Below are 144,179 nucleotides of genomic sequence, written 5' to 3'. Positions count from 1 at the left end.
AATCATGAGAAAAGAGGGAAATTTAGACATTTGAATTTGAATCAGAAGAATTGCATTGAATTAATTAAATAATAATCTTATTTAATTGATTAAAGAAAAAAATTAGTAAAATTGGCATCACGGACAAGGTAAAATTGTAGGTGTCTACATTTTCCCCTTTTTGAGACAATGCAATTTTGAATGTTGTTTCAAAGTAATGATACAGTTTTTTCCTCAGTAAGCCCCAATAGCAACAAGGTCATGTGGTATCCCCTTGAGAAATTGGGTGATTTTTTTTGGATTGGGAACCAATTTATTAACACGATAATCTCAAAATGATAAGCATGATCGACATGAAAAATAGGGTTTGTAGGGTCAATTTATGATGTTTGGAAGAATATAGTGGCCGCAACCGGTGTTAAAGGCATCCCCTCTAGATCAAATTGAGGCTATAAATATGGAAATCAAGGTTTCATTTTCTCATTTGTAACCTAGGAGCTTAGATGATTCATGGTGATTTCAAAGAAGTTTGTGAGCATTTGTGAAGCGATGGCAAAGGTTCATAGAGTGTAGCATCTATCAAAGCGAGTCAGGATGTGCAATGGGCTAGAGGGCACAAGTGACGGGGTAAGTACCTAAACCCATATAGACAAACAACATAAACCAGGGATTCCATATTTATATATTTATGCATGTACAATAGTTCAGAGGCATATGGGTTATATGATGTACTAGCAACACTAGATTGACATCTTATGACACTTTATCTAGAGACCCTACAAGGATTGCCTTGAGTGGGAGGATGATGTTACACATATGACATAAATTGTCAATAGTGATACTTGATTGGTCAGACAATTAGGTTGTAATGGCTTATAAATGTTTAGTTTCCAGAATGGGTTTTGAGATAGTTCAATAAGGTGTAGGGTGTATCATAAGGGACAACCTTTTTTGTTCAGTCGACTAGAGAGATCACTGATTGGGAGTCATGCATCAGCGTGTAGGTATCTATCATAGAGTTTGAAAATCTCTGACTTGTCCAATGGGCTTGGTAGTTAGATATTATAGATATTGGGACTATGACTAAATATGATATTTGGTGGTCTTCTCATAGGCATGTTCCACTGATAGATCCAACAATGTTGATTATTGGGGCCATTGATTGCAGGATGAGACAGGGTCGGGGTGGTTATCATAGACAAGGTAGAGGGAGAGAGAGGAGGGAGGTAGAGGTAGAGATTGGGGGAAAGGTGATGGATATGATGATGGTATAGATCATGAGGGTGGAGATGGTAGAGGTGTTAGGACAGGATGCCTCAATGATAGGTCCATAGTCGGAAGCAAGTGGAGATGAGGAGGTCTAGAAGACTAAGGAGGAGATGGTAGATAGTAGTTCCTTAGGTGATTCAAGTTCAAGTTACTCTATCTCTAATGGTTCTAGCTCTAGTGATGGAGATGATGATGATGGAGAGAATAAGGGTGAGGAGAATGGTGGGAAAGATGATGTGCCAATGCCTGATATATAGGTACATGATGTTCAAGATCCATATATTGGTTTATAGGATGTGCTAGTGGGTGATAATGTGACTTAGATTCTAGACCCATATGTAGTTAGGGCTTAGATACAAACTTTATAGGCTCAAGTTGCAGAGCTACATGCGTAGCTAGCCACAACCAAGAGAGGCGGGATTGAGGATATGGTTTTATGGATTCAGACATAGGGTGAGTGGTGCACAGAGAGGGACAACTTGATTGTAAAGTGAGATCTACCTTGATTAGAGTATATAAGGCTAAGGGGGACTCTTGATCATTCATTGATAGTTTAATTGATGCTAATATTAGGGAGCTAGCCAACTAAATTTATTGAGTAGGTTAGGAGATCCATTATTGGAGAGGAATTTTTGTTGGATGGTTGAATAGACCAGAATACTAAGAGGGGGGTGAATCACTATTCCCACAACAATAAAAAAATTCCATTGAATTAACCTTAGCAATTAATCTCATCAACATGAAATAGCAAATGCATAGTAAACAGAAAACATAATCACAAGATAAACACCAAATTTTATGTGGAAAACCCAAATGGGAAAAACCACATAGAGGGTTAGCTCTTAAGATAATATAGCTAGTTTTATAGTGTTTACCAAAAGGGTGGATCATTGTCAAATGGCTCATTTCTTGAATACAATATGGCTCACTGTCGGAATACAATAAGGCTCACTACCAGAATGCTCACTGCAATAGAATTAAGAGAACTGAAGAAAATTGCATCTCCAAATGCATGAGGTCAGTTCCAAGATAAGTTCAGATATTAAAAAACAACAACTTACAACAGATCCGGTGAGGGATCACTACAATAAATTCTCAACCTATCACCATAATTGCTTACAAAAGATCAGGTAAGGGATTATTGTAGCACTGTCTTCACTCTGTCAACTTCTTACAACAAATTTGGTAAGGGATTGTTGCAACATTGTCACTACACTCGCACAAACTTACACACACCTTTTGTTTCCACTACTAACATTGCACACTACTTGTATACACTTTGTTTCTCTATCTCTCTCACTTCACCTGTATGTTGCACATCACACTTCAACTACTCACACACCTTTCACTCTCTTCTCTTGAACACATGCCACACGAATACTCACATTCACACTCACACATTCACTTGCACTTTCACATACATGTATATTTGATCCACATATATATATTCACCGGTAAGCACATACACCAAGATAATATGTCGGCCAAGCACAAAGAATTCTTATACAATAATGCATTGTTTGGATCAACACGCTACACAAATATGCCCTGACCAAAGAACATGGTAACCAATTTAGCCTTCACTGATCTTCTACACACTTCCTTCTTAATTACCATAACACATACTTCAATTACCGGAACACAACAAGGGTCTGTCCGACCCATAGACACAAATTCTAAGAACAACGACTTCCATCTTCAAGATATGAATACCACATATTCTAGAGCATTGAATTCATAGATCATATTGCAATACCAAATTCTGGATAGCAATTGAACTTTCACAACTAATACCAACGCTTAATACAAAATATGACTAGCAAAACAATAGATTCCGGAGCAAACGATCTTCTGGAAAATACTCTCTATAGACCATACATTCCTTGCTACTCAATATCACATACATACCTATCTTACACTACTATTCAATATGCTACATCTGGTCCTAGTCAGATCACAGGTTTGACATCAATGACAACATTCAAACAAATCTAACACTTTTTAAGGGCATCATCTTTGAGGACCAAAGAGTACCCAATTACAAATCACTTAACATGACTCATTCTTGGGCTACAAGTAGTGATGGAGGCATTATGGGACCATCACCTACCAGACATCTTGGGATAGGTTCATCTAGGCCTGTCGAGTTAGAGGGTGGAGGGAGCACTGGTTGACCCTTATGTGCTATAGACATTGATTATTATTTTGATCAAGCTTGCGATCTCAAATTTTGACATTCTAACATTGTACTTTGATACATATTTTGATGATATATATTTATGAGATGTCCTTTTAGCGACGATGTTCATGTATCACGTTATTATATATCTATATGTTCTTTCTATATGCTTATGTTATGATGGATGAATTATGATCCTTTGTGATGTACATGATGTATATGATTCTATGATTTTTTTAAGGTTATTTGAATTATGCATATTAATATATGTACTTATGATATTGTGATGCTTCTACCTTCTTGATATGCAAAGCCTATGATGATATGATTACATGGATATATGTGATCGATGCTCATGATTATGGTTCTAAAGAATACTTTTCCCCATGTATGAATGTATAATACCTATATGATGCTATTATATGATGCAATGTACATGAGTTGCTATAGTTATTATAAATGTGATGTATGGGTGAATACTATAGATGCTTATGTATATGTTTCTATTATGCTTTTATATGTGTATGGATGCATGAAAGGACCTGTAATGTGTAATTATGAGATGCGATGCAAACTATATGATGTATGCAATATAATATTATCATGGATGTAAGATGCATTTTTTTTGCTTGTCGAAGTATGAGATGAAAGGACCCTCGGACTAATCAAGGAACAATTAACTATAGAAATGAATTAATAATAAGTAAGGAATGGTTAGGGAATAGAATCAATTGGAAGATAGAACAATTGAGAGAGGATGAATAAAAAATCTTGAATTCTTGTGCATCTTTGGTGGTATGACAATTTCATCATTGAGCCTTATTATGTAACAAAGGTGAGAACGTCGTGGTACTAGGAACCAAGGAATTGATGTTTTCCCATTGCTTTGAACAAATAGATAGTAGACAAGGAATGTGTCTATCCATTCTAGGGTTTGTGTGTTAAAGGTTGAGGTATGTGCAATAGTCACAAGCATAGTGATCCATGACCATAGGTTCGCATAGGATCCTTGTTGAAGAAGCATACCAACATAAAAACCTAAAAAACCTTACTCCAAAACTTCATAGAACATGCCATGAATAGAAAAGAAAGAACAATAAGGTCATGAATCATCACGACCACTTTAATTACTTATGGGTATCCTTAAGTAGCATAGGAACATGAATTTGAAAGATAAATCAACCAAAAGAGTCCAAAAACCATATTGATCACTGTCATATTTGATTGTCTAATGATGATGGTGTTTGATTTCAGGAATGGACTCCGTTTAAGACCGATTTGTCTAGTTTCAAGTGTATCCTTCTTTGTATAAGACATATGAATGATAGCTACGAATTGATATCAAATAATGAGACCGTTGGCCATTTGGTGGAATTGATTATGTGTTGCATTGATGTTTTGTCATTGATGCCAACACTAGTTGTTTGGGTGCTTTACCGATACCCTTCTGCTTCAGGTAGGTTGAGTGGTTTCTGGTTAACTTGGATCTGGCATGATCTGGTAGGCTCTGGTATAGTCTGATGATGGAATCGGCTTGTTCATGATACTTATACTCATATTTGATCAGTTTGTTTTGGTCTAGTGATCAGATGTTATCATGCCTGCTTAGAAGATTGATTTCTGGTTCCGACAAGGGTTTCACCAGCAGAGCATTTTATGGAGATCTTTGATAAATTGCATTAGTCGTGTTGGTGTAGCTTCTGGTGGAGCTTCAGGATGTTGTTGGTGATCATGTTCAAGACTTGGTGGTTGGAGATCATTGTTGTAGCGTATGGACCTATAATTGGTCCTAGTTGATCTAGGTTATGGACCAGCTTCACTATAACATGTGGATAGGATCTATTGATGTATTTATGGATATCTTATGTGTTGATATTATTTCTTTGGTCTAAGGCCAACACTATTTGTAATTATGTAATCAATTTATTGTTTGTGGCCGACCTGATTGTTTATGATCGAGGGTTTTTGTATAAATAGATGTAAGATCTCATTGTAGATCATCATGGTTAAAGTAAGAGGCCATGGTCAAGGAATGTAATGTGCGAATAATGTAATATCATTCAAACAGAGGAGTTGATCAATCATTGGAGATCGAATTGGGTTTATGTAAGAGAATTTATTCCTCCGGTATAAAGATTAACCAGAACTGTACTCAGGCATAGGAGATGTTATCTTTTGCAGTTCAACACTTCTCCGGATTGTAGTCTGGATTTCTATGTAGTCAGTGAGGCTCCTTTTGTGATGAGAAGTGCGCTCTAGGTTGTTGGCCTTCCTGCAAGTGCAGGCCCCTCAATTGTAATTCCCATACTTATTGCAAAAGTATTATCTGACTGTGGGTAGGCTTCCCACCGTGGTTTTTCCCTTTTCCATGTACAAATCTTGGCGTTATGTGGATGGCTTTTATTCTGTGATTATTGTTTATGCTTAGTTGGATTAACTATTATTCTGGTATTAATGTTTTGGGTTTCAGTATTAAATTTTAAATTACTAATCATTCCTATAATATGTGACAATTGATTCACCCCCCCCCCCCCCCCTCTCAGTTGTCTTCTGGTTATTTGAACTGTCTAACAATTGGTATCAGAGCTTTGGTCCTGTCTACAGAAAGCTTCACCGCTTGAGGAAGATCTTATGGCGACTAACAGTTCAAGTTCATCCAGTTCTTATGGAGCTATATTTCCAAGGGATATTCTGAGGCTTGATGGAAAAAATTACATAGTATGGAAGATTCAGATGGAGACTCGTCTGAGATGTCTTGGAAAGGAGATTTGGGAGATCACACAAAATGGTGTCACACCCTATAATCTGGGATTTGGAAATCCTCCTCTGACAAACCTAGACAAGGAGCTTGATAATGATTGTAGAGCAAGAGAAACCCTCTTGTGTGCACTTTCTGATCAGCAAATAATAGGATTCACAGACAAGTCACCTGGAAAGGCTATATGGGATAAGTTGGACTCTTAATGAAGGTGACTGGTGCAGGGCACCTAGCACTCCAAGTTGAAAGTTTTTTTTGTTTTCTTTCAAGTGTGTGTGTTATCTCAATAGAGCCATGGTTGAGTTGTCCAAGTTTTGGTTTGAGTCAATTGTGTTTAGGATGCTGACAGCCTGAGAAGTGAGATGCTTAGGTAGTTCACAGGTAAAGTACTCCAGATGAATGTATTCATGTATTAGGGGTCAATTGTGTTGTGTTTAGGTCTTCTAGGGTATTTGAGGACCTTCAGGAGTCTTAAAATACATTAGAATGCAAAATTGCATCCTGGAGCCAAAAGTTGTAAAAAGTTGTTGAGCAACATTTTGCAATTTCTTGCAACAGTTGCATTTTTTGGTTATAGGCATTAAAAGTTGGTTGAACCGACTGAAACAAGGGCATAAAAGCCAAAATTCACTTCATTGTACGGGTTAGAGGATTGGAAATGCAAGAGCAAGTTTTTGGTTTGTGAAGCAACCTTGTTTCCACCTATTTTTTACAGTTTTTGACTTATTTTCATTGCTTGTAGGGTCCAGTACGGACTAGATGGTATAAAATAATTGCCATCCTTGAGTGTTCATTTTATTTTCTTTCATTAAGGTTTATTTTCAGGTTTGATTGTCCAAAGTTGCAGAGATTTCTTCCATTCTTTGCAACTAGGTACAAAACCCTTGCAAGTAGGGTTTAAGAGCAAGAAATGGCTCTAACCTAGGCATTCTTTGATGGCACCTGTTGAAATAACTAATAATGCTAGGTTAGGGTCTGTACATATCCTTAGGATAGGATTTGTGGTTTTTCAGGTCCTTGAGGAGGAGAAACAATGAAGCCCTAGGCTCACCATTGGGAGTAGGTGAGATAGGACATCAAGAAAAGTGTGTTTTATGAGCACATGGGGATTGATGCAGGACCAAGTGACACATGAATGGAAAAAACTCTAAGTTCCCTTGAAGATTCCCAAATTATTTGGAGTAGGAGATTTGACTGGTGAAGAGTTTTAGTCCCATCTTTCCAAGCCACCTGGTGAGGCCTAAACCCTTCAAAATAGTGTAGCATTGGACACCCCACTTGTATAGATAACCCAGATGCAATTTTCCAGCATTGTGTGTAAATTCCAAAAGGGTACTCAAATCCATAACTTATTTATATCCTTTTTGGGACTTTTTCAAACTAAGACCCTAAAACCGCCTAGGGAGGGTTAATGCAATTAGACCTATTTTGAGCTGGTATGGACCTAGAAGGGTCAGAAAGCTAAAGCGATGGGTTTGGTGAGCCTTAGACCTCAAAATACTTTAAATACACCTGGTAGATGCATTGGGAATCCACAGGAAGTGGTTGTGTGTAAGATCCTTGCAGGAGTGGTTGGAGCCCAGGAGAGGAGTGTGTGTGTGATTGAGGTGGCAACCTCAAGTGGTGGAGTTGATTGTCCAAAACCATTGGCTATACCTAGGTTGAAAGATAAAGAGGTTCAAACCTTGGAGGTCTCATTATCATAACTCCTACTAAGTTCCATTAGAAGGAATTGAGTAGTTGAAGGGTTGAGTAGGACAAGTCACTCAAGAAGGTGTATTGAACCAAGCTCCAAGACTCTCTACATCAGTGACCCTACAGTGAAGATTGCTAAACTTGATGGTTATCGGGTGAGATATGAAAACCTAAAGATGGAAGAAGATGAAAGGATTACTGCATTCATGGAAAGGGTAAATGAGATTGTTATGGGAATTCAATGTTGTGGTGAAACTCTACGTGAAGATGAAATTGTTTCTAAAGTCCTGCGAGCTCTACCACTAGCTTACAAAATGAAGGCTACTGCTACTAATGAGTTGAGAACAATGGATAATACATTTTTAAACCAAGGTACTTTGTTTGGGAAACTATCTGCTTTTGAGCTTCAGGAATTTGGACCTTCCGGAGTTGTGAAGATTGAACCTACTTTTCATGCATCTACATCTACAACCGGTAAGCAAGACTAGAAAGCTTTATATGAAAAGGAATTAGAAGATATGAAGAGAGAAGATGATGATTTTGAGAAACTTGAAGCACTATTTGCTAGAAGAATACCTAAAGGACTGGTAGGAAGTAAGTATGAAGGAAAAGCACCTTTTAAATGTTTTGCATGTAATAAGATTGGTCATTTTGCATCTAGATATCCTGAAAGGAATTCAAGATTTGAAGAAAGAGTTAGAAGATCATTTAAGCCTAACCCTGGATATCAAAACAAGTATAAATACAAGAAAAATAGAGACAAATCATGCTACATAGCGGATGAGGAAGGCATTACTGATTCAGATGATGAACCGACAAGCTAGTGGACCCGGCAATGGGAAGGAATGGGTGTTCCTGGCTATCAAGGAAGATGATCCGACACTGGAAGAGAATGTACCTGAAGAGAAGGCACTTGCTGCTAAAATTAAAGACAAAGATGAATGGGTAATTGATAGTGCTTGTTCACATCATATGATTGGAGATAAAGGGAAGTTTTTGTCTTTGCAAGAATTTGATGGTGGTCTAGTTAGATTTGGAGATGACAAGGCATGTATGATCAAAGGAAAAGGAAATATATCATTGGATGGTAAGAATAATATTGAAAATGTTTATTATGTTAAAGGTTTGAGGCATAATCTTTTGAGTGTAGGACAATTGGTAGACAAGGCATTTCACTTACAGTTCAAGGATGGAAAATTCAAAATCATTAATAGATCTGGCTTGGAGATTGCAACCGGTACACAGACAAAGGTAATATATTTCATTTGAACTCCGGTGAGAAGACATGTTTGATTACACAGATTGATGAGAGTTGGCTATAGCATAAAAGGCTATGTCATATGAATTTTGATTGCATTGTGAAGATCAGTTCAACTAAGGCAGTTAGGGATATACCTAAGATTTTGAAGCCCTATAATCCGGTATGTAAAGAATGTCAAATGGGTAAATAGGTCAGAACCTCTTTTAGGAGCATACAAGATAAATAAAATGATGTTCTTAATCTTATTCATATTGATTTGTGTCACCCTGCTAGAGTTAAAAAAAATTCAAGGTGATAGATATTGTATGCTAATCATTGATGATTATTCTAGAATGATGTGGGTTACTTTTTTGAGAGAGAAATCTGAAGCATTTGAAAAATTTAAAATCTGTAAGGCTAAAGTGGAAACTAAGACATGATTGAAGATTAAATGTTTGAGATCAGATCATGGTGGAGAATTCACATGTGGTGAGTTTAATAACTTTTGTGACAAGCATGGTATAAGAAGACAATTTTTTGCTCCCCGGACACCTCAGAAGAATGGAGTTGTGGAAAGGAAGAACATAACTATCTTGGATGTTGCTAGAACAATGATGATGGAAGCTAGTCTACCTCATATCTACTGCAGAGAAGTAGTGAGTACAGTGGTTTATATATTCAACAAAGTACATATCAAAGGAGAAACCAGTAAGACACCTTATGAATTATGCTTTGGCAATACACCTATAGTTAAGTATTTCAGAGTTTTTAGTAGTAAATGTTATATCAGGAGAGATGATATTATAGGGAAATTTGATCTTAGATGTGATGAAGGCATATTTCTTGGTTATTCTAATGAAAGCAAAGCATATAGATGTTATAACAAGATTGCAGAGAATTGTGGAGAGTGCTAATGTCAAAGTAGATGAGCTGAACAAAAGTCAAATCAAAGTTTATGAGAAGGAACTGACAATGGAAATGATTATATCTGAACCGGTAGCACCTTTATCGGAACAGAGAGTTGAACAAGTTACTCCAGCAACATCAGAGAATTCTACAGTAACTGAAGAATAGGGAAGAGGAACAGAAAGTCAGAAAACTCCTAGGTATGTGAGATTGAATCATTCAGAAGATCAAATCATTGGGGATAAGAACAATGGAGTGATGACAAGAAGAAGACTGGCAACCCATGAGGTATGTTTAATTTCATAATTTGAACCGGTATCAGTAATTGAGGCATGTAAAGATGAACATTTGTTGAAAGCTATGGAAGAAGAATTAGATCAGATTGAGAAAAATAACACATGGACCTTGGTTCCTCGACCTAAAAATAAGAATGTTATTGGATCTAAATGGATTTTTAGAAATAAATTGAATGAGGATGGTCAAGTTATAAGGAATAAGAATAGATTGGTTTGTAAAGGATATTCTCAAAAGGAAGGAATTGATTATGGAGAGACTTTTGCACCTGTAGCTAGGATTGAAGCTGTAAGATTATTTCTTGCCTATGCTAATTATAAAAACTACAAGGTTTATCAGATGGATGTTAAATGTGCATTTTTGAATGGGGATCTTGATGAGCAAGTTTATATTGAGAAACTTGATGGTTTTTCACTATCAGATGATACAGATATGGTTTGCAGGTTAAGTAAAGCTTTATATGGATTGAAACAAGCACCTAGAGCTTCGTATGCAAGGTTGGATAAATATCTTTTGAAGCTTGATTTTACTAAGGGCAGTGCTGACAGTAATTTATATTATAAAATCGTTGATGATGATATACTGATTGTTGAAGTATTTGTTGATGACATTATTTTTGGAGGTGAAGATAAGTTATGCATAGAATTTTCTAAGAATATGGAGAAAGAATTTGAGATGTCTATGATTGGTGAAATGAATTTTTTCTTAGGTTTGCAAATTAATCAGACTGACAAAGGTATTTTCATCTATCAAACTAAATATGCTAAGGAATTGTTGAAAAAATTTGGTATGGAAGATTCTAAACCGGTAAGTACTCCTATGGTTACAAGTGAGAAATTGACAAGAAAAGATGTTTCTGCACCGATAAATCCTACAAGATACAAATCTATGATTGGAGGCCTGCTTTATTTGACTCAGACTAGGCCTGACATTATGAATGTTGTTTGTATTGTTTCAATATTTCAGAGTGATCCTAGAGAAGATCGTGAGATGGTGGTGAAAAGGATTTTTAGATAATTGCAAGGTACATCAGAATATGGCTTGTGGTACCCTAAGGATGACAACTTTACTTTATGTGCATATATAGATGTTGATTGGGATGGAGATGTTGATGACCATAAAAGTACTTCCGGTGGAGATTTCTTTCTTGGAAAGAAGTTGGTTTCATGGATCAGGAAGAAACAGTCATGTACTTCTTTATCTATTGTTGAAGCTAAGTATGTTGTTGCTGCTACTAACTGTACACAAGTTTTATGGATGAAGCAAATATTAAAGGATATAAAGGTGGGTTGTGATGCACCAGTAGTTATTCATTGTGATAACTCTCCTGCTATTGATATATCAAAGAATCTGGTATTTCATTCTAAAACAAAGCACATATCTATCAAGTATAACTTTTTGAAGGAGAAGGTGGAAGCAAATGAATTTAGACTGGTTTATGTGAACAATAAAGAGAAGATTGCAGATATTTTCACTAAACCTTTATCCAAGGAATCATTTGAGTACCTGAGAAATAGATTGGGAGTTTCTGCCCCTCCGGTAGAGACTTGATTGATGCAATTTGGCATCAGTTCAGCATGCACTATTAGAGATATTATTCATTCTGGCATTGATCTGGGATGCTACTGCTCAGGGGGAGTAGTCAACTTTGTGATTCAGAGGCTTATGTTTTTGTTTTGATATTTCTTTCAGATTTCTGGCATTGATGTCAAAGGGGGAGTGATATTGATGTGAAAAAGAAAGTGGAAGGGGGAGTGATATTGATAAAGAAAATTTCAGAGCTATATGTGATAATTTCTTGGTTGTCTTCTACGGGGGGAGACTTGTTTGGCATTTCTTGGTACTTAGATATTTTTCACATCTAGTGTTGCCATCAATGCCAAAGGGGAGATTGTTAGCCATCAATGCCAATTGATTATGTGTTGCATTGATGCCAACACTAGTTGTTTGGATGCTTTATCGACACCCTTCTAGTTCCGGTAGGTTGAGTGGTTTCTGGTTAACTTGGATTTGACATGATCCAGTAGGCTCTGGTATAGTCTGATGGCGGAATCAGCTTGTTCATGATACTTATACTCATATTTGATCAGTTGGTTTTGGTCTGGTGATCAGATGCTATCCTGCTTGCTTAGAAGATTGATTTCTGGTTCCGGCGAGGGTTTCACCAGCAGAGCTTTTTATGGAGATCTTTGATGAATTGCATAATTGGTGTTGGTGCAGCTTCTCGTGGAGTTTCAGGATGTTGTTGGTGATCATGTTAGAGACTTGGTGGTTAGAGATCATTGTTGTAGTGTGTGGACCTATACTTGGTCCTGGTTGATCTAGGTTATGGATCGGCTTCACTATAACATGTGGATAGGACCTATTGATGTATTTTTGGGATATCTTATGTGTTGATATTATTTGTTTGGTCTAAGGCCAACATGGTTTGTAATTATGTAATTAGTTTATTGTCTGTGGCTGACTTGATTGTTTATGGTCGAGGGTTTTTGTATAAATAGATGTAAGATCTCATTATAGATCATCATGGTTAATGTAAGAGTTCATGGTCAAGGAATGTAATGTGTAAATAATGTAATATCATTCAGGCAGAGGATTTGATAGATCATTGGAGATCGAATTGGGTTTATGTAAGAGGATATAGTCCTCCGGTATAGAGCTTAACCGGAACTATACTCGAGCATAGGAGATGTTATCTTTTGCAATTCAACACTTCTCCGGATTGTAGTCTGGATTTCTATGTAGTTAGTGAGGCTCCTTTTTTGATGAGCAGTGCGCTCTAGGTTGTTGGCCTTCCTGCAAGTGCAGCCCCTCAATTGTAATTCACATACTTACTGCAAAAGTATTATCTAACTGTGGGTAGGCTTCCCACCGTGGTTTTTCCCTTTACCGGGTTTTCCACGTACAAATCTTGGTGTTATGTGGATGGCTTTTATTATGTGATTATTGTTTATGCTTAGTTGGATTAACTGCTATTCTGGTATTAATGTTTTGGGTTCCAGTATTAAAGTTTAAATTGCTAATGGTTCATGTAATCAGTGACAACTAATTCACCCCCCCCCCCCCCTCTCAGTTGTCTTCCGGTTATTTGAACTATATAACATAGACAAATTTGATTATTTTGATTGATGACAAAGTTGGTAGGTTTGTCCATTATTATACGATGGATTGATTTCAATGTTTTGATTTTGTTGCCCCATTGTGTCTACTAAAATTGTCTATCACTGTAAGGAAACAATTTTATCATTTTAGATTGTGAGTGATAAAATTTAATATAATTTTTTATTGGGTTTTTTAATTTTTGGTTTTTGGACCTATTAAAGTTTATTTCATCTTTACCATTGTATTTTTTTTATATTTTGATTTTTTCTGCATTTTTTTAATTTTTTAATATGTTTGTTTTTTTATAAGATTCCCCGAGAATCACGTGTAGAATTTTTTAAGATGCATGTTGTTGATTGGATCTGGCAGAAATTCTCCCTCTAGAGTGGATAATTGATAGGCACCATTTCCATAGGTTGTTGTAACAATGTATGGGTCCAACCAAATTGGCCCAAACTTGCCTAGTCTCTCTCACTTTGTCAAATTTCACTAATTTTCCTTTAGAACAAGATCTATTATTGCAAAGAAGTAAACACAAACTTTCTTGTTGTAGTTGCATCTAAGGTAATTTTGATGTGCTTGAAGATGATTCAATGTGCTTAGGTATTTCTCATCTAACAATTCTACCTCATGTAATCTGGAAACTCTATAGTCTTCATCAATGATCAAGTTTTGTAGGGACACTCTCAGAGAAGGCAATTCAACCTCAATTGGTAATATGGCTTTCAATCCATAGATGAGGGAATATGGCATGACACCAATGGGTGTGTGAATGCTAGTGTGGTAAGTCTAGAGGATTGGATTAAGTTGGAGGTGCAAATCATATGCAATGTCATTGACAATATTGTTGAGAATATTAAGGATGGTATTATTAGATACCTTGGCTTGACCATTACTTTGTGGGTAATACGGTGTGGTGAAGTGATGTTGGATATGGAATTCATCACAAGTCTCATGAACATCCTGGTTTTTGAATGGATGGTCATTGTTTGTAACAATGCAAAGGGGAACTTCATACCAACATATGATGTAGTTTAGGATAAACTAATAAATTTGATTGCTAGTGATGTAGGTGAGAGGGATGAACTCAATCCATTTTAAAAAGTACTAAGTGGCAATAAGGATAAATTTGTATCCATTGGAGAAGGTGGAATTAATTTTCCTGGTGAGATCAAGCCCCCAATGTGAGAATGGTCAGTGAGATGTTATCAGTTGTAGCTCCTACGCTAGTGCTTGTTGGCATTATACACTCTAATGAGAATTGAAGGTGTTGGCATTATACACTCTAATGAGAATTGAAGGTGTTGTCATTGATGGCAACCTTGCAACCTTGTGGATACCTTCAGGCAACCTTGTGGCATTCATTAGGCACAACCACCGGCAGGCATCAGCACCGGCAGACACTTCACCGACAACGGCAATAATGTATATCGGCACCCCAGCCGACAAGAACAAACTTTTGTTTATTGTATTTAATTGTAAATATCTTTTGTAAAGCCGACATGGCATATTATAATAGACTCATATATGTATGAGTTCTTGTAAATCATTTTGTAATGATGGACATATGGTGGATATGGTAGAAGTGATGAGCGAATATTAAGGCAGATTTTCTATAAGGTTTATGGTTATAGTATGAGCTTAAACCGGTATTGAACCTGGCATAGAAGATGTTGAATTGTAGCAGTACATTATATTGGATTCTCATAATCCATTTTGTAAGTCAGTGAGACTTCCATTTTGTAGATTGAGCAGTGAGCTCTAGGTAGTTGGCCTTCCTGCATGTGCAGGCACCACATTGTAAGTAATATCCATTTGATGGCCAGTGAGTGAATATTGTGGGTCACAAATCCCACCGACGTTTTTCCCACACCGGGTTTCCTCGTTAAAAATCTTGTGTTATGGTGTGTTTTCTATGTTGTCTTTATTGTTCCTATTTACTGCATTAATTCTTATGTACCGGTACACTATTTTGGAATGCAAAATACTTAATAAGGTCAAATATTCAATTAACCGGTTAGATATTGATTCACCCCCCCCTCTCAGTATCTTTGGGACTATCATTAATCCTAACAGTGCATGTATTAAGTCTCTATGAACTTGATGTTGGTGAGATATTTATACAAACTTTAAGGAATCCTCTTCCATAGTTGGCCAATAATACATTATACATATGAGCTTCTTCACTAGGGTTGGACCATTGGAAATAGCTTCGCAAATACCAGTGTGTACCTCACATAAGGATTTCTGCACTTCCATTGAGTCAAGACATCTAAGGAAAGCTTTGTCAAGAAATTTTGGTAAAGGTTATTTGCAATGATGAAATAATGAGAGGCTTGTCAAATAAATGTCTTACGTTGATTATGGGACAAGGGGAAAGGTATTGATCATGGAGGTATGAGTAGATTTCTTTGTACCAAGGTGATTCAAGACCCATAATTTCACACACAACCTCAAATGAGAGAATCTCAAAAGTGGGGATCATAAGTTTTTCCACTAAGAACTCATAATGCATGACATTATTTAGCATATCCAACATGGATGCAATTGTGGTCATGTTATCTACAACTTTATTTTGGACCCTTGTAATTTTATCAAATATAATATGGTTGAAACATTATTTGAAATCATGGACCGTGCACTTATAGGGTGCCAAATTTTCATCCTTTGTGTTATAGTCACCATTAAATTATTTTATTACTAGTTGTGAGTCTCCATAGACATGAATGTCCTTGATCTTCCACTAAATAATTATATGTAGCCCCATGATCAAAGCCTCATGTTTAGCAATATTGTTTGTACAAGCAAACTTTAACCTATAAGATCACCCAGGGATGTGATGAACAAGATGTCAGCTCTTACACCATGTTGAGTGTGGGATCCATCAACATATAATTTCCATTGTATTTTTATAGACACGGTGAAGATAGATTCATCCAAAAAATTAGTTGGGATGGGATGATCTATAGGGATCAAGGCATCTACAAGTTAGTTTGGTATAATTGTCCTTTGATGGCCTTTCAGTCAACATATTTGATGTCAAATTCACTTAATATTATGACCCATTTAGCTAAGCATTCAGTGAGAGCCACTTTATTTATAAGAAAGTTTAGAGGATCTATCTTTACAGTGAACATTGTTTCATGATTAGGCATATAATTTCTAAGTTTCTATGAGGTGAACACAACTTCTAGACAGGCTTATTCAATGTATGTATAATTTAGCTCATATCCCACTAGTGTTTGGCCGATGTGGTAGACTGTTCTTTCTTTCCCTTCTTCATTGTATTGAGCTATAGAAGTGCATCTAAGGATGATGTTATTTTTAAAATGTATAAAAACAATGTCTTCCCCTAGATTGGAGGCAATAAGCCTGTGGAGATAACATATAATATTTTATTGCTTGAAAGGCCTATTGTCACTGTTTGGTCCACTAGTGCTGAAATAAATGGCATTTATCAACTATCTGACCTATGAATCTTTTGAAGGATTGTAGTTTACCTTTTTGACTATAGAGTTGATTGATATTGGAATGTATGGCATGATTTTGTTAAACTTTGTTAAATCCACCTTGATTCCTCTTCTGGTGACTATGAACCCTCAAAGTTTCCCAAAAGTGACTCCAAAGACACATTTTTGGGGGTTCAATCTAACCTTCTATTCCTCTAACCTGTCAAAAATGTTGGCTAAATGAACTTTTCTTGTTGTTGATTTACCGAGAAAGTCATCCACACAACTTCTATTTGTTTATGCATCATGCCATGAAAGATCATTGACATTACTCGGTAAATGGAATGGAGGACTTTGAGAGGAATGTAGGATCAATGTATGTAGAGGTGGATGATGAAGCTTCCAGATTGATTGGGACCTAGTTAACAACTATTTCCTTTAAATTATTGTGATATTGAAAGGGATTATAATCACTAGGTATAGTGATTTTAGTATCATTATAAGGGAACTTCATGCATTGGTGGTAGGTGGATGGGACAACCTTCATGGCATGGATGCATGGTCGGCCTAGCAACATGATATACCCAAGATCAAGATTGAGTACTTGGAAAAGGGTATGTTGAATGGCAGGTCTAATTTGGACTAGAAGAGATATGGCCCCCTTTAAAAGACGTTCAGCATCATCATATGTTCCGATCATGATTCTTTTGGATGTATTTATGAAATTTTCCAAAAATCCCAAAATTTTGACCAACTTTAGAGTATAAATAGTGAGACCCATCCACCATCTATTAGGACTCACTTAACTCTATGTTTATGTACGTATACTTCAAGGTGCAGAGGATAATTGTGTGAAGGTTTGTGGGTTGGAATATTGTCTCCAGTGAAAGAAACATTGTGGGTATTTGAAAGGTGTCCAACCATGTCCTAAAACTTCGTCAAGTTTATATTGGTTCAGATGAAAGATTCTTGTAGAGATTTATGTAGAACTACCTTATGGTTTGGTGATATGTGTAATAGTTTGAATATATAAATTTTTGTGGCTATTTTCTTTAACTAGTCAAGGAGGTTGTATTGATTGCTAGACAATGGTTTGGCATCAGCTCCTTGAAGGACTACCTTGGACCTACATGTAGTGACTACATAATCAGGTTGCTTTCCTTTTATTGTGATAATGAATATTTGATCATTAGGGAACTAGATATGATTTAAGGTAATGTTATTAGAGGTGCTAGCGTAGTTGGCCTTGTTATTGTGTGAGTTTTAACTAGAGGCCTTTGTCTTATTGTAAGTTTGCAAATGGTCCTAAAAATTTATATGAGCTTTATTAGAGGATCCTGTGGGATTTTCAATTGAAATCATGTCTTGATCAATTAAGTCTTGTCTTGTTATCATTCCACCAGCATGACTTGAAAGGTCCTAGTCCATAATTTCTTACTTCAATTAATGTGATTACATGAGCTTGTAAAAGATTCTTCAAATTTGATTCAGTAGGTTCTCCGAGGGGAGTGTAAGTCTATTTTGAATTGTTTTGATAATTTTGAGGACCACAAGGCTGATTATTTTATGTTGCATTAATAGAGTAGTCATTATTACATCTATGATTATCATTATTGTGTGGTGTATTATTCATTTTGTTTGGCCCTTGAAAGCTTACTGTGGGTTGAGCCCTATTGACCACCTTAGCATCAACCACTTTGTTATTGGTTACATTTTTTATTTTGAGTTTAGAACTTGGCCTTGTCATTTGAGGATTTAGGGTCATTTGTTTGGTTGCTTTATTTAAATATTTTAATAAGACCCTTTTTTATGAGAGCTCTCTCACATTTTAATCTATTTTCTAACACTTTTTAAAATGAATCTAGGCATTGAAGTTCAAGTTCAAGTTCCATTTCCTCATTTAGATTGTCGACAAACATTTGGACTTTCTCCTTTTCAAAGATATCACATAGACTTTTACTAGTGAAGCTTTGCCATTGTTGTAAGAATGTAGCAAGTGATTCCCCGTTCTTTTATTTTGTAGTGCATAAGTCTATTATGGTTACCTTGTTTTCAATGTTGTGTGCAAAGTGGGCTATAAATTTCTTAGCCATTTCACTCTATGCTTTGATGCACAAGGGTAGATGCGAGAACCACTCTATTGCTTGTCCCCCTAAATTGTGTGGAAAGAGACACATGAGATAAGTGTCATTGTAAGTTAGTTTTATGCACACAGTAAACAATTCTCAAATGTGATCACAAGGATCTCCCTTTCCCTTGTATTTATCAAATTTAGGATTGCCAAAGTTCAAGGGGAGAGGTGGCATGTAGAGTTATTTATCAAATGGGTATGGGCATAAATCTTCCATTATATATAGTTTATTGGTGTTTCCCCCTAACATGTTGGATAATTGATGCTATAAATTTTGCACCTATTGTACAAGTATTTTAGTTAGTGTCAGAGGAACATGTGCGTTGAAATTTTGATTGGGATTTATGAATGGGTTGGTGTTAGTGTATGATGGTAGTTTAGTGAAGTTTGTAGCGTGGTGACTGAGATTTTGGAAAAGGTTGTTTAGGTTAGATGAATATTTATAGGAAGGTGGTGGTATGTAAGTGTATTGAAAGTTTGCAGAACTCGTTGGCAGTGTGAGATAAGTAGATGGAGGGTGAATTTTAGAATGTGTGCTGGTCAAAATTTGATTGGATTGTGACGATGTGATAATATTTTTCGATTTTGTGTTTTGGATGGACTACGTGCTATGAGGTGGGGTAGTTTGGTTGTAGGATTTTATCCTTAATATGTTATTTTATGTGGATATTACTATCACCACGAGTTGTGAAACAACACTGTTGTTAGCTTGCGATGAGGGTTGTTGCACGTTATGGTTTTGATTTGAATTTTGGGTGTTTATATTTGAGGATGGCATAGTGGAGGTTGTGTTGAATTTATTTGGATCAAGAGTCACCATGTTGTAGAGTGAATTTTAATATTGAGAATTAAAATATGGTACAAACATGGTGATGGAATTAGTAGTGTTGTTTAGAGGAGGACTAGTAGATATTTGGTTTGATGATGATGCTTGTGTGGATCCCATGTTGTATGATATTTGTACCCTCTATTGTAGTATATTCGTGACATCAAAATCAAGGGGTAACTAGACTCCATTTTGAGCTAAGAGTAAAAATTATTCATCCCTATCATGATTTAGGAGGGCATTGATAACAACTAGGATTTGAGGATCTTGCTATACTGCTACCCCTATCTTTAAATTTTGAACCTTCCCCGCCTTTTTTTAACCAATTTCCAACCATGTTCTGAAACATCTTTTGTGATTCCCCCTTTTTATCTTTCACCAGTTATGATTCTTAATTGGTAACCATGTAAATTAGGAACTCGCATCCATGGTTATTCAGTTCCCAAACCACTAATTATCCTATTGCTCCCCTTCAACCCGATTCCTTTATTTCTTGTTGCCTCTACCATCGGTTGCTTCGAGATTTGAAGAAGTTGGGAACCCAACAGTTGAAATGATTCAAAATTTCGAAGATTAACCGATGGCCTGACTTAAATATTTCTCCATCTCTCGAGGTATTGATCTTGACAAGGTATTTATACACAGGGTGCATTAAAGATGATTAGATAGCGGAGGCATATTAGTTTTGGCACATTTTATGAGAAAAGGGGAATATTTTCACTGTCAAAGGATTAAATGAAGCTGATAGGAATATCAGTTGGAACATGTGGAAAGTATCGATATCGATAGATAACATTATTAAACTAGTATGGAAAAATCAATGTTGCTTGTTAAGTGGCAACCTTCTGAGTTAGTAGCCCCATATAGATGGTTCCCATCCTATAGAGGGGGAGTTTAACATATTTCCTTGCAAAGAGAGATCAATCCATAGGTTGATATTCTCTTCGGACTCACTATTCTGGCTTGGGAGAATTTGCAATGGTAACTTTAGTGCTAGTGAAAGAAGAAGAAAAGGCTGAAATGATTGGTGCTCATGTCCAGCAAATGATTCTGGAATCTAGAAAAACTGCACCCCATAATAATTAAGATATGATATCTTACTAGCATTTAGGTTTTAAATTTAGAAATAAGTAACTTGTTGATTTCCTTTTGAAAAACAATCGTTTTCAAAGACTGTTATTTTTTTAAACCCTTACAAACTTATATATTTATAGGGATATAGACAATGAAGAGAGGAAGTACTGATCCCCCTTTCACTTTGATGCATGAGTGAGTATCGTTCAGTTCAATTTTGATGTGTTTTCTAAGTTAAGTTTAGGTTTTGGTAGTATGTTTTCTTTTTCAAAATATAATTTATATTCAGAAAAGAGACTTTGTGCTTTGAATATGAATTTGAGGATGGGAATTTGTTTGAAGTTGTGTATTCATGCATGTCCTATTTGACAAATATTTTGTGATTTGTGAGCATTTCTTGGTATTCATTTTGTATATTGTATTATGGATGTATATGTTCACAAAAATTTGAGTCGTGATGCATCTATGTCATCTGGGATGAATGTCTGTCAATTTTCCTTTACTTTTAATCATTTGTTTGTCTCTTCCGTTGTTTATTCCCCCTTCACATTTTCCTTTTGTAATTTCTAGTTAAAAGCATACCCTGAAAAAAATCTCAATTATATATTAAGATGGAGTTGTATCTCTAAAATGTAGAGGAAAGTTGTTAATTCAAAAAACAACTTCTCCAACTATTTGTTGCATGTTTGTCTCTATCATAGGGCACATAGGGTTTCATTTCATTGTTTTTTAAAGGGACAAATCTTTAATCTAACATGTACTTGATCTAATTCTTCATTAGTTATCCTGCTTGTATGTTTTGTATTGAGAAGGGATCATTTGGATCTGGAACTGTCATCATGGCTATCAAATGTGCAAGTTGTTGTGTTGTCTTGTGGGTGTTAGAACCTATGTTTATAGTTGATGAGGGATTTAAATTAGGGTTTGATGTCGGCTCTTGTTGATTTTTCTTGTTTTGTTGTCAAGTATACATCATGAGGACTCTCTAGGATGACACTAACAAATGCAAGGATGGTGTTATAATGATAATGCAATCTAGGAAATGATTATATTTTTAGTATTTTTGGATTTTAGATGATATTTGAATGATAAAGAAACTAAAGGATGATGATGTTTTTGGATTTTTAATGATATTTGGATGGTAATGGAACTAAAATGCACCTATGTTTTGGATTTAATTACACGAAAGCATGATCCATGAAACCCAATAAGCTTATTAAATTTAAGGAAATGATACTTTTGAGGGTTAGGGGTGCATTATACTCCTTTCCCACATACATAAAATTTATGAGGCTCAACCCCAAACCTAGAAGATCGAAGCACTTAGAATTTTTTTACTTTTTAGATTATGAACACAACATTTAAAGGATTGAATGATACAACTAGGAGATTCATTTTAATCCCAAATAAAGGTTCCTATAATCATTTACCATAAGCATAAAAATAACTTGATCGAGCATTATACAATCATGGTCAATTCCAACATTGAGTCAAAAAATCCAATTCACATATACTAACATGATTCATTCAATTAAGTTACACCCATCTCAATGAGAGAGGTCCATGAAATAATATTACATTACAAGAGGACTCAAATGTCATATCAATATACAATTGCATAACACTAAACAAATTGGAGAGCGTAAGCAAATACATAAGAAGTGGATCCATTAAGCATCTCAATCTTCTATACTTTGGACCCTAATGGTGGTATACACATCACCCAACCACATGGAATCAAAAGATCTATTTCCTCTATTCTAGGAGATAGTCACATCGACCACAAGCAAACTCACACCACTCACATAGAGAGATAACTTACACACACGCCATGCACAAAGTATACATGCTCATACACATCATACAAGGATGTCAACAATAACATCAAAGGACAAGTACAAAATACAAGAATGGATTTAACACCATTGGGAAAGAAGCTAGAGAGATAGTTAGGGAGTGTCATCACAAAGTACAAGCTTAGCTACTACGTAGAACTGAAGGACCTCTCATATGAATGAAGATGTTCTATCATAGAAGTATCATAGTTCCTAGAGTGGACTTGTCTTCCCAATCACATCCTTAACCTTTATTAGCACTAAGGCATGTATGGAGCAACCATTATCTTGATTAGTTAATTACCCATATTTTATTAGTTTTCACTTGATTAAATGAATCCCACATGCGATAATTGCACATGACCACTTTGGGTCATGATCACATTGGGAGCCACTCCCATAACTCTCTCTAGTACTTACATCTTAGGCTCAACACATTCACTAACAAATGTGTCATAAAACAATACAAAACATAAGGCTTTATCGATTTTCAAAACACATTAACAATACATGGTTTTCACATTTCACTCATTTTAATATTCCTTAATCAAATTACATTCCATTTTCTCATTTTCGAATTCTCATTTTTTCTCAATCACATGACACACAAAACAATGCAAAAAATGAAACTTATCCAAAATTACAACATGAATCCAATTGTCTTGTCTCAACATTTCACACATGAAAATCCAGTTCCCGTATTTGAGAGCATCCAAAGACTCCCAAAACATTTAATTTTTTCCAATTTTCATTCAACACAAAAATCATAATTTGCATTAAACTCTATTAAAATAGCTTCAAATTTCACCAAAACTTAAAATTTCAAAACTCTAATATCTAAAGATGCCCTTTGGTTCTAAAGTGCCCAACACCACACTTTAACATAAATTTGGCATTTTCATCATTCTATGAAAAATTAGGCATGATAACATTATAAAAAAAAAATTCCCAAAAGTTACAACAAATAATCTACTCATCCAAATGAATTGGTTTAAACAAGGAAATTGCATCTTTTAATCATATAAATAATCTACAAGCAATTAGAAGTCAAAAAAATGAGAAATGAGGGAGAAATGAATTTCCTACCTCAAGGTTGCTCCAAAATTGAAAAATACAAAATCTCCAAGTAAGCCAAACAAGAGCACAAATCATGGACCAATATAACTCCTTCCCATTCCTATCTCAATGCAACAAATCTCATCTAATTCTATGCAAAAATGGTTTCCCAATTCAAATCCTAAAATTTAAGCACAAAGAGGGTTTCATGCTCTCCAAAACTCCAAAATTAACTAAGTGTCAAATGAGCACTTTTTCTCTTTATAAAACCCAATTGACTTTTGAAAACAAAATAATTGAAACCTTTAATTCCCACTTTCATAAACTTGCCTCAATGAAACACATATTAAAATGAGCATAAATAAACCCCACAAAAATATTCTCAAAAAATTAAATCATCCTAAAACAACTAAAAATCATATCAACATTAAATAAATCAATAATCAAAACTTATTTCCCCAAAATTCAAATTTAACCTTGATGATCAAATGCGATCAAAACAAGTACAAATAAGTCATATTTAAAAGCATTCAAAACATTGAATAACCATAAAAACCCATAAACTCATTTCAACATTAAATTACAAAAAAAATGCCATTTAAACTATAAAACTCAATTTTTGCAATTTAATACACAAGGAGTATTAATTATCGCAACAGTCAAGCACTCTTTACTGGGAATCCACATAGGGATAAGGGTTCTATAATGTTACCAACCATAGTATCTGGGGTATAACACTAGTAATCATATAGGAAACCATACTCAAGTTGAGTACGACGATTTAGAGCTAACATAATAGGGCAATGTGACATCTCCTCATAACCACCATTAGGGTATGCTCAAACATGTGTAGCTAAGTGAAGTCAGCACCTGGCACCTGCAACCATTCAACACACATCAAGAGTACCTATGCATATATATAAATATCTGAAAAACATATAATTTCCCTAAATGAGGTCTAATATCACATATATTATTATATTTCAGTGATTTAAAATATATTATCATTTAATTCAACGTCAACATTAATATATCACATAGTAAATCAACATTATCTTAGTAGTTCATCTCAACATGTTTTTTTATGTCACAATCACATTTAATCCATATTTAGCCAATATTTCAAACACCATTAAATTAAGCATGATAAAATTAAACATAATACCATCTTACATACATCATCTAAAATATCATCACAAAAGAATACATCAAGTCCTCACAAGGGACTTGGCACAATATCATGCGCACATCTCAATGCAACAATACCAAAGGTTGATATGTTGAGGAATACCATCTCAAATATGTGGGTGGTCAATACACATTGAGTCATAAGGGTACCACATACAAAGAAACATACTAAAATAGAGCATAGAATAATCACTCAAAAGAAAAATACAAACATAACATGTGTATCTTTGGATATATCATCAAACTAATGCCAAGATCAATACACGTCTGCTAGATGGGAAGGGAACTACAAATTATCCCACTAGAGGAATGCACATCCCTTCAACTTTGTATAAAAAAAATTCAACCTCTTAAGTCGTCCTCTATCATCTTAAAATGAAAAATATTCTCTTCATAGATCCAGACAATTATCTCTTTTGGGTTTAAACTACCACTATAACTAGGTGGATCCGTCCTTGGTTTACTACCGATTTTGGCATTGCTTTCATAAATATCATTTCTGCTTCATCCACTTCATGCTCACTTTCAATTTCTAGTTCCTTATCTTCATCTTTAGTAACATCTTCTAATTGTATTACCCCTTTTTGTGCCACTCTCATGACATTTAGTCTTTATGTTATTCCTCTTACCATCTTTTCTCACCAGCTTGAGATGCTGTAGGTCTTTTGTGACCCCTATATACTATATCTCCACTTGATTCCTATGTATCTGTGAGATTCTCTCTCTCTTCTCCTTGCCACAATAATTTATTTAAACTCTTTTCTCGATACCACTGCAATCAATTTGCTTTGAGATCATTAATGCAATCTAGAAAGGGGGTTCTTATCAGGCAACCAAATTTAGTAGTTAAACACACTAAATTATGCAACACAATTTATTCTTAATTTATTCAAATCTAGAGATGAATTTATAGTTGCTTTGAGAAGTACAATCAGATATACATTATAGAAATATCCACCAACACATAATTTTTCCCTTTCTTCTTTTCAATCTTCATCCTTAATCTTGTTGTTTAGAAATATTTTTTCCTTCCTTTATTCTCTTCTACAATTGATAGAATATTTAGCAGTTATAACCAATTTTGTTAATACTTAATTATGTAGGTTAGATTCCCTTAGATTTGGAAATTCAAGGCACTTTTGGAACATATTGAAGGTATGAGAGGTTCTCAAAGCCTTGTTGTCTTTCGACAATAATTTTGATACCCAGACAAAAAGATAACATCCAAATCTGCCTCCAATATCTTTGTTAGCCTCATCCTTGAAATCTTTATTTAATTTTTTTTTCAGAGGTTGTGAGTTTCTTGTTGCATTTTGATAAGGTTGTGACAACCTTGTCAGGTGTTGATGAGGTTGTGAGAACCTTGTCGAAATCCAACATTACTTTTGTAACCAACTTCAAATATCAAAATTCTTTTGTAAATTACCTTTCTCTTTCTTATTGATGATGCTATTGGTGACATTGCCAAGAAGCCCTTTGCTTCTTTTCCTTCAAAGTTTGTGGGAAGTTTTTTAGGTGCTTGGCAAGTTTGTGACAACCTTGTCAGGGGTCAATAATTGTTTTGAAACCATGATAGAACTTCGTCATTTCCTTCCAAAGATTTTTCTTTCAAAATTAAAAGAGTTGGATAATTTCATTGACGATTGGTTCAAAGTTCTAAAACCCAAAAGAAACTTTGATATAAGTATTTCTTTAAAAAAGTATAAGGGGTTGTGAAAGGATTGTCGGGAGGAAACAAGGTTGTGAAATCCTCTTTAGAAATTGACAAGGATTATGAAACCTCCAGATTTTGTTGATGCAATGGAAGTTGATGAGGTTGTGAAAACCCCTTTAAAAATAACATGGGTTATGAAACCTCTTAATTGTGCCAATGCTTTTAACATAAAGGAATGTGTTAAACTTGTGTGAATATTATTGTCATTAATGTCAAACCAGTTATTCAGTTTGGACTTGACCGTATATGCAATTCTATGCTATTCGGATTGGTCTGGTTATTGTATGTAGTCGGTATGTGCAATTCTTTTGTTATGGATAGATGTTATGATGCAGTAAGATGGAGGTAATATAATTAAGTGATTTTTGAAGTAATTTATAGAAGTTCTTTGTTCCAAAATTATGAGTTCTCATTGGTCTCGGTATCGGTTATGTGTTCTAGAATTAGCTATTTTGGTCATGTCAATGGTATCTCTTCGAGTTTCATGTTGTGGTATTCTTGGTATGCATGGAGACTATATAATTGGAGTTTGGAGATGTTGTGCTTAAGTTTTGTGATAATGGGTCAGTATCTTTCAGTCCTAATGACCCTGTCTCATTTCAGTAATCTTGGTATATACATTGGCAAATGGAGTGTGAAAAAGGAAGCGTGTAGAGATCTTGCGGAGGCCGACATGAGTGTCTTGTTTATGTTGGATAACATGTTGGGATTGGCTGACATACTACTCCATGTTTGTGTCCTCTGGTATAAATATGTAGTAGCATGTGCTGTGGGATATACAAGAGATTAAGGAAATATATGAGGTGTATATGTGAAAGAGACACAACAACGAAGATAACAGAGAAGAAGAGTGTGAAGTATGAGTTGCGGACAACAAAGGCAAAATTAGAGGCAGATAGTGTTGCAATGGTACAACAGTCCTTCACCAGACCTGCTACAGGATAGTTGTACAGAGATCTTTAACCGGATCTATTGTAGGGTTTGTGAATTGTGATTTGAGCTTAATCTTTGAACTGATCTCATGCATTTGGAGATGCAATCCTTTTCATTCCAACCTTTCTATTGCAGTGACTATTCTGATAGTGAGCCATCTTTTGTATCTTTGCAACGAGCAGTTCGACAAGTCATTTTTGTAATCTGGTAGTGAGCCACCTTTTTTTTTTGTAAACACCATATAACTAGTTATATTCTCCTAAGAATTAACACTCTCTGTGGTCTTTCCCATTTGGGTTTTCCACGTATAAAATCCAGTGTTTCTCTTGTGGTTATGTTCTTTATGTTTATTCTACATTTGCTAAGTATGTTTGATGAAATTTGATATTTTAGCAGACGATTAAAGTTTGGAAAAAGTTTTTATATCTATGGGAATATTGATTCACCCCCCCTCTTAGTATTTCAGTCCTTTCAACCTAGTCAACAATTGGTATTAGAGCTTTGGTCCCTTACTTGGAAGCTTAACCGCTTGAGGGAGATCCGTGTTGGTTGAATCATGACACCTATATCCATGACTAGAGATTTTCAGCTAGATAGAAATTTAAAGACAACTCTTGAAGATTTTGAAAGTGTTGAATCAAAGAATGAAGAATTGAAAGAGAATGTGAAGATAGAAAATGAATGTGTACAGAAGTTGAGAGAGCAAATTCAAAAATTCAAACTAAGGCATAAGGAGGTTAACAATCAGTTGAAGCAAGCAAATGAGACTATTTAAGATATGATCCAAAAGTTTGAGGAGAAAGACAAGATAGAGCAATCCTTGAAAGAAACAATCAAGCAAAAGTTTGAAGAATGTGAAAAGCTAGAACAAGAAGTAAAGAATTTGAAGGCAAAAAATAAGGTCCTTGAGAGTAGTAAGCTCCTAGAAGATTTGATCAGCATGCAAGAAGCTCATTTGGACAAGACCAGACTTGGTTTTCAATCCAATATGTGTTCAGATTAGAATGATAAAGAGAAAAACAAAGAAGTCAAAGTTGAAGTGGAGAAGAAGACAGAAGATGAGAGAAAATCCCGAAATCAAAATTTAATGGAAGAAAACCACCAATTTGACAACCTAATACACAAAGGTACTCATCTTTTAATGAATATTGTTTTCAATGCAATAAATTTGGACATAAGGTAGTAAACTATATAAGCATTCGGTCTTATAGTTGCAAGAGGTATGGTCATAGAGCAAATCATTATAGAAATCATATTGTGAGTCAGAATCATAATCTGGTTGAAGCAAACAAGATGAATTACAACTTTCATGGATACTGTTATACTTGCAATAGCTATGGACATAAGGTTAATCAATGTAGATATAGATCATAAATCAAGGCTATCTGTTGTTTTAAGTGCAAGCAATCCGAACATTATGCTAATCAATGTAGAAATGGAAATGTGAAAAAATTGTTGAGAAGAGTGTGATGAAGAATGGTGAATCAAAGAAGAAAGTAAACTTGGTCTAGAGAAAGAAGAGTGAGAACAAAGGAAGTGAGCTTGATGTACCAGAATCTGGTGCATGCACCTCTTCCTTCGGTAACTAAGTATAGTTGTCTGGGTCAAAGGGACTTCTCTTTTGAAAGAAGAATCTTTTGTCCTCCTCATCTGAGTGGATCATGTCGTTGATACAGCATGACAATGCTTTAAAGGCTATTTGGTAATCGAAGGAATTTTGTTGGCATCATCGATAAGACAATTCTTGTGGCAAAACCCTAAGGGAAGTGTTTTTGAAAAGATAACTAACAACTTTTTGAATTCATTCTTTACCAGTCATTTGTGCTTAAGAATATTATGAACAATAGAGTAGCAATAGAACAATAGAGTGGTACGAGCAATCATGGAAGGAAAAATGATTTTCGGAGAATCTAGCAGTGAGGGATTTTTGGCTTTGGACAAGGTGTTCCTAGATGAATTTAACCTGGAGTAAATCAAAGATGTTGAAGATTGTCTAAGTAATGTTGAGTTGCAAAGGGTCAAAGGATTAGAAAGAAAAGGTCTGAATCTATGGACAAATTTCCCTTGGTTTGATAATGCGGAGGTTATCATACATGATGATAGCATTGTGTTGGATAAACTCTATCCAATCTCGAAGGAGGTTATCTCTGTGATCACCGATTTCTATGACAATGGAGAAGTTCAGGCAAAGAAGTCAATCTTGAACAAATAAGTGGGAGCCCTAATCGACATGAAGGGCGATCAACGAGCATTGATCATTAACACAATCATCAACCCTGTGGTGAGGTATGTTGCCTACAACATCTCTTATAAAATCTATTTTAGGAATAGGGATTGTGCCACCTTGGCAATTGCAGTATATATGGCACATATGCTTGTGACGGAAAACAAATCATTCAACTTGTGTGAATTGTTGAGAGCATTGTTGTTGGAGAATGTTAAGATGACAAAAGAAAAGAATTATTCTTTTTGGTCCGGTTCATTGCTTGTGAGTTTGGCTATGTACTATTTGGGATCCCTTCTGACAAAAGACAATATTATATGGGAGATTAGTTTTCAATTGAAGGAAGATATTAAGATATTTGAACAATCTGGATAATAAAGAGGAAGTTTGTGATGCTTATTTCAAAAAAAAATTGGACATATGGAGTGTTTGCCTGGTACCTTTGTTTCCAATTTTGGAGGCTCTTCCTTCGGAAAGAAGAAAAGAAGACAATCTGTTCCTATTAGTGTTTTGAAGTCAAAGAAAAGAAAGGTAGAAGATATAGTTGTGATTGTAGATCTAGAGTCTCTTGTAGCTGGAGGAGATTCGACAGCTATAGACCAGGAAGCTGGAGAATTAGATGACGAATCTAATTTGCTTAAATTAGTTGATATTGTGGATGGAATCAAGAAAATTGGTGTGATGTGGTTGACTTCAATTGAGTCAGATAGAATTGAAAGCATTTTGTTGAATCATTTGATCCAGAATAACATGAGCATTGAAAAATATTAGTAATTTTCTTTTGGAATTCCTGAATGTGTAATAACCCACTATACTTAACCCAACAAAATTTTGACCCCTTTTTTATTTTTTTTAATTTAATCATTTGTGTTTGATTCAATCGCATACTCTAGGCATCTATCCATTTGGATTATGCATTCATCCATCCGGGATGAGCATCTAACCATATGGGTTAGGCATATGTTCATACGAGACAGAAGGTTTCATCTATTCAATATGGGGTAGGCATCTATCCAGCTTGGGATAGGAGGTGGTCTGGCCAGAGAGTTAGACTCATCGGGACCATTCGGGTCCTGAGTCACTCACTAAGTACTACACTCTTCTAATAGGAGTGCACCGAGGTCGCCGTCCTTAGGAGAAATCAAAATAACATAATGCAAGCTTGAATTCTGCCTTGAAATTTGGCTTAAAGCCTCGGGAAGTCAAGCGAATCCATACGGGATTCCTTCCAAGTATGCATTGAATTACTTTTTCCTTTATTTTCCTTATCTTTTAATTAGGATTCTTCACAATCCTTCTTCTTACCAAATCCTAGACCCCATCCACGAATGCATGAGTACTAGGGACAACTTTGTCCCTAGACTACCTACATACTCGTTTCGGCACGGGATCGAGGCGTAAAGTATGTAGTTCTATTTTCTAATCTATGGTTTAATGTAAACCATTTGGTGGGTACGCAACCCTTTCTAGGGTCAATGTCCCAAACATTTTCTCTGCAGTTGCTACCCATGATGGTAGCACTTAAGCAAAGACTCAAGATGGCCTATTGCTTGTGGCCTAAAACAACTAGATCCTAATACCTATCATAAGCGTCACCCTTGACCCAATTGTCAATCGTCAACATCTCTTCGAGATTAAATCAAATTTATAAAGGCATTTCACTCAATCAACCCTAAAGGGGTTTACTATGGTTTAACTAGCGGATGTAAAATCATTTAAGGATTATCTTATTAGATTATCGATCCAAGGGGATTACCCGCCCCTTGGATTTTAACTTCCAAGTGTCCCTTATTACTCCCCGATGATTTATAGGGATGATGCCACAGACGTCATTGATGCAGCTTTATTAGGCGTTAACTACAATAGTTCAACACGACGGCATTACCCGTAAGCGTGACCCAGAGGCACCGTAAATACCGAACGCTGCTAGGTTTTTGTTTTCCAACTCCCTTTGTTAAGTTTTTTAAATCTAAGTGGCTATGAAAACTTTTAATTAGCATCATGCTTGAAACAATTATGAAATGAACGTGCATAATTGGACATTGCAAAGCTCAATTAATTGAAATAACTACTTCTATGGGATTCATGAACCACTTGAAAAAAAATACCATCCTTCTACAACTAAATTATTTAATATTCAAAATTTGAAATATAACTTGCACAATAATGACAATTATGATACTCGCATATTGATAATTAAATGTGTAACTTGCATGAAGATGAAGAAAATGTAACTTGCTCATCAATAAATGCAATAATGTATAAGTAATTCGCATGATGCAAGAATAGTGTAATTTACATGCAAGATTAAGCAATGTTTATTTCTATTATGAGAATAATTAATTATAGAGTCACTAGTTCAAAATAAGCAATTAGTTTAGACATTAGACAAATTTTGGATCAAATCATAATAATATAAATTAATTGTTTTTAATGAATCTAAAATACCAACTAAGTAACCCAATAAGTCTCAAATAAATTGAAAGATTCCAATTATAAAAATAGATATAATTTAATTTACAATTATAAATTTACTAAAGATTGATTTGGTAGTATTAGATAACAATGATCCAAATTATTTATAAATTTATCTAAGTTTAACTTTACTAAACTAAAATTTAAATTAAAGAAAATATTAACAAATTCCAATTTGATTTAAAATATGGCTTTTATCACCAAGTGGGGAGTGGGGGCCACGGGTCCCATCACCACTGCGAACCTGTAGGTGTAGGCCCGCAGTGATGAGGGGACAGTCGTGGGGCCCTCCACTCCCTCTGCGACCACTGCCATAAGCATAAATAGAGCCCACGGCTTTGCTAATAGCTCAAACATCTGCCAGCCAAGCACAACCACCTATGAAATGGAAAAACCATGTTGTGGCATTCCATAGGAACACACCCAGCAAAACGGCCTCCGACGTTGTTACTCCCAATCAGCCGCGACGATCTTCATACCCACCTGAACAAAAAAGTTGTGCTAAGCGCAACCTGGCAGACAAAACACCCTAAAGGACACGTGGAAGCTCAGAGGAATCTCAATGGCAAAGCATCCCAACCGAAATACTACCAACAGCGCGGAGATTCCATGTGTCCCCATCTTTCTCAAACTACAGGGTGGGGCCCAAAAGAAATGCTGAGTCACCAAAACCAATCCATTCATCACCTTCGCGCTCCTTCAGACTTCAAACATAAAACATTGGCCGCCAGGGCAACGCCGAGATGACATTTGGCCCGTACATTGAGCGCAACTAGAAAGCTAAAGAAGGAAAAAGGAATCCTGATCAAAATTTCGCCCGCGAACTTTAACTAAAAATAATGTGAACAAATAGAGAGCTGGATCACCGACTGGCCCGTGACTTCTGGCGTGACAGACCAGCACTCTAACCGACTAAGTTATTTCCCCTCCGAGATAGAAAAGAGGGGCTAATTATAAAGTATGTCTGTTTTAGATAGTTTCTGAGGGTGTGTAAGAAATTTCCTAAAAGTTCTGTAAGTCTAAAACATTAAAGATTAATCCAACCTGATATTAAATTCAGGATATAAGTAAATCACCGGATGAATGTATTAATAGCAGAATACATAAGATTCTATGGATGATGTCTAATACTTACCTTCAATAATATTGAAATTAATAACATACCTTGTTAGGAATTTTAATCCAGAGGGAGTAGTGGATTTGTAGGAGGGTCGATTGCCCACCCAAATATCCCACCTACTGTGTAAAGAAGGACCAATAGGCTAGGAGAGCAAGTGACTGCTCCTAGGTTTGGGTCTAGCATGATGAACCACTCCTACCATCCGTTGTCCCTAAGAAAAATGAAGAACTAATTAATACAAAATTCTTGTAAAATAAACCATTGAAACAAGGAATTGGACTAACTAATAAACCTAATGACTATGAACTGATATAAGTGCCTTTCCATGGAGAGGGGATCTGTAGGGGGGTCGATTTCCCGCCCAAATATACCACCTATTGTGTGAGGATGAACCAGTAGACCAGGAGGGCAAGTGACTACTCCTGGGTTTGGGTCTAGCATGATGAACCACCCTTACCATCCACTGTCTCTCTAGGAAAGGTAAAGAACTAATTAAGAAATCTAATTGTACCGTGTTTAGGGAACCCACATTTCAAAATACATATTTGATATCGATGACCAGTAACATATATATAAACCTAATTGTTTGTACTTAATATTATCCAAGGAAGTAAAAGGGATCTGTAGTGGGGAGACACTGCCCACCCAAGTGAGTCACCTACTGAATGTTAATGAAGTAGTAGGCCAAGAGGGCATGTGACTACTCCTGGGCTTGTGTTTGGCAGAATTCAGCCACCACTATCATCCACAGACTCTTTGGTATAAGGAAACTGTAATTATGGAACAAAGTACGAGCTAGGGGACAAGACCCATGCCATAGAGGGCCAAAAGGGCATGTGACCGCTTTTGGGTTCAATATGGGACAGCTGGGCAAACTTGATTGAATTCTTATTTCAAATTCTTATAATAGAATGAATTGCCTTTATGATCTTGTAAACAATAATTGTTACATATGTAAATGATTTATGAATTTGTGTTGCTATATGCCTAATGTGTCTTCAACCTAATTGCTTCATTATATATGTATGTTTTAATGCTGTTATGTTTTCGACATGATTACATAATGTATCTTCCTAATGTATGCTTCATGTATTCTTTGTATATTCATGTGATTGCTTCATGTCTAATATGTTTTTTTTTTAATTTATTTTTTTCAGCATGTATGCATTGTGTCTTTAAGTTGCTTCATGACTGACGTGTCTTGTGCATGTCCACTCCATGAGTGTCTTTCTTATATGTGCTTTGAACCCTACATATATTTGTGTATTTCTTCGGGTCTTACTTGTCTTCTATGCATACTTTGTGCCTTAGTATATTGGTATATTACTTTGTATTTTACATGAGTGTTGCATCTATGCTCTATGCCTAATTTATATTGTTTCTTGTATATAATTATGGATTTGTGCTACATGTCTGATATGTATTTAAGTGAATTGCTTCATGCTTTAAAGTGTATTCACGTGCCTTATGTATGTTTCTCTTAAATGTATATACAGTTCATAATTTGTGGATATTTATGTGTTTACTGTGTCTTCAATATGTTTGATCCATTGTATGCTTTATAAGTGTACATGTATACTTGTATTGTATATGATTGCTCCATGTTTGTCACATTTTCAGTATGATTGTGTCACACACACCTTCCTAACATATGCTTTATGTGCTTCGCATCATGATTGATATGTTTTCAATGTGTTATTCCGTGTGCATTTTATATGCCTTTCTCAAATGCTTCGTAGTTACTTCAGGACTGATGTGTTTTCAAAATGCTAACCTCATGTGAATTCTCTAAGTATAGATATCATGTATGCTTTACATGCAATTACTTCCTATCTAGCATATGCTTGTTCTACATAAGTACCACTCTTATAACCACATACACTCACATATATGCTTCGTGGCAAGAGAATTTATGTGCATACTTCATACTCTATGTGCTTCATAACTTAAGTGGACTCATGCTTATGCATTATATGATTCATGTGTTACATGTATTTCACTTGTATGATGCATGCCTTAATTGTATTAACTTATATTACACATACACTTCACACCTTGTGTATATGCATGTGTATACTCCATGTTTTATGTAGATGCTTATGCCCTATATGCTTTGGATTTACACCATATGTGTATTTGTATGTATGACTGAGGTCTTATGTATTCATGTGTATGCTTGATGTATTGGGTTTGCACATGGAGTGTTTATACATGCTTTGCACCTCCATGTCATGTGTACGCTTCATATCTTATGTCTATTTGTGAATATTACTACAGGTATTATTTTTGTCTATGCTTCAAGACTTCCATGTAAACTTCAAAGCCTTTGCATGTATTTACATTACTTTGTGTGTATTACTTCATATACTACGTAGATGCCTCATGTCCTACATACTCTTATGCCTCATACATCATTCTTTGCACGTATTCATGTGTACTACATGTATTCAGGTTTCATGCCTCACTACCTTACATGTATTGTGTATACATTTCATGTATGCTTCGTGTCTTCACATATACATATGCATACCTTGTATATTTATTGGGAGGTGACACAGTTTGAGGAAATTGTCAATTGCTTGAGGACAAGCAATTTCAGGAAGGGCGAACTGTCATGTCGCCTCCTTGATCATTATATATAACCTAAATGAAGCAACTATTATTTATTAAAATTTATCAACAAATAATTATTTTAAATTATTAAATATTTATTTTTTAATCAATATTTATTTATCGATAATAATATTCTTGAAATATTCAAATTAATATTATTATAAATCAATATTACAATCTATCATGGTGATGTTTTGATGGTTGATTATTTATTTAATATATTTGATATATCAATTGATTAATTATTTATTTAATCTAATCAATAAGTCAGGGATTAGCATATATAAAAGATAAGTCAGCAATTAGCATATAGAAAAGATAAAGTCAGTGATTAGCATACAACAACAACTGATATCTCATGGGGATTATACCGATTACTATTCAACAATTTTATTGATAAATGATAAAGCAACACGTGGCAGGACTATTTCCTCGAAAGTTGGTGACTTGAACAATAGACATCAATTACCCTGGTAAATAAAATAATGTTTTATTTGATACATTAAAAGTATTAAAGCAATGATTATACTACAAGTGATATGCAACGATTAATTAATATTATGAATGGTAATATTAATACCATTAAGAGGCAATGATTACACAAATCAAAAGATGTGATTATGATTCAAGGGTAGTACCTCATTATGGTGAACAAAGCATAATTGGTCAATATCCAATAGGTGCGAGGAATTTAATTTAATTGTGTTAAGGAAATAAAGAGTAGGAATCGATTAAGAAGGACGGAGTTATAAAACCCGATCTAATAAACAGAAGGGAAAAAGTCTATATCATGAAAATATGTGATTAGAAGATTAAAGAAATTAAGAAGAACTAAGGATTAACAGAGGGTGTTGTTAGTAATAAATAAAAGTTCTGTCTCTTAATCTGTAAAGGGGTGTGACCTTTACAAGAAAAGATATATATAGAGGAAAGTAAGGAAGAAAGCAAGGGGGGGAAAGAAGACTAATTAAGAACCGTCATAAGATTACAGGCAACAATATCCTTATTATTGGTGGTAGGCACGTGATGCATTTAATAAGCCTATTTAATAGATGAAGCTCGATCGTGTGTTTATGTAGAATTTAATAGTAATATTAATAAAGTCTGCAATAGGTATGATGGTCATGTCTAATATCTAGTGGCAGACCAGATCTGGCACATGCCAGATCTATCTGCCTTTTCAGCCACCATTATACTAACAGTTTATGTTTTTAGGCAGTAGTACTATTAGTGATTTATACAAAAGGTAATTAACAAATGCATTAATAATTGGTAAATTAATAAATAGGCAACTATATATATATATATATATATATATGTTCAAATCAGAATAAGGAATAATATTAGGGTTATAAATATAGGTATTGATATAATAATAGATATTAATATAATAATTATAATTAATATAATATCTTTAGAAACTGCTCTGCAATAATGCATAATAACTCGTACAACTAGTAATTAATAAATATGTAAATGATTTATAAATGAATCGAGATAAAATTAATTATCTAGTATGATGGAATTAATTATCTAACATGGTTGATTAACAATTCACTTATTAATAATTCATGAATTAATTGAACTATAGAATATCACATATTTGATTCATGTTAAGATAGATTTGTCTCCTAATCAAGTAAGTTTAAGTCATAAGTATATTGGAATGGATTAATTATGGTGAAAACAAACCTAAACCTAGTAGGTTCTTCCTTTGAAAAGAAGAAAAGAAGACAATATGTTCCTATTAGTGTTTTGAAGTCAAAGAAAAGCAAGGTAGAAGATATTGTTGTGATTGTAGATCTAGAGTCTCCTGTAGCTGGAGGAGATTCGACAGTTATAGAGCAGGAAGTTGGATGGAATCAAGAAAATTGGTGTGATGTGGTTGACTTCAGTTGAGTCAGATAGAATTGAAAGCATTGTGTTGAATCATTTGATCCAGAATAACATGAGCATTGAAAAATATCAATAATTTTCTTTTGGAATCCTTGAATGAAGTTCTAAGGGAAAAGTTCTTTGAGCAATCTGGGGAGGGCTGGAATATATGAAGAAAAAGGTTTTGATATGTAGAATCTATTGAATGAATGTGTTGATGCGCAAATTTTTTTGTCAGCATGTATTGAAGATTTGAGGAACTGTATCCGTAGTGCTAACAGAGTCTATAGGTATTGTAACTCTTGGCTGACAGTTGCAGTGAAGCACAAAAGCAAAATTGTTGCTATTGAAGATGAGTTGACAACTTTAGGCAAATCTTTTGATTTTCTGGATGATAAGGATGGTGAGCAAAGGAAAAGAATCAATTCTCTTCAAGCTAAACTCTTATTCTTGCAAAGACAGAAAGAAGAATTTGTGAATATGTTTTGGAAGGTGCAGGAGATTGTTGAGGTGAAATTGGAGCATTTTTCAGTGTTGCTTGAAAGTGCAGTTGAGTATGAGCAGAACCCATCTGCTTTGGATAATTTCTCCCATGCACTTGATCTATTGGTGGAATGCAGAAGCCTTTTAGTTAGCATTAAACTTGCGAGAAGTTCTTCTTCCAAATCTGAAGGAGAAATGCAAGCTTATCTTTCCAAAGAAGAGCAACTGAAGGTTCTTGTGTGGTATTTACTTTTTGACATTTTTGCAGTTGGATACATATTCTATTCTCTTTCTTTATGTTCTTTTTCATCAAAGGCATCCTTTATCCTTGATGTCAAAAGGGAGAGAAAGGAATGTGGTTTTTTAGATTTGAGGAGTTGCATAAGTAAGGGGGAGTTGAGTCATACACATATATGTTTTTTGGATATGTTTTGCTATCAATGACAAAGGGGGAGATTGTTAGATGCGTGAATATTATTGTCATTGATGTCAAACCAGTTATCCAGTTTGGACCAAACAGTATATGCAGTATTGTGCTACCTGGATTGATCTGGATATTGTATGCATTTGGTATGTGTAGTTCTTTTGTTATGAGCAGATGTTATGATGCAGTAAGATGGAGGTGATATAATGAAGTGATTTTTGAAGTAATTTCTGGAAGATATTTGTTTCAAAATTTTGAGTTCTCATTGGTCCCAGTATCAGTGATGTGTTCTGGAATTAGTTGTTTTGGTCATGTCAGTGGTATCTCTTCGAGTTTCATTTTGCAATATTCTTGGTATGCACGAGTTTGTATCTTTGGAGTTTTGAGATGTTGTACTTAAGTTTTGTGATAATGGGTTAGTATCTTTGGGTCCAGATGACCCTATCTTATTTCGGTAATCTCGGTATATGCATTGGCAAATGAAGTGTGAAAAATGAAGCATGTAGAGATCTTGCGGAGGTCGACGTGAGTGTCTTGTTTATGTTGGATAATGTGTTGGGCTTGGCTGACACACTACTTCGTGTTTGTGTCCTATATATATATATAGTAGCATGCATTGTGGAAAATACAAGAGATTAAGGAAATATATGAGGTATATATACGAAAGAGACATAGCAATGAAGATGGCAAAGAAGTAGAGTATGAAGTGTGAGTTGCAAACAACAAATAAAGAATGAGAGGCAGACAGTGTTCCAGTGGTACAACAATCCTTTACCAGACTTGCTACATGATAGTTGTACATGTTGTTCATTTGGAGGAACTGATTATGTGTTGCATTGATGTTTTGTCATTGATGCCAACACTAGCTATTTGGATGCTTTACTGACACCCTTCTGGTCTCGATAGGATAAGTGGTTTCTGGTTGGTTTGGATTTGGAATGATCCGGTAGTGGTGTAGGAGCACCTGACATGAAGACAACTTGGAGGACACCATGGAGGCATGACAAGGAGATGTATGGGTCTAATAGACTCAATTTTGATGTTTTAAAGCCAATTATGGCATTTTAATGTAATGATCCTAATGTAATGGTTAATTGTTTTGATGGGCCTAATAGGACCGTAGGACCAAATATGGGATTTAATGGTTATAGGATTGGGCATGGTCTTAAGAGTGTTTATACCTCTTGAATAAAGCATTGTAATCCCTCAAGAGTCATTAGTTTGGGGTAGAAGTCCAAATAGGGTGTTTAATAGGAGTTTTTAATTCAAATGTTTGAATGCCAACGACTAGTGCCATTTTGGTGGGAAATGACAAAATCGGCTTGTTAAGCATTTGTAATGACAACTAGCTCCAAGGATCGGTTGGGGTAGTTGTAGGAGGTTTATTTAAAGCCTGAGAGGCATTTGTACAGGGCAGAAAAAGAGGTGAGAATACAAGCAAGTGCAGATTGTATGAACTACAATTCAGAAGCAATAAAACTCATTTATTTCTTGTAAATCTTATGCTTTCATTGCACTAGAATAGTTTGCTATTTATTTTGTAATGAAGTGATGGTTGTGTGTGTGCAGCCTCACATGTTTGTAATCTACTGAAAGGTTCAATAAAAATTTGGAAACACACATTGCCCCGTTCTTCCCTAAGTCTGCAGTCATTAATTCATTGTTTTGTTGGTTTTCATTGACACAATGATCCAACCATGGATGTAAGACTCTAATACCTATGGTTTGGATCATCTCCTAACATGTACCATACATTCCTGACAATTTAATGATAGGAAGGTGAGTATGTTGGGTGTACACCGTGAGAAAATTGACTGAAAATGCATGGTTTTGATACCATAGTTGTAGCAGTAGCAGATCGGTCTTAAGGAGGGGCTATTTTTGTGTTTGATATAGTGAGAATATGTTGAGGAAATGGTGATTTATCCCTCATTTGATTCTGGAAGTGGTGTTTTGTGAGTTTTTTGAGCAAGCCCTAGGTTTAAGGGTGTTTTAGTGAGGGTTTTGGGGTTAGGGCATACAAAAGCCTTACCTGGTCATAAAACATAGAAAATCCTTGGTTTGGGATCATAAAAAAAGACTTTACGAAAGGGTGTTTACTAGGGTTGAGTTTAGGGTACAAAGGATAGTGGGTTTTGGGACTGTTGGTCCAAAGAATCAATACCTAAGGTTTGGGTATGTTATTGTTGGCCGAAAAGGGTATTCAAATATGTGGTTTATTTATCTGGTGATTTGCAACTTCTGGGAGATAATTACCTAAAACAGTGTTTGCAGGGCTAGTAGAAAGGCCTAGTTGAAGGCTAAAACTTGACTTGTCTTAACAAATGTAAAAACTTGATGACTTGTGAACCTTAGACACATGTCTTTGGGAATATTTTAATGGTGTAGAGGCAGAGGAACCACTTGGCTTAGTGGAAGACTAGTTTGGAGCTTATTGGAGGCATTTGATGCACTTGAATCACCTTAGGAGTGCGGGGTTTGGGTCCTAATCAGACATTGATCTGAAAGTTTGCAATTACTCCTCTAACCTCTACATCAGGTAGTCTCAGGTATGATTTGGTTATGAAATTGTCTTATTCATGATAATCATGTTTATATTCAGTCAATTGGTTTTGGTCTAGTGATTGGATGCTATCCTGTTTGCTTATAAGCTTGACTTCTGGTTCCGGCGAGGGTTTCACCGACAAAGCTTTTGATGAAGATCTTTGATGACATGCATAAGTGGTGTTGGTTTAGTTTCTGGTGGAGTTTCAGGATGCTGATGGTGATCATGTTCGAGACTTGGTGGATGGAGATCATTGTTGTAGCGTGTGGACCTATATTGGGTCCCGGTTGATCTAGGTTATGGACCGACTTAATGTAACGTGTGGATTGGACCTCTCGATGTGTTTCTGAGATGTCTTATGTGTTGGATATTATTTGTTTGGTCTAAGGCTGACATGTTTTGTAATTATGTAATTGGTTTATTGTCGGGTGGCCGACCTGATTGTTTATGGTCGAGGGTTTGTATATATATATATATATGTAAGATCTCATTATAGATCATGATATATGGTAGAGATATAGGAATGGAAATGGGGATGTAATGTGCAAATAATGTAATATCATTCAGGCAGAGGATTTGGTTGATTATTGGAGATTGAATTGGGTTTATGTAAGAGGACTTAGTCCTCCGGTATTGAGCTTAATCGAAACTGTACTCAAGCATAGGAGATGCTATCTTTTGTAGTTCAACACTTCTCCGGATTGTAGTCTGGATTTCTATGTAGTTAGTAAGATTCCTTTTGTGATGAGAAGTGCGCTCTAGGTTGTTGTCCTTCCTGCAAGTGCAGGCCCATCAATTGTAATACACATACTTACTGCAGAAGTATTATCTGATTGTGGGTAGGCTTCCCACCGTGGTTTTTCCCTTTACCGGGTTTCCACGTATAAATATTGGTGTCATGTGGATGGTATTTATTCTGTGATTATTATTTATGCTTAATTGGTTTAACTGCTATTCCGGTATTAATGTTTTGGGCTCTGGTATTAAAGTTTTAATTGCTAATGGTTTTGGTAATCTGTGGCAATTGATTCACCCCCCCTCTCAGTTGTCTTCCGATTATTTGAACTGTCTAACAATTGGTATTAGAGATTTGGTCCTCTCTGCAGAAAGATTAACCGCTTGAGGAAGATCCTATGGTGACTAATAGTTCAAGTTCATCCAGTTCATCTGGAGCTATCTTTTGGAGAGATATTCCTAGGCTTGATGGAAAAAATTACACAGTATGGAAGATTTAGATGGAGACTCGTCTGAGATGTCTTGGCAAGGAAATTTGGGAGATCACATAGAATGGTGTCACACCTTATAATCCGACATCTGACAATCCTCCTTCGGCAAACCTGGATAAGAAGTTTGAGAATGATTGCAGAGCAAGAGAAGCCCTCTTATGTGCACTTTCTGATCAGCAAATAATGAGATTAATCGACAAATCATTTGGAAAGGCTATATGGGATAAGTTGAAGACTCTTAATGAAGGTGACCCTACAGTGAAGATTGCTAAACTTGATGGTTATCGGGTGAGATATGAAAACCTGAAGATGGAAGAAGATGAAAGGATTACTGCATTCATGGAAAGGGTAAATGAGATTGTTATGGGAATTCAATGTTGTGGTGGAACTCTGAGCGAAGATGAAATTGTTTCTAAAGTCTTGAGAGCCCTACCACCGGCTTACAAAATGAAGGCTACTGCTATTAATGAGTTGAGAAAAATGGCTAATACATTTGTCAATAAAGATACTTTGGTTGGGAAACTATCTTCTTTTGAGCTTGAAGAATTTGGACCTTCTAGAGCTATGAAGACTGAACCTAGTTTTTATGCATCTACATCTGCAACCGGTAAGAAAGATTGGAAAGATTTATATGCAAATGAATTAGAAGATATGAAGAGAGAAGATGATGAGTTTGAGTAACTTGAAGCACTATTTTCTAGAAGAGTACCTAAAGGACCGGTAAAGAATTGGCTATGGCATAAAAGGCTGTGTCATGTGAATTTTGATTGCATTGTGAAGATCAGTTCAACTAAGGTAGTTAGGGATATACCTAAGATTTTGAAGCCCTATAATCCGATATGTAAAGAATGTCAAATGGGTAAATAGGTTAGAACCTTTTTTAGGAGCATACAAGATAAATCAAATGATGTTCTTGATCTTATTCATACTAATTTGTGTCACCCTGCTAGAGTTAAAAGTTTTCAAGGTGATAGATATTTCATGCTAATCATTGATGATTATTCTAGAATGACGTGGGTTACTTTTTTGAGAGAAAAATATGAAGCATTTGAAAAGTTTAAAATCTTTAAGGCTAAAGTGGAAACTGAGACAGGATTGAAGATTAAATGTTTGAGGTCAGATCATGGTGGAGAATTCACATCCGGTGAGTTTAATAACTTTTGTGAGAAACATGGTATAAGAAGATAATTTTCTGCTCCTCAGACACCTCAACAGAATGGAGTTGAGGAAAGGAGGAACAAAACTATATTGGATGCTGCTAGAACAATGATGATGGAAGCTAGTCTACCTCATATCTACTGGAGAGAAGCAGTGAGCACAACGGTTTATACATTCAACAAAGTGCATATCAAAGGAGAAACCGGTAAGACACCTTATGAATTATGGTTTGACAATACACATACAGTTAAGTATTTCAGAATCTTTGGTAGTAAATGTTAAATCAGGAGAGATGATATCATTGGAAAATTTGATCCTAGATGTAACAAAGGCTTATTTCTTGGTTATTATAATGAAAGCAAAGCATATAGATGTTATAACAAGATATTGTAGAGAATTGTGGAGAGTGCTAATGTCGTAGTAGATGAGATAAACATAAGTCAAATCAGAGTTTATGAGAAGGAACCGACATTGGAAATGATTATATTTGAACCGGTAGCACCTTTACCGAAACAGAGTGTTGAACCAGTTACTCCGACAGTATCAGAGAACTCTACAGTAACTGAAGATCAGGGAAGAGGAACAAAGAGTCAGAGGACTCCTAGGTATGTGAGATTGAATCATTCAGAAGATCAGATCATTGGGGATAAGAACAATGGAGTAATGACAAGAAGAAGACTGACAACTAATGAGGTATGCTTAATTTCACAAGTTGAACCAGTATCAGTAATTGAGGCATGTAAATATGAATATTGGTTGAAAGCTATGGAAAAAGAATTAGATCAGATTACGAAAAATAACACATGGACTTTGGTTCCCTGTCCTAAAAATAAGAATGTTATTGAAACTAAATGGGTTTTTAGGAGTAAATTGAATGAGGATGGTCAAGTTATAAGAAATAAGGCTAGATTGGTTTGTAAAGGATATTCTTAGAAGGAAGGAATTGATTATGGAGAGACTTTTGCACCGGTAGCTAGGATTGAAGCTGTAAGATTATTTCTTGCCTATGCTACTCATAAGAACTACACATTTTATCAGATGAATGTTAAATGTGCATTTTTGAATGGGGATCTTGATGAGGAAGTTTATATTGAGCAACCTGATGGTTTTTCACTATCAGATGATACAAACATGGTTTGCAGGTTAAGGAAAGCTTTATATGGATTGAAACAAGCACCTAGAGCTTGGTATGTAAGGTTGGATAAATATGTTTTTAAGCTTGGCTTTACTAAGAGTAGTTTTGACAGTAATTTATATTATAAGATCACTGATGATGATATACTAATTATTGAACTATTTGTTGATGACATTATTTTTGGAGGTGAAGATAAGTTATGCATAGAATTTTCTAAGAATATGGAGAAAGAATTTGAGATGTCTATGACTGGAGAAATGAATTTTTTCTTAGGTTTGCAGATTACTCAGACTGATAAAGGTATTTTCATCTGTCAAACTAAGTATGCTAAGGAATTGTTGAAGAAATTTGGTATGGGAGATTCTAAACCAGTAATTACTCCTATGGTTACAAATGAGAAATTGACAAGGAAAGATGTTTTTGCACTAGTAAATCCTACAAGATACAAATCTAAGATTGGAGGTTTGCTTTATTTGACTTAGACTAGGCCTGACATAATGAATGTTGTTTGTATTGTTTCAGGATTTCAAAATGATCCTAGAGAGAATCATGAGAGTGTGATGAAAAGGATTTTTAGATACTTGCAAGGTACATCAAAATATGGTTTGTGGTACCCTAAGGATGATAAATTTACTTTATGTGCATATACAGATGCTGATTGGGCTGGAGATGTTGATGACCAGAAAAGTACTTCCGGTGGAGCTTTCTTTCTTGGAAAGAAGTTGGTTTCATGGATCAACAAGAAACAATCATGTACTTCTTTATCTACTGCTAAAGTTGTGTATGTTGTTGCTGCTACTAATTGTACACAAGTTTTATGGATGAAGCAAATGTTGAAGGATATAAAGGTGGATTGTGATGGACCAATAATTATTCACTGTGATAACTTTGCTGCTATTGATATATCAAAGAATCTGGTATTTCATTCTAAGACAAAGCACATATCTATCAAGTACAACTTTTTGAAAGAAAAGGTGGAAGCAAATGAAGTTAGACTGGTTTATGTGAACACAAAAGAGCATATTGTAGATATTTTCACTAAACTTTTGCCTAAAAAATCATTTGAGTACCTGAGAGACGGATTGGGGGTTTTCGCCCCTCTGGTAGAGACTTGATTGATGCGGTTTGGCATCAGTCTGGTATGCATTATCAGAGACACTATTCATTCCGACACTGATGTGGGGATGCTACTGCTCAGAGGGAGTAGTCAACTTTGTGATTCAGTGGTTTTGTGCTTTGATATTTTTGTCAGATTTCTGGCATTGATGTCAAAGGAGGAGGTATATTAATGTGAAAAAGAAAACTTAAGGAGTTGTATACATCAGAGGGAGAGATATATGTATAATTCATAGCTTTACAAAAATATTATTCATAGGGGGAGTTTGGTCTTTGTTTCAGAATTTCACTGCTATATCTTTGAGTGGGAGATTGTTGGTTGTCTTCCATTGGGGGAGACTTGTTTGACATTTCTTGGTACTTAGATGTTTTTCACATCTAGTGTTGCCATCAATGCCAAAGAGGGAGATTGTTGGCCATTTGGAGAAATTGATTATGTGTTGCATTGATGCTAACACTAGCTGTTTGGATGCTTTATTGACACCCTTCTGGTCCCAGTAGGATAAGTGGTTTCTAGTTGGTTTGGATCCGACATGATCCGGTAGGCTCCGGTATGATTGTTATGGATTTGGCTTATTAATGATACACATGTTCAGTTGGTTTTGGTCTGGTGATCGGATGCTATCCTGTTTGCTTAGAAGCTTGGCTTCTGGTTCCGAAAAGGGTTTCACCGGTAGAGCTTTTGATGAAGATCTTTGATGACATGCATAAGTGGTGTTGGTGCAATTTCTGGTGGAGTTTCAGGGTGCTGATGTGATTATGTTCGAGACTTGGCGGATGGAGATCATTGCTGTAGCATGTGGACCTATACTAGGTCCCAGTTGATCTAGGTTATGGACCGACCTAATGCAACGCGTGGATTGGACCTCTCGATGTGTTTCCAGGATGTCTTATGTGTTGGATATTATTTGTTTGGTCTAAGGCCGACATGTTTTGTAATTATGTAATTGGTTTATTGTCTGGTGGCCGACCTGATTGTTTATGGTCGAGGGCTTGTATATATAGATGTAAGATCTCATTGTAGATCATGATATATGGTAGAGATATAGGAATGGAAATGGGGATGTAATGTGCGAGTAATGTAATATCATTCAGGCAAAGGATTTGGTCGATCATTAGAGATCGAATTGGGTTTATGTAAGAGGACTTAGTCCTCTGGTATTGAGCTTAATCAGAACTGTATTCAGGCATAAGAGATGCTATCTTTTGCAGAACAACACTTCTCCGGATTGTAGTATGGATTTCTATGTAGTCAATAAGATTCCTTTTGTGATGAGAACTACGCTCTAGGTTGTTGTCCTTCCTGCAAGTGCAGGCCCATCAATTGTAATACACATACTTATTGCAGAAGTATTATCTAATTGTGGGTAGGCTTCCCACCGTGGTTTTTCTCTTTACCGGGTTTTCATGTATAAATCTTGGTGTCATGTGGATGGTATTTATTCCGTGATTATTGTTTATGCTTAATTCGTTTAACTGCTATTCTGGTATTAATGTTTTGGCTTCCAATATTAAAGTTTTAATTTCTAATGGTTTCAGTAATCTGTAACAACTGATTCACCCCCCCTCTCAGTTGTCTTCCGGTTATTTGAACTATCTAACAGTACATAGATCTTTAACTGGATTTGCTGTTAAGTTGTCATTCGAGCTTAATCTTAGATTTGATCTAATGCATTTGGAGATGCAATTTTTTTCAGTTCAACCTTTTCTATTGTAGTGAGCCGTCTTTTGTATCTTTGCAGTGAGCAGTCCGACAGTGAGCTGTTTTTGTAATCTGACAGTGAGCCACCATTTCTTTGTAAACACCATATAACTAGTTTAATTCTCCTGAGAGTTAACACTCTCCGTGGTTTTTCTCATTTGGGTTTTCCATGTATAAAATTTGGTGTTTCTCTTGTGGTTGTGTTCTTCATGTTTATTCTACATTTGTTAAGTATGTTTGATGAAATTTGATATTTCAGTCAAAGATTAAAGTTTGGCAAAAGTTTTTATATTTGTGGGAATACCAATTCACCCCCCCTCTGAGTATTTCGATCTTTTCAACCTAGTCAACAAAATGTAATCAATTTGAAACTAAAAATTTTCCCAAGTAGTTGCAAAAAATCAATAGAAGCACAATAAAAACCAAATTGAACTAAAAAACAAAACTTGCCATATTTTTGATTGATGTAGGATTGCTTGTAAATCTAGATACTCCTGCATCACTTAAGAACATAATAACAACCCTTCCAAATTATTTCTAAATACCACCAATCTTCATATATGAAAAAGTAGTAGAATAGATAAAAAATTAATTAATCAAATTACATAATAAAAATACATATTACACATTATTAAATCTAGACTTAGAAATTGAATTTGCAACTACAAACTTGACCTAATAAAATTGATCGTAAACAAAAACACAAAAAATGGGAAAAAGAAAAAAAAAAAAAATCTTCATTTTTTCTTAAACGTACATACTTTACATTCTATAATCCTAAACAAAACTAAAACTGAAAACCCCCATCTTCTTTCAGATTTACTTTTGTAATTTAACATTGAATTTTAGAATAAACCCAAATTATCATATTAAATTTAAACTATCCATGCTTACTTGCACGCATCTTATTGGTTTAGGGAAAGGTTATTTTCCTTAACATATTTTCAGCTGTAAATCAATTTCCAAATAAACAAACTCGAAAAATAATTCAGGTTAAGAAGCCTGCTCACCTGAACAACATCTCAAGAAGCTTAAAGCTGTTGAAGGAACAGGTTTTAAGGGAGAGAAACCTCGAAGTAGAGGATGGGGTCCCTGGGCTCTTGTTCTTCTGCCTTCCTTATCCACCCCAAAGCCAAAAGCTGTGGCTATAGTCCACCCAGAGGCGTGCATCTTAGGCCACAGAAGAATAATGATGTTTCCACCCGCCTAGCGTTAGGAAAGAGACAGATGCTCAAGGTGGGATGCTCTTTCTCTTCCTTTTCCTATCGAGGGAGCGGTGTCGTAGCAGAGCAGGGCGTCGTACCGGCACAGAGGTCAGGAGAAGGAGATGTGATGGGTTCGCTGTTGAAGGATAGAACAGTGTTGTTGGGCAACGACATGGATGATTTTGTGGCAGATGCCATTGTTAGCCAGTTGCTTCTATTGGACGCCAAAAGCCCAAATAAGGACATCAGGCTTTTCATCAATTGCGGTGGTGGCTCATATAGGTATGTTTACTTTGTGGCAGATGCCATTGCCATATTCCTTCAGAATGGAGAGCTGCCTTTTGTTTAATTTACGTACTATTTTATTTAATAATAGCCGTCATTAATTAATCTCGGTCGGCCCCCTTGCTTGGCATTTTAATTCGTTTTGATTCAAGTTGGCCTCTTTATTCAATCGTTGTCCTCCTTTTCCTGAATCGGCCCTATCTTTCATTAAATTTCATCGCCTAAGTTTATTATTTATAATTGTTTGCGACCAGGTTCGATTAAGGCCGTGACTGCTTAGGCGGGGGCATGACACATACACTCTGCCTTTGTAATGTCTAGTGCCGCTGAAGTCAGCTTCCTACTGAATCAATTTACCATTCTTGAATCAATTTACCTTGAGGTGCTCTTTCTATTTGTTGCACTACCTGCCCAATTAGAGTTTGTATGCTCCTCTTCACTTCACCATCTCCAAGATATCTCAGACCATACTCCATGTGCGCTTATTTGAGCACATGTTTTTCTGCTACCCAATTCTCTTGCCTGGGCTCCACCATGAACTGACTGAAGGTGTTCATTGCAAAACGTATGCCTAGTCTAGTGTTGACCAATTACATTAATGAACTTATCAATTTCTTGTACAACGTGGTTTCAATCACCTCCGAATCTGAAGATGTTACACGCTTTAGATTAGTGATTACAGGTGTGGCCATAGGTCTACAATCCTCCGTCCGAAATTGTTTCAGGATCTCAGTTGCATACATACCCTACCCAAGGAAAATCTCTCTTGGCCTACCAAATTTTAACCCCAAAAAGTAATGCATTAGGCCAGTGTTCTTAATCCCAAACTCAGCAGATAAATGTGCTTTGCACCTTGCAATGAGATGCTTTGCATCTATAATGAACAAATCATCTATGTGAAGTATCAAATTAAGGAGATCAGTCCTATCAAATTAAGGAGATTAGTCCTAACAAATTAATAAAGATTAGAATCTGCTTCAATTTTTGTAAAGCTTATACTAGTAGACATACATTTATCCTTGAATACCATACCTTGGGTGCATGTTGGGGTCCATACAAGGCTTTTCTAAGCCTTCAAACATGGGATTCCTTCCCATTCACCTTAAAGCCTTAGGTTGCTCTATATACACTTCTATAATGAGACCATTAAGAAAATCTCTCATAACATCCATCTAATTTATTTTCTAGCCCATCACTGAAACTAAAGACATAATTGTTCTAATGGATGTATATTTGGTGAATGGAGCAAAAGTCTCCACAAAGTTCACTCCTTCCTTTTGAGCGAACCCTCTTGCCACAACCTCGCTTTGTTCTTCTCATTATTGCCACCTGTTACATGCTTGATTTTGTAGTGCCATGTGGAACTCACGAGTCACAACCGAGTTCCCTTCCAGTCTTGCTTCATGCCCTGCACATTGTTTGTCATAATGGAGGTGTACTCTACCATGGCATCTCACCAAATCCATTGATCTATAGCTTCTTGGAAGTTAGAAGGCTCTAAATCATTGACGCTACTCATCAATGTTGCTAGAATCTGTTTACCTTGTAACCTGTAAGGATTGCATTCTCTGACCCCTATAACCTGTGCTAGACTCTTTTGACCTGATAAGAACTTGCGAATCCTTAAATTAAGCTGCATAGTCCCTATCCTCCATCATCAAAACTGAAATCAAATTCTTCTTTAGATTGGGAATAAACAAAACATCATCAAAGTCTATAGAAATTCTTGATTATAGTACTAACTCCTCCTATTAGATACTTGGCATCATCACTAGGCTTAAATTGAACACCATAATTATGTTCCTTGAAATCAGCAAAATATTGCTGGGCTTTGTCATTTGCTTAGAGGGAGCTGGCAGAAAGATAAAAAACCATTGATAGCTCTTTCTCAAATTTGGCAACAAACTTTATCATTTGTGTTTCTGGAGAGGCTGCTACCTCCTCCTATTGCTTTCAGTCATTTTTCTTCTTGTCTGGACACTGTGATGCATAATGACCAAACATATGACAACTGCAACACTTGATTTTACTTAAGTCCTTCCGTGTTGTGAGGATCCTTCCTCATCCTTTCCCTTACCTATGATGTTTGACTCCATTCTTGTTTCAAAACCCTAGTTTATGTATTGTAAACCCTAGTTCTTTTGCAAAAACTGGTAATTCTTGATTTTTAAATAATCATCTAAAATAGACCCTAGTTTTTTTTTTCAAACTGTAACTCACTAGTTCAAACCTTGGCTGCAACAAACCCTAGCTGTGTTTTTGCCCTAGCCGCTGCTACAAATTTTTGCAAAAATGACTTACAAAAACTGCCCTAGTTGCAATTCAATAAACTTGGTCACACTTTGTTGTACAACCCTTGTTGGTTTGAGAAACCCTACAATTTAAAAAAATGTAAGAAAAAACAATATTCCATTGCGGATTCAACCTCTGCCCTTAGCGACCATTTCAAAAACCCTGGCTGTTGCAAAATTTCTGCAGAAATGATGTAACTTTTACAAAAACATGGCTTGCGATTGATCTTTTATCTATGATTTAAAACCTCACGATTTGTAGCACGATTTTGGGTGGAAAAGAAACCTTTCCCAACACAATAATCACCTTGTGATTTCCTCTAAACTTGCAATTCATTAAAAAAACCCATCATTCTTCATCCTTTGTTTGGCCGCATGGTTTCACAAGGAAATCTCATACAATTTCCCTCCAGCCTTGGTCATGATTTCCATCCATAAAAAATGTTCACAATTTTAAATAATATCCTTGAAATTTCTTCTTCAGGTTGTGTGATTTTATCTCTGCCTTTTGGGCTCTGATACTATGAATAATATTCAAAAAACCTTGTAATTATGTCCAAATGTTAAATAACATTGCATAAATCACACAATAATGAAAACTTAAAAATGTAGAAACATGCACAGATAATTAAACCTTGGAATCTTTTTCTCGTTCCTTCAAAAAGCTTACAGGGAAAATTCCACAATGTTGAAGTTATATAGATGCGAGAGAGCCTTCCTCTTGCATTGGTAATTTATTTCATATCCATTTTTATTCAGCGTGGCTAGCTCCTTTGTAACCGTCCTTCCAGCATGGCAAGCGTGGCTTGTTCTTTCGTCTTCCTTCCTCTTGTTGTCGGTGAAGTTCATTGTTTTCTATCTGGATCGCTGTCGGTGTATGACTTGTCTTCTTCCATTCGTACTTGTCTCTTCATCTGCCTTCTTCATGAGTTATGACGGATGTGTTACCATTTTCTTTTGGCGCAGATGTCTTTTGTCTTTCCGCGACAGCTATATGTTTAGATGTTCCAAAAGATATGATGTTCGCTTCAGAATTATTATTTATTCTTATTGATGCACTCTCAGATTCTACTACTGTGATATTTGTTTTGTATTGGGCAGGTTGCCAGAGTTTGATAGATAGTCGTTTGTGTGCTTCATCTCATTGTCATCGTGATACTTTTCAGTATTATTTTTATATCCGAATTCTTAGAATTTCAGTATTCATTGTTTTATGAAGAACAATTGATATGTGTAATCATTATGTTTTGAGAAGAGGAGTATATCAATAGTTATTATTGTGTCAAGGAGTTGTATCTGATAAGAAAGCGATTCAGACTTGGGATTGTCAATTGAAGCTTTCAATATTTGTATTGATCATTTGAAGTTTTCAATAAAGGAATTATTTTTGCGGGCTGGGTTTTTTACTCTCAAGTGGAGGGTTTTCCCAGGATAATTTGTTGTGTATCTTGTTCTCTTAAGTTTTCTTAGTTTCTATTATCTGAGTTTGTAGCTTTCTGGTTCTATTTTAACATGGTATCAGAGCGGGTATAAAGAAAAGATCCAGAATCAAATTGCTTAGTTTTGAAATTTTCTTTATTTGGAGCTTTAGTTTGTTTATTTCAAGTTTTTCCATCATGGTGAATGGACTCAAAGTTGAAGATAGATTGGATGGTGCAGCCAATTGGATGGTGCAGCCAATTGCACTCCATGGAAATTCAGGATTCTTATTGTGCTAGAAGAGAATGATCTTCTTAACTATGTGAAATCTGTTGTAGATGAACCTTTAGATGACATCGAGAAAGCTCAATGGAGGAAGAATAATCTCGTGGCTAAAAAGATTCTAATTGATTTTGTTGAGGATCATCTTGTACCTGTTATATCCAAGTTGAATTCAGCCAAAGAAATGTTCGACTGCCTTCAAAGCTTGTATGAATTCAACAGTACTAGTAGAGCTCTAGCATTGAGATGTCAACTCCTTCATATCAAAATGGCTAGAGGTGAATCTGTTGTTTCTTTCTTTATGAAGATTACAGAATTGAAGGATCAATTCAATGCTATTGGAGATTCTATTGAGGATAAAGACATGGTTATGCTGGCCATGAATGGCCTTCCTCACTCTTGGGAATCTTTCATTCAAGGTATTAGTGGAAGAAATGAGTTACCCAAGTTTGATCGTTTGAGAGTTGATTGCATTCAAGAGGAATGCAGATTGGAGGCAAGAGGAATTGGTCGTAAGTCTCATCATGAAGAAGATCATGTTCTTGTTGCCCATACGTCTAAAAGAAAAGGAAGGAAAGGGAACTTCAAAAAGTACAGAGATAGAAATTCTGATTCAGCTCCTGAATCTAAGAGAAGAAAGGACCTCTCTAGAGTGCAATGCTTTAGATGTGATAAGTTTGGTCACTTGCTAGAGAATGTCCTTCTAGACCCAAACCTCAAGCTGCAACAACTAATGCTGAAAATGTTTCTCCTCATAGAGAGTCTAGTGAAAATTCAGAGGGGTTCTTATTTATTTCTGCTCTCTCCAGTAATATTCCTACTGACAGTGATACATGGCTTATTGATAGTGGAGCCTCCCACCATATTATTGGTTATCGTGAACACCTCTCTAACTTGAAGGAAAAAAATTCTCATCTTCAAGTTATCATTGGTGATGATGCATGTTATTCCGTGAAGGGAGTTGGTTCAACTTCTTTTCAGTTGGATTCTGGTATTCATCTTCTTTTGAGCAACGTTCTCTTTGTTCCTGGTATTAAGAGGAATCTGATTTCTATTTCAGCATTAGAAGACAAGGGTTATCATGTTGCTTTTGTTGATGAAAAAGTTCTTGCTTGGAAGAAGAACACTAGCATTTAGTTAGCTCATGAGAGTGGTGTTTGACATGACAGTCCTTACAAGCTTTCAACTCGTCCTATTCAAGCATTAGCTCATGATTCTTCAAGCTCAAGTGAGCTGTGGCATAAAAGATTTGGTCACCTAAATTTCAGGACTTTGTCTTCAATGGAGAAGGTAGTTGTTGGTCTTCCAAAGCTGAATCAAAACCGTGAAGGTGTTTGCAAGGGATGTGCTCTAGGTAAGAATGTTAAGAGCAAAGAAGCATTAATCGTTTGGGGAATTAATCGGCAAAACAAAAGTATAAGATTTTTTGAAAAAATCGGGAATTAATCAGGAAAAAATCGTCAAAAAATCGGATTAAAAAAAAGTAAAAAATTATAGAAAAGAGATAGAATACTTTCTTTTTAAATTTAAGGGCATTTCCATAGCACAAAGATGTAGGTAGGTTGCCGAATTGGAATCAAAATCGGGGTAAGTGGGTACAATACATCGGTATGTCAAATTTTTTTGGAGGAACTCGGTATGTTTGGTACATTTGTACAAAAAACATATTAAAAAATAAATATATTTTTAAAATTAAATATAGTATAAATAAAATATATATTAATTATATATTAAAAATGATATAATATACATTATAAATTTAAAATAAATATTATTATATTTACATTTATTAATTGTCTATAAAGATACGAATTTTTAATTTATAATTTTAAATTATTTATATTTCTAATTTACAATTTTATTAAATTATATAATTATTCTATATAGTTTAATAAATGACACACTAATATAATATATAATAATTTTAATTTACAAATTATTTTATATATATTAATTATATATTAAAAATTAAATAATATACAATGTACATTATAAATTAAAAATAAATATTATTATATTTACATTTATTAATGGTCTATAAAGATGCTAAGTTTTAATTTATAATTTTTAAACTATTTATATTTCTAATTTACAATTTTATTAAATTATATAATTATTCTATATAGTTTAATAAATGACACACTAATATAATATATAATAATTTCAATTTACAAATTATTTTATATATATTAATTATATATTAAAAATTAAATAATATTCATTATAAATTAAAAATAAATATTATTATATTTACATTTATTAATGGTCTATAAAGATATGAATTTTTAATTTATAATTTTTAAATTATTTATATTTCTAATTAACAATTTTATTAAATTATATAATTATTCTATATAGTTTAATAAATGACACACTAATATAATGTATAATAATTCTAATTTGCAAATTATTTTATAATGTTAATTATTAATTTTTTTTTAATTATATATTAAACATATAGTAAATAATAATATAAATGAATTTAAGGATTCTCGCTTATAATTTTTTTTATAAATACTTATATAAAGTTTATAATCCCCCAAATTAGATGTCATAGTTTTTAATTCAGGGTTCAGATTTTAATTTAAAGTTCTCAATAATATAAAGTTACCAAAAATAAAGAAACGACAGAAAGCTTATTCTTGTATTTCTCAAGCTTTATCAGTTGCAGAAACGTTATTTCCGAACTTTTATTTATAATTCCCAGGTGAAACAACGAGACAAGATGAGGCTCTTATTCAAAATGCAAACAAAAATATTTAAGGTTTCAATTTTCAGCGATACAGAAAGTCATTAAGGTTTTGTAGAGGTCAAAACGTCCGACAAAAAATAAAGGACAAAAATTTCGAACCCTGACTGATTCCATGCAAACTATACCTAGAATTGGTCTATTTTCATAGGTGATTTTTAGGGTTTATGTCATTTTTTTAGCCGAGCAGATATTTCGCAATTTTTAAACACGATTTAAACACGATTTTGCAGAGTTCTATCCGCAATTAATCGGCCAAAGTCGTTGACTAATAGTCAACGACTTTTTGGCCCGACTTTGGGGAAAAAATCGGCATTTCTGATGATTCGCGATTATTCACGATTAATAGCGGCTCAATGCCGACTTTTGCTTCTTTGGTTAAGAGTACTTTTCATAGTAGTGAAAATAGAGCAAAGGATATTCTAGAGTTAATTCACTCTTGTGTGGCCCTATGTCAGTTGCTTCCCTTAGTGGTTTTTGGTATTATGTTACCTTCATTGATGATTTTTCTCGTAAGTGTTGGATTTATTTTCTTAAGTCTAAAGAATTTGATGAAGTGCTGTCTAGATTTAAAGAATTTAAAGCACTTGTTGAAAATTTATCTAACAAGAAGATAAAGGTTCTAAAATCTGATAATGGGGGAGAATATGTTTCTGGTTTATTTCATAACTTCTTTGTTGAAGCTGGGATTAAGAGGGAGTTCTGTGTCCCTTATAATCCTCAACAAAGCGGTGTAGTTGAAAGAAAGAACAAGACAATTGTTGAGGCAGCGAAGGCTATGATTCATGATCAAAGTCTTCAAACATTTTTATGGGTAGAGGCTTGCAGGACAGCAGTATACATTCAGAATTGTAGTCCTCATCAAATCCTAGACAACATGACTCTAGAAGAAGCTTTTCAGGTATCAAACTTGACATTAGTCATCTCAGGATTTTTGGATGTCCTGTCTATATTCATGTTCCAAAAGAGAAAAGAACTAAGTTAGAACCTTCAGGAAAGAAAGGCATCTTTGTTGGTTATTGTGAATTTTCAAAAGCATACATAATCTACATTCCAGGTCAAAACCAAATTGAAATCAGCAGGGATGTGTCTTTTGATGAAGATGTAACTTGCAAGAAATCCAAAGAGTCTAACATGGAATCTGATAGAGAAGACTTTGAGTCTCCTCAAGACATAGATATGGATGATCCGGATTCACCTTCAGAGATTCAGAGGGAGAATACAGATTTAGAAGACTCTGCTGAGCTTGTTGATCCAATTGTTTCTATAGATACTTCGGCAAGTCCCAATAATATTCCAACTAATAAGAAAAAACCATTGTGGGCTCGACACACTATGGAAGAGGCTGAAAAATATGTAGCCCCTCGTGGCACCTTTAGAGAGAGTAAAAGACCTCATAAGTTTGCAGGATATGTAGCTTTGATGAGTCATTTTATAGCATCAGAGCCTTCTAATTTTGAAGAAGCCTCAGATCAGCAAGTGTGGAAGGATGCCATTATGGAGGAGTATCAATCCATTATCAAAAATGATGTGTGGGATATTGTTCCTAGGCCCAAAGGTAAATCTGTTGTTTTCTCCAAGTGGCTGTTCAAAATTAAACATGCAGCTGATGGGAGTGTAGAAAAATATAAAGCTAGATTTGTAGCTAGAGGTTTTTCTCAAAAGGAAGGCATAGACTATGAAGAGACTTTTGCACCTCTAGCACGTTACACTTCTATCAAAACTATTATTGCTGTTGCAGCTGTTAAAGGGTGGAAATTGCATCAGATGGATGTAAAGACAACATTCTTGAATAGTGTAATTGAAGAAGAAGTTTTTATTGAGCAACCGGATGGATTTGTGATTCATGAGAAAGAATCACATGTATGCAGATTGAAAAAGGCCTTGTATGGCCTTAAGCAAGCCCCACGTGCTTGGTATGAAAGAATTGATCGGTATTTGTTGAGCTTGGGTTTTCTCAAAAATGATGCAGATCCAAATATCTATTTCAAGGTAATTGATGATAAAGCCTCAATTTTAGTTCTATATGTTGATGATTTATTTCTTACTGGAGAGGATGATCTCATTGCTAGATGCAAGAAAGAGTTAACTTCTAAATTCGAGATGAAAGATCTTGGTTTGATGGATTATTTTCTTGGTTTAGAAGTGTGGCAAAGACCAAATGAAGTCATATTGAGTCAAGGGAAATATGCCATTGACATATTGAAAAGATTTGGTATGTTAGATTGCAAGTCTATGGCAACTCCCGTGGAAGCAAATATGAAAAAGTTACATGAAGTTGCAGCTAGTTCAGATTTAGTTGATCCTACTATGTATAGGCAATTGATTGGATCTTTGATGTATTTAGTCAATACAAGGCCTGACATATGCTATGCTGTTAACACTCTCAGTCAGTTTATGAGTGAGCCTAGACAGATTCATTTTGTTGCAGCTAAACATATATTGAGATATGTACGTGGTACAATGGGATATGGTCTAAAATATACTTCTTGTGGAGGTCTGAAATTGCAAGGTTTTTCTGATTCAGACTGGGCAGGATGTGCACCTTACAGGAAGAGCACTTCTAGTTGTTGTTTTAGCTTAGGTTCAGCTATGATTTCCTGGTGCAACAGGAAGCAATCATGTGTGGCCCAAAGTACAACAGAAACTGAATATGTTGCAGCTGCTACAATAGCTAAAGAGGCAGTGTGGCTTTGTAAACTGCTTGCAGATTGCTTGTAGGATTGTTTGGACAACCTTTGGAACCTACAGTAATTCATTGTGATAACCAAAGCTGTGTGAAGCTTTCGGTTAACCCTGTTTTTCATGATAGAACCAAGCATGTGGAAATAAAATATCATTACTTGAGAGATATGGTTCAAAGGAAAGCAGTGGAGCTCAAATACATTTGCACATAAGAGCAAACAACAAACATTCTTACCAAGCCACTTCCTAGAGTGAAGTTTTGTTATTTTTGAGATAACTTTGGTATTGTAGAGAATGATGCTCTTGCTGAGAGAGAATCTCAACTTCAATGAATTTTTATATGTTGTTAATGAGTTCTTCTCTGCGAGAGAAGTTCGAGGTGAAATCCCTTGTTAATGAGTTCTTCTCTGCGAGAGAAGTTCGAGGTGAAATCCCTTGTTTCACCCTCTAGGAGTAGCTATGGTGGATCCACCCTCTGGGAGTAGCCATGGTGGAAGTCATGTGTGTGACTCTATGACTCTATTTTCTGTTTTCTGATTCACCCTCTAGAAGTAGCTATGGTGAATATTGTTATGCTGAGATAACATTTTTATTTGAGAAAATCCGTGATGAGTTTTTGTTGACATCTTCTGGGTTGCAGTTATGTGTACTTGTCATGTGATGACATATTGAAGATCCCTCTCTTGCTAAGAGGGAGTGTTGAAGTTATATAGCTGCGAGAGAGCCTTCCTCTTGCGTTGGTAATTTATTTCATATCCGTTTTTATTCAGCGTGGCTAGCTCCTTCGTAACCGTCCTTCCAACATGGCAAGCGTGGCTTGTTCTTTCGTCTTCCTTCCTCTTGTTGTCGGTGAAGTTCATTGTTTTCTATCTGGATCGCTGTCGGTGTATCGTCTGCCTTCTTCCGTTCGTACTTGTCTCTTCGTCTGCCTTCTTCATGAGTTATGACGGATGTGTTACCGTTTTCTTTTGGCGCACATGTCTTTTGTCTTTCCGCGATAGCTATACGTTTGGACATTCCAAAAGATATGATGTTCGCTTCAGAATTATTATTTATTCTTATTGATGCACTCTCAGATTCCACTACTGTGATATTTGTTTTGTATTGGGCAGGTTGCCAGAGTTTGATAGATAGTCGTTTGTGTGCTTCATCTCATTGTCATCGTGATACTTTTCAGTATTATTTTTATATCCGAATTCTTAGAATTTCAGTATTCATTGTTTTATGAAGAACAATTGATATGTGTAATCATTATGTTTTGAGAAGAGGAGTATATCAATAGTTATTATTGTGTCAAGGAGTTGTATCTGATAAGAAAGCGATTCAGACTTGGGATAGTCAATTGAAGCTTTCAATATTTGTATTGATCATCTGAAGTTTTCAGTAAAGGAATTATTTTTGTGGGCTGGGTTTTTCACTCTCAAGTGGAGGGTTTTCCCAGGATAATTTGTTGTGTATCTTGTTCTCTTATGTTTTCTTAGTTTCTGTTATCTGAGTTTGTAGCTTTTTGGTTCTATTTTAACACACAATTGATACAGCTCACAACTACACATAAATCAACAACATGAACTATGCTATTGTATAGTTTTCCAATCATTCAAAAAACTTAGTCTTTCGTTCTTTTGAAAGACCCTCTATATATTAAAATTCTATCTTGCTCCTATCTTTATACTAATTCAGCTAAATCTAATCTTCTAAAAATCAGCTTTAATTACAACACCCTTATTACTTATAAGGCTGAGGTGGAAGATAAGTCTAAATTATTTATTTATTTTACTCTAAAGGTATCCCTGTGACCCATCCTAGCACCCAACCTGCCTTAGATTGGGCTTACAAACTGCCAAGTTGGGGCCAAGAAGGGGCGAGCTGAGGCGAGACTAGTCCTCTAGGGATTTGTTGTGACCTTTTCACACATCGCCCCATTGCAAATGGGGACCCCTCTTTTGCTAGTAGTTGTAGGTCTTAGGTAGTCTAGCAATGGTTAGGTCTCTCTTTTGATAGATTGAGGTCATCATGACTCTCAATGGTTAGGTGGTAAGAGGAAGACGAAATGATCACCAAGCGATTCTTCACGACACAACCTTTAGGTTAGGACTTAGGTATGAGCCTTAGTTGATCAAGAAGTTGGACGCCCTTAGTTTGGGATGTAGAGATGATGGTCAATCCAAGGTGAGGCAATTAATCAAGATGATTCAAGGCCTAAGTGATTGAAGAGAAAGAAAACACCAAGGCAACTTCATGAATGAGTTATCCAACAATTGGTGGAATCAACAAGCAAAGGTGGTTGAGGTCATCTATCGTCGATTCACCAAGATCCATGATCTTGAGGGACTTGGTGAAGATGCTGAATGGAAGCAATAATGAATGAAGTTACCCCTCTTTGAATTCTTAAAGTTGAAAGGAAAAGCAATGAACGATCAACTTAGTCAAAAGATGAAGAAATCAACTTGAAAGCGAAGGTCAATGAGTCTATCCTTGGGTCATGAAAATCCATGACGCGTGGAAATCCATGACGCGTGGAAATCCATGACGTGTGGAAATCCATGACTCATGGAAATCATGGCTTGTGGAAATCCACGACCTACCTAAATCCATGATTTTAGGGTCATGGTTGGCAGTGAAGAAATCAACAATACATTGAAGGTGAAATAAAAGATCAACTAAGTGCTTGAAGGTGGCGAGTTTGGACGATGGATAAGATCATCCCTCACTCTCTAAAACCCAAGAACAAAGAAAATCCACGACTTAAGAGTCTTTGGAGGTGATAAAGGATGAAACTTGTGCTACCTTCGAGCTTTGATGAACGATTTTGAGAGAGACTTGAAGGTAATTGAATGAAGAATCCTTGACGCTTAGGTGAAAACAAGGACTAATCCACGACTTTGAGAATAAAGTCAACCTTGTTATGCCTTGTGTGAATCAGCAAACATGATAATGAAGGAGATTTATTGGTGAAATGCTTAAGTCCACGAACTTGGAAGAAGAGACTTTATCCATCGATGGCCAAAATCCATGCTCATGGAAAATCCACGTCCATGGAAAATCCACGTCCATGGAAAATCCATGACCAAAAGGTGAGCAAGCAATGAGGTAATTTGTGTTGGTGCCCAAGTCAAAGATAAGTCGGCATTTATATGACTGTTTTAATTCAAATTTAAAATAGAAAACAAGTCAGCCTTTTATGGGAAAATGAAAAGTTGCAAATCTTAAAATGACAAGTCGGCTTCTTTGGAACTTGAAATACCAAAGGTCACACCTCTAGGGGTAATGCCTATAAGGAGTTGATGATCATATCATTTGATCATCAACTCAAGCAACTTTATCCTCTGAACAGCAGCGATTTTAATTCTTCGTTTAGGCAGTGACTTCTTAGCAGCGAATTTCTTTCATAAGGTAGCAATTTCTTTCATACAGCAGTGATTTTTTTATTCTTCATAAGGCATTGATCTTCATCATTCAAGCAATAAATATCCTCCTTCAACCAACCAGCAGCAAGCCTGAAATTTCAAAAGAAAACGAATTCTGTAGCTTTAAGCAGCGATTTTGCATCAATCTTCCAGTGAACTTCTCCAAATTTGCAAATTTTCTGATTATCACAACAACCCCCAATTGGCATTCAAGTGAATTTTGCAACATTGAAGGGCAGATTTTGAATATCAGCATTGTTTTAAGTTTTAACCTTCATATCAGGTCTGAGTTTTAGCATTTTTTACCAGAATTAGGGCTGATTTTGTGCTAGTGCAATCACAGATCAGAATTACATAAGGGTTTTATATTCTAAGTTTCCTTCTGCATCATTTATTTTGAAACCATTTGATTGCTAATTTCTGTTCCTAATTGAAATTCATAGCATTTTATAATCATTTTAAGGTGAGTTTCAGTCATTAGGAGGGTTAGAGTTTGAAATTACAGCTAGGGTTTTAGCAATCGATTAGGGTTTCATTGATTTTTTTTCATGATAATTTTCAATCCTCTTCACTTTGACATTATTTCAAAACCCTAACATGAACGATTCTCATAGGCAAAACATGGCGGCCCCAAAGGCAGGAGTTTCAAGACAGCTCTCATCAAACAAGATTCGAAAGGAGTGCTACCAAAGTCAAGGATCACTTCACTATGGGCTAATGTTGGAGATACCAACTTAGGCAAGATCGACATTAGGAAGTTCCAAGGGCCTCTCTACAAGAGCAAACCCTTCGAAATATCAAAGAAGATAATTGAGAGCGGGATTGTGCAAGCAGCTGGTTTTCCTCCAGCTATCTAGTGCAATGAGTTGATAGTTGAATGCTCCAAACACGACAATGCCAACACAAGACAGATTGTAGCACCTGATTGCAAGGTCTTGGCATTCCTATTAGAAGCCACCATCATTGAGGCATTCAACGTACCCGATTATAAGGACATGGTATATAAGAACAAGGAGCACAAGCAATCTTTGATGATGATCTAGATAAGTGTTTAGGCATCATCAACAAGTATTGGATATCAAAGGCTAGATCTCATCCTTCCAAGATGCCCAACAAGCTTTAAATAATCGACTTCAAGGAGGAATACAGTGACTTGATCACCTTACTCAATTGGATCATGGGAAGTCCCCAAGCTTCGCCCATTCGAGAATTGGATGTTTTACTACATGGAGGCAGTGACATAGTAGGCGAAGAGAAGATCAATTGGGCAAGGATTATAAGCTACAACATTGATCTGCAGTTGACGGGATTAGAACGCACTAAACAGTTCTACATGAGTTCCTACATTATCTACTCACTTGCAAGGGCTTATGAGTATAAAGGATTGATGTATAGAGGCCCAATTGGAAATGGAGAAGGAGAGATAAGGGTGTGTGAATGCTACACACAATTGCACTTCCACAACAAGGCACACTTCAAGAGGGTGAACGATGCTTTCTCCATGCACATAACAAGAACATTGCAAGGTGACATCCATCAGAGGCTATCCTCGCAAGCAAAAGAACTAGTAGAGAAATATGGAGCTTGGTTCATTCAATATCCCAAGTTCACCTACATAAAAGTTCATCAATGCTCATCTCCACCATATAAGTTTCCATGGTATCCCATGGGCAAAATGGTATTGTTGGAACTATTGAGACATTTGGTCACCTACGACAAGATTTAGAAGAACAGGCATAAGGTTGGAATTTCCTTTCCTATCTCAAATGGACAATCAGTGGAAATATGCCCATCAATACAAGCATTCGAGATATCAGAAGGGGAGATGAAATTCTATCCTCCTGTTAAATATCCTTCAAGAGCTAGCTTCGATCCTTATGGTAACATAAAGAAGATAAATGGCAGCAGGCACAATCACATGCCTCATATAGAAGATTATTGGATGAATGCTAGGGATGACTTTGATTTTAGAAGGAAGATGTTCTCCAAGCTATCAATAGATATCATCAGCATTTGGAGAGTATTCTCCATCCTCGACCAAGTGCAAGACGATGGAAGGCACCTCTAGCGTGCTTACGAGCAAGAGAAGGACAAAGAAATAGAAGTCAATTGGATTGACATCGAGATCACTGAATTGGATGAGCTGATGAAGCCTATCATGGTTTACACACGAAAATTGGTAGATATCCAAACCAACAAGTTGAAGAACCAAAATGCATAGTTGACATATGATATGATGGGTGATATGGGTTCGTCTGATGAAGAAATAGAGAGCATAAGCATGAGTGAGAATGCTACTAAGTCAACTCAACCTATGAGCTCTGAGAGGAAAGGAAGTCACAACGAAGGATCAAGACCAAAGAAATGCAAGACAAATTCAAATCGTCCTTCTACTAGCACTTCATCTATACATGAGGTCATAATGAATAGAGTAACCATCAATGAAGGGCAATCATTCAAGAAAGGCATGGATCAAGGCATGAATGGGTCCTTGGAGTCTACAATACAGGACAATCGAGGTGAGAGGACAGATAAGGGAAGGCAACCTCAAGTATAGGATCCTCCAACAATGCAAGAACAAGCTATAAACAATAAGGCTGTAGTTAATCAATATGTGGAGATAATGAACAAGGATGATAATGAAGAAACAACTTCTCCGCCTCGGGTAGATCAACAATTCAAGGAGATACAAGTAGAGAAGGAGCGATCTACTATTCTAGCATGGCTCAAGGAAAGAATGACTAAGGAAGTGATTGTAGCAGAAGAGGAGGCAACAGATAAGTTGGATAGCTTCTTGGAGTGGATTGGTCAGACAATTGAGAAGAAGAAAGCTACTAAGCTTTCCAAGATCACAAGAGATAATATAGTGTCCCAGATTATACAGATAGCTACTCCAAGAGTGGACAAGCCGGAAGATGAAATCACGACTGATGACTATGACTTGGAAACTATTGAGTTGGGTCCTACCACTGTTGAACAAGAGATAGAAGATCTAAGTGATTCAGTGAAGATAGTCCAAGATATATTGAGGATTGAACTAGAAAACAAGAATAAGCTGGAAAGAGAATTGAATACCTTAAGGAATTATGTGCAGCAACTCAGGAATCCAATAAGACAAGATGACCCTTCAAGCATGCCTCCATCATTGCTTCCATCGGATTCAATTGATGGTTTGGAAGAGATGAGGAATAACTCTCACGTGGTGAAGTATTGGATTGGCAATTCCTTCACCAAGGCAAATGAGTTCGTGGGAGAGTTAGCACATCTATTTGATATAGTTTCAGCTATCCTTGACAGGACTTAGGTTCTCATGGCTTGCTATGTTTCTTTGCTTACGTTGGAGATTTCACCATTTCGAGGCTACAAGTATTGATGGATATTCCTAGGCAAATCTTGATGAATGCTGGAGTAGTGAAGGAAGGGGAGTCGCATGACTTCCGTAGATGGTATAGCACACTCAGATTGAGAAGAGATATGTTCAAGGGTATCAACAGCGGCTGCAGCCGAGTAGAAGAGATGGCCAAGGTTATACATGCTAAGATTGTAGCAGCAATTGAGACAATACTTGGGATGAAGATGGAGGAAGTAGACATAGCTATTGACAGGATGCCAAAAAGAGTAAGAAGTATTTTCTTTGGGACAGCTGGATCACTTTCAGAGAAGCAGTTGGAGGACATTCAGTCATTCATGACACTTGTAGGCAAAATCAGTGACTTGGGGCCTGAGTGGGAGAAGATTTTTATCTCCTCCCCAGCTGAGTTAGAGTACATGGAGGATCAATTAAAGATTATGCCAAGTGTCCCAATGGATGAAATTGACTATATCATGTTCAGATTCATTGATAATGCTTGTAGAGAAAGAGATAAGGGGAACAAACTTCTAGATGAAAGTTTGTTATGACCCCATGTGGCATTGATTTTTCTCATTGGAGGATTGTTCCTCGTATTTTGTGCCAAAAATGGTTACTTTCTCATTGGCTGATATTTAGTGGTATGCAATAATTAGGTATTTTGTTGTAACAAACCCTAATCAGGGTTTTGGTGGCATAATCTTGGCCCTTGATTTTAGATTGATCTTGGCCACTCATTTGTATTGAGAGCTCTATATAAGCTCAACTCATTTCATTTGTAAGGGATCATTAGAAGAGATTTTGAAGAATTGTTGCTTTGATGCTGCCAAAGATAATAAAATTATTGAAGTGTTGGTGACTTATCATGTTTGGAGTATTTGCATGTTTCTTCATCCTTTTAAAAGAGAAAAAGAAAAGAAAAGATAGAATAAATTTGCTTAAGTGTTTTAGATGAATGAAAGCAACATTGTTGATGGTTAATGGTTAAATTCGCATGTTCATACTACTAATATTTTGCTGATTGCCAAATACTTTGTGGTCAACTGAACTCCTCATTAAAGCTCAACTTCAATTACTAGTCACCCATCAATATGCATCACTTTGATGGTATCTAGGTTGTTGGTGGTGATTTGAACATCCTTAGCTTACCTTAGAAGATCTCACTAGCTTTGTGGAGTTGTTCTTTGCATGTCAAAGCAAAGCTTAGTTGAATTTCACTAAAGACCGTCCATTGTCCTTGCATTCTTAGCTTTAGTTTAGCATTCCTCAACCCTTAATCCTTTTGCATTGTTTTATCAGTCATCCATTAGTAGTAGTAAGTAAAGTGTGTCATTGAAGATCATTGAAAAGCATAAATTAGACTTGTAGAGCATTCCTTGTGTTTGAGAGATTCATCTCCTACGAACAACTATGTAAGTCCCCTTGGATTATCAACAATCACATCAACCATTGAGTTACCCACATGTCAAGACCTGACAATAGAAACCTTGGAGTTGTCTTGGTTGATCACATAATGTAGCATCCGAGAAGATTTTGTTCAAGAGAGGGTAAAATACTTGGTACTTTACTCAACGCTGCGTAGTGTCATAAAAACACATCAACAAGATGTACGCAACCGCTTGCAAGCTACGTGCATTAGGTGAATCTGAGAAGATAAGTTTCAATTAGTAATAAATCCTTACACTTTATATTTGTTTAGCTAAATAAAAGATGTTAACTTTAATCCTTAAAAGTGACGTGCAAAATAGACTAATTCGAATGACTTGCACTTTTAAATCTCAAGGAAAAGATGCGAGTCTTAGATATATTCTTGAGGGATCACCACAATTGATAACAACTAAAAGTTTGGAAAGACCATATTACAAGGGACAAGTTGCACGGGCAACAAGTTGCTTGGTGATGGAGTGTATGCATACTATTTCATCTTCTCGTAAGCAACATAGTTATCACATTGATATTCAAACTCTTTTGACATAGTATGATGTTCAACAATATGTCCCATAAATTACCATGAGATAGAGGATTATAGCATATCATAGAGTAAGCCTGTCATGATCACTCCTTACCACTACTTGAGGACATATAAAGAGGAGAGAGAAGACTGAAGAAGTTGCTTAAAATGGCCCACATTAGACGTAACTCTAGCTTCTTTGCTTAATCAATGGTCCTTGTGAGAAAAAAGATGGCACTATGAGAATGTGCATGGATTATTACACAGTTTTGAACAAGGGCAGTAATAACAAATATCCCACTCTCAGGAATGATGAGCTCATTGTGAGTTGCAAGGGGGCAGTTTATTTATCATATATCATACTACAATTAGATCCATGTTTGTTAGGAGGATGTGCTCAAAATGGATTCCAAATGTCATAATGGATACTTTGAGTTTTAGGTAATGCCATTTGGTTCGATTAATGCATTGGCCACTTTTGAATCCACAATGAATCTGATATTCAATGGTCAATTGAGTAAATCTTTGTAGTATTTGATATATAGTAGGACATGGGAAGATTATTTGAGGTACTTGGATATGGTACTTGAAATTCTAGAGCAACATGTGCAAAAAAGCCTATGTGTGAGTTTGGGCCTGTTATGACCATTTCACACATCGCCCCATTAAAATGGGGACCCCCTCTTTTTTGCTTTTGTTTTGCCTGTTCTTCTCTCTGCTTTAGGGTTTTGAATTAAATGAGTGAGTCCTCTGGATTAGGGTTAAGCTTTAGGAGTTGCCTTTTGATATTTTCAAGCCGAGTCCAGTCTAATTTTGAAAGATTATTGAGCATCCTCGCTGAGATTGCAATTTTGAATTAGCTTGAGTCTGTCAGGAAGTTGAGTATGTCTCAGGATGAGTCCAGTCAGAATTTTGAAGGTAGGTTCAAGTTAGGTCTAAGTGATAGCATTTTAATGATGGGATTGTGCAATTTTGTCCGGGTGAATTTTGACCAAATTTTTGAAGGTGTACTAACTGGCCCCTGGCCTTGGAGATGACCTAATTATGCCTTGTCAAGTGATTCAAAGACCTAATTTTTGATATTTTGGCCTGCAGAGGTGAAATCGCTCCTGTCCCTCACCCAGGGACCAGGGCGAAAATGATATTTAGTGCATATTGGTTATTGACTTGTTTAAATTGTTTTGTGCAGGGTCTCCAGGAGGACAAATTGGACATAAGTTGAATATTTTGAAGATTTTGAAGACTCAAAAATGATGAATTTTAAAGTTTAAGACCAAATCGCTCCTGTCCTTCACTCAGGTACCAGGGCGAAATGGTTTACTTAGGGCATTTTTGGCCTTAGTTGATCAAATTGAAGCATCAAGGACGCAATGAAAGATGAAATGAGCATAAAGGAGTATCCAGACTTTGTCGTTGGCAACGAAAGATTGAGTTTTGGGCTTAACAAGACAAGTTCGCTCCTGTCCCTCACTGAAGGACCGGAGCTTGTTTTTCAAAGTTACACTGTCCTTGCAGGATCAAGACAATTTTTTTGATTGGAAGAGATCAAGGAGGGCATGTTTTGTCCATTGAATATAATTTGAGTAATTGGCAAGCAAGGAAATATGCTAAAATGACAAAATCGCTCCTGTCCCTCACTGAAGGACCAGAGCTCGAATGCCAAGTTTGCCTTATCCTTGCAAGATTTAAGTGATTTTGCGATTTAAGGAGGTCAGGAGAAGAATGCTTTGTTCATTGAATATAACTTGAGCCGTCTACGAAGTTGAAAATCAACCCAAATTGGCTAAGGCGCCCCTGTCCTTGACCAAGGGACCAAAGCGAATATCAAAGGTAGCTCCTGTCCCTCTCCTAGGGACCAGAGCGATTTTTCCTCAAGACAAGTTTTGGGCCAAGGTAAAGCGAATTTCAAGCTTGAGATGAAGGAAAGAAGGCATAATCAACCCGTTGAAGATAATTTTGAAGGTTGCAAAACGCAAGGTAAGCCCATAATGGCCAAGGCGCTCCTGTCCCTCACCAAGGGACCAAAGCGATTTTCTCAAAGAGACGAGTTTTTGACAAAAGTGAAGCGAATTTCATGTTTGGGATGAGTAAAGGAAGGCCTAATCGCTCCATTGATGACAATTTTGAAAGTTGGCGAAACACAAGTGAGCTTATAAATGCAAGATCGCTCCTGTCCCTCTCAAAGGGACCAGGGCGAAATATAGATTGTCCAGCCTCCCTCTCCAAATTTGGACAAGTCCGAGCCTAGGCGCATGATTGAGATGATATTAGGAATGTTTCGAAGAGGAGCAAAGTTGCAAAGACCACGAGAACTTGATGGAAATGGCCAAAGCGCTCCTGTCCCTCACCAAGGGACCAGAGCGAAATCTTCAAATTTGCCTGATTGCTTAACATTTTGAAGTGTTACTGTCGTTTACAAGACTCGAGATGGGATAAGGAACAATGTTTTAAGCCTTGAAGAGAATTTGATGTTGATATGATTAAGGATTTGTGCCATGGACTAAAATTCGCTCCTGTCCTTCACTGGAGGACCAGGGCGATTTCTATAAAATCAAGCATCTCCCTCCAGAATCACGCCAAGGCAAGGTTTTACGAAATGAGAAACGCCTTTTGGAAAACGATGGACAAGGAAACATCCATAAGAATTGACAATTTTTGGCTCAAGTATAAAATTCGCTCCTGTCCTTCACTAGAGGACCAGAGCGAAAATCCTTAGAAGGGCTCGCTTTGTCTTGAGAGGGCAAATTGAACATGCATTAAGCGAACAATAGAGATCATTGATTGCCTCACATCATAAATTGACAATTTGGAAAACGAGGATCAAGGACAAAAAGATGAAATCGCTCCTGTCCCTCACCAAGGGACCAGGGCGAAAATGGTTCTAAAGAGCATTCATTTAAAAATTGAATAGATCAAACTCAAAGTCACGAATGAAAACCCCATTTTGGACGTAAAGGAAGAAATTTCGAACGTAAAAGGCAAGAAGTATGAGGTCTAGAATAAAATCGCTCCTGTCCTTCAGTCAAGGACAGGGGCGAAATTGCTTTAAAACAAGTTCCTTCCAAAGATGAAATAAATTAAACCCCAAATGCCAAGCAAGAATGCTATTTTGGACATCCAAGATGAGACTTTGAACAGAAGAGGCGAGAGATACAAGGCCAAAATGAAGGGGCGCTCCTGTCCCTCTCCAAGGGACCAGAGCGATCTTGTTAATATCTATTGTTTTCATGCTTGGGCGCCAATATCATTCAAATTGCATTAAATGCCAAGTTCGATAAAACCTTGAAACATTTTTGAAATTAAATTGACATTTAATAAGTGCGCATGGTATTTAATAATTAATTTTAGCCTTTTAAAAAAATCGAAATTTAATTGCAAAGGCATTTAATTAATTAATTAAATTATTAAATGAAAGGAGCGCTTGGGGTTTTATTTTAAATATTTTATAAAGGTCGGCCTCCTTTTTATTTAATTTTGTTTATTATTTGCTTCATTTCCACCAAGTCGGCCTATGGGAGAGTATAATGGTGAGCGCCTATATAAGAAAGGTATTGTGAAACATTTTGATCCATCATTCAATCATTGTTTATGTGCGATTTGGAGAGGCAATAGAAGGAGCGAAATCTCATCCAAGGAGAAGTGCGAATTTTGATCCAAGAAGGAGGGCGAACTTTGTTGGAGGTTAGAGGAGGAGCGAATTTTCCTCAAAGCGTTGAAGACCCACAAGGTGGCGAAATTGCTAGAGGAAGCTCACATTGAAGACTTCGATCCACATTTTGCCTAGCAAATCTCTTATTTTTTGCATCTTTTTTAGAGCTAATTCTCCAAGAAAGGTATGGTGAGATTGTCCTAGTCTCAATTTTGAATTTTGAATTTTGAATTTCCAATTGCATAATCGTCATATTTAGGAAATGATAATTCAAAGATTTATCATGAAGTTTCCTAAATTTAAAGCTTAAACTTAATCTATATTTTTACGTTCCAAGGTATATTGCTCATTATGAAATGTTGTGTAGGTGTCAAGATGGCGACCCCAAAGCCAGGAGCATCCACCAGTCGTCCAGCCCTCATGAAGGAAGATCAAAGGAATGAAGAAATGGAGACCAAGATCGTGTCAAAATGGAGCAACATTGGAGATACCAACTTGGGAAACTTCAGTATGAAGAAGTTTCGAGAGGTCCCCTACATTGGAAAGCCATCACCTGTCGCAAGGAGAATAATTGAGAGTGGCATTATCAAGGCGGCCGACTTCCCTCCAGCAGTCCAGTGCCATGAGCTGATGATCGAGTGTGCTTGCCATTATGACCCACAGTCAAGATTGATCGTGTCCAAGGAAGGAAACACTTTGGCTTATCTTTCAGATGAGGCTATCAGTGAAGCTCTCCATCTACCAGAACATAAAGACATGATTTACAAAAGCTTGGAAGGAGCTAGATCCATGTACGAAGATGATCCAGATACTTGCTTGAGCATCATCAACAAGAATTGGCTACTCAAAAGTCGTCCTCGCCTGAGCAAGATTCCCAACACACCACATAGGATCGACTTCCAGGAGGAGTACAGAGATTTGATAACCTTACTCAATCGAGTTACAGGGGCTCCTCAAGCCTTCTATTTTGAGAAGTGGATGTTCTTCTTCATCCAAGTGATAGTTCAAGGAAAAGGAACAATTCATTGGGCTAGAATCATTAGCCATTGCTTGGACGTACAGTTGAGAAGACTGAAGGCTACTAAATCCTTCCACATGAGCTCATACATCATATATGCCTTGATCAGGAATTTTGAATATGCAGGACTACCTCACAGGGGAGCGATTGGAAGAGGACCTGGAGAGGTCAGAGTTTGTGACTCTTATGTTCATTTGCATCATCCACCTGGGAATAATTACAATTTAGTCAATGATACTTTCACAATGAACATCACCAGGACACTACAAGGCGGGATTCATAATCGGCTATCTCAGGAGGCACAAGAACTTGTAAAGAGGTATGGCGCTTGGTTTATCCAATTCCAGAAGTTTACATATATTAGAGTTCATGGGTGTCCTTCACCGCCATATATGTTGCCAAGATATCCGACAGACAGGATAGTACTACTTGAGGTGACTAGGCAATTGGCAGCTTATGCGAAGGCATTCAGACACAGGCATGGAAATGGGATTCCTGTACCTATCATACTAGGGAATTCAGTTGAGGTATGTCCTAATGCTCCAGCTTTAGATGATGCAGAAAGGGAGTTGGCCTTATATTCATTTTCATTCTTTTCATTGAGAGAGAATTTTGATCCTTATGGACATATAGAGGAGACAGTTGGTAGAAAATACAAGCATGAATGTCAGGTAGAAGACTTTGGATGAATCTCTCAGATGATTTGGAAGTGAAGAGAAAGATGCATTCCAGATTGCCTTTGGATTTCATCAGGAAATGCAAAGTTTACAAAGTGGCCGATCAAGCTCAGGACAGTGGCAGGCACCTCCAATCCTCTTATGATAGAGAGGACAAGGCAGTAAAGATAGATTGGAATGAACCTGAGGTTGTGGACTTGAAGACTTTGATGGCTCCAGTTTTGTCCTGTACTCGCAGATGGGTTGATGTGCAACATCAAAAGTTGAGAGAGCAAAATATATCAATGACTTTTACTTTGGAGGAAAGGTCGGCAGAAGGAGCAAGCATAAGTGAGGGCCATCCTCATCCTAGAAGCACAAGCGAAGGCAATCCTCACCCCAGAAGCGTAAGTGAAGGCAATCCTCATCATAGAGGTGCGAAGAGGAAGGAAAGACCTGAGAAAAGAGAATCTTCCAAGAAGAAGCAAGAGGCCAATCGAGATCGCTCATCCGGCACATCTTCTCGACAAGAGAAGAGGACACTTGAACTTGAGGAATCTATGGAGTCAATGGTTCAGAATGATAAACATGAAGAAGGACAGGCATCTCAACGTTCATCAAGTCAATCTCCCCAGGTCAATGAACTACATGAAGACCAGAATGACGATGAAGCGACATCTCCTCTCAGGAAAGAAGAGTCACTACCTAAAGAAATACAAGTTAGAGAGACAAGGTCCGCCATTCCAGATTGGTTGAAGAAGAGATTAACAAGGGTAATTGTGATCGAAGACGAAGATAATGTGATTGATTTAGATAGCCTTGTTGGAGATTCTCAACGAGTAACAGAAAAGAGGAAGGCCACCAAAATGTCCAAGATGATCAGAGATGAGACAGGGTCCAGGAAGTTGCAGATAGCTACACCGGCAGTGGACAAATATGAAGGTGAGATCCTTGCAGAAGAGTATGATGTAGAAACCGTTGAGCTTGGTCCACTCACCACCGAGCAGGCATTAGATGAGGCAACTGATTCATTTGAGGCACTTAAAGATAAACTTAAGGAAGAAATGGAAAAGAGTAGAAAACTTGAGAGAGAGGTCGGTGCTTGGAGAGGCTACTTTAGCCACCTCAATCAGCCCTTGGGACGTCAGGATCCAGCAGTATCTCCCGTGCAAGCACTTCCCCTTGAATCAGTTGGTGAGGCAGAGAAAGTTAAGAGCTTGGTCCAGCTTATGAGCTCTTGGATTGACAAATCCCATACAGTTGCTGTTGAGTTTGCAACAAGAATGATGCAGACAATCCATCGAGCTATCTAGGTCCTTGAGATCATCCACAACCTAATGATAACAGTAGCCGCCTTTGCTCATACTAAAGATGTTATCATTCCTGTTCTTCAAGTAATCAGGCAAACACCAAGAAAGATCTTAGCACAAGAAAAGATAATGGATGGAGGAGCTCATAATTTACTCCAGTGGTCTACTTTACTCCAGATGAAGGAAGTTCTCTTCGAGGACACCAGCACCAAATGCAATCAAGTAGAGGAGGTCATCCATCCGATCCAGGACAAGGTGTTTGGGGTTTTATGTACTATTCTTGGTAGAAGGATCGAAGTTGAGACAGATGTGGATCTTCAAGAATTGGAAGAAAGGGTCAAAGTCATCTTTTGCAAAGATGAGAATGTTATTACAGATGAACAAAGAGATCAAATGTTTACTACTATGCTCCTGATCGAGAAAATTAAGGAACTCGAACCTGAATGGGACGCAGCTCTTCTCAAGGCCTTTGATTAGATTATTCACTTGGAGGAACGAATGAGGAATCTTCCTGAGATTCCTATTCCTGAGATTGAGGGAATCGTGTCCAGATTCATTGCATATGCTAAAAAGGAGCATTGGAAAGGGAATAAGGTTCTAGAAGAGAGGTTGTTATAGATGACATGGCACCTTAATTGTCATTGGTCTATGTTTCCTAGATTTTTGTGCCAAATTAAATATTTGGCTATGCATTTAATGTTGTGCAATAAAAAGGGAACTTTTGTAATAAAACCCTAATTAGGGTTTAGGTGTCAAAATCTCAGCCATTGATCTTCTTTTTGATCTGGGCCGTTCATTGTAATTGAGGATGCTATATATACCCTCATTCATTTTCATTTTGTCATTAGAGATTAGAAGATTAGAAAATAAGAGATAGTTAGAAGTTTAGAGTTTTGGAGAGAAGAAAGTTATTTTGTAGAAAGATTGAGCATTGAAGAAGGAATGTCAAGCAATTGTTGTCTATTTTGGCTTTGAGATCAATAAAATATTGAAGTTATGGTGTTTTATTGCAATTCTTGTGGCTATCTTCATGGTTGTTTACTTTCTTGAATCATTCTCAGTCGAAGTAGCATTTAAGTTTGAAGGACTAAGTGTTGGGCTTGATTTTGGTGAGATTCACGTTCCAAACCACTAGCTTCTTACTGATTGTAGGAACGCCTTGCGTGGTCAACTGGAGATACTTGAATTACTTAAACCTTCAATCGTCATTGAGCTTTGGATATGTGCCTTTGTGGTAGTGTCCATGATCCTTGATGAATTGAAAAATCATTTGTTACCTTAGAAGATCGCATCAATTTCAGTTGGGTTGTTATTTCATGGCAATATTGAAATTGGTAGAATCTTGCCAAGTCTAGCCTACATTAGGTCATTCATAGGATTAGATTAGAATTTATCCCTTGCAAATTCTACCTTTTGATCTTTTTGAAGAACTTGTTAGTTTTAGGAAATTTCTGTTCCTACAGCTTGGAGGACGTAAGGCCCCTTGATGAAACAGCATTCACAACGACCACTGGTGCTTATCCACACGTAGAGACCCTACATAAAAGAACATTGGAGTCACCCTGATTGATCCTTTTTTGCGATATCTTCAACAATCAGAGGCTTTATTCAAGAGAGGATAAGGTACCCTTGGGTATTTTATTCTGTGTATGATTGTGTACAAAATACACGTCAACAGGGCCACATAGATTTTATCCTTGGGCCATGTTGTTATTGCTCAAGGGATGTAGGTGAATTAATAGAAGATTTAGGCCATTTTAGATTAGCCACCCCCTACTGTGGAAGGTTTATTAAGGGGGTTTCATAGCTAACAACACTCTTGACTGATATGACAATGAAAGGAGCTTTTTGGAAGGACAAATACAATACAAGAAGCTTTTGATAAACGTAAGAAGGTAAATAATTCATGTGAAAGGAAATACAAGAGCAAGGGAAAAAAAACAAAATCCAAGTAAGTTTATTGATGAAGTAAAATGTTACCAAGAGAAATGCAGAAACCTTGGAGCAATTACCCAAAAGGGAAGGAGGCACAAGAACTTTTGAAAGGGGAAAAGCAAAGAAAAACCCCTTGTGTTATTATGAATGAGGCAATGCCTAAAATGTGTGTGTGTGTGTGAGAGAGAGAGAGAGAGAGAAGCTTTTTACCATAATGTCATTAAGAAGAAATGAGAGAGGAGACATCTCTTAAATAGAGATGAGGAGAGGAGTTAAATCTATGAATGCCACCATTCATAAAATGTGTATGCCATGTGTCCACATCCTCTTATGGAGGAAATCTAAAATTCCTTAATAAAGGAAAATAAAAGAAATGACTCATCCTCACACATGTACTAGAGGACAAATTACATGTAGGGATTCCAAAGGAATATCCTAAACTAAATACAAATAAACCTAAGCCAAGTAAAGATTAAATATTCTAACATCATGCCCTGTATTGGTGTTCAGAGTTGTAGGTTTTGAAATCCGTAAAGCTAGGTAGTCTTTGAGCGCCAAGGTTGTCAAACCTAGAGAAACATGCCTCTAACTTATGATAAGGAGGGCAACTTTGGACCAATTTGCTAAGGTGAGTCAGACTTTATTTGACATTGGGGCTCAACTAGACTTGGGGGGCTTTTCTAGAGGTATCTTGAATAGGATTAGACATAACTAATGAGGAGCGATCTATTGCTATAACCTCTATTAAGTTGATAAGAATACCATTGCATGAATGTGGCTGTGCATAACATAACTCTCTAGGATGGTAAAGGATTGTTGAGGATGTTTTCCTTGGTTGAAATATTGAACCATGAAGTTCATACAAACTACTTCCTATACGTAATCTATTGTTAAATAATGTTGTCAATTTGAATGCATGGAGGGTCATTACTTCCATGATTGGTACCTATACATTGGGTTGTAAAGTCACAATATATAATGATAGACAACAAATAGAAATCACAAAGGAATATGAGTTGTGTAGATTCATACACACAAATAATGATATCAAGCAATTGGACATTCTTATTTTTCCATTTCATATTGCAAGAAATTATATGCATTGAAGAAATGACCACTATAGAGCTTGTAATGCATTAGAATGCTATCCCATTCATTAAATATTCATGACATTTATACTAGTGAACTGGCAAGAGGAATCTCTAAGCAAGAAATTCCCAAAAATCCACGAATGAAACTATGGAGACATTTAGCGACAGGAATCATTTACAATATTAACCTCCTTGAAATTTACATGGGTGCCACTCTAATAGTGATTGGACATGTAGGAATTGAAACCCTACAAGTTCCTTTGCAGTTGCAGTCACATGGAAGTGTGAAATGACCAACCATTTGAATGGCAAGTGAACTAGTATTTATAAATTTTTAGTTGGGTGCCTAGTTGCTTGTAGAAACTCGATGACAAATTGAATGTCTTTAATGTGGTGTGCAAGGCGAGTTGAGATCCTATGAAATCCATGCGATGAATGATGTTGATTAGGTATGAGGGCCATCAACATCTGGACTTTAACAATTGCATTCATGGCAGAATGGTTGTCCTACCCCTTCATAGTTGAAAGTTGTAATGTCCCCTTTTGGGATTGCCCTAAATGTTGCCCTTACAATTATCAAGTCGACTGGCTTCCTCTCTTTATTATTCTGAAATCAGTTATGAAGTTCGATGCTCCCTTGAATGGATCCATTGATCTTCTTCTTGGTTCCATCCTTCTTCAAATGATGTCTCCTTCACTTTATACCCTTCATGGAGAAAAAGGGTCATATCCTTTGGTTACAAAAAGATACATGTGTTTGGCAACAACTGCTGCCCTTTCACTTCTTATTTAATCTTCACCTATCTCTCACTTCTCAAACCTGTCTTTTCTGCTTTTCAAATCTACAAATATCCCATTTAAGATCTGCATATTCTATATTCTTCTTCCCTTGTCAAATCTTATTTCAGATCCCTCTGTATACTTCTGCTCTGAATCTGCTCTAAATATCCTCTAATTCCACTTTTTTTGCCCATTCCATTTGCTCTTTCTTCCCCTTTGTATCTTCCAATGTGAGGGAGAGGTCACATCTCTTCATCATGTCTGCCTTTTGGCAAGAGTCACAACCATTCACAATTAGCACCCTTTGAAAGAGAACAACCCTTCATAATTTCTACCCTTTTGAAAGAGTCACTTCCCTATTTACTTCCCATTCCTTTTGTCTTCCCTTGATCCTTCCTTGATTCACATGCTTCATTCTTTCTTCCTTTCTCCATATCTCGCCATTCAAATGAAGTTCTCTTCTCCCTTTAATATCTCATGTTTGAGGGAGTCACAATTTTTCATTTCATGCCTTTTGACCATTCATTAAACTAAACTAAATTTTAATTATTTTAATTTTATTCTTTTATATTTTAATTTATATCCTTATGATTAAACAATGTTTTCTAAGTGGGAAAGTGTGACTAGGTACTAGTAGGAGTCAAATTCGACATTGATGGTGTATTAGGAGGTTTAGGGAGTGGAGGAAGTGATCTGGAAGAAATTTGGAAGTTGGATACAAAACAGGATGAGAGAAATGGACATGTGGTATTTTGGGTCAAGCTTGCAGGTTGAGATTGAATGGGAGAGTCGAAATCCAGAAGCATAAAGGCAAGTTAGCAAAATAGATGGAATGAAGAAGGCATTGGGGAGGAGCGTGGGACTAAACATTAGGATGGGATGTCTAGGTAGAAGGAAGGACATTTTGAAGCTAGTTTGAAGTCTCGCTAAGAAGGAATAGAAGTTAAAAGGCTATTGGAGCTTTTGTGAAATTTGAATGTGGAAGTGGATGATGGAAATGGACAACAAGAGAGAGGTCCAACTATACAGAGGCGTTGAGGAATCCCACAAAAGGGAAGAAACAGAAGATTAATTGTGGGAATGGAAGGAAGGTCAGAAGGTAGAAGAGAGTGGGAGATGTCTAGATGGATGTTGAAAGTCCATAGGGTATAGGGAGAGGGAGATGTGGGGAAACTTTGTAGAACTGGATGAAGTGGTTAGGGGAAAATATTCAGATCCACTTGGAAATTCCACAAAGAGGAAAATGGGAGAGGAACAAAAGTTTGCAGGAAAAAAAACACTAGGAAAGGATATCCACATGCTCTTTGGGATCTCATAAAGGGAGGCAGTGAAGGAAAATGAAAGAATGAATTAATTAATTGTTTGTTTGGCATGAAATCTGTTCCAAAGCAAAGGACAAACACTTTGTTATCATATTGATACATATACATACATGCAGACATATGTTTATAAAGATTAGTATGACTCGTCATACTTTTTGCACTAAATTTAATCATGTATGTGGATACAAACCCAAGTGATTTTACAATCACCGTGGCACCTACTTATAGATGCCAAGGTATTGCAAATTCTTTCATTTCCATTTAATATTGAAAGATGCAGAGTTCTATTTGCAAATGCAACTCTTGCATATGTCTATGGGGAGACGTTAAGGTCAACTGTTGCTATCCAGCAGCTCATCGAAGCAGCTGACACAAATATGCACGACATTGGATCCCATGTGGTGCCCCCAAAATTGTTATTTCTTCCCAAGAGAAATAAAAGATTCTTCCCTTTTTCCTAGTTTTTATCACGATGAATACAACTGCATCATAATTTAAATTCATCCTTTCACAAACTTCATTTTCAATTTATTCATAGTAATCTCATTGGGAAATAATTCAAATGGCTTAATAAATTCCCTTCTTGTCTAATAAGATATTCATAAGATCATAAGTCAACCAAATCACTATATTACTCTTTAGAGACTCAAGAGAGTACTTGCACTTCAGCAATACAACATTTTACATAATTTTTCATAGCTCAGTAGAGAGGTTATTAATTGTACTGACAACATTGACTTATTTTTTACCTTAATTTCTTCATTGGCTCTAGCAATGAACACAATCATTTTTACCAAACATCACATCAGAGAATTTTTAAGTTGATAATATGTATATATGTACATGTGTCTTCATGTATGTAGACTCGTGTAATTTTCTAGCTACAAATTATACCACTCTGCATTTTTGCACATAATTAGTTAGATATATACATCAACTAGTTTAAACAGTAATTTCTAGTTTGAGTTTTTACAACACAATTCTTGATCAGCAATCTTATTGGGAATGCTTGTAGAATTTAAGAATCAATGCAAAATGGACTGTGCTACATATGATTAGCATAATTGACAGTCGGGAAGGAAAGAATACTATAATAGAGCACACAGTTTTATATCTTGGAAACCCCTAGAAAGGGTAACACCGGCTTTGGTAGTGGCAATCACAATGCTACTGAATTATTAAAGAAGTTAGACAGATACAATAAGTTGTAAATCTCTGTGGAATACAATCTGCCACATGTTCCACTGGCTACGTACACAATGTTGGTTTATGGAATGGAATACAGTTGGAATTCAACTTCTCAATGTTCTACAACTCTCCAATCTACTTCCCATAATACAATCTGACTCTCTCTTGTATGGTTGGCCTGTTCTCATGCACTAGAAGTTTAAAATGCAGAATTAGAAAGAGTGTTTTGTGTTTTTGATATCAGGATAACAGCACCTCTTTGTGCAGATCAGTGGTTCTGAAGTTTCCCTTGTAGGATTTGTTGGTTTTGTCTTTCTAACAACATCGAGTTCAACTTCTAGAAGCAATTTATTCTTCGAGTATGATTCTCGATTGTTATAGATTTCAACTTCCTTCTTATAGAGGCTTTTTGGTCCAAGAGGACCTATCAGCATTGGTTTCTGTAGTAATGCCAAGAACATTCTCCCGACTTGCTGTACTGTTGGTTACACTTCCATGGTCATCTAAAACTACCACAAGGATCATCCATATGTTTCCAGTAGATGCTGCACAAACAACAACAATAGCATAAACTATAAAGTACTCTGCACAAGATCGGGCTTGGCAGTAACCATAATTCTGCCAAATCTTCTATAGTTTCTACTATCTGCCATGGCTTCAGCAGGGTCCAACAGACCTCCATAATAAACTGCAAATTCTAACTCACACCACACATCACCATGCCATCTGGAGCATTATACTTCGAACATTGGATAGAGCAGTTGTCGCAGTAATTGAGGTGGCACCCTCGAGACACATGCTATGCCAGGTAGCATATTGCAAGGCTACCAGCCACACTGCAACTATTGAGGGATGATGTGTAACACATGGATTTGGTTCAAATTCCATAGACTCTTATCTTCATGATGTGAAATCTATATGTACAAATTTATTTTATAGAATAGAAGATAAAATTTACATATCTTTCTCAAAAGTATGCAATGGATAGGATGAATAGATAAATCAAATACATTTACCATCTCATATTTATGTCTCTCTCAATCTTTGCACTATTCTATCTCACAAAGTATCTGCATATGCACATTATTTCATCTAGATCCTCATCTAGAGAGTTGTCCTACAGGATTTTACTTGGTCTTTGGATCACTTTTGGTCCCACAAAAAGTTAATTTGACATTTCTCACCCCCTCCTTTCAATACCATTTTGTTTGCCTTGGTGTTTTCCTTTGAGTTCAACTTGCCAAGACTTTGAGTCCCCTTTGATATGTTTCTGCAGCACCACATCCTCTGGTTGTATTACTTCGTCTCCCACTCCCAAGTTCTCCATTAAGTGCTGTAGCTAATCTTCACCTTCTACATGGTAAGTTTGAACACAAGCTTTGTCCAAGTCTTCTGGGTTGGTGGTGATTACTCTTTGTCTGTGGGGGTGTGAAGACCTCCATGGCATTTTATAGGTGCATCCTCATCCTCCAAATGCATGTTCAATAGCATGGACTGTCTTCTAAATTCCATGGTGTGATCTTGCACACTCTCCCCATCTTGATTTTCTGATTAGTCTTTTGCCCAATAGGATAGAAATTCTTACGTAGCAATTCCATAAATAATTCACTTAGACACAACTAGGTTTTGTCTTTTCAGAAGATGACAAATAACTGTCACAATTAAAGAGTATCTTGTGACATTTTGAGGTGTGAAAGATTTCTTATGTTTCACTAAAATAATGCACATTGAAATAAATTTCATGTGTTTGATCCAAGTATCTAAACTTTCAGCATTCACTTGCCCTTTGAATGATTTTAATGTCTACATTTGTTTCAATTTTAAATGGGGCATATGCAGATATTCACCGAATCTCTTTTCTTGATTTTTGTCAAAAAGGTTTCTTGGTCCTCCAGGTCCTCACTGCTATATCTAATACCAGATTTCTTGGCAAGAGCTTATACTATGAGACCCATAGAAGACTGATCTTGACTAAGCTCTCTTTTTGTTGGCTCATATGTTCTTGTCGTTGCCTCCTCCCATTCTGGTTTTACGTTAGTATCTCAATGTTGCTCTTGAGTGTGATCACATGGTTGTGCAGATTTTAAGGTTCTCCATCCTCATCTCTTTATTCTACCTTTGTGTAGATATGTCTGGATTGCAAGGTACCAGTACTTTGTTCTTTGCATTCCTGGTCAGTGTCGTACAACCACCATTACTCTCCACAAATCCCCAAGATTAGAAAATTTCATTGATACCAAAGTCATGTAAAATTCTTGCAGAATTAATAATGAACGCAAGACGGATCATACTACTTACAATCAACATAAATGAGTCAAGAGAAAGAATACTATGATAAATAAGAGAGCAAACAAATTTTTATCCTTGAAACCCTAAGTTACCAGTTCAGGTTCGGGGACACAAACCCGGTTCGTGGTTTTGGGCAAAATTTTTTTTGCCCTTTGGGTTTGTGGGTTGGTTTCGTTTGCACACACACACACACACACACACACACATTTATTTATTGATAATAAATTAATAATATTTATATAATAATATTATATATTGATATATAATATTATTTTATAATAATAATATAATATATTGATATATAATATTATTTTATAATAATAATATATAATAATCAACGAATTAGTTAAAAACTTTATAGCCAATCTAAATATAATCTTTTGTTCATTATATTATCGAATGGAAGAAAGGCATAATTCGAACACAGGTTGTTTGGATTAGTTGGTGCTGGAAATGCAGGTTGAGTTGGGTAGGCAGTTTGCAGGCATTCAATGGTGTGAGCCCAATAGAAAGAATAGGGCTTTGCCAAAGAAAAGAAATGAGCACATTGTAAGTGCCAAAGTAAGTGCTCGGATTTGCAGCTGTGAGCACATTGTGTTGGCAGGGATTCATTGCATTTGCCAATTGGGAACTCAACCGACGACGTGAGGCACTCGCATTTTTGCTTGCAAATTTTTTTTGGTAGAATGCAGGTAGTTTGGATTAGTTGGTGCTGGAAATGCAGGTTGAGTTGGGTAGGCAGTTCGTAGGCATTCAATGGTGTGAGCCCAATAAAAAGAATAGGGCTTTGCTAAAGAAAAGGAATGAGCACATTGTAAGCGCCAAAGTAAGTGCTCAGATTTGCAGATATGAGCACATCGTGTTGGCAGGGATTTGTTGCGTTTGCCGACTAGGAACTCAATCGACGACGCGAGGTACTCACATTTTTGCTTGCAAATTTTTTTGGGTGGCCAAGGGTGAACTCGACCTGAACTCGGGTGCAAATTTGAACCGGGCGGACCTGGTTCGAGCATGGGGCACATGAGTGCCGAAATAGTAACTGAGTTGAAACCTTGTCAAAAGGTAAAAGTAATTTTGATAGGGGCAATTTCATTGCTACCAAATTTATATTAAGACAGATAACAATGAATTGTAAAGTGTGTAATACAGTATGCCCCTTGTAATACTTGGCTACATGCACATTGTTTACTCTTTGGCATGAAATACAATTGGAATTTTACTTCTCAATGTTGTATGACACTCGAATCTACCTCCCATTATGACACTTGAATCTACCTCCCATAACATAATCCAACTCCTTTGTGTCCTTATCAAGATTCTGGGATCTCCTCATGCACTAGAAGGTATCAAAAGTGGAACTAGAAGGAGAAATGTTGAACTGTTTGCCTTTAAGTTTGTGTTTTTTGATATCAAGATGAAACTACTTGTTGATGTGTGTTTTACGAACATACAAACATAGAATAAAATACCAAAGTATTTTACCCTCTCTTAAACAAAATCACCTCAGATGCTAAAAATCTGATCAACTAAGATGATTCCAAGGTTTCAACAGTCAGTTTTTGACATGTGGGTAACTCAATGGCATGTGATATGCTGTTTTTACCTGGGGACTTACACAATTGTTTGGATTTGCTAAGCTTAGGGAATAGGCTATGCTAATGACTTAAGATTTTGCACTATAAGCTCTTGATCTAATCTAACAAGGATTTTAAAAAAGGACAAAAGGAATAGGGTTTAGGAATTCTATTCTAAGACCTAGAATGTAAGAAATAGTGAACGATTCAATGGAATCCTACTAGGCAAGGTCTCACCATTAATGGACAATTTGATACAAGCTTAGTGCAATCATCTAAGGTATGTTTCATAGATGTTCAAATTATTACCATCAAACATTGATACCATCAAAGTAATGCATAACAATGGACGTGCAACAATCAAAGTTAAGTTCATATAAAATTTCAGTTGACCACACAAGGCTAACTTATAGTCAGCATGAATCTAGTGGTATGGATTAGATGGATTCCACACAAATGCATTCAATAACTCTCTCATTCAATCTAAAATGCTTGAAAACAAATTCTAATCTAACTTGGAGGCAATGAGAACCACAAATGCATACAACACTTAAACAAAATCACCAAACTTCAATGATTGTTATTTAAATCTGCAGCATGTAGACGACAATTCTCAAAAATCTCTCTTACAAATGAGAGGCAATGGGGTATATATAGAGCCTCAAAATAAATGAATGGCCAATATTCATTTAGAATCAAGGGCCAAGATCATGTCAACACAGCCCTAAAGTTGCCCTAATTAGGGTTTACTTTAAAAAATGAATCACCAACATGTGATCCAATGTAATGACTCCTAGTCATCAAGTAGGGAATCTTTTAGAAGATTCTAGCCTGCATTCCTCTCTCTAGCAGCATATTCTAGGAATCTAGCCAAAATTGAATCTAACTCCTCCATGGTAATGTTGAGCAAAGCCTCACGCTGCGCATCAATCACGTCCAACTCATCAAAACAAGCTTCCAAAGTATTCTCCCAATCCGGCATAAGCTTCTGTGAACTATGGACATGGATCATTAGGGAAACTAAATCATTAATTTGATTCTTCTTCAAAGAATCCAATTGGTTGAAGTACATGAACTTCATCTTATCTCTCAATTCTTCTAAGTGTAGACCGCTAGAAGCACTGACATCTACCCCTAACAATTCTTCAATAGATGTAAGGATCTTTGATTGAATTTTCTGAATTGATCCTTCCATCTTTGCACAATCTCTTCGTGTATGCTCATAAGTAGATTTCCACATGGCCAATGAACAATACCATCCTTGGAAATCATAGATGCCTCCCTCATGCACAACTCCCTCATGGATCAACGTGGACATCGGAATTTTCTTGAGCACCCGGAGGCAGGGAATGGTCTTCTCCTATATAGGCTGGAAATCATCCCAAACTCCCTCCAAATCTTGTATCCTATATGTGAGCATCATCGTTCTGTTGAATGCCTGGACAAACCGAGTTAGGAAATCATTTGCTTGTTTCGGCACATCTTCAATCCATTTACCAAATTCTGCACGTGTATTCCTTGTTGCCTCATGATCAAAATGAAGTCCACAGTCAATTGCGATAGGCGAGACAAAGGTGGGATCTTCACACCTCATCCTTGCAATATATTCCTTAAGATTCATGTTCTCTTCTTGATTACATTTTTCTTCTCAATCTCCCTATCCAATCTTGCATTGATCGCCCGGACCGTATCATCGAGTTCCTGGAACTCTTGCGTCTTTGTAGTCCGTCCAAGGGTAACCAAAGTGATTTGGTAATCCATGGGAGTAGTGGCATCTCTGGTCACATCACCTATTGGGATAGCCACTTGTGCAATCTGCACACTCGTTTCATCTCTAGCAATATTTGAAAATATCTTAGCCTTCTTTGGCTCTTTCTCCTTATCATTTTTGGCTAAATAGTCATCAATGTCATCAATGGGCTGTGTCCCTATCATCTTCTTCCTTTTCTCCATGCTTCGCAGCAACCAATCGAGAATGGTGGAAATTTCCATCCCATCATCAAGACACATCTCCCAATCAAGTCTTCTCAATGCTGAGATATCATCATCATCTTTCTCCTTGTCCTTAGTCAAATCATAAACATTATTGCCCAAGCTAATTTCCAACTAGACAATGGGAGATCCTAGCTGCTCTTCATCTTCATGCCGTAGTGCCAATGTTGCCGTAGCATGCAACTCTTGAATATTCTTTGGCAAAATCACTGTATTGGAGTATTGTTCAAATTCTTTGCTCTTTTCTGGCACATCTACCTCCTTCACTGATGAGGAACTTAGGGAAGACAAAGGAGTGTTGGGTTTTTGCTTCTTCTTTGACTCCTTCCCCTTCGTCTTGGATTCTCCAGGCATACTCTTCCTTCGTTTAGGAGCGTGACTCTCCTCATCTGCATGAATCCTCACATCATTGGCTGTTTTTTGATCATCTTCAAGAGAGGACTCCTCTTGTTTCATTTTCTCATAGGTGAAGGAAACACCCATATCTATCAATTTGTTCATATACTTGTCTGCCCATTCTCTGGAGAAATCAATAACTTCTCTCATGAGCACATTCAAATCCACTATCTCTGGCTGTGACCAATTAGGCAAAAGGATGGGTTTATTCATTTCATTCTCATACTGCGGATGAGTATGGTCACTATCATCCACTATCTGATATGAAATGAGAAAAAGTTCACATTTCCTCATGAAATCAATTGACATTTTGGACCACATTCTCTTCCTTATTGCTTGTTCATCCATGAGATTAGCCCAGTAATCCTCAATGTCAACCTTATGTATGAATCTTTCTCCCTTGATCCTTCCAACGCTCTTATGTGGATCAAATCCGTCTCTGCTCTTGTAAGTTCCAAGGCGATAAAATGCAATCTCATCAATCACCGTACTATCTGTAGTGACAGTGTGGCACACCTCCAAAGTCTTTCACATTGCAATAGGGAAAGTCATCCCTGTTCTATGCTTCTCCTTTCGGATGAAATCAAATTCCAGACGTCTCACCCAAAGAAGCATGAATCGCCAATAAAACGCGATTTTACCCGATTAATCAGGGATCGGCAAAACTGACGATTTATTCTCGAAAATCGTGGTTTTTAATCGTTGACTTTCTTCAACGATTTTATCTGATTAAATCGGGGATTAATCGAGCGATTAATCGTCATAAAATCGGGAGCCCGCGAAAAACCCTAAAATCGCCAAAAAAGGGCACGAAATGAGCGAACAAATTGCTTTATATCTGCACGACGTGGTAGGGTTTGATGCCATATCGCGCGAGATTTCACGGAAGTAGATTTCACGGGTGGGTGTCTGCGAGATTAGGGTGACTGCGAGATTTCACGGCAATGGGAGATTTCACGACAACTTCTTTCCTTTTCATTCTTCCTTCTCATCTTTCTCGGAGCTGCTGGAATTCCAGGTATTTTCCATTTCTTTGCAATTTTAAAATTTTATTTTTATATTAAGTTTTAACAGTCATATTTATTGTTAATATTCTATGCATATTTACAGTAATTCCATTTTTACTGTTAATATTTTATGCATATTTTATCTGATTACACATCTAAAGAAATTCCCCAATCTGCCCTTTTAGTCTCTTGTAACTGTGTTCTTTTAAAATTAATTACAAATTATATATAAAGCCTCCTCATTTTTTCGTAGACATAATATTTTATGAATTAGAACATTATGAGCCCAAACTTAATATTAAAATGATATACCCCGATATGAAATTAATAGGGAGAAGAATGTCACTGCATTCTGTCCAGTAGTTTGGTTCCCCTTCTATTTCATCTTTTGAGTAAGAAATAGGAAGGTCTGGATGAATAGACTGGTCTAAATTGCAAGAGTCACTTCTTTATATGATGTACACAGTTCTAGGGGTCATTGTTGTATTAAAAATCATTGATGTAAAAAATAAACCAAGGAATGGTAGAGCATTGAGATCCTTTTCTTTCAAATGATATGTTATATCTTCTAGGACAAAGTCGAGGAAGGAAGGGCATCTTCCATGCATTTCTGTCAGGTTCCGCATACTCTGTTATTCACCATTAGTGCTAGTATTAAAAATGATATGACTGCAAATATAATTGTAAATAGTTTATGCTTGTATTTACTGTAAATATTATCAGTAAATTTTAAAATACTTTATTAGTAAATTACTGTAAAATTTATTGATAATATTTACAGGAAATACAAGCATAAAATTTACTGATAATGTTATCAGTAAATATTTACAGTAAATATTAACAGTCATATTAAATATTTATGCTTATTTACTGTTAATTATTAGTAATATTTGTTAATTAACAGTAAAATATTAAAATAAATATTTATAGTCATATTAAATATTTAATATGACTATCAATATTTTGTTTGTAAATATTAACAGTAAAATGTAAATAAGCATACATACAAATTTTACTAATAATTAACAGTAAATATTAGTAATAATAATTTAGTAAATATTAGTAATATTAGTAATATTAGTTTGTAAATGTTAATATTAGTAAATATTAGTAATATTATTGTAATTATTAGTAATTTTAGATTTTTAAAAAAATTAAATAGTTAAATATTTACTAATTTCTGTTTAGCATTTACTCTTAAATATGTAATCTGATTGTGTTACCTTTAATTATTAGTAAAATTTGTATTTAATAGTAATTAATTGTAATTGGAATTTATACATTTTCATTTACAGTAACATTAAATTCATTTTTTGTTAAATATTCTTAGCTTTTAATATATGAAAATGTCATTTTCATTTAATATATACAGTCTATCATAGATTCATAATGTCATTTTCTCTGAAGTTATTAACATTTAATATACAAAAAAATGAAAATTTTAATATAAATATCCAGTTTTCATGATGAATGTCCAATGTTAATATACACAAACCCAACCCTAGATCCCTCAAAATTTAAAAACTAAGTGTAATGCTTTTCAGAACTGATTCTTGATCACAATGCCACGCCAAAAAGACTTTGCATCAAAGTTCCCAGACTCGGACTCGGCTCTGACTCGCAAGCCTGACTCGGCTCGTGACTCGGCTCGGACTCGGCAAAATAAGAAAACCCTTGAAATTTAGAGATTTTTAACGATTTAAAACTTGTTTCATACACCCATTATTGAATTAAGCTTAAAGACACTATAACATCATCAAATAGAAGCTAATTTGATCACATACATAAACATACATCCATCACATGCATAGAGATGTAAATTGTAGCTGAAGGAATTAGAAAACATAGATATATAAAGTTATAAATGTTGTCCAATGTATATAAAATCCATGACTTCAAATGTTCCCAAACATATATGTAACTGTAAAGTGTAAACAAAAACAAGTCTATGGCTCAGGTTTTGGCTCAGCCTCGTCTATCTGCCTCCTAGAAAGGCGTCTAAGGTAGGTCCTGGATGACTGAGTAGCCATAGTCTCTGCCTGTGATGTGCCACTCTGAGTAGCCATAGGTGCTATGCCTGATCGTGCTCTATCCTTCTCCTCTGCCATAGCCACAGCCTCAGCCTCTCTGTCTGCCTAGTCAACCCACTCAAGGTCCTCATCAATGAAGACTGGATCGGTGGACTCGGTGAGCCAATCGGACTCGGGGTCGACTTCCTCTAAAGTGATCGGAGAGGAGTCAGCATCCAAAATCTGTCTGGTCCTGAGACGGAGGTTGTAATGAACAAAGACTAGATCATTCAACCTCTCCACAGACAATCTATTTTGCCTCTTCGAGTGGATGTGCTCGAACATGCTCTAGTTGCGCTCACATCCAGAAGCGTTGCATGAATGGCTCAATATGCGGATGGCAATTTTTTGAAGGTTTGGGGTTGAAGGCCCAATCATTTGCCACCATCTATTTAAGATAAGGAAAAGAAAAAAACATTAGTCTCATTTCCAACTTTAAAGGTAGATTATAAAATGAAAAATTAAAATGCATAAGTCATAAACTTTAGAATTTTCTACCTGACTGCAATTTTGTCCGACCCTCTTTGCACAATTGGCTCGCAAAGATCGCCCCTACTGCATTATTAAATGTATCCATCTTCTCGAGCAGTGTAGCTGTGGTATCAATGCCCATCCATTGTATTACTGAATATAGCCCGCTAAGAACCTCCTCATCCACTTTGAAATCAACACGGAAACGAAATGATGGATTGAGGTAATAAGCTGTTGCATGGATGGGCCTATGAAGCTGGTTATGCCATCTTCTATCAATTATGTCCCAAATGGGCCTATACTTAACTCCAACATATATAGATCTAATGGCCTCCTTGGCCCTATCCATGCCCTCATATATGTAGCCCATAGCAGGCTTCTCCCCATCAACAACTCGTAGGAGAACTACTAGGAGCTTAGTGACCTGCAAATAATGTTAAACAAAAATAGTTAAGTCACAAGTGTGCATGAAAATAAGAAAAATGGCAAAGTTGCACAATGCAAACAAAACAAAAATATGCATATAAATTTATAAAATTACCTGCACGATCTCTGCACAAGGGGTCCAAAAACTTGGCTCATCAAAAATGCAATCTGCTACATCCATCCTTGTAGTGGTCGTAGCATAGGATGAGGAAGTCCACTCCTCACCAACAAACATGCGCCTCAAAGATGACTTTGATTTTATCAAGGATTTCAATGTGAGGAAATTCGAGGCAAATCTCGTTATACCAGGATGAGCCAACTCCCTTTCCCCTGTGTATTGCCTCATAATGCTAAGGACCAATGCATGATTGTAAATAAATTTGCATATATTCTTGGCCCTTTCAACGCATTCTTTCACCCATCCAAGCTTACTTATATCCTTCAGCATGAGGTCAAGGCAATGGGCCGCACATGGAGACCAAAAGATTTTTGGTTGCCTCTCCATCAAAAGTTTTCTTGCAACAATTTTAAATTAGTTAAAAAATTAGATGTGATAAGTATCAAGAAATTTTACCATTAATATTTAAAAGTTAAAAACTTAAAAGTTTAAAAGTTAAAAGTTAAAAACTTAAAAGAAAACTTTTAAAGTTTACCTGCAGCAACATAACTTGCTGCATTATCCGTCACCACTTGCACCACATTTTCTTCCCCCACCTCATGTATAACTTCCTCAATAGCCTCACATAAGTATGCCGCATTTTTGACATGTGAGGAAGCATTGATGGACTTCAAAAACATGGTGGATCCTGAAAATAAAACAAATTAATTATCAATAAATTAGAATGTAAATTATTCAATTTCAATCACAATGCATTTAGAGAAGTAAAATGATCAATCACCTCCGCTGGAAACAAGAAAATTTAGGAGTGTTCTATTCCTCCTATCAGTCCAACCATAGATGACACACTCGCAGAGTACTCGGTTTGAAACTCGCCGAGTTTTTGAGCTCTGCGAGTTTATCTGACTTTAACTCGCAGCAAAAACAAAAACTCGACAAGTAATCGCCGAGCTTTTTGCAAAAACTTGGAAAAACTCGGCAAGTTTCTTTTAAAAATTTGGGTAGACTAAAAAAAGATGCCCAAACATGTGAAAAAATTTGGTCTCTCCGTCAGGATTCATATATGGAATATAACATTTAAGTATAAGTGACTTATACTTTAAGTTATATTCCATATATACTGTCAGGATGTTTGAGAGTGGTTTCGGACCTCCAGGAGTTATAATGCAAAATCTAGTTTTTGGAGGATTCTTCAATTTTCCAGACTTGTCAAATTTCAGGATCCTTCGGCGATGCCCCTTGACCCCAACTTGGGGGCGCTGCCCCCAAACCCCCGTCGAAAAATATAGGGGGAAACTGCGCTGATGGAAGTAGGGAAAATTTAACCTCCGAGTTTGATTAGGCTCCATATAACAACATAATTAGCATTGAAGAAATCCTGGTATTATGCATTTTTGAGTTGAAAGTTTGAAACTATGAGTATGAATGATGAAATTTCAAATATGATGAAAGTTTGAAACTATTTTTAGCTAGAGCTGGGAAGAGGAAGTTGTATTTACTTTTGGTTTTACAAAAACTATTTACTATTTTGCTTCCAGCCATTAGCATTTCTCATGAGGATGCGATTTTGTAGACACTTTGCATTTAAATATATCTAGAATCAGCTTGTTTCTTTTGTGTTGTCATTTATTGACTCATTGGATGCATCTTCTCATTAAATTTTGCAAAAAAAATGCATTTTTTATTAAAATTAAGCATGTTTTTACGTTGCCGAGTTTTTTGCCAAGTTTTTTTGAGTTTTTCCCGAGTTTTCGCCGAGTTTTTTCTCAGGGGCTTCGCGAGTCGAGCCGAGTCACGAGTAGTTCAACTATGAGTCCAACCATCTGTCATGATGGTGCAACCCTTGTGGCTCCAAGATTGGCGGTGCTCCTCTAGGTCAACTTTCATATCTTCCACCATTTCCAACAAGAGAGGGCCACTCAACTCAGTATCACTAGGGGCTTTAAACCCCGCCCCACAAATGGTTACTGCATCAATCATGCTTTGCCAATAAGGAGACCTGTCACAAATTGAAATAGATTAAAAAAGAAAAGTTCAATTTCAATTTCAATTTTCAACTTCAAACCATAAAATTTTAAATTTTAATTTAAAACAATCAAATAAAAAAGTACCTGGCTGCAATAAATGGAATGTTGTAGGAGTACCAAAACTTGCAAATTGCTTTTCTTCTTGCATCATGGACCTCCTTGTTCCAAGACATGCTCTCAAGCGAGCGCTGTGCGCTAGGAGTAGTGTGTGGTACAAAAAAATTGTCTATCTTGGATTTTCGCACTCTAGGACCAAAAGTGTGACTAGTAGGAGCAGAAATAGAAGTACTAGCACTAGCAGAAGCACTAGGAGGAAAGGGAGGCATAAAAGAACCCTCTCCAACACAACCTATGGATGCAGCTGTGGATGCGGATGCGGATGTGGGTGGAGGGGAACCAATATGACATAACTCCTCTCGTTGTCTTTTTTTTGTTTGCTTATCTATTTCAAAATTTTCTAATTGGACGTAACAAAAACGGACTGCTTCGGGAGGTGCCTCGGTACAAGGCTCAGTATCATGACCACGTATGCCAACAATATGATATTTCAATCTATTTATCCCCCCATGGTTAATTTCCTTACAAAAAAATACACTTGGTTTGATTTCTTTGTCTACCAGGGAATTCTTCAATGTATTTCCATGCCTCATCTTTTTGACCATGTTTCCTAGGCTTAGGTTGTGGAGGATTAGGATGAGCCATTAGGAAAAAAAATTGTTTTCAAAACGTGAGGGCTGCTGCAATAAGACAATTTTACAAATCACCATTTGAGCATTGTGTTTTACGAAGTTTTAAATTTAAACTAATTAAAAAAAATCAGCAAAGACTAATTTGTGCATTGTGTTTCTTCTTGAAAATTTTCAAATTTCAAAAAAAGAATTTAAGAATTGAGAAAAATCAGCAAACCCTTGATTTTTTTTAGAAAAAATTGTAAATACATGTATACAATTTTTTCAAAAAAAAAAATCTAGGGTTTCCTATGCTATTGTTCTATTTATCTCATTGTGATTGAAGTATGCAATATAGATTTGGAAAGTTGAACTTAAAAATAAAATAACAACAAAATGAAAAATCCATAAATATAGAAAAAAAATCAACATAATCAATAAAAATTAACACTTACCTCTTTCAAATTTGTTGAGAAGTGTTTGAAATGAGCTTCTATGGACTCCTTGATGCTCTCAATGCAACTGTAGTGCTGCCTCAATGTGATTTGTGCAAGCTTTTCACCTCTTCCTCTCAGCTGGTTGCAAAACTATGGCTTCCTATTTTTCTCTCTTCCTCTCTTTTTTCCTCTCTTCCACTCATAAAAGTGAATGCCAATCCCTTTTAGGGTTATAAGAAAGGGAAATGGCAAAAAAAATCATTAAAAAATGTTATGTTTTTTTTTTTTTTTTGACTGCACTTTTTTAAGTGATGTCGGCCGGGTCATGACCCTCGGACTCGGTGAGTCAGTGAGTGACTCGCTGACTCGGCGAGTCACCGTGACCCGACAGGGGTCACCCGGCCCGCTGACTCGCGTGACTCGCTGCGAGTCACAGAAATCTGCTTTGCATGGACACATTGCACAACAATTCCTAGTAGCACGAAGGTCAAGTGCAATTGGTGTCAAGATGAGATCAGTGGTGGAATTTATTGTTTCAAATGGCATTTGTCAAAAGAATGAGGAAATAACACCGAGATATGCAAAAAATGCCCTGCAGATGTCTCGTATCAGGCAAAGCAATCTCTTGAAAGGATTGCTGAGAATAAGGCCAAAAAGGCAAGAATTGGGGTTGAACTAGGTTCTAGTTCTACAAATCCTAGGATGCACGTTTTGGGTGAGGATGGTGAAGATGGGGGTTTCAAGGAATCTGGGTCAACACATAATTCTATAGCACGTGGACCAAACACAGGTGGAGGAAACACCAGGATCACAAACCACTTTGGAGAGTACAGGATGGAGGAAAACTGTCACTGAACAAGCAAAGAAGGCAATTGCTAATTATTGGTACTCCTCTCACACGACATTCCATGCTTCCAGAAATCCATATTGGCAACCCATGGTAGATGCTATTGCAGCTGTAGGTCCTGGGTTTCAAGCCCCATCTTATGAATTATTGAGGGTTGGTATGCTAAAGATGCAGTAGAGGATGTTCAAGATGTTAAACAACATCGATTGCAGTGGGCTAGAACTGGTTGCAGCATCATGTCAGATGGTTGGACAGATAGAAGGAACCAAACTCTCATTAACTTCCTTGTCTTTTGTGAGATTGACACTGTTTTTTTGAAATCTGTGGATGCATCTAATATGATGAAATCCACAAATGCATTGTTTGAGATGTATGACATGGTAGTTATGGATGTAGGGCCACAAAATGTGGTTCAATTTATCACAGACAATGCTGCTGCTTGTGTTGCTGCAAGGAGACTTCTGACAGATAAATACCCTTCCATGTTTTTTACACCATGTGCAGCACATTGCCTTGATCTAACCCTAGAGGACATTGGAAAAATTGAATGGGTGAAGGCGGCATTTCAGAAAGCTCACAAGATTACCAAATTTGTTTATAATCACGCGAGGGTTTTGGCTATAATGTGCTCTTTCACAGGAGGAAAGGAGCTAGTTCGATCAGGAGTGACAAGATTTGCAACATATTTCCTTGCATTACAAACATTATGTGAACAAAAAGGTAATTTGAGGCGAATATTTGTTTCAGCTGAGTGGATGGAGTTTGGTTTCACAACTCAAGCAAATGGCAGAGTATATGTATTCTACCACATTTTGGGAATCTATTGAATAGATTGTAGAATTTTTAGAGCCTTTAGTAAAAGTCTTGAGACTAGTGGATGGGGATAAAGTTATAAACCCCCCATAGGATACGTGTATGAGGCCATGGATAGGGCCAAGGAGGTGATAAGAAACTGGAAAATAACAGGGATAGGTATATGCCGTTGTGGGGCATAATTGATAGGGGTTGTATGGACAAATGCACACTCCTCTCCATGCTGCGGGATACTTGCTCAATCCTCTGTTATTCTATAACACTGACTTCATGGAAATTGATGCTGAGATCAAACAAGGCTTCTTCAAGTGCATGGAAAAAATGTTTCCTGACTTGGAAAAATTTGATGCGGCTACGATAGAGTTGGAAATGTACAAGCATGCTAAGGGCTTTCTCTCTTCTAGGGCTGCTATACAAAGCAGAAAAACCATTCAACCAGGTAGACTCTATAAACTTTTGACAATCTCTTTATTTTGCCAACATGCTCATTAAGTTTGTTAAGATTATAAGATATTCTTAGTCTTATAATATCATCTCCATATAATGTGTTTTTCAGTTGCATGGTGGGCTTCTTTTGGAGACGAAATACCAAATTTAAGGTGGATGGCAGTGCGCATTTTGAGCCAACCATGCAGCTCATCAGCTTGTGAGCGTAATTGGAGTGTGTTTGAACACATACATTCCAAGAAACGCAACCGCCTATCACAACAACGACTGAATGACTTGGTATTTGTTCATCACAACCTCCGCTTGAAGATAAGGAAAGCTCAAGGTGAGAATATTAATATATAGTTGCAGTTTTTTAAATTGTATTCACTATTCATTGTGTTTTTCATTTGTAAGGGAAACACTAATTTCTACATGGGCAAAATCAGGAACTATTGAGGAAGGCTTGCCAATTGACCTCGATGAGATATATCCAGAGTGTGAGTTGATTGATGTTGATGATGCCGATGATGATGATGATGTTGATGATGATTATGTTGTTGCTGATCGTCCGCTTGAGTTTGAAGATTTTGATCTCATGAGGCAAGCCAACTTTGGTCCTGAATGGGTTGAACGAATTAGGACAGACTCTTACCCAAGAGCTTCATCATCAAGGCCTCCTGCCCTCTAGCATGTCATTGCCTACATATGAGATTTTGGAATTTTGTACTTAGTTTACAAGTTGACTTTGTTCAAAGTCCCAAACTATATTGTAATTGACATTTTGACATCTATCACCATCTAGATATTATTTATGGTGTAGTATATTTTGTGCAACATAATTAGTGATATGAATATAAACAACGAAAATCTATTTCCTGCAATTCATGTGTTCAAGTGTTTATTTTATTTGCCTACAATATCTCTATGCTATGGAAATACCCTAAAATATATAAAAAAGTAGTTTTTGATTGTTTTTCTGCAATTTTTTACCTTTTTTTGTATATCCGATTTTTTCCCGATTTTTTGAAAAAATCTTATACTTTTGTTTTGTCGATTAATTCCCCAAACGATTATTGCTTCCTTGGTCTCACCATCTCAAGTAGGATCATTCTGTCTGTAGGATACCTAGGAAGTTTGTAAGGTGCGGATCTGAATCCCTGAATCCGTAGGTATGTAAAGGTGGGAAACTGTATGTACCATGATCCATATTTCTCAACTAGCTCTGTTGTTGCCTTGGACAACCTTTTGTGGATTCTGCCCTGCAACATTCTTGTAATATACATGGTGAAAGTATCGTTCACCCTCCTGTAGTCTTCAATTCTATGCATACCAAATTGTGGATAACATTCATAACTTTTGTATTGTCCTGGTCCATTCCCGACTTCGCCTTTGCATGTTAATCCCTTGTATGTGACAAATTTTGTATGTATTTTTACAAGATAGGAAGCCATGCCAAATGACTTAGTCTTCTCCACATTACTCAATTGAAAATCTAGATTGTCGTTGATAATCTTTGCCCAATTGATCATTGTTCCTCTTGTACAATGTTGGATAAAATAGAACATCCATCCTTCGAACAAGGCACCCTGTGGCATCCCCATCACTCGATTGAGCAGGAATATCAGGTTGTTGTATTCATCCTTGAAATCTGTACACATAAGTCTTTTAGGTGCCTTGGAATGATGAGGCCTTGGTTCAATCATCCATTCCTTGTTCACAATTGTCTTACACACATTCGCCTTTATATTATATTTTGTTTCATACTCGTCCTTTGTTCTTTTTTTCATATCTGCACTTCGGGGAATTCCATATACTTCCACAATTGCATCCTCAACAAGTTAGGCAAGGGTTACCCCTTTGGGAGACTGGATCATGCTGGAAATTGGATCATAATGCCTTGCATACTTTAAAACAAGTTCACTGCACTGTATGGATTAAGGAAACCTGACGACGTGGTATATGCCACTCTTCATGATATTGGCAAAAAGGGGAGAAGGAATCTGTTTCTTTATTCCATACATTCTCTGTTGCATCCGCTCTATGTTCATATCTATGATTCCCTTCCATTGGGAGGACAATTGGGAATCCGGATAGAATTCCTCTTGAACTATCTTCAATTGCTCTTTCCTCATGCCGATTCCGGATTTAGACATGGTGCCTGTACGAAACTCGAAGTTGATATCATGGAAAAACATCCTAATAACCTATTTTCAGAATTGTATAAGTTCTATTTCTTATGATTTAGACAAATTTAGGGATGAAAATAAAAAATTCTAGCATTGTTCTTTATGAATTCTGAAAATAGAATGAAAATGTGATAGAATAGGGTCTAAAACCCTCATAAAATCCTTACTTTCAGATTTGTATAAGGTCTGATTTCGAAACAAAGTCTGAAGACAAATTTGATATACTCAGAAAAATGTCAAAATTAGTGTCTGGAAGTATACCACAAATCTGGAAATGCTTAGAAAAGGGTGTGAAAAGTTCTGATTTTCAATTTTAAATGTCTGAAGACACCCTTCCAAGGTCAACAATTGCTGCCCAAAGTCTGAAGACAATCTGCAACCCATAAAAAATAAAGTCATTTGAACCTGTTGCAGTCATAGGAAACACTTGTATTTGATGAATTTTACCTTCCCAAAGTGAAAATGGCTAAGTTTGAGCACAAGCAAAGGGTTGGTAGTAAATAAATAAGTCTGAAGACAAATCTGGAAATGGTGTTTCAGACTTATATCAGCATTGGGAACCTCACCAAATGTTTCCAAATGGCTCCAATATAACCTCTCAACAAAATTCGCCTAAGTATGTGAAGGCTGGAGGTGAAAAATCAGGTTTGAAAATGTAGCTTCCAGCCAACAATGGAGTCAAAACCACTTCCAGCCAAGGCATAAAATTCTGATCAGAATGTTGTTGCAGCCTTCAATCAACAATGGCACCCAATAATATCAAGGAAAATCGCCCAAAGTGTGGAGGAATCAACCTCCCAAATAAAATCGCCACCCTCCAATAACGGTGCCACCTCCCAAAAAATCGCCAAATGTGGCAAAATGTGCCACCAATGCTTGCTGCGATGGCCTTCAATGATAGCGCCCAGGTCTGATTGGGCAAACAAATGCCTTAAATATGCAACTTAACCCTCCAAAATGGTGTCCAATGGGCACTTAGTCAAAATCGCCTAGCTGGAAACTCTCCCACTTGCCTCCAATCTGCCACTTGACTGTCACAATCAACACTTATAATATTATTTTAATGCTGGGCAGGCTCTTTTCGATTTGCCTTTGGAAAATATTTAATCATTGCAAATCATTAAATAATTGTTTGTCAATACAAAAACAATTAAATTTGACCCCACTTGCATTTAAAATTATTCAAACTTCATCAAAATTGGCCACTTGGGGAAAACCACTCCATATCTGGATAAAATCCAGATGAAAATTCTTCACAAATTACCTTAATTGCCTCTTGGGGAAAATCGACCCCCTTCATCGAGATTGGAAATCTCTTCATTTTTGCTCATTAAGTCCAAAATTTACCTTTGGGGAAAATCGATCCCCAACTAGATGATTATCGAGATCAAAAATCATCATAAGCACTCTTGGGGAAATTCACCATCTATCAGGACAGTAATTTGCATTAAAATCCATCAAACGTGCTCACAAATTGGCTCGGGGGAAAATTGACCTCCATCTAGATAGGCAACTTCAGTCTAGAGGAAAAATGTGGGTCATCAGGGCAAATTCCAACACTTAGACAAAATTTGGGCCTTCTAGTGGAAAAATGTGGTCCATGAGGACAAATGTTAGGATAGTTGGGGGAAAATTGCCCTCCATCAGGATTTTGAGTGGGGGAAAATCATGGGTCATCAAAAATTTGCTCAAAATTGGAGAAACAATGCCCCTCATCAAGGTTTTTGACCCTTAGATGTCAATTTAATGGATTTCCATTAGGAATTTAATAATTTCCCCACTCAAAAACACATGGACATGTTAAATTTCATCATTATGCACATAGTTGAAAATCTCGGACTCGCCACGGACTCGACAAACCAAAAATTTGGACTCGGACTCGGACTTGGGAAAGACTCGCGAAAGACTCGGCAAGGACTCGGCAAAAAAAAATAGTAGTTTTACAAAAAAAATAAAGAAATTAATGTATTTAGAGAACATAAGAGCCATAATTGAAACATTACACATGTCATATGATCGACAAACGCGCAATATTTGAAATTTCATCATTCATACTCATAGTTTCAAACTTTCAACTCTAAAATGTATAATACCAAGATTTCTTCAATGCTAATTATGTTGTTATATGGAGCCTTATCAGACTCAGAGGTTAAATTTTCCCTACTTCCATCAGCGCAGTTTCCCCCTATATTTTTTGACGAGGGTTTGGGGGCAGCACCCCCAAGTTGGGGTTAAGGGGCATCGCCCCTTGCGCGCTCCTTGTCGCGATACAGGGCGAGGTCGAGGGGCCGTGCCCCGCGAGGCCAAAAATACTTTTATTATTTTATAAAGGCATCGGGTGTTATTTTGCTATTGGCCCATGTCCAATTAGGGTTACCCCTTAACCCCCAAAAAAGTCAAAAAGGGGGGGAGTTACGCCAAATGAAGGCAAAAAAAACGAAAAAAAACTTATTTTTAAAGCTTGCCTGATGGTTTTTCTGGGTTGCGCGAGTCCATCTGAAAGACTCGCGAGTCCGTGCAAAAGACTCGCACGAGTCCTTGCAAAAGACTCGCGAGTCTTTCAAATCAACTCGCCTCGCGAGTCCTTGGCGAGTCGACTTGTGGCTCCCATGGACTCGCGAGTCCGTGGCGAGTCCACGAGTTTTAAAACTACGATTACGCATCGAGACATAGCCAAATTTATCAAAATTTGAGCAAGAAAATAGGGATTTCATCGGGATAAAGTGCAATTTTGACTTGAATCACCTCCCAAGAGCAAGAAAATAACCCCTAAAGGACCTCTTGATGCTTACACACAAAAATACTACCAATTCAAACACGTTTTAAAATCAATTACGCTAAAAAATCTAGACAGAGACAAAATTAGGTTCACCTTGACTTTTAACATTTTACACGCACTTGATCCTATTCAAAACTCAAAAACCCTAATAGCACTTAGGCACACAATCATATCAAAACTTGAGACTCAGACACTTGAAAATTCAAAATTGTCGCCTAACTACTGAAACCCTAAACTAACAAGATGCGGAAAGCAGGAAAGAGGGGGTCCCCTTTTGCAATGGGGCGATGTGTGAAAAGGTCACAACACTACCCATTTTGCAGGCTGACAATTTTGAATTTGCTTTTTCAGAGGAACCAGTAGTTTCTAAATTACCCTCTACAGAACTGATGGTTTTGTCATACTGTCAAAACCAGGTAGTTTATAAGAGCTGCAATTTCTAGAAGTGATTTCTCAGATTAAGTATAACTCCTAATCCTTAGGTATTAATTCCCATATAATTTATCTTCCATGCTAGACCTTTTTTAAACAACTAATTTTTATCTAACAAATTTACTCTATCGTTTTCTCTATTTTCTGGGTTCCCTTTTAACAACTATCTACCCTCTATATAAGGGAAGAAAACAAGATTTTTGTATTCATTAACGACACAAATTTCTCTTAATATTTAATGCACAATTTGTAATGTCCCCATCTTGCGTCTACATTGACATGCTAAATGTAAACACCTTGAGCAGTTTATTTGAAGAAGAGAAGATAACAAGAGTTGCAGATTTATTAATCAAGTCACACAGTTTAAGATCCAAGATGCAGAAGGAAATGGAAAAGGAGGTTTAGCAGATTGTTCTCTGGTCCTTGCATACTCTTCTTTTGCTGGCTACCCGTGGGTCCCATAGGCTGTTTGGTCTCGTGGACATTATTAAAAGCATTCATTCATTCATAGGCTAAGTGGATGTGGTTAGGCTCTAGCAGGTGTTTTTAGTGTATTTCATAAAATTTTCTATTTTTAGCATATGGCTATTTTTAATAAGTGATATGTTTAGCACCTGATCTTGGATTCTATCTCCTCTTAGTTCAGAGTGCAATGCTTTCCAATTCAATGCCTTGGTGAGTTCGAAGGTTGACAAGATGATATTTGGCTTATTTCACTTAAGTGTTCTTTTATAAAATCACTTTATAACTGAAGTGAAGGGTGATGTGTTCATACGTGTCATGCCCCCTACAGTGAACCCCATTATCTGATTCTACCCAACACCGTGAATAACAATTTCGTCTGTTGGTGAGCATGAATACTATCGACTACAAGGACATAAGTATAGAATGATATTTGATATTAGTTAGTTGATCATTCTGTAATGATATGTGATTTCACTCTTGAATGATGTGCGATTCCATTCTTTAATCCAAGACAACAGTTAAACATTAGTTAGCATGATTGACAATATTTTGAAGGGATATATTAGTTATGAAAGGAAATATGATGACCAAGAGGCACATCCTTTACAAATGGGTTCCATTGGGAGGAGTGGTCTCTGATGGGAAGGTATTAAAGAACAATATCTAACAATGCAGAAGGGATATATAGTATCGAAGTATCTAGATTAATAAGGATAGAAGTCATTCTAGACCTTCAGTCTGAGATATACACATCATCCATTCAACAATTTGAGTGTTTTATTATTTTGGTGGCTCAAGATTAAGGGACTACTAAAACAATCTCAATTGTGAACCTCATTCCAAACCCTACTTAGAGCAATTTAGGGCAATTTGAGGGAGGTTCCCATAGGGGACATTACAATTGGTATTAGAGCAGTGATTCTGCCACCCCGTGAGAAGTAGTTGATGCAATCTAGCCAAAGGGCTCAAAGGGCTTTAGAAAGAGAGAGAAGAAAGCTTGCATCCACCAACCATCCTATACCAAGTAACACCATGAGTGAACAAATGAGCAATGAATTGACAAACTTCATGGAACAAACCTCTTAAGCCATAATGGAACAAAATGAGAGGAATGAAAGAACCACTCAACTTCTCCTCCAAGCCATTCAAAATATAAGTAATAATTCTCGACCCAACTAGCTGAATAGGACGGATACTAACTCCAACCACTCTGAGAACAATAACATTTCTCCAAGGGTGGGCAACCCTAGACCAACAAGATCTCCCTTCCTACCTAGGGAGGAACACATGGAAGAAGAGTTGGCAAACACACCACCCATGAATAATATTGATGAAACTGGGGAAGCATACTCTATACTTGACCCCTAAGTTGGGAGATATATCTATATATCTCTTTTAAAGATTACTGTGGTGCCAAAATGAAAGTTATCCATAATAAGAAATAAAAGGGCAACATGACAAAGACTTGAAAGATAGAATCAGCAAGATGACCCTCCCCAAATTTGATGGATTAGGGAAGATAACAACACGTTCTTGGACCCAAAAATTATATACATACCTTGCACTTAGCCCAATGACCAAAGAAAATGCTATCAAATTTGCCACACTCCACTTGTAGGGTACAACCCATGATTGGTAGCATCATGACCTCATTACTTAAGATCAACACATAACTACCTATGATGAATTCACTCAAGAACTCATCTAAAGATTTGACTAGGAACATCCTGAGTGGTACTTTAGGGAACTCACATTGCTAAGGCAACAAGGAACTATTTAAGAATGTTACTCAAATCCAAAAACTTTCTGCAATGGTACCCAAAGTATCCCAAAGAAGACTACCCTACCTATTTGTCCAAGGATTTAAGGACTCTATTTGTGATTTGGTAAGTGCCCTCAATCCAACGTCGTTTAAGGATGCAACTCAAAAGGGACTAAACGTAGATATCACACCTACAAGGGACAAATATCATTCAAGAAATCGACCTTCTCCCCCTCTATTTTATAATGAAAGAAAGGAGCTCATAAACAAAGGTCTATGTTTTCATTGTGTTGGTTAACAGATTTGTCCTTCTTAAACACCTTTCAAAAATGACTCACAAATGCCCAAATTGAAAGACAAAAAAAAACCAATAGTTGAGTCACTTGTAATGGCAATTGCAAGTGCTCTTTGAATTTTGATATGAAGGTATAACTCCCTTCGTTGGATAAAATGTATGTTTTTTGAATATGCTTTTAACCAGAAAGCAATTAAGGCAACTTACATCTATTCATAGCCATGGCACAGATGCGAACAACAATTTTATAAATAAGAGGATACTGGAGTAAAAGACATAGATCCTTGCCCAGATACCCACAACAAAGAGGAAAAAGATTAAATAATTTGCTTTCAGACGTATGAATGAATGAGAAATCAAAGTCTCTGCAACAAACATACACATAACTGGGATGCACAAAAATGCATTATAAGAATAATTGGAATGACTCACATGTCAAATTACAGTCAAAAGAAATACACACAAACACACAGATCTGAAATATATTTCTTCCTTTCTCAGAATGCAAATAGAATGACTCAAAGATCATCTTATTTCTGTACAATGATTATGCCCAAAAATAGAAAAATACATTATTCTTTTCCCCTTTTACAATAGAAATCAGAAATCTCTCCTTGCTGCAACGTAAGTTCTAGCAAGAAAAGGAAAGAGCCACCCCTTTAGCTTTTTCTTTTCATTACATATATATATCCTCCTTTTTCGAAGAGACTTTCAGTTAACATAACTGATTCTTGGAAAAGATTATTGATTACAAAAATATTTCTTTTTAACCTTTTACCTTCCTATGGAATTGCTGCTTTCCAACTGATTTAAAACATTTTTAAAATGTTTTAAATTGCTGCTCTCAAACTGAGTGAATTTTTTTTTAATTTTTCTTACAACTATTTTTTATTAAATTCACCACCGGTTAACCGGGCATCCTGGAGCCGTGAAAATTTGCGAACAGTTATGATATTGAAAATTACAGATGGGTTTTTAACCATTTTTGAACAACTCACCAAATCCGGGTACTTCCTTTGTAAATTGACCCGGCCAACCATATTGCTGCATTGAGAAAATATCAAAATAATATATTATGTGAGCTCGTATGGTCATGAAATTAAATCTAGGAACATTTAAGACCAAAATATTAGGTGGGTTGTACTCAGATTAAAATAATCCACAACTTTTTTTTTGGCTGCATTTTTGGACTGACGGATATATGTGCAAAATTGGACTGTCACAGACTGAACCATTGAACCACTGAACCGTTGAATCGTTGAACCTTTTTATGTTGGTTCGGATGTTCAACACAGAAAGTTCAAAGTTACAGATTTCGCCCACAATATGCTTCATTAATCACTTTGCCTTTACATTCTCGTGCGTGTTGAACCTTTGAACCGCGGGGTTCAATTAGAAGGTTCAAAATTATAGACTTAGGCGAACATAAAGACTAAAGTCATGGGATTTTTCAATAATAAAACTACAACTTGGGGAAATGAAAATTTTTAAAATTTCCGAGCTCAAAAACTGGGGTAACAACGGGCTATGAAGGGGGACGAGGATTGCAAGGACGAAGAGAATCCAAAAAATCTCTGGGTGAGACCAATGCCTTATCCATTGGGCAATAGAGTTAAAGAAATTGAAGGAATAAAGGGCGTTGCTTTGCAGAGGAGTGGAGGAGAATAGGGCGAGAACTGAAAACTAACAAGCCAAAATTGACCAAACTGAAAAAGAGACTAAACTAACCACAACCAAAATTGGAAAGCCAAGCCAAAAGACATACAATAGGAAAAGGAAACTAAGACCCTTACGCACCCGGACTAGGTGCAACAAAACCAATTTCCAAATGGCTATGCATAGCCATTAACTGGTTGGGAGAAATATGTGCCTTCCCGGAACAACGAACCGTTGAAACAATATAAAAATTGAGAACTGCGGCCACTCGATGACTGCTTCATCACTAGATCTCAGATTAATGAAGTGCAAGAATATATCTCCAAAAAGCCATTTTTCATCATAAACTTCTGAATCTTCTCTAGTCCCCTGTATAGCATTACTCAAGCCCTTTTCAATTTTTGATTGCAAATAATAATACTTCTTTCCTAAAGGAACTGCATCATCTTTAGAATTTCTACTGTTAAAATCATCGCTCTTAAAATAACTTTCAGCATTTATACTAAGCTTGGAATAAAGAAAGACTTCATCAAGTATAGGATCTACACTGGCTGAAAAAACTTCATCTTTCTTTACTGCAATCAGATCTGAAAACTCCCTATCCAAAACCAAGGCATGAGATGAATTAATACCTGAATTTTTTATGTGAGAGACTTCTCCTTCAATGGATGACAAAAACTGACATATGATTTCCTCTTTACAAAGAGAAATGTCTTCCAAAACCTCCAGGAATTCTGGAAACTGCAATGCTTTAACAACTTGACTGCTTTCTTGCTCTAGATTCATTTCAAAATCTTCTTTTTCTTTCACATTTTCAGAATTCGAAAAATCTTTGTTAGAGCATGATTCTGATTTATTTCTAACACAAGCCTCATTAGATAAACCTTCAAATAACATCATTGTATCTTTAAAGTGAAATGACTCCAGAATAGATTCATTAAAATCTTGCAAAGAATCATTCTTACCATCTTCTTCTATAAAATTGAAGGCTGCATATTTTGGCTGTGTGTTAATCTGAAAACTTTCATCTTTGAAATTTTTTGGGACAAGCTTACTTTCAATAATTTTAAAACTGAAACTTTCTATTTCCGGAGAAGAAAATGATTTCAACGAATCTTTATCATTCAGGCTCACAAGTCCTCCAATGTTGTCTTGATCATTCTTGCTTAATAATGTTAAATCTTCATGAGGCTGAATCGTTACTCCTTGGACTTCTTGCTCACTCAAGACTAGATAGTTGCAAGAAGGAAAAGAAAATGGGACAACTGGAGCATCCTCATCATCAGTTTGTAATTCTTCTTTAAGCTGGGATATTCTCTTCTCATGTGCTTGCAGCAATTTTGTTCTTTCTTCCAGCTCTTTCAGCTTGTGAAACCTAGTGCAAAGGCTCATCCATAAGAGTGCAGATACGTGATCATCTTCCATGCTCTTCTTGGTTTTTACAGCTTCAAAAATACTTTCTTTGCAGCGATCCCAAAAGTCATGCAACACTTTGTCATTCGTCTCAAGAATTTCAGTGACAGTAGGGTCTGGTCTTCTCCCATTTCTTCTAACTTTTTGATTTTGCATAGTTATTCAACAGAGTCGCCAATCTCCTTGCAAACAAAGATGTCTTTAAAATTCATCTTATTTTTATTAAATTGACTGCCGGTTAACTGGGCATCTTGGAGCCGTGAAAATTTGCGAGCAGTTATGATATTTAAAATTACAGATGGGTTTTTAACCATTGTTGAACGACTCGCCAAATTAGGGTACTTCCTTTGTAAACTGACCTTGCCAACCATATTGCTGCATTGAGAAAATATTAAAATAATATATTATGTGAGCTCATATGGTCATGAAATTAAATCTAGGAACATTTAAGACCAAAATATTAGGTGGGTTGTCCTCAGATTAAAATAATCCGCAACTTTTTTTTTGGCTGCATTTTTGGATTGATGGATCTATGTGCAAAATTGGACTGTCACAGACTGAACCGTTGAACCTTTTTATATTGGTTCAGAGGTTCAACGCAGAAAGTTTAAAATTACAGACTTCTCCCACAATATGCTTCATTAATCACTTTACCTTTACATTCTCGTGCGCGTTCAACCTTTGAACTTTGAACCTTTGAACTGCGGGGTTCAATCAGAAGGTTCAAAATTACAGACTTAGGCGAACATAAAGACTAAAGTCATGAGATTTTTCAATAATAAAGCTACGACTTAGAATTTTATAAAAGGACTTAGAATTCTTCCAAATAAACTTTAGAGTATTATCCAGCTAGAAACCTATATTTTTGTCTTCTTGAAGGCTAAGAAAATTCATTTTAGATCTATTATATAAAGACCTTAGAATAAATTTTCTATTAGAAGATTTAAGCTCCCAAATGTTCTAGCTGGCATAGTTTAAGATCATTTGGATGTTTTAGAAGAAGCCTAGGGCTTCTGGTTTTTGTATAATCTATTAAAACACTTAGGTAATTTCTCTTCTTTTCCTTTTTTGCAGATTTTTTTTCATTTGATCCTTGTTTCTCTTGCTTCCTTTTTTATTGTCCTCTCTTATGGATTCTTTCCCACTTTTATCAACCACTATTTCCCATCTAGAATATAGAGGAATGATTCAATCTAATACAATCTTTTGCCTCTTTGATTTTTGGTAAACACTGTGTTGTGATGTTTCCCAAGCAACATCCTCTAGCAGCATTAGGGAAGAATTGGCAAGTTTAATCTTCTCACACCCAGCCCTGGCATTTATTCTTCAAGTGCTAACTGTTGAACATTTTTCCACCGTGCTCCTTCAGATTCTTCTTTATTTTCAACTACTTTAACATCTCCTTTTTTATTTAGATTTTTCTTAGCTTGAATCACAATCAAATCACCCTCAAAAACAGGGGATCTTGCAAAGATGGCTCTTCCAAATTAGTATTTTGTATAAAGTTCATATGTGAAGGGTCTTCTTGTCCACATTCACTACTATTGCTTTCCTTGTTGCTAAGACTCATATTAGAAGCAGGTTCATTTTTATCTTCTATAGAATCAACAACCATTTTAAGGTTTACAGAGGTTACCACTTTGGTAATATTATTCACACCTAGAAACCCTATCATTTTTTTTAAAACAAATGTAGGAGAGTCTTTCTTTAGATGACCATTTCTTTACACCAGAAATAAGCATTTGAACTACCCAGAAGCTCAATTTCACAATTTTTAATACTGTCTTCGATTTGAATACATAAATTTTAAAGGATTTCAACATCAGGTACTAGAGAAGTCAGAACTCTAGCTTTTAAACGGGGAAGAGTAATTTTGGTTTCACCAAACTGTCAAAGATTACCCAAAGGCTTAAAATCCGCAGAATGAATTTCCACAGCCATTGAACAAATTTTTGATCTCAAGCTATCTTGGGGCTGAGTCTGCTACTTCTCAGGTATAGAGTCAGCAGACAGACAATCTTAAATTCCAAAATTTCTTCATTACAATTTTTCCTACAAACAATGTGCTTTGAAAAAAAATAGCAAACAACCCATTTGGAAGCATTCTGTAGAAACTAACATAAATCCCCATTCTTTTCCCCTAAACATTCCCAAGCCAATCATCAAATAACTTCTTAGAGGGTAGAAAGTTATGATCCAGAAAGACAAGAAGATACCTATGTTTCTCAATGGATCTTTACTTTCCACTGCTTGAATCATTTTTGGATTAGGAGAAATAGCAGGAATCTTAGGGAGGGGAGACCTTACCATCCCTTCCTCTTTTGGGTTCATTTCTATTTGTTCCCATTCCATTTCCTCTGTGCCCCAAGCCTCTTCCATCTTCAAGAATTGAGAAACCTGCAGCTTCAGGAGCCTTCTCTTCAGCACATCCCACCACTTCTTTATATGTTGGCTTAACTTTATCTTTTTCTTCCTACACAATCTGCACAAGAATTACAATTTTCCTTTCCGATAATATCTTCAAGAGCCTTCTTGCTTCTGTCTATCTGCTTGGACACACTAATTACTTGTTACTGATATGAGGGATGTTGAGACATGGACCAGCTAGGACTCGAACCTAGGACCTTCCATACGTTGCTGGAGTGCTCTATCACTGAGCTACTGGCCCCTCTTGGACCAGTCCATCGTCGGTCCGGGTGTGGCTTATTTCCAACACCAACACCCCCTTTAAGCCACACCTCTCGTGTGCTTGGGGCTCCTAGCCTGGACCTGGCTCTGATACCATGTTGAGACATGGACCAGCTAGGACTCGAACCTAGGACCATAGTTGAAAAACTCGGACTCGCCATGGACTCGGCAAACCAAAAATTTGGACTCGGACTCGGACTCGTGAAAGACTCCTGAAAGACTCGGCAAAAAAAAAACCGTAGTTTTACAAAAAAACATAAAAAAATTAATGCATTTAGAGAACATAAGAGCCATAATTGAAACATTACACATGTCACATACTCATAGTTTCAAACTTTCAACTCTAAAATGTATAATACCAAGATTTCTTCAATGCTAATTATGCTTTTATATGGAGCCTAATCAGACTCAGAGGTTAAATTTTCCCTACTTCCATCGGCACAATTTCGCCCTATATTTTTCGACGGGGGTTTGGGGGCAGCGCCCCTTGCGCGCCCCATGAGGCCAAAAATACTTTTATTATTTTATAAAGGCGTCGGGTGTTATTTTTCTTTTATTTTTCACTCCCTCAGTTATGCCAAATGAATGCAAATTGAAATTTTTTTTTTTAAAACTCAATTTTAAAGCTTGCATGACTTTTTTTTCTGGGTCGCGCGAGTCCATCTGAAAGACTTGCGAGTCCATGCAAAAGACTCGCGAGTCTTTCAGATGGACTCGCCAGGACTCGCCTCGCGAGTCCTTGGCGAGTTGACTTGTGGCTCCCATGGACTCGTGAGTCTTTCAAATGGACTCGCGAGTCCTTGGCGAGTCGACTCCTGGCTCCCATGGACTCGCGAGTCCGTGGCGAGTCCACGAGTTTTAAAACTATGCCTAGGACCTTCCATACGCTGCTGGAGTGCTCTACCATTGAGCTAGTGGCCCCTCTTGGACCAGTCCATCGTCGGTCCGGGTGTGGCTTATTTCCAACACCAACCAGGGAAATAAAGACTAGTTCAATCCCTAAAATACAAAAATTAATCACTCATGCAGCAGACCCCCATGACACCCCAACTAACGGACCACTAGGCACAAACACCGAAGCATTGTCGGGAACTACACAAAAAACCAGTGGGTAAACTCGAACAAGTTTGCAGGGGAACACAACAATAAACTTCAATATTAAAATAAAACTTAAATTGAACAACCCATCCAAAACTAAAGCAATCAACCCAACATTTAAAATTAAAGTGAATCTAGAAAATAAAAACGAGGAAAAAGATAACCAAGGATGACGAAGGATACCAATTTGCATTATTGTTAGCAAATACATGAGCTATAAAGAGCAATAATGCAGGATGACCATTGAACTTCCTTAGAGATCCTTTCTGGACTTTCGTATGTCTAGGAAATAAAAAAGAACAATATTAAAATAAATCTATTAATGCTGGATCCCTGGTCTACATGGATAAACACCCTAGTGCTCACTTGATTAAACAAGAGGTGGTGATGTTACCAAATGATTAGGCCAATATAAATAAGGGAATGAAAGAGAGAGAAGAACATTAAGTATAAAATAATAAATGTAGATGTTTACCAATGAGGAGAGTAGTCAAACATTGCCTTGCTGATGGGAGAAACAAATTATGGAGAAGAAGCAGTTGCATACAAGTTTATAATCCAAAATCTCAGTAATAAAAAAGCTATTTTAACGTTATTACCAACAAGAGGGAGTGTAAATGCACAAGCATTCAAGGATGTCAATTGAGGGTGCAACAACATCTAACCATAGGAAGTTTCAACAATGGAGGTGTAACCAATATAGTGCACCCAAGAAGATAGAGGAAGTTGCATAAGTTGCAGAACTTAAAAACTACTTTTGCAAGAGGCTCATGAGGAAGTTCAAAATTCACGTTTGGTCACAGAAAACATTATTTTCAACAAACGAACGTTATGACAAGACCAAGCAGCTGGGCGGGAAGCCTTTGATTCATTTTCAAAACTCGCAAGGTGGTAGCATGTTGCATGGACGTTCGCAAATTATGTTGGCATACTAGAGAAAATGCTTAAAACTTAGATAGACAACATGGCATTAGCAAGATAGAATAGACCATGATGTAGAAACTGGCAAATTAGTAAAGGAAAAGGCCAAGGTTGGGCTAAAATGACCATAGAGCATTCTGCATTGGATGGAAACTAAAGTAAGCCCAAAACATAACATGATAATTGTAGGATATGCAATTTTTGACATTATGGAGACAAAACGGGTAGCTTTGTAGACAAGCTACCTATAAATGCACATTGATTGGTTTCGATTTGGCATCATTCCATTGCATGGTCCTAACACTTAGACCAACTTAATTCCTTTAGCTCAAAGCTTTATCACCTTCTATATAACATGCAAAATCACTCATGTGATGCTAATAGTTGAACTACATTGAAACAGAATCTTGCTACGAATAATATCCATTTGACCTCCAAACCCTAAGAGGCACACCGTGAGGCCATTTATTATAAACATAATTGCTAATTCTTGTAGGGAAAAAAATATAGTCTATAAATTAGCTTAGTAAAAGAAATATGGAAGTTAACTTGATATAAGATAATTATTTCAGATACTGTTAATATTTAGATATAAATTGAAATCTGATTTGTAGAACAGCTGTGGTTGTGGTTGATAATTACATTCAGTAACTCCTGTTGTGAATGATAAAAGAACTTGCCGATTTTATGAAGTTTAGTCATAACACATTGATATATCATGACCGTTGTAATGTCCCCACTTTGAAATAAAATTTAATAATAAATGATAATAATAAAATTAAAATATTTAAAATTAAATTAAAATATAAAACAATATAATTAAATATGATTAATCAAAAATTAATTAAGTTAATGAAAAGTCAAAAGACATGAAAGGAAAAGTTGTGACTCCCTCAACAATGAGATATAAAAGGGAGAAGAGAACCTCACATGAGAGTGGGGATAATTTGGAAATAAGAAGTGCAGATCTAATTTAAATAATAAGTGTAGATCTAATTATGAGAGGTTGTGTCCCTTTCAAAAGGGCAGAAATAATGAAGAGTTGCACTCTATCAAAGGGAATGGTGAAAGGGTGTGTCTCTTGCCAAAGGGCATACATGATGAAGAGGTGTGACCTCTCCCTCACATTGAGAGATATAAAGGAAAGGAATCAAAAGCGTCTAGTAAGAGCACCATTGATCAGATCAGATCAGAATTGTTATCAAGTTACAGGCAGTAACATCCTTGTTCTTGGTGGTATGCATGGGGATGTGCTTAATATGTATGCTTAGTATATGAAGTCTGATAAAGTTGTTATGCAGAATCTAGTAATAATATTGTTAAAAACTGCAATATGTATGACAGTCATACTTAATATCATATATATTCATAATACATGAGAAGTTAGTGTCCTTAGTCTAAATCATGTTAGTACTGTTAGTATTTAAGAAGACGGGGATGAGATGTTCCAAAGAGGGGCAGTCTAAATCCTCATATATATTCATAATACATGAGAAGTTAGTGTACTTATAGTCTAAATCATGTTAGTACTGTTAGTATTTAAGAAGACGGGAATGAGATGTTCCAAAGAGGGGCAGTCTAAATCCAAGCAATAGGTTAAGTCCCAAGATAGGGTGGGGATCAGCGACCCATAAGCCTTGAGAGTATAGACCCAAGATAGGTAAGGGCTTGGATCTGTAAACTTTGAGGGAACCTATTGTAGTTGGTCTCTAAGCACTTTGGTAACATACGTAAACCTTTCTCCCTTAAAACTGAAGTAGTAGCACGGTCTAATATCTATATTAATAATGAGATTAATCATCTAATGAGGAAAATAGATAAGCACTTGTTAATAACTAATTGAAGAATATCAATCAATTTTAATAAATTGAAATACATCAGGTAGGGAACATTACCCCTCCTTGATCGTTATATCCTAAATGAATCAACTATCATTATTAGTTAGTATAATAATTAACAACGAATGATTATTTGAAATTAGTTTATTTATTAAAATTATTATTTAATTAATATATATTAATATTCATTACATATAATATCTTTGAAATATTCAAATAAAAGAAATATATAAATATTATATTATAAACATAATTAATATATTATAAATTGTAAACATAAATTACATATCTATGTATATAAATGATTAAATGAAATAATAAATTAATTCAAAAAAATATATATAAGAAAGAATAATTATTGACTAATCATATTTAGAATACCGCTGTGTTAAGACGATTCACGGTTAGTGCCAAAATGAATCCAATACCTTTTAAGCATCCACCGCTTGGTATCTTACGAAATGGCACGATATTGATTATGTCTAATCACTGACAAAGAGTGAGTTATATTAAGTAAAGGGATGCCTAAATAATAACATTATGATCAACAATTATACGATTGTGATTAGGAAGAAGGCTAATCGTAAACCATATAGGTAGCTAACCAATTACATATTGGAAGAGGAAATCAACACAAGGTTAAAAACATCGGTTAGTATAATGAAGCGGTGAGATTATAACCTATGAATGAAGCGGTGCGATTGTAATCTGTAAATATATATTATTAATCATTCCATTGCCAAAGGGCATGGAATTGGTTTATATATGGTTTTCTATTCCAGAGGGAAGAGAATTATATAAATATTGGAACAGATATAGAATGCGTTAGATCAGTTAAGGAGTGATATAATAAGTATGGTATGGAAGAGGAAGATCTAACGTACATACACCAGCAAATGTGCATATAAATTATAAAGAGAATAAATCATTCAAAGACAGATTTACAAAGGGGATACATATGATGGGGAACTGCCGATCAGAACACATCAGAATAGTATTAAGCTACGGCAGTAGCATCCTTGACCTTGATGGTATGCGTGGGGATATACTTTTACTGTATGAAATAATGTTTCCATGCAGAGGTTAATATTAATTTAAATATTAACATAGAGTGCAATATATTTAATAAGGATATCAAGACAGTGGCAGACCAGATCTGACATTTGTCAGATCTGTCTGCCAATATCAGCCCCTAAACACATTACTAATTAAGATTGTTTTACGTGGTAATAGTATAGTAATAATATAAAAGGATACTAGTAAATCCATAAATAATTGGCAACACTATTTAATTCATATATATATATATATACTCAAATCAGAATAAGAGTAATATAATGATTTGTAAATATAGATATTGATATTTATTAATATAATAGTTATGGTTACATAATACTTTTAGAAATTACTTTGTAATATCACGTAATAATTCATACAAATAATAATTAATAAATGCGTAAAGGATTTATATGAATTAGAATAAGATTGGTTATTTAATATGGTAAGTTAGCAAGTACTTGATAGACTAAAGAAAGATCGAATATCACAGATTTGACTCGTGTAAGATAGACTTGATTCTTAATCAAGTTAGTTTAAGTCATTAGTATTTTGAAAATAGATTGATTATGGTTAAATTAGACCAAATCTGATTTGGGGACCTTACAACTGTCATCTAAACCCAAACTAGTAGGAAATTTATGGCCTTGTGAGGTATGAATATTGAAGATCATAGTTACCTTACTGAAACACAATTTTATGTTAGAGAGTTGTAAAATACTGTGCTTTAAATCAGTCTTACATCGTGAAAAATCCTGTGTGCCCAAGGAATCAGGTTTAGTCCAATATGAGAACTCTTTTAAGGCTATAGTTGTCACAATATAAATTAATCTCTTGTACTTTATGTGCTTAATTGATGGCATAGTACAAGTAGCCATGTACTTGCAATTAAATTCTAATTAACAAACTAAAAATAAGGAGTCTTGTTTTGCTTTTTAGGCAAACATAATCTAGTTAAATTATTTAATGTTGGCAGTTATTTAAGGTTGGATACCAAAGAATGTTGTTCATTCAATGAAAGGGGATAATCAAGCTACGGGAGAGTTATGTGCCTCTCAAATGACTTGGAGGGAACGAAGTACCTAGCAGGTTATACACCATGATCATGTGCAAATTGCCGATGGATAAGCTTAAGAAGATGATTGTTGTTGCAATTCTTTCCTTTGATGTTTTAATAATAAAGGAGGAGTATAGATTAATGAAACGTGTATTATCAATTGATTTAGCTAGAATTAGATAATTTATGAATGCATCTTCCATGCTTAATGTGATCACCTCATGCTCTTATGTTCTAGTCTTCCTTTCTTGTGTGCTCGCTGACATGTTCTTCCATGCATTGCCAGTTCCAGGTGGCATCGCATGTAACAATGACACCTGTTGCGCATGTTCCATTGCTGGTGTACATAACACATTATTCAAATACAAATTTTGTTGGTTGGGTTTTTTTCGCTGTGTTTTTGTGTGACCTTCAAATGGGCATTATATCTCATAAATTAATACATAAACCATCTGCCCCTATTCATGATCCATGCAACACCTTTACATAAATAACGTCATGTGACTAGCAAAACGGCTCATTTACATTAAATACCAAAATGTTTTGTGTAAGGAACACAGGAAGAATGCTGATGTTTTGAGGATTTTCCAGCTTATGAATTTATTTCCCATCGTCTGTTTAAACTACCTCTAACTTTATTACTGGGTTATTTGTTAGAATGATTGCTTAGCAATAATAGAAAACCCTCTGCTTATAGTCTGAAGATGACCTCTTTATAAGTGGATGATAGTATTCATACTAAAGATTCCTAACCTAAAATTGATTGATCCTGTTAGTATTGGGTTAACGTGAAAGAAGGGTTTTGGTTAGAGGGTATCTTTCATATGAATTTCCTTTCCTATCCTTCGTAAAGGCCACAACTTAAGCTTTGACTGGGCCAGTGGTTAAAACTTAGAATGAATGTTCACACCTTTTGGAAAAGAAAATTCAGTGCTTACAGTCGATAATGAGTATATGAGCATGAGAATATTGATGGTTGGCCTCTTTACCTATATTTCAAAAGAGCAGAATTTCAGATCATGGATGTTCTCTTTAAACTTAGAGCATTTCCTTCCATGTTAGACCACTGATTCTATTCTCTTTATGAAAGGCAAGAAATTAAGCAAAAATATTCTTCTCCTTTAGTTTTTGTCACAGTGATCAACATTCCCCTCTCCATTACTGAGAGTGCTTACTAGATGGTAGTGGACGCTTCTGACAGGAAATCAAAGCAATCTCTGGTGATACAATGAGGGAAATGTTAAACAGTTAGTACCATGTCTCTTTCAGTCCAATAACCATCTTTTACTACTTATTCATTCAGTAGAAACTCATTGTAGTGCCTAAAAGAGAACCGTTTCGGCATAAACTTTGTATTGAAAATGCATGTTAATTTCATGTGGCATAAACTATCATGTCATCTGTATTCAGATGTGCCATTCTAGTAAAAAGTGTTTACCATTTAGTTAATGAAAAAAATCAGCATTGTGGTCTTTTTATCACTAGAGTTGATATTTTGTTTCAAATGTTTTTCGACAAGATTAAGTTAATGAGTTGATGTGATCTGTCAAGTTTGTATTCCCAATTGCTTATTTGCAACTTGCCATTATTTTTGCATCTTGTGATACATGATAAGAAGTCCTTGTACTGTCTGGCTGCCTTTTTCAACAAAATTGAGAGATTCCAGATGTTTTATTTCCTGTTCTCACATTTTGGTTTTTCTTGCAGTGCTGCTATGGCGATCTTTGATGCAATTCAGTTCTGCAGGGCAGATGTTTCCACTATTGGTTTAGGAATATGTGCTTCAACTGCAGCTATAGTCTTGGCAGCAGGAACCAGGGGAAAACGACTTGCCATGCCTAACACTCGGATTATGTTGCATCAGCCTATGGGAGGAATAAGTGGGGAAGTGTCTAATGTCGAGGTTCAAGCAAAGGAAATAAGGTTTCACAAGATAAATGTGGTTACACTACTATCTGAGATTACAGGGCGAACAACTCAGCAGGTCCTCAAGGATATTGATAGGGACAATTACATGTCACCAGTGGAAGCTATGGAGTATGGCCTTATTGATGGAGTGATTGATCAAGAGTCTATTGTACCTGTTTCTCCTCTGCCGAAGATGGTTAGAAAATATGAGAGTAGGCCAGAACTTAAGATTCCAGATGGTGCAAAATTTGAGGAGATTTCGACACCTGAAGTTCCAGATGATGAGATCTATTAGCCATGTAACTAAGAAGTTAAGCTTCTGGGAATTGAGCTGCTAATTTACATATTGATGGGCATGGAATTACATGCTGCTTCAATTCATTTTGTTGTATATGCACAACAATATCAGAAATACACACCATTTCACCACTGCATACATTGTTCTTCAATTTGTAGTTTAACAGTGGAAAACTACATTTAGGATCTAGTTGATCTTAGCGTCTTTTCGTAGCTGGGAGTGAGCCCACTTTTTTGGTTTGTTGCTGGTGTCACAAATTGCTTGGTAAGTTATGCAACTGCAGCAACAATTATCTATGAATCAACCATATCCATAATAATGGAGATGGAGTATGCTACTTTTAGTCAAGCATTATTTCTAGATATAGTTTAATTTATTATAAATCTAATCATATTTTGGGATTCTATTGATCATATTTTTACCTCAGAAGTTATTATTTGCAATATTGAATTTCCATGGTATTATGTTCAATGTTGGTTAACATAACTTTCCTTTCAGGGTTTGCATTATATGATTTAGAGTCAGCAAGCTGATTTTTGACTCATACTTGGATTTAGCACTGAAACTCTGCCAAGACTTTACAAATTGAAAATAAATTCATAAAATGTAGAGATTTTTAAGGATTTAATGCTTTAGTATGACATAATAAACTAATTGAGTAGAAGCTACTTTGATCATATACCCCAATCATATCCATAATAATGGAGATGGAGTATACTACTTTTGGTAAGGATTATTTCTAGATATGGTTCAACATTTTCGAATTTTGTTGAGTTTAATTTAGCATAAATCTAACCATATTTTAGCATTCTTTTGATATTCTTTTTTATCTCAGTAATTATTTGCAATATTGAAGCTCCCTGGTATTATGTTCAATGTTGGTTAACATAAATTTCCTGAGGGTTTGCATTATATGGTTTAGAGTTGGCAAGCTGAGTTTTGACTCAGACCAGGACTTAGCATTCAAACTCAGCCACGACTTTGTAAACTGAAAAAAGTATCGTAAAATGTAGAGATTTTTAAGGATTTAAGGCTTTTAATATGACATGATAAATTAATTGAGAAGTTGCTACTTTGATCTTATACGCAAGTATATATCACTCATGTTAGTACAAAAATGAATTTTAGTCAAAATAAACATGTTTAAATATATAAATATTGTGTCTATAAATTTGATGGATTATGAAATTCATGGTACTGAAACAAAACATCAAAACTAGAGATATAATTATATTGATGCAACCATGGTATTTATTTGTGTATCAGTGACATCAGGTAGAAGCTAAACTGGCTTTAAAATAGTCAAATCATACATCGCGTTATTGATCGCTTGGAAAATTGCAGCCATAGTTTGCAATATCAACGGTATATAACGTGCAACTAACTTTCGTGTTATGCATTTTCCGTGCAAATGTATTGTGTTTTTGGAGCTAGAATAGCTGCGTCCATGACATCAGCATTTGAAGAGTTTGTTTATGCTCTATTCTCCTTTGCCATGGTTACTACCTCTGCCTCTACTTAATCAACCCATGCAAAGTCTTCTTAATGAAAGCATGATCCGTAATCTTGGTGAAATAATTTAATATGGATTAACCTTCTCTAGAGTGATGGGAAATAATTTTGTGCTCAACATTTGCTTGCAGTGTATGTGCTCAAATATGCTATAATTGAACACATATTAAAGCATTACATGGTTGACTCAAACAAAAATTGCAGTCCTAATAGGTCTTGATATTTTAACTTCAAATATCTCCAACCATGCATAAAATTGAATTTTATTATTATTTTATTTCTTTGATTGTTCAACACTAACACAAAAGAATCTCAAAACTTAAAGTATAACATTAATGAACTTGTAGCTGGCTGCAATATTGTTTGAGCTGTACTAAAAATATTGTCCAAAGAAAATCTCTTTGTGCGAATCTATATCAATCTCATTTCATTCTTGATTGTGCAATGTATGAGGACATTCACAATTAGTTTGGAAGCATCTTACAAATGGACAGTTCTAATGAGATTTTTCAGGAGGCCGAACTTTGCACCATTGCAAGTTTCTTAATCAAGATACATAATAGAAGAGTTGACGTGGAAATAAACATGAAAGTGGATAAATGCTAGCTCTTATGGTCCCCTAGATTTCCAGTCTCGTGGATGTCATTAAAATCATTCAATTCAATTCAATTCAACATCACATTTTTTGCTTCAAACAAGGATTACGTTTCATCTGTTCTATGTTTCAATAGAGTCCACTCAAAACGTTTCGATCTACCTTGAAATTTGGATGAAATAGAGACACTAGAATCAATAAATCAACAACTGCATGTAATGGTCAATTAAATTGATGATGACAAACTTTATTCCCACCGCTCCCCACCCCAACTATAGGTGGATCAAATGGCCTTCTCAGTTATATCAATGCTCTCTTATGTGTTAGTTTTAGGATAAAAAATAAAATAAGTAGAAGTACACACTTGAACAGAAAAAATACCCTGGGAAAACCCTCCTTGAGGAAGAAAAACCCAGCCAATAATATCTCTTATATTATTGAATAATACAAAAAAAATTGCCTTTACAACTTGGCCAATCTCAAGGCCAATATAATGATGAAGTGAAGGTGTAATGTCCCGTTATGTGAATTCTTGTAAGTAATAGATAATGGCAAATACCACTTGCGATAAATATTGTAAGTTACAGTATACCTATAATATATTTCTGTTGTTTCTAATATAACTGTATACTTATACTATCGGTCCTGTTTTGCTATGCATGGTGATAATAATTAATTCACTGTGTTTGATTGTTGCTTGAGGTATGCAAATAATGGTGCATTGCCTAATTGTCACTCTAATCCGTGCAAGCCGATTTAGTGTTAAGGCAGATGCTCAGCTGAAGCAAACCCAAATATGGATACAAGTAATAAAAACAATATTCGACCCTTGAGAATACAAGTCGAGTGTTTTCATATACCCACATTAAGAGATGGAAAGGTATAAGAATGGACGTGTCTCATCTCTTTAATTATTATCATATTACTTTGATAATGATCATATTATCTCATAATCGTTGTTTATCACTTAATGTGTTCTTAACAAATGATAATCGATTTTGTACTCCGTTGATTACTAAATAATCAATTCCTCATATTGATATCTCCTTTAATGAACCGATACCACTCTGTGGTAATCGCCGAATATGTCCACGCTTATGACCAAATCGGGTCTTGTACACTGTTGATCTTGAATTTGAAATGTTAATCACTAAAATATAGATTTGAAATATTAATGACTAAATCAAATGAAGTTTAGGAGATTAAATAGTATATGAGCAAGAAACAATAACATTTAACATTGTTATGTTCCTTCTATCTGTCCAACCATTAACCATAATTGTGCAACTCTTCCTTATCCACATCCCATGTTTCCCAATTTTAGCCTCTACATCAACTGCCATTTGAGTCAAAATAGAACCTTATATCTCTTTATCATTAAATTTTTGAACCATGCTCCACAAATAGAGACATCAACTACCATATTTTGTCAAGAAGACTTACAACAAAAATTAAATAAAATTTTGAATTTAAATCATATAAAGTTACAAACCTCTAAAATAAAAAAAATCAAATAACATATTTACAAATAAAAATAATAATTAATTATGTGGCTCTGTAAGAATGGGTGGAATTATAAAACTATTTTTTTTTTAATTACATTTGTTGCTTAACATGTTTGTCTCTATACAAACCTATGCTCTCAAATGAATAAAAAATCTAGAATAGTACATGATACATTATAAATTTAATCTAGATCCATGAACTCTAGGTCCAACACTAACATTAACATTGTCATTGCCACTAGTGGTTAAAGATTTAAGGGAGATTTAAGGGACGGAGGTTATTGCATCAAATAATCTATTTATGAATGTTGCCATCTCTTCTCAATTTGTTTTTAATTTTTTTTAGTCAAAGGTTTGTAATTGACTTATGCCTCACACATAGCATTGTGAGCACAATAATATCTAATTAGGCATTTGTGTGAGTTTTTTTTAATTGATTAACTAATTTTTGTCACAATGTTTGAAAACTAACTTTATTTCTTTGCTTCTAGGATGATGTGTTTTCAACCAGGGTTCTTTCTCACTAGGCCTAACATTATAATAATCTATATATTTGAAGTAGGATGCAATGAAAAAATAAAGAAGACAAACAACATTTAGAGTTTCTAGATAAAATAATAAAATAAAATAATAAAATAAAATAATTTGTTTGTTTATAAAAAGAGGTAAATTTTTTTATGGTTGCTACATGAAAACTTAAAATGAAAAAATAAAAGACACGTAAAAAAGTTTCAAAATAAGAAATCATCTTTCAAATTTGCTTCAAGTTGATGGTGGGTTGATTCAATTTCAAATTAATGACAAGCTTTTCCAAATGCATCGTAGGCTCCTTTAGATATACGAAAGGATGCTATAATATGATCTAAATTACATTAACGACATTTATTGATCAAATTGTTTCCTTATTTTTGCTTCAATGGAATGGGATTTTAGATCGAATACTATTTTTTTCTCTTCTTTGTGCTTGTAAATCATATGAATGTGTTTTTATAGTTTTAGAGGTCATTTTAAAGTATTATGTTTTATGAGTTTAATATTTTTTTCTTTATTTTTAGAACTTAGTTGTCCAACTTGGATGAGACTTGTTAGTTTTCACAATTCTTTTAATGAATTTCACTAGACTTGAGTGTTTGTGTAATAACCCACTTTACTTAGCCCAACAAAATTTGACCACTTTTTTTTTTTGTTTACTTTAATCATTTGTGTTTGATTCAATCACATACTCTGGGCATCCATCCATTAGGATTAGGCATTCATCCATCCGGGATGAGCATCTAACCATACGGGTTAGGCATCTGTCCATACGGAGCAGGAGGTTTCATCTATCCAATACGGGATAGGCATCTACCCATACGGGGTAGGCATCTATCCAATTGGGATAGGAAGTGCTCTAGCCAGAGACTTAGACTCATCGGGACCATTCGGGTCCTGAGTCACTCACTAAGTACTACACTCCTCTAATAGGAGTGCACCGAGGTCACCATCCTTAGGAGTAATCAAAATAACATAATACAAGCTTGAATTCCACCTCGGAATTTGGCTTAAAGCTTTGGGAAATCAAGCAAATCCATACGGGATTCCTTTCGAGTATGCATTGAATTAATTTTTTCTTTTTATTATACTTATCTTTCAAATTAGGATTCTACTCAATCCTTCTTCTTACCAAGCCTAGACCCCACCCATGAACGCCTGAGTACTAGGGGCAACTTCATCCCTAGACTGCCTACATACCCGTTTCGGCACGGGATCAAGGCGTAAAGTATGTAGTTCTATTTTCTACTCTATGGTTTGATGTAAACTGATTAGTGGGTACACAACCCTTTCTAGGGTCAATGTCCCAGACAGTTTCTCTGCGGTTGCTACCCACGATGGTAGCACTTAAGCAAAGGGCTCAAGATGGCCTATTGTTTGTGGCCTAAAACAACTAGATTCTAATACCTATCATAAGCGTCACCCTTGACCCAATTGTTAGTCGACAACAACTCTTTGAGATTAAATCAATTTCATAAAAGAATTTCACTTAATCAACCCTAAAGGGGGTTTACTATGGTTTAACTCAACAGATGTAAAAATCATTTAAGGATTATCTTATTAGATTATCGATCCAAGGGGGATTACCCGCCCCTTGGATTTTAACTTCCAAGTGTCTCTTATTACTCCCCGACGATTTATAGGGACGATGCCACAGACGTCGTTGATGGAGCTTTATTAGGCGTTAAGTGCAGTAGTTCAACATGACGACATTACCCGTAAGCGTGACCCAGAGGCACTGTATATACCGAACGCTACTAGGTTTTGGTTTTCCGACTTCCTTTATTTAGTTTTCTAACTAAGAAGCTATGAAAAACATCATGCTTGAAAATAATTATGAATTGAACGCACATAATTGGACATTGCAAAGTTTAATTAATTGAAACAACTACTTGATGAACCTCATGGAATAAAACCATAACTAAATTATCTAATATTCAAAACTTGAAATATAACCTGCATAATAACGACGATTATGAAACTTGTATATTTAACTTGCATGAAGATGAAGAAAATGTAACTTTGTCATCAATAATGCAAGTAATGTATAAGTACTTGGCATGAAGCAAGGATAGTGTAAGTTACATGCAAGGTTAAGCAATGTGTTGATTTCTACCATGAGAATAATCACTTATAAAGTCACTAGTCCCAAAAATAGCAATTAGCTTAGGCATTTGGTTCAAACCATATTAATATAAATTAATTGCTTTTAATGAGTCCAAAATGCCAACTAAGTGACTCAATGAATCTTAAGTAGCTTTTATAAATTTCCAATTATAAAATTTAATACAATTTAATTTACAATTAGAAAAATTGCTAATAATAAATTAAATTTGTAATTAGAAAAATTGCTAAAAATAAATTAATTGTAAATTTTACTAAGGGTGATTAATTCGAATTTACCTAAGTTAAATTTTATTGAACTAAAATTTGGATAGAAAAAAGTTAACAAAAATTATGAGTTCGAATTTTTTTTGAAGTGGCTTTTAAAGCCAAGTGGGAGTGGGGCCCACGGGTCCCATCACCACTGCGGACCTGCGGGTCTAGGTCTGCAAGGATGAGGGGACAAGTGTGGTCCCCTCCACTCCCTCTGCGGCCACTGCTGTAGCAGTGACTGCGAGGGGTAGTGGAGGGTACCACTCCTCGACGGTTTAATAAACCGCCCCCCCTGCGTTGATTAGCATAAAGTGCGGGAGGATATTCTCGGTAACATTGCGCATTAACATAAATGTATTTTTTTGCATTCAGTTTAAAATTTACAAAATTTAATTGTATGTATATATATATGATTTTTTTTTTCTTTTCATTCCAGTTTATTTGATAAGATAAGAGAGAAATATATAAACAGATTTATGTGTAATGGAGATATTAATGTAAAACAAATGAGAATAAGAATTTATTCACAGGGATGAATAACACAGAGAACTAAATTGTTCAGCAATGTACAAAACTAATATTCCTAGAGAGCAATTTATTTTATTTTATTTATTTTTTTCAAAGAGATTTATACTTCATTTTTCACAGAGAGTAATGAATACAATGAGGTTTATATTTTATTATCTACATTCAGAGAGAGAGAGAGATGGGTTTTTACTCACAGGAAAAAAAATGTTTAAATAACTTCATATGCAGAATATCAACTTGTATTCACACAGAGGCGAGATTTTTCACAGGGAAGTAAGATTTAATGTAAGAAACAGATTTACATTTAAATTCCCAATCCAGTAATGAATTCAAGAGAAGAATAACAAGGACAGATCCATACAGAGAATATTTTAATCTCAGAAAAAGAATTTTAAATAAGGGGAAATATGATTTTTGTACAGATCTACAAATTTTTGGAAAAACAAAAGCGAGATCTGATATATATTTTCTAAAGAAAAAATAAATAAATGATAAAGCTATCCTTTACATTCATTATATGAAAAATACTTTTATCAATATTTATCCCTAAATAAGAAGAAAATAGTTACAATCTAATAATTTAGAAGCTATATATTTTGATAGCACAAATTTCTCATATGTAAATGAGAGATGACAAAAGAAGAGAACTTGGCTTATCGAAGCTTGAAGTTGAATCCTCTCCAATCTTCTAGCTATCTCTTTTAGATCCTTCCTTGCAACTTGAGAGAAATCTTCAAGAACAACTTAACATTCCTACAATGAAAATGAGACTACCAAAGAGATCCTACTACCAACAACAAGGAAACTTGGAAAATTTCTTCAAAACATGATGAACTCCCTTTTTTGAGAACTTGCATACAATATATAGGAAAAATCCCTTAATTCCACTATCTAGAGAAATTAATTAAGAATGGGATTCTTTTCCAATATTGGACTCATGCAAATTGATTAAAAATCTAGTGGGGGAGTTACATGCAAGGCATTGAAGATTCCTCTAGAAGCTTCTAATTCCTCCTACAACATGTGCCATAATTGAGAGTGGGAAAATAAAAATAAAAATAAAAATAATGCCTTTTGAATTATATTCTCCAAGTGTGTGTGTGTGTGTCCATTTTTATTCTTTTATAATATTTATTCAATCATTTTTAATAGCTCAACCAAAAATATAATAGAATTGTATCAAATTAAAAAGTGATAAAGGAGGGTTGTGACAGTTTTAGGGTCTTGATTCTTTATAACTTATTTACCTTCACTTGCCTCAAGACTTGTTGAGGCTTGGTGATTTTGAACAAGTATTGTAATTTTGATTGAAAAAGTCAAAGTATATATATATATCATTATGTAGAAGTTGATGATCCAACCTCACAATCCCAAGAATCATCTGCAAGAACACCACCTATCACATAGAGAAATCAAGCAAGAATATTTTTCTCAACACAACATGAGAAATCTATATTGATTGCACAAAAAGATATGATTACAATGAATGAATCCTTATGAAAGGATGAAATAAAACCTAGATGCAAAACCCTAAAGAAAGATCAAATTAGCTATTTCCAAGTGTCACAATCATAATGAATGAGAAAAATTAAACTATTATTAGTCTAATCAAATTAAAAAAACACCTAAGTTTAGCTTAAGTGAATAAAGTAACTAAATGATCTAATTATTTAAATAATTATATAAAGTGTCCTAATTACTCCAACAAACCCCTTACGATAAACTTAGGGAGTACCTAAAATGATAAAGATTAATGCAAAATGCAAGCATGAACGGGTCATGCCAACAAGGCCCGATTAGGTACCAATGTACAAACCAATCCAACTCTTGTACACAAAGAAAAGGAGAAAAACCTAGTTGGAGAAAAATCCTCTCTAAAAGAGAGAAAAACAAATGAAAAAGAGTGCATGTGACTAAGCATGAAGGACTCCAAATGTACCCCTGAGTAATGAACCAGTCACATACGTATAATCAAGATCCCCCCATAGGAGAGAAGATAAGAGGTGTTGCATCCCCCCATAAGAGAGAAGCTCCAATGTCAAAGATGAAGGATTGAGGATGAATGTTGATGAAGATCCAAGAGCAACAAACCAAGTTCTTCCCCTTAGGAAGAAACAAATTCAATGGCCAAGGTAGAAACAACTCCATGAAAGGAGGTGGAAGGAATAGTCTCATGATGTGTGTCATGGAAGACTACTCAACTATCCACATGTCTGAATCATAATATGCCAAATCATTTAAAGCATGTCCAAACAACTGTGAAGATATGTAATGAACAACCAGTGAGGCAACTAAAGATGGGATGACAAAAATATTGAAACTACCATCAAAGATGAATGAAATATCCTCAGCCATGTTCCCAACGTCTACAGTGTGTGATGTATCAAACAACCCTAAAATATCTGTCAAGTACTCACCCCACAAAGAAAAACCTGGAAGGGAACAATCTACATATTGAACCAAATTGATCTCTATAGAAGAAGGAGGTGGAGGAGGAGGTTCAACATAAGTCTAAAGAATCGTTGTGGATGGCTAAAGTACTCATGGGTTCAAGTGAGCAAACCTCTATTGAGACACTCAATCCACTGTAGATGAATGAGGGTTAGGACCAGTCAATGAAATTTCATGCTTAATGGGGGAAAAATAGGAGAAAACGATGTAGGGGCATCACTCTCTCTCCTTTTGTTTTGTTCTCTTGTTTTGTTTGTTAGTTTAACATATTTTGGTTTGAGGAGGTGTCTGGTTCTTCCAGTTTGTTGACACATTCCTTCTTTGTTGACAACTTCTTGTGACATTATGTTGGACGCGGGTTCCTGTCGCATTGTGTTGAAGACGATTTAACTTTCTATGGCATGGAATTGACTTCATGTCATCTCACTGGTAGGAAGGCATAACACAGGAAGGCAGAGCACATGAAGCCAAATCGATGACATTTGGGAGTTAGATTATTGGTCAATGGTTGTTGTTCCTTGAGTTCCCTTTTGAGTGTTGGGAATCACTGTTATGGAAGTTGGTTGGACCATCATGAGTATACATAAGAGATGGATGAGAAAAGTTGGGTGAAAGAATAAGTCGATTGTAGTGAAGGCAGTTCAGAGAGGGATCATTCAAGTCAATTCTATCAGTGGAGTCTAAACTCTTCCTCTATAAGGAAAGATGTTTTTTTGAGTAAATAAATTTGAATAAAAGCAATAACAAGTAAAATTTGTTGCTTTGTATAGAGGATTGTTTCCTGTTGCACATGAGTGTTGATGGTTTGTTAATGTAGTCTCTATTTTTAACTTGAAATTTCTATAATTATTGCTCTATTGTGCTGTTGTTTTCAATCTTGCCATGTTTGTTAGAATTGGTCACCATCATATTGTTATCAGAGTAACAAGTAATTGGGTTACTGTGGTGTGGGAAGATGCCATCGAGAACAATGGGAAGAGGAGGTGCTAGAAGAAGAGGCAAAAGAGGACACGATGAAGGAGTCCTTGAGATGTTGCAAAACTTGGTTGCGTGAATGGATGCCATGGAAAGGGCACAATGAAGAGGAATACCAACAGATGATGTAAGTGATTTTGGAGAGGAATAACAATTACAGGATGAAGAGGAATCTCGAGAAGAACCTGAAAGGTTTGAGGAAATATTGTTGAAGACAATCATGAATGTGAGAGATAAACACAAGATTCAAGTTCCTACTTATGCAAGAAGATTGAGTGTTTGAAAAAATCACAAGGAGGCTATACAAAATTTGAGAGAAGCAATAAAATTGCTCAAGCAGATCAAGAGAGTGCGGGGTCACCTGTTCTCCACAAAGATGGACCGAAAGTACGAGAATCCTTGTTGTTTAAGAGGATATTGTTGAAACTACCAAAAGAGAGCCAAGAATCAGTCCAAAGAAGAACTTTATTTATAACCAAATATAAGTCAAAAGGCAAGTGCTGCAAATTAATTATTGATAATGGTATAATAGATATTCTTGTGGCAATGGATATGGTATACAAGTTAGGCCTTAATAAAAATAAGCATCCCTCTCAATATAAAGTCTCTTGGTTACAAAAAAAATGCATCAATTATTAGTAGATGAGCAAGCTCTTGTTGAATTTCAAATTGGTAGTTATAAGGATAGTGTGTTTTGTGACATTATGCCCATGGATGTGTGTGCCATGTGTTGCTCAATAGACCTTGACAATTTGACAGGAAGATGATGCATGATGGAAGAGACAACTTATACCTTTGTGAAGGATGGTATTAATCATACCTTGATGCCTATGCAAGAACAAGGAGAGGACAAAAATAGTGGTAGTAACAGCAAAATTATGTTGGTAAGTGGGAAGGATTTTATACATGACATGAAAGAGGAAAAAAGGAGTTATGCTTTATTACTCAAACCCAAGGTTGTCCTTTCTTCAACGAAGTTGGAAGAATTGCCTAAAGTGATACAAGGAGTTTTTGGAAGAGTATAAAGACATTGTTGCAACAGAGTTACCTGAGGAGTTACCACTTATGAGGAGTATCAACCATCACATGGATTTGATACCAGGAGCTAACCTTTCGAACAAGGTTGCGTATAGGTTGACTCCAAAAGAGAATGAGGAGATTCAGAGGCAAGCGGAAGAACTACTCTAGAAAGTTTTGATAAGGGAAAGTATTAGTCCTTGTACTGTTACGACAATCTTAGTGCCAAAGAAGGGTGGTGAATGGAGAATGTGCACTAATACTAGATTCATTAATAAGATTACTATTAGATAAAGATTTCCAACTCCTAGGGTTGAATATTTAATGGATTGTTTAAGTTGCTCAATAAATATTTCTAAGATAGATCTAAAAAGCGGGTATCATAAAATTAGAATCAACTGAGTGATGAATCAAAAACAACATTTAAGACTAATGATGGCCTTTGTGAATGGATAATTATGCCCTTTGGTCTTTCTAATGCACCCAACATTTTCATGAGACTTATGAATGAGGTTCTAAAACCTTTCCTAGGAAAATTTATAATTGTATATCTTGATGACATTTTGGTGTTTATCAGGTCTAAGGAGGAGTATTTGGAGCATTTGAGAATGGTTTTGACAAGGTTACATGAAGAAAAGTTGTAGATTAATCTAAAAAAGTGTGTGTTTATGCAGACTGAATTGGTTTATTGGGGTTTGTAGTGTCTAAATATGGATTGGAGGTGGACAAGGAAAAGGCTCAAACCCTTATTGATTGGCCAAAACCAAGGAGTGCATTGGAGGTAATAAGTTTCCATTGTCTTGCTAAGTTTTATCAAAAGTTCATTAAAAATTTCAGTCATGTAGTTGCTTCCATTCTTGAAACTATTAAGGGGAATAATAAGCAATTTGAATGGACACAAAAGGATGAGAAAAGTTTTATATTTCTTAAACAAAAGGTGAGTGAGTAGCCTATGTTAGCATTACACTATGTGTTGTCATTGATGTCAAATTCTGTGGTCCGGATGTGGTATGCTAAGCAAAAGTGTTTGATTAAGGTATGTTGTGCGCTTGAAGGTTTCCCAATTTCACTGAATGGGTTTGGTATCTCAGAAGATGTTTCTCAGTATTATCTTTGGGTTCAGACTGGTCCATAGCTCAAGGAATTAGATTAAAATTTAAGGGTGTATAACGTGCGGATGTATTTTGGGTCCAAATTTGGTAATGTAAGCAGTGTGTTGATATGTTCGTGTGGAACGATGTGATATGGTCCACTTCTCATTCCTTCCCACCACTAGAATGTTTAGTGGAGACCTATTTTAGATCTTTGTCTCAGTCGACATTGAGAATTTTGATTTTCGAAGACAATATTTATAGGAATATGATTTGATGTGTTGAGATATGGATTTTTGTGTTGAAGACATGCAAGATTGAAATAAATCTAGTTGTTGTGTGAATTATAGTATTGTGGATTGTTACCGGAAGCAGTTCCGACAGTGTAAACTGTGTTTTTTGTGGTGGATTCTCTTTATATTTCTTTCTTCCTCGGCAGTGAGCCTTTTAGGGCAGTGAGCACCTTGGCATCGGGCCACATTTTGTAAAAATCACCTTAACTGGTGTCATCTTAACCGATGTTTATATATTGAGAATTAGCATTCTCCGTGGTTTTTCCCTTTTTGGGTTTTCCATGTAAATTCTAGTTTCTTGTGTTTGATCTATTTCTTGCATGCGTTTTTACTTTCTTTGATAATTCTTTTAATTACTCTAGATCCATGTATTAAGGTTAAAAGAAAAAAAATTATCAACTGATTCACGCCCCCTCTTAGCTGCCCGAATAATCAACAATTGGTATCAGAGCCGTGGTTCCTTGATATAGAGCTTAACCGCTTGAGGTAGATCCTGATCCAATGACACACAAGTTATCCATTCCTATCTTTGAAGGATCTAGTTATAGCTTATGGAAAGTGAAGATGAGAGGTTATTTGGTTCCTTTGGGATACAATACTTGGAAGGCTGTAGAGACTAAGAATTTTCTACTGACGAATGGTCTTAACACTCCGAATGAAATTCAAGCTTATGAAGAAAATGAAAAGGCGAGGTATGATATCTTTCGTGCATTATCAAAAACTGAATTAACTAAGGTTATCTATTTGAATACTGCTCATGAGGTTTGGCAGAAGTTGAAAGACATCTATGAAGGAAATGGGAGAGTCAAGGTAACAGAGAGGTTGACAACTAAGAGAAGATACAAAAACCTAAGGATGGAAGAAGGAGAAGATATTATGAGCTATTTTGAGAAGGTTGATACCGTAGTGAATAAGATCAGAGAACTCAGAGGTACCTTGAATGATGAAGATATAATTGACAAAATCCTAATGACATTACCGGTAAGCTACAATGACAAGATCTCAACGACTGAAGAAAATTATGATCCAAATAAATTCATTAGAGAGTAGCTATTTGGAAACCTGACTACTTTTTAAGTAAGAAAATTTGGAAAGGACAAAGACAAGTTAGAAACCACATTCAAGGCAATCTAAAGATAGTCTGGATGATGAAGAGAGACCGAATGAGGTAGAAGAAAACCTTGTGAGAAAGTGGAAGAAAGGCACTCGAAAATACAAAGGTATGTTACCCTTTAAATGTTTTAGATGTGGTAAGATTTGTCATATTGCAACTAGATGTTTGGAAAAGGGGAATAGACAAAAATTTAAGGAAAGCAAGGGGAAATTCAATAAGAAGGCATATTATGTTAAGGATGATGTTGATATCTCAGATGATGAATCACACTATAAGGATGGTGATTTCTTATTTTTGGTAGAAAAGGATTTTCCTAAGTGTGATATCTCTAAGACTGTTGCGAATGCATTTCATGCTAGAAGAGATAAGAATGAATGGTTGATTGACAATGGATGTTCAAATCATATGACTGGTGCTAAAAGTAAATTCATAAAACTTAAAAATTATGATGGAGGTTCAATTAGGTTTGGAGATGATCATACATCACAAATTGTTAGTATTGGTTCAATTAATTTTGATGGAAAACATAACATTGACAATGTTTACTATGTGAAGGGTTTGCATCATAATCTCTTGAGTATTGGATAGATGTGTGAAAGTGGATGCAATGTTGTTTTTAGGACAATGGATGTGAGATCTGGAAGGAGTCTGAAACGATCATTGCAGCTGGAAGAAGGAAAAATGGAAACATGTACCAATTAGAAGGAGCTACAAAACATTTCTTGATAGCACAACTTAATGACAACTGACTATGGCACCAGAGGATGTGTCATCGATTTTGATAAATTGGTACAAATTAGTTCAAGGAGTGCAGTAAGAGACTTGCCCATATTGACTAAACTAGAGAACAACATCTGCATGGAATGTCAAATAGGAAAGTAGTCTAGAAGCACATTTAGAGGAAATGAGTATTCATCCACCAGATTGCTAGACCTGATTCACACAGATCTTTGTGGTTTGACCTGAACAAGGAGCCTGCAAGGTGAGAGGTATTTCTTGTTACTAATTGATGATTATTCTAGAATGACTTGGGTTGCATTTTTGAGAGAGAAATCCGAAGCATTAGAAAAGTTCAAGATATTCAAAGCAAAAGTTGAAATGAAGTTGACAGTAAAATCAAGTGTTTAAGGTCCGATAGAGGAGGAGAATTCATCTTAGATGAGTTCAATGAATTTTGTGAGAAGCATGACATAAAAAGACAATTATATACTCCCCAGACACCTCAGTAGAATGGTGTAGTTGAAAGAATGAACCAGACCATACAAGAAGTAGCTAGAACCATGATAAAAGGAGTAGAGTTACCAGAAGTTTATTGGAAAGAAGCAATTCATACAACAACATACACACTTAATAGAATTTTGTATCAGAGGAAGTATGGTAAGACATCTTATGAACTTTGGTGTGGAAGAACTCTGTCAGTGAAATATTTTAAAGTTTTTGGAAGCAAGTGCTATATCTGGAGAGATGATGATAATCTTGGAAAGTTTGACAACAGAGTAGATGAAGGCATATTCTTGGGTTATTCAACCAAGAGAAAAACATATCGTTGTTTCAACAAAATATTGAATAAGGTTGTTGAAAGTGCAAGTGTAAAAGTTGATGAGAACACTTCAAAGGAATCAAAGATAGCAACAAGATATGAATCAAATGAGTCTAGATAAAAAGAAAAGAAAGAAGAAAGCAGGAGTGAGGAAAAGAGTGATCAAGATGCTCTGACATCTACATCCAAGACTCCAAGGTATGTCAGAAAGGATCACTAAGAAGAATAGATCATCAAAGATAAGAGAAAAGGTGTTATCACAAGAAGCAAAGAAGCACAAGAACATGCATTTCTGTGCTTGTTATTTGAAACTAAGACAAATATAGTGTAAGAGGCGTATAATAATTAGAACTGGATGAAGCCAATGAAAGAGGAACTAGATTAGATTGAGAAAAATAGACATGGGAATTAGTCAGCAGATCGGAAGACAAGAATGTGATTGGAACCAAATGGGTATTCCAGAATAAGATGGATGGAGATGGAAAGGTTGTAAGGAATAAGACAATGTTGGTTTGCAAAGGATACACTCAGATTGAAGGAATTGACTTTGATGACAATTATGCCTCGATTGCAAGAATAGAGGCAATCCGGATGTTCCTGGTGTTTGCAACATTCAAGGATTTCAAAGTCTATCAGATGGATGTGAAATCAACATTTCTGAATGGAGAATTGAAAGAAGAGGTTTACATTAAAGAATTAGAAGGATTCAAGTTGAAAGATGATCCAAACATTGTTTGCAAACTAAAAAAGGCTTTGTATGGATTGAAACAAGCTCCTAGAGCTTGGTATAGGAGATTAGAAAAGTATCTAACTAATCAAGGATTTCAGAAGGGTTCAACAAACAACAACTTTTACTTCAAGACAGATTCAAATAAAACTCTAATTGTGGTAGTATATGTTGATGATCTATAATCTTTGGAGGAAATGAAGACTTGTGCAAAAGATTTATTGTTGAGATGCGGAAAGAATTTGAAATTTCCATGATTGGTGAGTTAAACTTCTTCCATGGATTGCAAGTTAATTAGAATAATAAAGGAATTTTCATTTCTCAGTCTAAGTATGTCAAAGAGCAGTTGAAGAAGTTTGGCTGGAGAATTCCAAACTGGTATGTACACTTATGACTACTGGATGCAAGTTAACTAAAGATGAAAAATCTCCTAAGGCACATGCAAGTTGGTACAAATTAATGATTGGAGGACTATTATATTTGACTGCCACCAGACCGGATATCATGCATACAGTATGGACTTGGTAATAAGGTTTCAGTAAGAAGCAAAAGAATCACGTGTTATGGCAATGAAAAAGATTTTTATATATTTCAAAGGAACAAAAGAATTTGATTTGTGGTATCCCAACAACTTAGATTTTACCCTTACAGCTTACACAGATGCAGACTGGGCCGAAAGTGTTGATGACAAAAAAAGTACAAGTGGATGAGCATTCTTCTTTGGCTCCCGATTAGTTGCTTGGTCCAACAAGAAGCAAGATTCTATATCTTTATCTACAATTGAAGCAAAGTACATTGAAACATCTTCTTGTTGTACTCATATTTTATGGATGAAGCATACCTTGACGGAAATTGGTGTAAAGTTTGATGATCCCATTCCAATCATGTGTGATAATACTAGTGCAATAAGTATTTTAAAGAATCTAGTACAACATTCTAGAGCAAAACATATATCTATCTGGTATCACTTCTTGAGGGAAAAAGTTCTAGGTAATGAGGTCAGACTTGAGTATGTACTTACAAAAGAGTATATTGCAGGCATATTCACTAAGGTGTTGTACAAAGATACTTTTGAGTATCTCTGGTAGAAGTTAGGGGTATTACCCCTTACCAGTTTGAACTAATGTGCATTGGTCAAGTGAGCAACATGCACATTTTTTTTTGGACCATTGATGGTGTGCTTTCTCTCAAGGGGAGCAGGAATGAGTTTCTTAGGGGGAGTTTTGTCCACCTTTGTCATTGCTATCAAAGAGGGAGAGAGATAGATGATTGTGTTGATCTTTCATTTTTCATGTTGTTGTTGTTGTTGATGGATGTTGCCATCAATGACAAAGGGGGAGATTGTTAGCATTACCCTATATGTTGTCATTGATGTCAAATCCTTTGGTTTGGATTAGGTCCAGATGTGGTATGATGAGAAGAAGTGTTTGATTGAGGTATGTTGTGTGCTTGGAGGTTTCTTGGTTTCACTAGATGAGTTTGGTATCTCGGAAGATGTTTCAGTATTATCTTTGGGTTCGGATTGGTTCGGAGATCGAGGACTTGGACTGGATTTTGAGGTTGTATAAAGTGCAAATGTATTTTGGGTTTGGATTTGGTAATGTAAGTAGCGTGTTGATATGTTTGATGTGGAACAATGTGATATGGTCCACTTCTCATTCCTTCCCACCACCAGAATGTTTAGTGGAGACCTACTTTAGATCTCTCTCTCAATCGAAATTGAGAATTTTGATTTTCAGAGATAATATTTATAGGAATATAGGTTGAGATATGAATTTTTGTGTTGAAGACATGCGAGATTGAAAGAAATCCAGTTGTTGTGAGAAGCACAGTATTGTGGATTGTTACTAGAAGCAGTTCCGACAGTGCAAACTGTGTTTTTGTGGTGGATTTTCTTTATCTTTCTTTCTTCTTCAGTAGTGAGCCTTTCAGGGTAGTGAGCCCACCTGCAGTGAGCACTTTGGCAACGATCCACCTTTTGTAAAAATCACCTTAACCAATGTCACCTTAACTGGTGTTTATATATTGAGAATTAGCATTCTTCGTGGTTTTTCTCTTTTTGGGTTTTCCACGTAAATTTTGGTGTTTCTTGTGTTTGATTTGTTTCTTGCATGCTTTTTTACTTTCTTTGATAATTTTGCTAATTACTCTGGATCTGTGTATTAGGGTTAAAAGAATTTTATTATCAACTGATTCACCCCCCTCTCAGTTGCTCGAATAATCAACAACCTATTCTTGGTTTACTTGATTTTGATAAGGTGTTTCAAGTTGAGTGTGATGCTAGAGAATTAGATATTAGGGCTGTTCTGAGACAGGAAGGTAAACCTCTAGCCTATTTTAGTGAGAAATTGAATGATGCTAAAAGGAAATACTCTACCTATGATCTTGAGTTCTATGTATTATTCCAATCATTGAAAAAGTGGAGGCATTACCTACCCCCTAAAGAATTTATTGTTTATACAAATAATCATGCTTTGTAGTTTATAAATAGCCAACATAAGTTGAATCAAATACATATCAAATAGGTTTAGTATCTTCAAAGCTTTAACTTTGAATTGAAGCATAAAAGTGGACAAAGGAATAGGGTTGTTGATGCACTAAGTAGGAATAGTTTATTGTTGTGTGAAATTCAGATTAACAGTGTTGGTTTTGAAATTTTGAAGGAATTATATGTAGATGATGCAAATTTCATGCATGCCTATGAAGTGTGCAACAATTTTATGATTAGAGATAGAGGCCTTGGACTGATTTTATGTTGCAAGATGGTATGTTGTTCAAAGGAAACAAACTATGCATACCTAGAGGCTTTATGAGAGATAATTTATTGAAAGAGAAACATTGTGGTAGCCCTGCTAGACACTTGGGGAAAGATAAGACTTATTTGCAGTTAAGAAAATATTATTATTGGCCTAAGATGTAGACTAATGTTAAGAAATTTGTGGATAGATGTAATGTTTGTCAACTTGCAAAAGGAAGAAGCCAAAATGTTGGTTTTTATCGATCACTACTTGTTCCATCTAGGCCATGGGACTCTATTAGTATGGATTTTGTGTTCGGGTTGCCTCAAACTCAAAAGGGTAATGATTCTATCTTTGTAGTTGTGGATAGGTTCTCCAAGATGATTTATTTTATTCCATGTAAGAAGACTAGTGATGCTACAAATATTTCTAACTTGTTTTTCAAGGAGGTGTTAACATTGCTTGGTATTCCATGAAGTATCATATATGATTGGGACACAAAGTTTGTGGCACAGTTTTGGAGGACTCTTTGGAAGAAGTTGTGAACACATCTATGTTTTACTTCAGTCTGTCACCCCCATACAGATGACCAAACTGAGGTGGTTAATAGGAGCCTTGGTGATATGTTGAGGTTCCTTGTTGGGAAAACACTTGGAATGTGTGATTTAGCCTTATCACAAGCTGATTTTTCTTATAATGATTCCCCAAATAGGAGTACAGGGTTCAATCCATTCTATATTGTATATGGTATGCATCTATGAGGTGTATTTGAACTTCAAAATATTGTTGATATGGAAAAGAGAAGTGCAGATGGAGAAGACTTTGCTAAAGTCATTCACGATCTTCATGAAGAGGTGAAGACGAATATAGAAGAAAAAAATCAGTAATGCAAACAATATGCTCATAGGAAAAAGAGATATATACATTTTTATGTGGGTGATCTCATAATAGCTCATCTTAGGAAGGAGAGATTTTCTAAGGGGGAATACAACAAACAAAAAATATAAATTTTTGGACCCTGCAAATTCTCAGAAGATTTTTAGACAATGCCAATGAAATATACCTTCTTTTAGACTTGGGAATTTCACCTATCTTTAACGTGGCTGATTTATATCCTTACAAAGGGAATGTTGATGAGGGCACATCAGAGGAAAAGTTGCTATTTATTGGGGATCAACAAGTAACCACATCTACTCCACAAGACATAGAATGTATTCTTGATAGACAATTGTTGAAGAAGACTTGCAAGCACGAATAATTCAAGTATTTGGTGAAGTAAAGAGATCATCCTTTGGAGGATGCTTCTTGGGTAACTAAACCTGAACTCATTAAGTTGGGTCATTCTATTACAAACCTCATGAGTACATGATTTATTTTCTGCCCTAGAGCCTAATTTAGGGTCATCACTGTCTCTCCATTAAATTTTTTTTTTTTTCACTTATTTTGTTTGTTAGTTTATCAAATTTTGGTTTGGGGTGTTTGGTTCTTCCAATTTGTCGACATATTCCTTCTTTCTTAACAACTTCCTATCACATTATGTTAGACACAAGTTCTTGTCGCATTGTGTTGAAGATGATTTAACTTCCCATGGCATGGAGCAAACTTCTTATCATCTCACCAGTAGGAAGACATAACTTGGGAAGGTAGAGCACATGAAGCCAAACCGACAACAATTGGGAGTCAGAACATTGGCAAAGTTAGTTGGTTGACGGTTGTTGTGCCTCCAACTCCCTTTTAAGTGTGTGGAATTACCTCTATGCAGCTTGGTTATATCATCACGAGGAGACATAAGAGATAGATGAGAAGAGTTGAGTGAAAGAAGAAGCTGATTGTATTGAATGCAGTTAAAAAAGGGATCATTCAAGTCAACTCTATCAGTCAAGTCTAAACCTTTCCTCTGTAAGGGAAGATAGTTGTTTGTTTGTGTAAATAAATTTGAAGAGAAGAAATAACAAGTAAAAGCGGCTCCTCTATATAGAGGATTGTTTCTTGTCACACATGAGTGTTGATGGTTTGTTAATGTAGTCTTTGTTTTTAACTCAAGAACTTCCTATAATTATCGTTCCATTGTGCTATTATTTTCATTCTTTCCCTATTTGTTAGTATTGTTTGTAATTAGAACTCATATAATTGTGTTCCATGATCAATATTGCCAACTGTAATAATCTTTGTACTATGAAGATCTTTAATGGGCATTGAATTAGCGACGGGCTCAATTGTCTTTCTCATCCCACTGTGAGTAATTTGGTAGATGGAAAGGAGGTTGGAATATAGTGAAGGGAAACAAATGATATCATTGAATGTGTCATCATCAACCTCAATAGAACCAATCTCAATAACACTCATGTAAGTGTTATTACCCATAAAAATGTGTGGAAATGTACAATGCTCAAAATAAGAGAACATACCCTCAGATTATGTCAGATGATTAAAGGCCCTTGAATCAAGAAGCTACCTATTGGACTTAATGTCTATCAATGCAAAAACAAAATGGCCTTTCATCATGTCTTCACCACATGTCATAGAAGCTGACCCAAAATGTGCAAGTTCTGAAGTGGTTGAAGAGGATCTATTGGTTGAATACAACTAAATATGATTTTTCCAAAGAATATCTTTCATCTCATCTATCTCATTTTCATAACAACAATTCTCATCATGTCTTGTCTTGGTACACTAAGCACACTTAGGATTGTCCTTCCTAAATGAAGACCTTTGGAAGAGAAAGAATAATCTAAATCTAATGCATAAGACTCTTAAGTTGGTTGAGTAGAAGGTGAACCTCTATGCTTCAACTTCTTCTTCTGTTTCCCTAAAAATGTTTGAGCAACCAAACGTGGGATTTGGAACAAGAAAATGAGTCAAGATGTGCCAACTTGGTGTGTTCCCATGTCAAGTGCTCACAAAACACCTCAAATGAAGGCATAGTGTGGGAATCCATGGTGGGATAGGAGAAGGAATCAAATAAATGAAAGGGTCCTCAAAGATTTGACAAAATAAAAATGATGCACTCTTTGTCAGCCTTCTCCTAGCCAAAACACTAGAAAAGTGATTTGATGGATTTGAATTTCTCCAAAAAGTCCGTAATGATGGGAAAGAAATCGTGTACCAATTACATCAAATCTAACTCAAGTTGAAGTGCACAAAACTTGTTAATACCCCCAAAAATCTCCTCAAATTTGAGCCACATAGCTCTAGGAGTGTTGCAAGAATCAATATCAAATTTGAGACTTATAGAGGGGAAAAAGTGAACCACTTTGATAGGCAGAGGAACATGAGTCGAGGAATCACTATTCAAACTCTCCACTTAGGATGCAATACAAAGTGTATGACTATCTGGTACCCCTTAGATGATATTGATCATGTCGTAGAGGTCTCCTAATGTAACTCTATGACACTTTCTACAAATGCATGCGTAGATCTTAGACAATAGTGTGACGCACTAGGATCCAATATAGATAGAGTCATAGAGTCTTGAGAAAGGATGGATTGTGATGGAAATGGGTCTAGATACCAAAACCACATAAAATAACAAAGCAAAAAGTGATATGCGACTATTTATGAAATAACGAGACAAAAGAGAGAGAGAGATTCTCACAACTGGTCCATACTTGAAGCCTCCAAATAGCCCCTCAAATCAACTTTGCAACCTGCACACAAAGAGAGCAAGGATGAAATGTTGTGGCCTTGTTTTAGAGGACTACAATAGTCAGATCCCCATTTTGGTGTTTCCACCTTCATGAACAACTAAGATAGATAGAAAGATAAAAGAAAGCAATAGATAAATGATATACAATAATAATCGATAGTATGCTATGGAGATAGTAAAAGAAAAAAGAAGAAGAGAACTCCCCTTCCACACCCAAAGCGAAGGATTGATGGATGAAGAAGAAGAAAGAACCAAGCTTCCTTGAAGTAAGATGGTGGTGGTGATGCAAGAGAGTGAAGTAGACAAAAAAGAGAGCTTCCAAGCGATTGTCGATACAAGAAAATAATCGTAAGATCAAAATAACAACCCAAGAGATAGAATACAAGATTAGAGAGTTCAAATGAGTGATTAAAGATCCAAAAATGAGCTTGAGGGGAGAACATATGCATGTTGGACAAAGGTAGATGTCAGTGATCGCATGCAAAGATGTTATGGGCATCTTTTGAGCAAAGACATAATACTCAAACGACCACCTTCAGGATGTCAAATTTGTGGGACACTAGTGCAGTGCACAAACGTCTCCACAACACACTAACATCTAAGATTTAGACAATCAACATGATGGTTAGGAAAAGGACAAGGCAAATGTTTATGGGTCCAGTGAGATGGACAAAAGGACAAAGTGGACAAGGAGTTTTTCAATCAACATAAAGAAAAGGTGCTTATGTAGCATAGAATTACACAAGGTGTAATTTACTACACTACAAGACTATTTGAAACATGCAGGACAATCAAAGCCATAGCCTCATCCATCTTGTCCCTATACGGAAGGATCTTAAACTAATGAGTCAAATTTGGTTGGCTTCCATCTAAATAGGACCATAAACCATTAGATAGAAGCAATCTAGTCATCTTGGTCTTCTAACGATGATAGTTATGGGGTGTAAGTTTTTCAATAGAGTGCTTCACCATTGGAATTAGTTTTTAGATTAGGCAAGGGCTAGGGAAATACGTGAATCTAAAATCTGATGATTCTACCCCCCACAACAAAAAACAACCCTTTTGCAACTTTTAAAGCTAAGAAATGATAAAAGTAAGAAATAACTCAATCTAAGATCTTTGAATACTTGGTGTAAGTTACGGAAAAATTGATGGTAGACCTCAGTACAACATAGAAGTATCTTTCCAATGCCTATTCGTTCACAAAAAAACAAAGTTTGAAAGTTCAAGATATGGCCTCAAAAACATAAAATTTAAGATCTTATTTCACATGCTTGATAGAGAAAATTAGAGAAGAATAAACAAACCAAACCAACACCATTGGATCGACATCAGAACCAACTTTCCTACAATATCTTGTTTGTGCAATTTTGAGTTTGTATGACCAAGTTATGGAAAAAAAACCACAAGTAGGTGAAAATGCAAATTGAAAGAAAGAAGGGTGACTCAATGATTGTACTGCTAACATCCGTGAATATTCCCTATTATCAAAAAAATTCCCCTCTTTAGATCTTGGTTCTTTCCCTCTAACACCAACAAAAGTTGTTTAAAAAAAATTAAGATTTAAAACAAAGAGATTGATCAATATAGGTGTACAAAAAAGATTTTGAGTCTTCAAATTCAACAAAACATACAAAAAAGTGAAGAGAAAGTGGCAGCCTAGTATGTGAATAGACACAAATTTCAACTTCATGAAGAGCATGCATTGGTGAAAGTTCCTACTATAGATAAAGCATATGAATATGCCTTAAAAGATGAGGAGAAACTAAAGTAGGAAAAAAAAAATTGAGTAAAAGGAGTGATAACTAACAAAATTAAAGGAAAAAGTTTTCTTTAGAATCTACTATGAATGAAGAGCTAGAAGAACACACGGGTGTGAAGGTTGACATTAGATAAAGGGGAGGATTTAGCAGTAGAGGAAATAGATGGTTGTCTTCAAGAGAGTGGAAGCTCTTGAAGTGCTTTATTTGTGATTGTTGATTAACATATTTGTCTTCCTTGAAATAAATAACAAATGACTCTTTATTGCCCAATATTGAAGACAAATTATTGACTAACAATTGGGTAAACTATTAATTGGTTTCTCTTTGAATTTTGGAAAGATATAACTCTCTTCATATGATCAAATATTCTAATTTTTGAACATTTAAATAGGGGTGTACTTTTAACCAGAAAGTAGTAAAGGCATTTATTACTTGCACATCACTGTGTTACGAATGTGAAAAGAGCTTAAAACAAAAATGACGATTTCAAGGTATCAAGTTTAGACTCAAATGTATTTAAAATATAGACAATAACCACCATTAACATCCAACACAAAGATTGCAACGTCGATGGATGAATGAAAAACTTTGAATTTTAAAGGTTTGTTGAAACTCCAAGATAATGAGCATTACTTATATGAATACCAGTATCATCAAAGGAAATGATATTCAAAATTGCTTAGGCTTGTAGACTTAAAACCAACATTTAGTTTCTATGCACATTGAAAAAGAAATTACTAGAATCACAACATAACTTTATTGATCTTCAATCTGATTGAGATTCACTCTTGCACTACAATGCAATGGGGATCAAAATTTCGGCCCGTTGAATAGTCCAATAACTACATAATTATAATGTTTTAATTTGTAACTACACAAAGTATTTTGAAACTGATTCTTTAAAATAATCATTTAGATAAAATTTTAAATATATTTGAATTGATAAAATATTAAAACTTTATAATAAAAGAACGATGTTGCTAAGGCAGAGGTGTCACTTGTTTGTCAATATTGGCTCCATCTATCTGATTTTGCTACTACATTGCCAACCAAGCCTTGTAATCTTTTAAACCTACACTCTTGTTGGGATCCCTTCTTGATTAGGAATAAGAGCATTTTGAGTTTTGAGCCTTCATAAAGCTTTGTTAACCCAAACAACCTCAACTTTGGTAGAGAAGTTTGCTGGATGACTTTCCTACCAAGACAATGTTGACTCAATTCTTGCTAACATCTTCAAATTATCCTTAGTAATTTTTTTGCGTTGGAGAGTGTATCAATTGTGTTTCTGAAAGTCAACCTTTAGCTCATCCATAGTGGCATCTCCGACATCATCTTTCCTCGTGATTTGACACCCAATATCTTTGAATTCCTGGGCTATATCTGCCAACATTTGGTTGCAGTCTCTAAGCAACTTGCTTTGTTCTTTGATGCTCTATTTGAGGAAAGTATCTTTCCATTTGACACTTTCTTTCCATATAATACATTAAGTGTTGTTGGCATCAATGATAATTTTCTCTGTTGTGGCCTTGTCCATACCCATTTCAATGATCTCTTTAAGTTTATGTTCAATTTGTAGCCATGCAACCTTATCTTTCTTTGTGTTTACAATTTTAGTATTGACATCATTGCGTGCTACAATAAAGTCATCATACACTTTCTTCATGTAGTTTTAATAAATCAAATTCCCGTGTCTTTCACCTCCTTGATCCATTCTTGAGTAGTTCTTCCCAAGAAGCTATTGTTCTACGCTTATGATTTATTTTCCTACATCAAAGTTAGGTCCACAAGTGACTTTAGGTAGTTGATAAGTAATTCCACCACTCTTTTCAAATCCTCTTTATATTGGTTATCCTTCTTCGTTCTTCTTAGAAATCTTGTGGAAGTGATTTTTTGAAGTTGTGGACATCTCCATCCCTACTTGGGGGTCCTATGATCCATCTTATTCATGTTGAAATCGAGGGGAGTGGTTTGAATATACTCTTTTTGTGCCAACGGGTGTGCTATTTCCACAAACAAGTGCTCAAAGTTGTCATCTATTGGGACCTTCAAAATTTGGCAAAAATTGA

General features: G+C 35.9%; 2 protein-coding genes across 2 annotated transcripts; both read left to right on the top strand.

Moving 5' to 3' along the window:
• The first annotated feature begins 48,611 nt into the window (after positions 1-48,611).
• Positions 48,612-118,115, top strand: LOC131060940 (ATP-dependent Clp protease proteolytic subunit 4, chloroplastic). The gene is made up of 2 exons (XM_057994401.2): positions 48,612-49,211; positions 117,213-118,115. Exons 1-2 carry the CDS (start codon positions 48,808-48,810, stop codon positions 117,706-117,708), a joined length of 900 nt encoding a protein of 299 aa, XP_057850384.2. The 5' UTR covers positions 48,612-48,807; the 3' UTR covers positions 117,709-118,115.
• On the top strand, positions 95,994-96,687 carry LOC131876355 (uncharacterized). The gene is made up of 2 exons (XM_059221506.1): positions 95,994-96,202; positions 96,306-96,687. The coding sequence occupies exons 1-2, from the start codon at positions 96,034-96,036 to the stop codon at positions 96,545-96,547; spliced, it is 411 nt and encodes a 136-aa protein (XP_059077489.1). The 5' UTR covers positions 95,994-96,033; the 3' UTR covers positions 96,548-96,687.
• Positions 118,116-144,179: the final 26,064 nt, after the last annotated feature.

Source organism: Cryptomeria japonica, chromosome 5 (assembly GCF_030272615.1).
Source record: "Cryptomeria japonica chromosome 5, Sugi_1.0, whole genome shotgun sequence".
NCBI lineage: Eukaryota > Viridiplantae > Streptophyta > Pinopsida > Cupressales > Cupressaceae > Cryptomeria > Cryptomeria japonica.
Note: the sequence above shows the minus strand (reverse complement) of the source record. Positions and strands in the feature narration are given on the sequence as shown.

What these genes read in the sequence shown, in the direction of transcription:
- LOC131876355 (XM_059221506.1), top strand. Translation starts at nt 96,034, where the DNA reads ATGGCAGTGCGCATTTTGAGCCAACCATGCAGCTCATCAGCTTGTGAG. An exon ending in GAAGATAAGGAAAGCTCAAG is followed by an intron (nt 96,203 to 96,305) that starts GTGAGAATATTA and finishes GGGCAAAATCAG; the next exon opens with GAACTATTGAGGAAGGCTTG.
- LOC131060940 (XM_057994401.2), top strand. Translation starts at nt 48,808, where the DNA reads ATGGGGTCCCTGGGCTCTTGTTCTTCTGCCTTCCTTATCCACCCCAAA. An exon ending in TGCGGTGGTGGCTCATATAG is followed by an intron (nt 49,212 to 117,212) that starts GTATGTTTACTT and finishes TTTTTCTTGCAG; the next exon opens with TGCTGCTATGGCGATCTTTG.